Source organism: Mesoplodon mirus (assembly GCF_964341445.2).
Source record: "Mesoplodon mirus genome assembly, chromosome: 13".
Lineage (NCBI taxonomy): Eukaryota > Metazoa > Chordata > Mammalia > Artiodactyla > Ziphiidae > Mesoplodon > Mesoplodon mirus.
The window spans coordinates 79,501,639-79,645,817 of NC_138989.1; the positions used below are offsets into that span (position 1 = coordinate 79,501,639).

Below are 144,179 nucleotides of genomic sequence, written 5' to 3' on the forward strand. Positions count from 1 at the left end.
ATACATGTTTAATAAACATTTTAACGTCCTTGTCTGCTAATTCTAAAATCTGAGTCAATTCTTGAATGGCTTCAATTGATTTATTATCCTCCTTAGTATAACTAGTTTGTTTTGTTTTGTTTTGTTTTTTTGCTTACTTTATAATTTTAATTGGATGTCAGATATTGTGAGTTTTATCTTGGTGAGTTCTACATATCTTTGGTTTCCACAAATATGATTGAGCTGTTTTCTGGGATGCAGTTAAGTCAAAATAGCTTGATCTTTTCAGGTCTTTTCTTTTTGTAAGATTTAGGCAGATTTGGAGCACTGCCCATTTGGAGCCTAATTATTCCATACTACTGAGACAAGGGCCTTATGTATAGTTTATAATATGACCTATAATGCTTGAGGTTCTCCAGTCTGACTGGTGGGAATAGGTATTATTTTTAACCCTGTGTGAGTTAGTGTCAGACAATATTTCCAATAATCTTTCTAGGGGAGTTTTCCCTCAGTAGTGGGTAGTTACTATACATGAAGGGGCTGTTCAATATTCAGCTGAAAACTTGAGGGGAACCCTCTGTATATCCCTGGAGTCCTCTCTCTGTGCATTTTTGTTCTCTAGGTAATTTGACCTGCAAACTCTAGTTACATTTGTCCCCTTCATTTCTCAGCTCCATCTACTCAAATCAGGTAGTCCAGGATTCTGCTCTGGGTCCCCATCCTCTATCCCATCCTGGAAACTCCCTGAAGGCTTTAGCCTAGGAAATCATAGGTATATCTTTAGTCTGGGGAATATATAGACTGTGTCCCTTTCTCAGGCATCGGTCTACCTCACTGACTTGTTTCCACTTTTGTAAAAATCTTTATTCCGTATATTTGTTTACATTTTTTAAATGGCTTTGGTGGGAAGGTAAATCTTGTCTCCGAAACTCTATTTTGATGAGCAAGCAAAAGACATGATATTTTTCATAATAATACAATTCAAGACAGGGATGAATGGGAATTGTTGAAAAGGAAACAATAAAAAAGATAATTACATTGATAATTTTTGTTTCACAGCAAAAACGAACGTAGCAGGGAATGTGGTTTTATGGAAATTTGCTTGTTTGTTCTTTAATTTATAATAGAGTTTCTTGGACTTAATCTGTCATCCTTTTATCTGTTTTATATTTTCGACAAATATTCATGTCAACACAATGGATATAGTTTATATGATCTTGAACGTGAGCTTCACTGTACTATAAGTTATTTTTTTAAAGGGCACTTAAAATTATCTTGTTACAATTTTAATATGTGTCTGACTATTCCCTGCTAAAGTTCAACTATTATATCTTACTCATTTCTTTGTTTCCAACATTATTTCTCCATAAATATGTTTATGCCACAAACATTCCTAATTTTACTTCACACGTATGTTATCGAACATATGAAAATAATAAAAATTTGAAAACTGCTTAAAATATATAATATTTATTAATATAAAAGATATTATAATTTCTCCCATTAATCAAAATATGTGCACTGGTAAACAAACAGTAAATAAAAGTGTTCAAGTTCTAGTGATTCTAGGAACCTGAAACTGAGCCAAATCCATATTATAATATTAAAATTCATAATTCAAAGAGTTACTAGAAGCAAGGGTAAACAAAAGTACAGTAAGATTTCCAAAAGAAAACTTGTCTGTGGGAGAAATTAAGTATGTTTTTGTTTAAAACACCAAAAATACATTTAAAAACACTAAAGTCTCTAAAATTTATTTAAGATAACAAAGCATGTATTGATATCTCCTATTCATGGTCAGAAATTTAACTAGAGCAGAAAATAATGACAGAGAAATGTTTTGAAAAATCTAAAATGATTCATATGATCTCTTGTGAATTGCACATAATGATAACAGTAGGTATCTGACCTGGACTACAGTTAGTTCTGCTTAAGTTCTGTTAGACTGTCTTTCTGAAAGAATTAGTTTCTTCATGTTGTTCAGATAATAGGTAGATTCAAGTGGAGAAACACATGAGGTGTACAAGGAAGATATTTTACACCTCAGATATTCAGATGCATGACTGATGGACCTCTGGTCACACTGTACAATAAACTATTTATTACATGTACTGTTTAAATTATTATGACAGCATGGGCAAAGATTTAGAAATGCAGTACTGTACAGCAGCCTGGTTTTCTATCTATGGTTCTACAGTGAAGGCAAAAAGCATGTGGAGGCAGAAAATTTCCTTAAACAATTTATGGTAAATTTTCATTCAATGCATTACCAGAAAAATACATATCAATTTTCAGGATAGATTTATCAGCTTTTTAGAGATCACAAAAATATCTAAAATATATGAATGTTTTTATATAGTAATTTCGGTCCCTCACTGAAATTCTTCCCACACATCCTTCCCAGCCTTCTTAGTTCATTTTTTTTTCTCTCATTTTCCTTATTGTGAAATTCCAGGAATGAAAAAATGTTATAACCTGGAATCCCTGTAGCTTTCTCAAGCATCATGTTCCATAGTTCATTTTTAACATTTGGCCCTTAAATTCCCAGTATATTTTCGTAGATATACCAAACCTTTGAAAGAGCAAATCATGCTTCATGTAACCAAGGAAGTGACTTTAATGGGTTAACAACATATTACTAAAGCCAGATTATCAAGAGCACTTGATACTAAATTCGAACAACTGAAAATTATCCTAACACCCAGCAGGATCAAAACACAAGCATAAAAACAGATCTGTGACTCAAAAAGCATATTTTAATATGATATTAAATAGAGATTAGCAGGTATTTCTTACAGCAACAGGAGAGGTGGACTGAAAGGGTGGAGAGTCTGCAGGTAGGGAGAAGAGCCTATGTGATGAAATGTGAGCCGTAAAACTTGAAAATGCTCTTAATTCTGAAGGACATCATAGGTGGGAAGTATTGTTAAAACACTAGCTTCCGAAGCCAGACTTGGGAAAGTCACAAACTGAAGTGTTATCTTTTTATGCTGCAAACATACACAGTGTCCAAAGACATTTTGTGTCCTCTTTCTCTTGTTCAGACAGATGTTGAAAGAAATTGTCTCTAAAATATTATTTGGCCTTAGAAAAAGAAGGAAATCTTGTCATCCACAAAAACATGGATGAACCTGAAAGGCATTATGCTAAGTAAAATAAGCCAGACAGAGAAAATGAATACTGCATAATATTACTTATATAAAGAAGCTGAAAAAAAAGTCAAATTCATAGAAACAGAGACTAGAATAGTGGTAGCCAGGGGTTGGGAGGTTGGGGAAACAGGGAGAAGCTGAAGAGGTAAAAACTTTCACTTGTAAGATAAATAATGTTTGAAAGTCTAATATATAACTTGGTGACTATAGTTGATAATACTGTATTATGTAATTTGACAATAGCTGAGAGACAAGAACTTGTGCTCTCACACACACATACAAAAGCTATATATGTGAGGAGTGGACATGTTAATTAAATCAGTGATGAGAATCCTTTCACAACGTATACATATATCAAAGCATCATGTTGTACACCTTAAATATATTATAATTTTATTTGTTAATTATGCTTAATAAAACTGAAAAAATAAAAACATTTAAGTTAAAGCAGTTATTTGACTTCAAAACTCTTGCATTGTCCTTTTTTTCCCAGCTTTATTGAGGTATAATTGACAAATTAAAAATTGTATATATGTAAGGTGTACAATGTGATGATTTATAATAGTATACATATTTTAATGAAAGGATTACCACAATCAAGTTAGTTACCACATCTATCACCTCACATAGTTACTTTTTTTTGTACCCTTGCAATGTATATCTGTGAGTGTGGGAGGGAAGTACTATACATTTACATAGAAAATTATGCAAAATGACTACATGTAATCTTCTGAGTTGTTGCAGTTCAAATGTCAGTAAAGGTTTCTGTTTTGATTCTACTTAAAGAAGCCACTTTATCAAAAACCTCAAAAGTTAATCTAGGCTTAGACACATTTCATTGTAACATCAGAAAATCAACATTAAAAAGAAAATATTAAAAACCTGCCAGTCAGAAAATAAATGTTTCCTCCAAAGTACCAACATTTAAACTAACAGCACTTTTTGCCTTACCTAAAAAGTCATTGTTTATATTAGTTGGGATAAACTAATATCACCAAATAACTCGCAAGTCTCAGTAACCTAACAAAATCAACTTCTGTTTTTTGCCCATAATAAATTCCAACGCAGTTTCAGCATACAGCTTTCCTTAGAATCAGAGACCCCCGCTCCGTCCACATTGGTAGCCCTGAGACCATGGAGGTTGCCCATGGGAACCTCTGTGTCTAGACAGTGGATGAGGTAAGGGAGAGCATGGAGTCCCCACACCCACCCTTTACTGTCTCACTTTTATCCACATTGTATTCACAAATACCAGCCACTGTGCATCTCCTAAGTGAGAGGCTGGGCTAAGCCTAGCTGTGTTCCCAGGGAGAATGGGAGAATCCATGCATTTTATGAGAATTGGCAGTTTTTCTACATTATTAGAAGCAAGCAAGGAAAAATCGGTCCATCAAACAAGAATGAGAGTGAAAATATGTAACTATTCACCTGAAAACAAAATAAACACTAGGAGAGAATAACATCCCCAGGCAGTTATTGAAAGAACTATTAAAGAATCTATGACAAAAAGAAAGATATGTTCTAATGTTTCAATATACATTATCATAATGTGAAGTAAAAAGTAACCTATATACACCTATATACATATATATGCTATTTTTTCTTTTAGATTATGTGTTATGTTTTGTAATTTTATTTTTCTGAGAGATGGTTCTTGTTTTTTTCTTTACTGACGAGAGTTCCATTACACATATGAATATAATAGCTTTCTTATGTCGCTGTTGTTGTTTTGTTTTGGATTTTTAGTTTTAGTTGTGTATTACTAACATTGGAGCTTTAATCAGAGGCTATATTCTATTTGATGAAACTACCTAAAGCCTTACCCAATTTGATTTTACAGCTTGCAGGATTCTGTTATGTTACCTATGCCCAAAGTCATGATGCAATCTTTTTTTCTACACCAATATTTCTGTGATAGTAGGTCATGATTTTCCCCAGATCTCCTCCTGAAAATTGATACAAATACAGAATTTTATCAGGTGAGTCGCTGATTTTTCTAACAAGGGCCTTTCTTCACTCTAGCATGGGCCCTAAAGTCCTTATGCAAATGAAAATATTTCTTGAATTTATGTGTCTCTAAAATGCTTCTGTCAATGTCAGGGAAGACATATCTCTGCCATCCAAAGATCTTATTTCTGCTTATTTATTTTGAAATCTTGGGGAAGCTTATTTAGTTTACTAAGATGAATGATTCAGTCCCCCCAAAACTTATGTTAATAGGTATATGATTGATATCCCAGGCTTTATGATTCACCTTTTCCCATATATGTGATACCTGAACAAAATACACACTGCTAACATGAGCAGAGCTAGGCACCTGAGAGATCCCTGTAGTCTGTAGAAGAGATGACTGTAATACTCCATCAAAAAGTTCAGAATTCCCAAGAAGTTTCCTTTCATCTATTATTAGGATTTTTCTGCCCAGTATACCATATATTGCATATGAAGTCCATTTAGTTGACAATTTATTGGGCAATAATCTAAAAATTATTTGTATACCATATTTCATCAACTCCATGTTACCACTCACTGTAATTTGTGTTAATATGTCATATACAAGATCAGATTATAATTATAATTTTAAGCTGTTGATTGTGAGACATTTCTCTTTACTGACATGCAAATTTGTGAAAAATATGTATGTTAACATCAATATAAAAGTTTTTGAGCAACCAGTCAGACAAGCTCGCTGTTCTTCAATGAAATAATGGAAAGAATTGATTTTTCAGACAGTTTTTTCATCATTAATTTATTGTGAATATTATATGAAATCTAAAGCTATAAGTTCAGCTGCATATTGTCGTGTATCACACAGCTGGGACTCAGGGGACCAGATTTCCAGCTGGACCTGTTGATTGGCTCTTTGGGCAATACTGTAGCAATAAATACCCAGACTTCAGAGATTTCAACTGAGTATGTAGGTTTTTTTATTTTTATTTTTATTTTTTGGCCACACCATGCAGCTTATGGAGTTTTTATTTCCCCGACAAGGGATCGAACCTGGGCCCTCATCAGTGAGAGCACAGAGACCTAACCACTGGACCGTCGGGGAATTCCCTGTAGGTTCTTTAGTCGTGCCTCCACAATTAACTGGTCTGTAATCTCATAAAGTAAGTGTCCACTGCTGGCAAAAATGGATTATCAACATTTTTTTAGGAACTTCAAGTACACATTCAAAGAAAGCTAAGGAGAACTTAACAGTATGATGTGTTGCCACTTTGATGGATGGTCCTTAGTGTAAGATACTACCTCCAAAGTGCCATGTGATTCTCTTTAAATAAAAGTTTATAGGGCTTCCCTGGTGGCGCAGTGGTTGAGAGTCCGCCTGCCGATGCAGGGGACACGGGTTCGTGCCCCGGTCCGGGAAGATCCCACATGCCGCGGAGCGGCTAGGCCTGTGAGCCATGGCCGCTGAGCCTGCGCATCCGGAGCCTGTGGTCCGCAATGGGAGAGGCCACAACAGTGAGAGGCCCGCGTACAGCAAAAAAACCCAAAACAAAACAAAACTATAATGGCTTCAATATTGATCTCAGATAACATTTCAAAACAAGATATTTTGTCATAACGTATCAAAGTAAATATAACAGGATACTGAGAGTGAATGTGTGGCTTTGGCAGTTGGCAAGGGAACACATGGCTAAGCTTAAAAAAAAAAAATCTATCCTACATTCTAAATAAAGCTGCAAGCACTGGGGGTAAAAAGTCCTCCAAGGGTTATTAACTGATAGGCCAACTAACTTTGCTGCGCTGACCACAACCCCAGTGCAATATCCACTATGTAGTCTTTCCCCTGGATCCATAATAGCAGTTACTTTACAGAGGGGAGGGACTGGATAAGTAAACAGTCAGAATTAGAGGCATGCATTATGGAAAAGTTGAGAATATTTCAACTTTTAACGTGTTCACCCGTTAAATGAAAGTGAAATGTTCCAAAAAGCCAGGTTATAAGAGAACCATGTGTAGATATTGAGGCCCTTTCAAGGTAGTTATTTATTGTACACTTATGTCTCATAAGATGTCAGTTTAGGCATTGGATCTGATGTCTCCTGCACTTCTGGGTAAGAGTAGAGACACTGAAGAGAGAAAAGTTATACAGACACCAAATATTTTCATAAAATTTTTCATGGTAATGATACTTTTTCTGCTTGATTCTATTCAAATCTGGAGTTGGTCAATTCTCAATAAAAACATTCAGTAACAGACAAGTATGTGACAGTCTAGACATGGTGTAGTGACACAAGTCACTTATGGTGTTGAAATAATCTTATTAATAAATCCTTTCCTGTGATCTCGTTGTATAAATGGGAATTCCTAGATTTTATTTTTAAAATCCTTTTTAATTATTACATACCTCATTGCATATTTCATGGTAAACTATACACTCCTTAGTGCAGATATTGATATTAGATGTATTTATACTTCAATCCCAATTCCTACACTGTATCTCACTAAGCAGATGTTAATTATTTATTAAAATTATTATTGTTAAAATATTTTGTTAAATAAAGGTATACTTAATTTTTAAATTCATATTATATGGCACTGAGACCTACTGAAATGCTCTAAGAAGGAAACAATTATTTCATTGCTGTTCATTCTTAGATAATTTATATTTCTTATTTGAGCCTTAATTTCCTTTTGGGTAAAATGATGGTCTTGTATTAAATCAGTGTGATCTGGGGACACTACCTGTGGTAGTGTTTAAACCATGGGCTCAGCAGGCAAATAGCTTGGTTTTGAATTCTGACTCTGTCTTTTAATAACTGTGAATTTGATAAGTTATTTAAACTCTTTGTCATATTTATGACAGGGATACTTGAGTATTAAGTGCTAAATGCTTATGAGTATAACTGGAATAAAAGTACATCCCTATCTATATTATTTGTTATTATGAATTATTGTGTTAATAATTAGTCCTAAAATTTTAGAAGAAATTACCTGGTAGATCACTCACCAGTTAAAGCACATACAAAATAGCTTATTTCAGCATGTAACATAGGAAACAACAGAATCTAGAACATAAAATAAACATGCATTCAACTAAGTTTTTTTAAAGTGATTTGAAGGCACTGCAGTTACAAAATTGTTACTAAAATCTTTAGCTTTTTAAATTTTTTCCTTAATAGATGGATTATATCCTGAAAAACTATCCATTTGATGAAGTCAATTTCCATGCATTTTTTATAAGATCAGAACACATTTTTCTATTTAACAACAGGAAATTGGGGAAGCAGATGAAACATGCAATTGAATCTCATGAGAGCTAAAGGCAACAATTACAGTAAAATCACTTTAAGGCGGTTTTAGAAGCCAATCCCTCAAACAGCATTAACAGGAATATTCTTGGGAGGATTATGAAAAGATATAATGACCAGTAACGGATGAACTCGTGTTATAATCAAAAACTTCTTAAGAAAGTGTTTTGTATTTGTATTTCCTCGTATGAATTTAAATGGTATCCATGTGTTATGTTTCTCTTGCCACTGAGGACTGTCAGGGCTGCTCATTATAGTTTATGTACAAGTGTATACTATATATTTTCACTTCAGTTTCCATACAAAATTCTTGTTTTCATTGCTCACTAGAGAATAAATGGGACTCTCCCATAATTTAGTATCCATGGTATTCCTATAGAACATTTTTGGACCATTTACAAAATTAAAATATCAGTATATGATCAAGTTTGCATAAAGGACTGTGGCCGTGTGCTAGAGAAACTCTGCTTGATGCATGTTTCTGATTAATCAATCCTCTCATCTTACACTAACTTCACTCCTAGGTCTCCTGATCCAGCTTATGCAACTATTGTTTGACATATAATTATCTCCTATTATTTACTGTTTGTTTATCATATCATGTGATTTTTCTGTTGATTAACCAACTATGACATGAGATACTCAAGACAAGTTAGTGGCTTAAGAGTGTATTTCTCTCCCACATGATGGTTCAGGGCAGATGTTCCAGGTCTGTGTGTAATTCTCCTTCATTTGTTGATTCAGAATTAGGACCCTTCCATCTGCTCACTCTACACTTTCCTAGGGCTTACTCACCATCTACATGGTGGAGACCTGCTAGCCACGCCTAGGCTGCAGATGGCAAAACGGAAAGGGACGTGTGAAGCAAGTATGCTGCTGACTTAAAAGCCCTTGGTCAGAAACAGAACACTTCTCTCTACATCCTATTCCCTTGCCAAGTGGTCAGACACGAGTGAAAGGGTGACTGAGAAATGACGTCTGACTGTGTGCTCATGATGAAGGGGTGGGTGAGGAATATTTGAGAGAGAGCCAACAGTCTCTGTCACCCCATTAATTTCCTTAACTTTTACTATGACAAATGTTCTCATCTGGTATTTCAGGTATTATTAGGAGTCCTTAGGAGGGGAGATAGAACACCCTAACAATATGTCATTACATTATTGCTTGAAAACACGTCAAAATGAAGTGATGCAGGTGTTATTCCCTTGTGTATTCAGTCTGTTCTCCTCAACCAACAGTGACTCCCAGAGGGCAGGGTGTGCCTTGTAAACTCAGGATGCAGCATGGGTCTGGAATAGATTATGAATATGTTCAACACCTTGGTTATGGCGTGAAGAAATATGGCCAGGCAAAATTAAGATGTTCTTACTACTTAAAAAGATGGAAATGCTACTATCAATTAACTGTGCTTTGATCATGACACCAGTGTTTTGTCACATATTTCTGACACTAAATTTAAACAAGAATATGTGTAAAGAGGGTATCTGTCAACTGAAAGCAACTTACTAAAGACTGACTCAGATGAAGTCGTAGTTCACTGCCATATCATATGAAGAATGATAGCCAAACTATGACTAATTAGCCTATAGGAAAAAAACAAAACACATGAGAACATGACAGCTGTTTCAAAGAAACATATTTTGCTGTTTATGGACCTCTGAAGAAAATTTATATTTTTTGGTTAGAAGTTCTTAAGTTCCATTTAAATAAGTAACTTTAAGATATACCAGGAAGGGTCGACCAAGATGGTGACAGAAGGCTCGTGAGCTTCCTTCCTCCTACTAACACATTGAATGTACAACTACAGGAGGAAAAATTGCCTCTGAAAGACATCCAGAAACTAGCTGGGGCACTCCTACAGATGCAAAAAAAAAAAAAAAAAAACCTCATAGGAAGGAGTACGAAAGGCTGAGACTCAGACCCCAGGGCTGACACTGCACCATACAAATGGGAGGGTTTGGACCCCACATCTATACCCCAACTTTTAAGACTCCCACTGGAGAGACTGGCTTCCAAAACATCTAGTTCAACACCAGTAATCAGGGCAATGAAAGTCAAAACCACAGTCAGATCACCTTGCACCAGTTAGAATGGTTATTATCAAAAGCCCAAGAGATGACAAATGCTGATAAGGTTGTGGAGAAAAGGGGACTCTTTTGCCCTGTTCATGGGAATGTAAACTTAAACAACCACTATGGGAAACAGTACGGAGTTTCCTCAAGATTAAAAATATATCTAACATATGATCCAACAATTCTACTTCTTGGTATGTATCCAAAGAAAATGAAATCAGTATCTTTAAGAAATATTGGCATTATCATATTTATTACAGTGTTATTCACAACAGCCAAGGTATGCAAACTACCTAAGTATCCACCGATGGATAAATGGATAAGGACAGGGTGGTATGTACATGCAATGGAATATTATTCAGCCATTAAAAAAGAGGGAAATCCTGCCATTTGGAACAATATGGATAGAGCTTAAGGACATTATGATAAGTGAAATAAGCCAGACAAAGAAAGACAAATATCTCATAGTATCACATTTATGTGAAATCTTAAAAAAAAAAAAGTTGAACTTATAGAAACAAAAAGTAGGAAAATGTTTGCCAGAGGTTGGGTCATAGAGGAAATGAGGAGAGGTTGGTAAAAGGGTACAAGGTTTAAGTTATAAGATGAATAAGATCTGAGGATCTAATGTATTATATGGTGATTGTAGTTGATAACACCGTATTATATAATTGAAATTTACTAAGGGAGTAGAACGCAAATGTTACCACAAAAAAAAGAAAAATAAAAAATCCCCGGTCACTTTAAGGTGTCATAGAGTAAGTCAAATTCTGAGTGTTTCATACAGATAGCTTCTATGCATTCTATTTGTGGTAGGATAACAACATCTATAACTTATGTGAAAATCTTAAAATTCTAGATCAAAGCCAATGTAAAGATTTAAATACTTTTACTCCAAAAGGGAACTTCATGGTAAAGACTGTATCAACCTAAATGTTAGCTTTCTCAACAATTTTTGAAAGATAAGTGATATTTAAATCATTTCAAAAATATCTTTACTAATTATAATAAAAGGAATACATTGTTATTTAAAAGAACAAATAAGTTTACTTTAGTATATTAACTTCAAATGAACCAATAGCATCATGTTTTATTAAATATATATATAATTAATTTATTCATGCATATTTTATTGATTCCCTAAAAAACACATCATATTGTGGAGATTGTAAAGATAAATCATAATTCCAGAGATCAAGGGACTTATAATCATAAAATTATAGAAAAGTTGCTACAACTCTGATTCTATTTTATACACATAGTCATTTTCACAGATTCATTCCAGATTTTCGATCAAAAATGCAATTATAAAATATAACATTTGGGGAACAAAAACAAAATTCTCCACAAATTTATTTAGGGAATCTGACACATAAAATCATATTTTAATGTACATGTTTATGTTGTCAACTTTATATATGGAAAATATTATTATTATTTATTAAATTTTTATTAAAAGAACTCCATAATGACTGTCTTGGAAATGCCCAACAAAGACAGTGGTTGTGTGTACACTGTTACCAGGCACTGTGGTGCTTTTGGAGCATTCTGTGTTATTTTTCTAGTCTTATGGTGTAAATAACTCCTTTATAACTTTTCTTCATAAAGTCACACTGTTCCTCAAGACAGAGATGTCATCAAATTTCTGGCTTTGTCCAGTTTGCAACACCTAATTTTTATGACATGTTCCTAAGTAGCTCAGAGAATCAGATACTAACTGAATTTCCTTAAAAATATAAATATGTTTCAATAAACATCTGAAGGCATTCTCTCTTCAATTAGGTGACACTCAACAAACAGTTTTTGGTTTGCTGAATGAGAGAGAAAGTAAAATCATTCAAATAAAAAAGCAAAAATCATATTGCAAATGTTTTTGTAACCAGCCTCCATCAGTAAATTTAATATAACAAAACTGACAAGCTATTTTGATTTTATTTACTCTTGCCTTGAACTTTAACTCTCTTAAGTTACAACAAGACAATATTAAGAAAGCCAAAATGAGTGAAGATGTATTACTGTATCACATCCATTATTGCAAGAGTTTCCATTCTGCAAAACAATGGAGGAGTAATGCCCTTTGCAAGTGTATCAAGTGATCTCCACATTTGAAAACAAGCAACTGTTAACAACATAAATAAAATGCAATTAAAAGCATAAAATATGTAGTTACATGGGAGCAACTATAAAAAGAATTTCTCTTTGATTTTCAATAAATTGTCCATGGCTCAGCTACAGAGAGTGTCTATACTAACTCTTTGTGGAAATAAATGCAGTTCATTCCACATCTGCAAAATATTTGGAAATATAATAAACATAAACATACTTAAAAATATTTTTATCATTATTTTACCTGATGGAACATATTTAATTTTAGTTATCATTTGTGTGTTGATGTATTGATGGAATAGAAATTTATGAGCCTGTATCCTTCATGTATCATCAATATCTATCTTAAATTGACTTCATAGTCCATAATGCATTATATTACCACACTTCCCTTCTTACTACTTCTCTGTATTTATGCAGCAACAATTGGCATCTTTGATTTTCAAATAACTGGAAATATTAGTTCCTCTGATAGTGACTGAAATGAAAAAATATGACACAACCCCCTTGTAAAATTCTAAAATTCCTGTCAGAACCATTTATAGTGTCTCTTGGGTGGTGGTTCCAAATTCTTGCTAAGTTTTCATATGGAAAGTTACAAACCACAACTCAACATATATATATGTTGAGCTAAAAAATTAAACATATATATTCATTTATATCTAAATAGTTAGGTAATTGTATCTAGCCAATTAATATCTGAAATAACAAGTGAAGCTATGCCTGAACTACATGACTATTTATTATATACACAACATGTATATGAATGTATTTACATACATAAATACACATGCATATTTATATATGTATATATGCTTGTGTCTATGCATGTATGTATGTATATAATTGTATATTGACTGGGTGACTCACTATGCATAAGAATGTCTCTATTAGTTCATGAGGTAACCTAAAAACCCATATTTATTCTTAATATAATATAGATATTTAAATCTAATCTTTAAAATAGGAGCCAAACATGTTAGGTCTAATAATAAATCACTTTTTACTTATCATCTTTTTTAAAATTGTAGTAAAATACATAAAATTTACCATTAACCATTTTTTTAAGTGTACAATTCAACAGCACTAAGTACATTTGCATTGCTGTGCTACCATTACCATCATCTATCTATAGAAGTCTTGTTATCTTGCAAAACTGAAACTCTGTACCTATTCTAAAATACTCCTAATTCCCTCCTACTCCCAGTCATTGCCAACCATTATTCTACTTTCCATTTCTATGAATTTGATTACTCTAGATGCTTCATGTAAGTGGAATCATGCAGTATTTGTTCTTTTGTGACTGGCATATTTCACTTAGCATAATGTCCTTAGGGTTAATCCATCCTATAGCACATGTCAGAATTTACTCCTTTTTTAAGGTTGAACAATATTCAATTGTATGCATATTGCACATTTTGTTTATCCATTCATCTGTCAATAGATACTTGGGTTACTTCCACCTTTTGGCTACTGCAAATAATGCTGCAATAACATGGGTGTACTAAATATCTCTTTAAGATGATGTCTTCAGTTCTTTTGGGTATATACCCAGAAGTGAAATTGCTATATCATATGGTTATTCTATATTTATTTTTTTGAGGGACTGCCATACTGTTTTTCATAGCAGCTGCACCATTTACATTCCCATCAACAGTGTACAAAATTTCCCATTTCTCCACATCCTTGCCAACACTTATTTCCTATTTTTTGATAGTAGTCATACTTATGAATGTGAGATGGTATCTCACTGTGGTTTTGATTTGCATTTCCCTAATTATTAGTGATGTTGAGCATCTTTTCCTATGTTTATTAGCCATATATATTTTTTCTTTGGAGAAATGTCTATTCAAGTCTTTTCTCTCTTTTTAAAATTCAGTTTGTTCTTTTGCATGTGTTATTAAGATGTAGGGGGTCTTTATATGTATCTGGTATTAATTCCTTTACAGATTTATGATTTTCAGATATTTTCTCCCATTTCATGGGTTGCCCTTTCACTCTGACAAAATTGTTATGTTGATACAGTTCTTTATCTGTAGGTCTTATGTTCCTTATCTCCTTGATACAGTTTTCCTCAGCAGTTAAGCTTACACACCCGATGCATGCATCACTAAATTCCTTCAGACAATTTTTCATAAACTCTATAATATTCACACCTTATCTCTGCAAGTAGTGATCTACACTGTTATAATAATACTGAGCAATTCCATCAAATGTGTTTATTTTCTCTATCAGATTTGCTCTTCTGTCTTTATTGTAGATCTAATTTTAATATTGGAATGGCAGTTACTCTGTTATACTGCAGTAGGCAATCAAAACAGATATAAGCTTTTCAAGCAAGTAAAATATTTATGTAGTGGTTCTCAAGGAAAAATCTTTAATTCCTTGAAACATTTTCATCTATTCTATGCCTTAGAACACCAAAGTTATTAACTTCTGACTACCATTCCATCTTTACAGTAATTATATCCACCTTGTCTCTAAAGGTTAAGTGATACAACTTGACATCTCTTTTATAATTTTATCATTCCTGTTGAAAATAGGGAGCCTAGTTTCACAACATTCTCTACTCTCAGCTGTGGCTTACAGAAATGAGGCATGCTGACCTAAACAACAAAAGCAGTGTGCATTTCACCAGAAAAATTCTTATGAGCCCAGTGAACAGATAGCTCTTTGGCTTTCTCAAGAAACAACGTCATCCTGTGGGTTCACTTACACATTTTGAGTTATTTGATCATTTTCTCTACACCCTACAAAGGGTTGTTTTTTTTTTTTTTTTTTTTTTTACATTTTTATTTCAGGTGAGCCATCACATTTGCAAGTTTCCAGGATCGTTGGTTTCTGGTGTTATAGAAAAGCACTTAAATTCTAAACCAAAGAAGAGTCTCTCTATCCATAGCACATTTTAGTTTATCCAGACTTAATTTCTTATTTCCTGATATTCCATAAACTCATGGACCACTCACAAACATGCTCTCAAAGTCTCTATTGATTAATTACTGCATGTTACTTTGATTTACCGAGGTTGCTTTGGTGTACATGCCATTTTGTACACAGCTTGCTAGTCATACCAGCAGAGATTTGACCTCACGACTGGACTTATGGCCAGGAGAGGTAAGTATTGTCTTACAACTCATCTGTCTCACAATTTCAGGGTAGAAGTGATATGTCCAGGGAGGAAAACTTGGATAAGAATCAATACTGTAATATGTCAATCCACAATTCTCCCTGAGTCCCAGTTCCACCACTTAGCAGGCATGGGAATTTTGATCATGTTATGAACTTCTCCAGGTCTCAGATTCTCAGTATGAAATGTGTATATAATACATATATATATATATATATATATATATATATATATATATACACATAAAATATAAAATATACATTATATATATAATATATATGAGAGAGAGATAAGAATTAGTTCATTCTTGGAATTTTAGGTTGCAATCTGAACATTAGGCTTGAAATAAATGACAATCTAACATAGAATGTGTCCCAAAGAGTATGAACAGGATTGTGAGGAAAACAAATGTTTATGTGTGTGAAATGAACTTTGCCCGTTGAAGAGAAAAATGGGGGGGAGGAGAAGGAGGCATAAAGATTTTCTTTAAATTATCAAAAGGGCACTCTCATAAGAGGAATTAGATGTATAGAATAAAACCCCAGATGAGAGAAGTAAAAGTAATGGATAGAAATTATGGTGAGGAAGACTCTGTATCAAGATGATAATGTTCTATAAACAACTACAGAAAAAAATGGACTAAAATTTCTCTGAAATGGGCTTATTCTCACCTCTGTGGATGTGTTTAAGCAGAGTGGGATGTGCATTTGAACAATATTTTGAACAAATGTATGTGCCTCACAGGGGTCAGGACAATATGCTAAGAAATTAATTTTGATTATGAGATCCCAGCCCCATGATGTTATAATTAATTCATGATTATATTTAATGGAATATCCAGGAACAGGATTATTATACATGAGTATTAACAGACATTAATATGCATAATATGCATTTCTTTGTTATAAAGCTTTGTACCATAATACATATAACACTTTGGTTTAGGAAAAAATAAATAATTACTGACAAATTCAAAACAGCCTAGAGATATGGATTCATTTATAAAATTATGTATGAAATGTTGGTGTTTTCTCACACTCAGTACTGCAGAAAGTCATGGCTAAGATATTTCATCTTTTATTTATTGTAGGTTTACTTTTCTACTGCTATTAATGTTAATGTAACTTAAATAAACTAAACCATCATTATTTATTTTGTTCTGTTTTTGTGAAACTTGGCTTCACTAGGTGTAATAGTGATTAAAGTTTTATGGGCAGCCCAATTTCCCCTTGATAATCAAGATCAGTATCCCACCCAGTACATTAACCCCCTTCTTTGCCTAACTTAGAGGCATGAGGAGGTCAAAGTGGACAGTGGCAGTAGTAACTTCTCACCAGTGGAAACATTTTATCTCTTGAAGGAAGCAATGCTGCCTTTGGAAGTCTCTAAACCAGGACAGCCTAAGGTCATGGGGATAGGAAGCAAATGTTTTGCTAATGGATCACTAGGTATCAGTGTGAGTCAGCCACTCCCATTTCCACTCTTGATTCCTGAACTTATAAATCCTGGCTGTGGGAAAAACAGCAACATATTTGGACACTGGTTAAGGTCATATACAGAATCTTGATAAGTATATCTTTAGCCCCACAAGGTATTACCACTTAGCTGACACTGAGAATCTTCAAAAGGCTATTCTATCCCTCTTGTTAAGCCAGGTGGACCAGTGAATTGCATGTGCATGGTTCCACTGATGCACTTTATTTACTGTGTAGTGAGTTCCATGATATGTAAAGATTAAGTCTGCCATTTTATTATTTGTTTCTATCTCACCAAAGGAAATAAAAAAGGAAAAGAAGAAAGAAAAAAATGTTCATTCTCAAGAAAATAACTCACTCTGTTGAAATATGTTGAGACTGTTTCAAAGAAACCCTCGATGAAAAGTCAAGGGACTTCCATGGTGGCACAGTGGTTGAGAATCCACCTGCCAATGCAGGGGACATGAGTTCGGTCCCTGGTCCAGGAAGATCCTACATGACACAGAACAACTAAGCCCCTGCGCCACAACTACTGAGCCTGTGCTCTAGAGCCTGTGAGCCACAACTACTGAGCTCGCATGCCTCAACTACTGAGCCCACGCACCTAGGGCCCATGCTCCGCAACAAAAGAAGCCACTGCAATGAGAAATCCATGCACTGCAACAAAGAATAGCCCCCGCTCACCGAAACTAGAGAAAGCCCGCCGACAATAATGAAGACCCAACACAGCCAAAAATAAATTTTAAAAATATTTTTTAAAACGTTGAACAACATTCTTACATTCTTTTGTGGAATAATGTAATATTTTTTTTAAATTCAAGATTAAGAGTATGAATACTCTTTCAAAGCAATCTGAGGTCCAGGTCTCAGATTTTTTGTGCCTAGCAAAATTTACTTCGAAATGATACTGGAAATTTAACCATAAATCAATTTTTGTGTAAAAACATATTAGAGAAGATGAGTTTGGCTGCATACTGAGTGATGCCTCAGAGAGTGCTGTAAAACTGATTTTTTTAATGAATATTGTCATTTGTCAGGTTTTTTAAAATTATAAAAACAATATAAGGTAATGGGTAAGTCCTCAATAAACATTTTTGAATGGCTGACTATATGAATGAATAAGGAGAGATCACAAATTTTATAATAAACATGTTCTTTGATATGCTTATTGACAAAATTACTTATTTTTACCACTATTTTTCATAACTTCTAATAATTGCTTAGAAATATATTGAATTATCTATAATAATTTATCTTGGACAGAAAATTTTTATAATTTCTGAATTTTTTGAATTGGAGAAGTTGGCAAATATTAAGGATAAGTATTTAGAAATTTTAAAATGTAAAATATTTGCATATATCATTAATTCACAAAAATATATAGTACCATATAAAGTGAATGAAATGATTTGGAAAAAAATGAACTAACAATTACAATATGGAATAATTACCTTTATGCTGAAAATAATTATTTTAAAAATCAAAATAAAGATGAACAAACTGGACACATCCCAGCTGATCTAATACTCAACAAGGGTATTAGATTAGCTAAAATCAAAAGTATACAAATAACAAATTAAAAAGGTCAAGAGAAACTCACAGAACAAAGACATTTAATAAAGGAGAAACAAAATATATCTCTCTATATAAATCTGGAAACCCAAATGAAATGTATGCTTTGGAGAAAATATGGTATAGAAAACTGCAACTGGAAGATACAGAGAGTGTAAACAATTTAAAAGAACTTTCCAGTAAAATGCCCAAGAACTGTACTTTTTTTCTGAGGGGAACTTTACAAAATCTTTAAAGATCAGAGAATAAAATCATACCTAAGCTGTTTCAGAGAATAGAAAAGAAAGGACATTTTCCAATTTGTATGGGGGCATACTGAAGTGTAATTAATGTAAATGATAAAACAATACTCTAGGTCAATATCACTTAAGAATATCAATAAAAATTATTATCAAGCAATCCCACAAAATATTAAAGATAATACATTATGACTAATTACATTTTTGAAATTCAATGATTGTATAGATTAAGAAATCCTTTAATATGATACATTCTATTTATAAAACTTAAAAGTAATAATCATTTCCATGCATACAAAAATATATTTTAAAAAACTGAACTTCTTCAACAAATACCTGAGATAATATCAGTTTTACAAATGAAAAAATTGAGGTTCAGATAATTTAAAGGATTTTGTTGCAGAGGACAAGCTAGCAAGTAGGGGGTGTGGGATTCCAGCCTTCACCCTCCTGATTCTAAATGTCACTGTAACCCAGCTCTCACCAGTGGGCAAGGCTTTCATTCACATGCTGGGCAGTTGCTCTGTGCCAGGCACCATTCTACATGCTTTAGTTCCATCATCCTATTTAATCCTCCCAACAGTCACATGAGATAGGTAATATAATTCTCCCTGTTCAACAAAAATGGAAACAAGCCCAGAAAGGTTTTTAAAAAAATCAAACTTCTATTAATTGTAAAAAGAAGCAATAAAATAGTATGATGTGACATATGGTTATTACCTCTTTATATTATAAACCCAAGAGTCAGAACCTTATTGGTCAATGGGTACAAACTTGCAGCTATAAGATGATAAAGTTCTGAGGATTTAATTCGTAACATTGTGAATAGAGTTGACCATACAGTTTTATATTCTTGAAAGCTGCTAAGAGAGTAGATCTTAAAGGTTCTCACCACAAAAAAGAAATGGCATTATGTGACATGATGGCTGTGTTAGGTAACACTACAGAGGTAATCATATTGCAATATATAAGTGTATCAAATCAACACATTGTACACATTAAACTTACACAATGTTATATGTCAATTATATCTCAATAAAGCTTGAAAAACTGTATATAACTAGAAATAAAATTATTAAAAAGAGACCCCACCAAACTCTGGAGCCCTTTCTACCATGTGAGGACACAATGAGAAGTCTGTCACCTCGGAGAGGCCCCTCAGCCAACCATGCTGGCATCCTGACCTGGGACTTTCAGGCTCCAGAACTGTGAGAAATAAATTTCTGTTGCTTAAAAGCTACTCAGTCTGTGGTATTTTGCTATAGCAGCTCGAACGAGCTAAGACAGCACTATAATAAAAATTATTAATGTTACATCTCTGATTTCCATCAGACATTTTTTTTGTTAGTCTCCACGATACCATGCATGCATAAGTGTTGTGAGAGCAGGAAAATTCTACAAAATCCATAGAATGAAACTAGAGCAGTTAATAAACCAAACGCTGTGGTACATTGTTAATTCGGGTCCATGTAAAATAAAGTTCAAGTACGAACAGTATTAACATTGTGAGACTGTGTTTAAACAATTGTTAATTACTTATGTCTTATTTTTACCCAGATGATAGATGTGTGTATTTTTAAGGAAACAAGGCTTTTTGTCTTTTTTTTTTTGGAATAGAAAGCATGCCTTGAGAAAAACCTTTCCCTCTTTTACCTGGATTTATAAATCTAGGTCTCAGCATTTGTTTTGGAGGGAAAGTGGGGAATAAGAATATCAGGTCCAAACATTTAGTATGTAGTTTTCAGTAATATAACAACATTATACTGCATATTGTATTAATTAAAAATAGGACACCATGTCTACGCAGGCAGAGCCCTACGGGTGAAGGGGTAGGGTATAGAATCTTGTCTTAGTCTGCTGAGAGATTGAAAGAATAAATTGTGTACGGCTGAAAATTCTCCTTCCTTTGTGATTTTAGCCAGTCTACTACCTAAGTTTATTTTGACATTTATCAAATCCAAATCTTTATCTAATAAGAAGTCACAGGAGATCTTTCACCTGCTTGGTACTTTTTCCCATGTTTGACATAAGTATATATAAAAATAAAGTTGGTGTAAATTCATGCAATATAGATGCACAGCAGCATGCAGGCTGCGGCATTTCATTTAATTCTTATTAACTTGAAATAGGAAGCATCTATGACCCCAAAACAGCAATCGTCTCTCCCAGCCCAGCTTTAACTATTTGCCTTTTTGGATAAGTCAATTTTGTAAGGAAGGATAATTTATACCTATCTTAAGAGCCTAATTTATTATTTCATTGATGACCTATTAAGCCGTCAGTTCTGTACTATGCCCTGTGATTATTAAAGAGCTAACTTTTTGGCATGATAAATTAGGATCAATTCAGAAAGAAGTATCAGATAAGAATTTTTAAATCTAAGCTAACTAGAGATAAAAAGATAAGTGACCACTCCATCTTCCTATGTCCTGTAAAGTGTCACTCTGGGACTTTGCAAATGAAGTGACTTGCATTTAACTCCTTTTCTAAATGTATTTCTCTATGCATTTACAAGTTTCTCAAAAAGTGAATGTGGATGGAGAGAGTGCTTTAAAACTATTTCAGAATATGCTCCACTTGTATTAATTTTGAAATCAAGAAGGCTGATCCACATTGGACTATGTTTCAGAATAAAATGCCCATAAAGATACTGTAGTTCCATTCTGATAAATTCATGTTTTAGAGGAGTTTCCATAATTCTTAAGTAAAGCATTAAACCCACTTCTCTGTTAAATTATATAAGAAAAAAATAATCTACAGGCTTTTGCTTTAAAGAAATGACAGGGATGGCCACTACTTAAACAAGATCTGTATCTTATAAGAAGTACTGTATATGATAATCACTTTGGGAAAAGTGTCCATTCAAAGAAATGGCTGCACTGGGAGAAGTTATGGATGAATTGTAGAGTCATATGCTGAAAATCTAGGTTATTTCAAAGTTATACAATCTTCTTTGACCCATGCAGGTTAAAGCAGAGCCAAATGACAAAACCTGTGCTACAGAAGCATATCCTTTTAGGGGTCAAAGAACCAGGGATAAAAAAGTAATTGCTGTTCAATTGGTTAATTGATTGGATAGTGTATCAATCACTGGAATATGTCCAATTAGAAGCTTAGATAATATTCACCTGGCTATAAAGAACAGAATATGTTTACTATTCGTAATTATAATAACCTTTAAGTATCAAGTATCATATCATTTACTACATATTTTCAGATACATTTTCTAATTTGACCTTCAAAAACAGGCCAAGTAAATAAGCAAGTGTGTTTAGTGAATTCCTACAAAGAACTGTAACAGGCATAGGAAAGTTATGACCATTTAATTTGTTTCCCTCAATTCTAGCCTCCTTTCTCATAGAGATATTACTATATTTGACTTTTCACATGAATAAACTGAAGTAGGAAATTTTAATTACTTGCTGATATCTGACAGAATCTGCACAAAGCCTGTTCTTCATAATCCAGGCAAATTCCACACCAGGTTGTTTAACTCTTAGGACACTGAAAAAACAATCATTATTTAAAGCACTGAAGTACTAACATATAGCTGTAAGTGTACTGGATTTCCAAAAAATACCTTAAAACAAGGGTTAGAAAACTATGGCCTGTGAGCCTGCTGCCTGATTTTACAAATAATGTTTATTGGAACTTAGCTGTGCCATTAATTTATGTATCATCTGGGGCTGCTTTATACTATAAAATCAAACACTGAAAAGTTGCAATAAAGACTATATGCACGGCAAGGCTAAATTATTTACTACCTGAGCCTTTAAAGAAAGACTTGCTGACCACTGCCTGGGATTCACAAGGGCCACAAACAATTTCAAATTACAGCAAAACAGTAGGGAGAACGCAACCCACAACAAAGAGGGAATTCAAAACCGTAGCTTGTCCCAGAGAAGCGAATTGTTCTAATGCCACACTGAGCACCCCGACTTGCTCATCTGGCTGGGCACCCACTGAGACACCTGAAAGATGAACCCCCAAAACATCCAACTTTGAAAAGCAAAATGGCTCGAGGCTCGCGACCACAATACCCCGCAGCGAACTGAGAAACCGCTCCTAAAAGGCTTACCCCAGGGCCCAGCACAGAAGCAGCGCTTTGAAAAGCACCCAAACTTTATATGAAAGAAGCCAGCTTGCTAACCTTAAGGCGTTGGTCTGAGGGTCGGCGGCTGCTGAGATAAACTCCAGGGACAGAGGCTGGCGGGCGTAGTCTTTTTTTTTTTCTTCTTCTTTCCAGGTAGTGCCAGTTTTGTGCTCCCCTCTGCCTTGCCCCAGCTGGTGGGCTCCATCTTCACGCTCTCCTTCTGCCTTCCTTAAATTTTGAGGAGAGATTTCTGGCACGAGCAACGACGGAAAAAGAGCTTGGAAGATGTCACCCCCATTCTTACAACAATAACAGCAAAAACTGAACAAGCTGAAATTCACTGACTTTTCTTAAACCCGTCAGATAACTGATATGGCAGCTTATTATTGGAAGGCAAACTGCCACGCTGAAATTTGGAAACACAGGTGAATCCAGTCAGCCTCAGCTCCTCGACCCATTAACTGGTAATATGAACAAATTGCTGGGGACTGAGTGTGGACTAGCATGAGAGTGAGAAACTCCTAAAAGCTGCAGTCTTTGGTGGATTCCCCCTCTGGAATTCCAGCAGTTTTTTATGAAAAAGAGCCCCCAGGTCCCCCAAAACAAACAGGAAAGAAAATGGAGAAAGGAGAAAGGAGGGAAGAAGAAAAGAAAGAAGGAAGGAAAAAGAAGGTAATAAAGAAAGGTTCCTTGTGTTTCTGGCAACGGGGAAAGAAAAATAATCTTTGTGAAAATACGTCTGGAATATACTTGGCAGACCTGTAGAACAGGATTATCGCCATGGCCTACCCGCCAGGGAGAAAGACCTTTCCAGAGACATACCCACTTAGAGACAAGGGCGTTTATCTAAGTCTAGCTCCCACTACCGTTCTGCCTCACTTAAGCAGTTGGGGGAAGAAAGAAATACTTGTGAAGGTCACAGCACTGGGACAGAGGGCCACTAAGAGAGATTAATCATAAGCTGAGATTTAATCATAATATTATGGAATGCTTCCCCTCCCCCCCACATTATTACCGCCTCATCAGAGCTCCAGTAAATAAGAATGGATTATAAATGAAATAACCACAACCCAAGGACTCCATGTAAGGAGACAAACAGAAGGACACTAGGCGAATTTGAAGATATATACATGTAATCACTTTAAATATGAATGGTATAATCATTAAAAAAGATATTGTAAGAGTGGATATAAAAATAACCCACTATGAGATGGGAATATGAAATGCACTTTAAATGTAAAAAGTCAAATAAGTTAAAAGTAAAGGGATGAGGAAAATGTACCATGTAAATATTAACTGAAAAAAAACCTCGAATCCGTATATAAATTTCAGAAAAAGTGGACTTCAGGACAGAGAAAAGTATCAGGTATAAAGAGGGATATTATATAGATTATAGACATAGACATAGAGATAGGAATAGATATAGTCAATTCTCCATGAAAATATAACAGATAACAGTCCTTAATGTGTATGCATCTAACAAAAGAGCACCAACATATGAGGCAAAAACTTAAAGAACTAAAGGATAAATAAACAAATCCATTCTTAGTTTGACACTTCAACACCCTCTTTCAGTAACTGACAGTTCAAGCAGGCAGAAAATCAGTAATAATATAATTACCTGACCAACACTGTCATTCAATCGAATTGACATTTATAGAATACTCCATCTAAACACAGCTGAATAGACACATAAAAAGTTTCATCCCAAAGGGGTACTTGTTAACAATTCTGATACTGCTATAGATGTGTATTAGAATTGAATAATTAAGTAAATGGATGGCAGATATTAGAAACCAGGTTTCTCACTGTTGGAGCATAGTCTAGATATAAGCAAGTGTAGAAGGCTAGAATGACCCATTAGCTAATAGATTAGTGTTGGAACCATAAGTATAAGCTCATATGTTGCTTAATACAGATGCAGATGGTTGCATATGGAAATACTTATGATATGATTAAGATATGTGTATCTACACATGACAGTAAACACATGTATATTTCCCTGCTCTTACAGCTGAGAGCCTAAAAGAAGGAAAAAGAAAAAAAAGAAAAACCAATACCCCAGTAGCAATAAACACTCTTATTGCCCAAATCTTGGTTTCTAACATCATTCACCAGTAGAAGGTCCCAGAGCTCACTAGAGAAATGGCTGCTTCTGGGAGTGAAGCAGGAAATATACAAAATAAACCTAGAACATCTTATTGTGCCAGAAAGTAAGAAAGTGCTACGCACAGACACATACACATACACAGAGTCATGGGGGGCGGTGTCAAAATGACACAAAATCCAAATATAAGAACCCCAAATGGCCAAAGCTGGAACAATCTGAGCAACAAAATAAAGTAATATTGGATTATAACCCAAAAGATAAAGTAAATATCCATGAGTTTATACTAATATAAATGAGTGAATAAATAATCAGGAGACCTCTCTCCCATGCGTAAGAATCTCTCAAAGTACGTACTTACTCTGCCCTCAGTGAGGGGAAGCATAATTCCCCATGTCCTAGATGTGGGCTGTACATAGGTGCTTCCTTCCAAAAAATACAGTAGGAAAAGGGAGAAAAAAAGAGTAACTTAACTGTGGAGAAAAGTGACAGACACTACGCCAACCAGGCAAAGTCAACAACAGCAGCAACAGATCATATGGAAAGTATGTACCTTTGATTTGGTATGATTAAAATGACACCTCAGTGATCTTCCCCCCAAAACACACAACCCCAGTCGAAACACTAGGAAGACATTAGTCAAATTAAATTAGAGGGACATTCAACAGAATACCTGACCAGAGATATTCAAAACAGTCAGGTTCATCAGAAACAGTGACAGCCTGAGAAACTGTCGCAGCCAAGAGGGGCCTAAGGAGCAGTGAAAACAAAGTGTGTTGTATCCTGAATAGGACCCTGAAACAAAGGAGACATTAGTTAATACCTAAGGAAATTTTAATAAATTGTGGACTTTATTTAATAATAATATATCATTATTGGTTCATTAATTGTAATAAGTGTACTATACTAACGTAGAATGTTGATACTGGGGAGACTGGGTATGTGGTTTAGGGGAAGTCTGTACTATCAACACAAATGTAAATCTAAAATGCAACATAACAAACATAAATCTAGAATTGTTTGAAAAATAAAGTATATTCACAATTTTCTTGGGAGAGAGACATTTGTGGCCAGAGTTGTCAAATCCTATTGCAACACTGATTGCAAATGAATGGCACCCCTAAGAGTTTCTCTATGCATGGTTATGCTCTCTACCTAGCTGTCTGCATTTGCACCAAAACTGGCATTCACTGCTTGTATATTTGGGGCAAGCCCAGCTTTGAGGTAATTTTTATGTACCTGCAAGCTAAACGGTGTCACCAGAAGGTTCTGTCTAACATCTAAAGAAATTCCACTGTGTGGTAGGTAAATGTGTATGATGTACAGTATTGTATCCACAAAAATCATGTGAACGACCATCTCCTTATCAATCTTCTTCAAACCCAGCTCAAATATCACCAGCTTATGGAGTGTTTTCTCACCACACCTCTCTGCCCTATCTCCTACTGGGCACTGCTAGCTTTGGGATTATGAGAAATGTATTGTTGCACACCTGTTTCTCACTTAGAGTATATTTTTGGTATTAAGAGACCTTGTAGTATTCTCTTTGATTTTCTCAGCATCTACTAAAGTGCTTGCCATGTAATCGGTGCTCAATAAGTATTTATTGATTGGGGTTTAAAAGGGAAAATTGAATAAATAATAAATATGCTACATGTCCTTAGAAAGAACCAGGGATGAGAACATAGCAGAATGGATTCTCACTATCTTATGGTGTGACTTCTGCCTCTTATGATATATGTTACTACGAGTTGTTATGTATACATAATGGAATTTTTCATTGCACAACTCTATAGGTACTTAGTAAACTAGAACCAAATCATCTTAAAAAATGCAACAATATAGGATCACGTAGCTATCACATTTTAAAGATTTTTTTTTTTTTTTTTGCGGTACGCGGGCCTCTCACTGTTGTGGCCCCTCCCGTTGCGGAGCACAGGCTCCGGACGCGCAGGTTCAGTGGCCATGGCTCACGGGCCTAGCGCTCTGCGGCATGTGGGATCTTCCCGGACCAGGGCACGAAGCCGTGTCCCCTGCATCGGCAGGCGGACTCCCAACCACCGCGCCACCAGGGAAGCCCTTAAAGATATTTAATAGTATTATTCAAATGGATCTTTTGAAGAAAATAATTGCTTAAGTAACAAAATACCTTCTAAAATGTGCATTTTCAACTTTTCTTGCTACTTTTAGTAGGTGAAGGACACTTTAAGGACATTGTGTCTTACAAGTAGTTTAACAGTGGTTTAACTGTATGAAATTTAACTTTTGAAAAGATTAACAATGTTTACTACACATTATATTTCCTCAAAGAATATCTACTAAATACTTGAGTATTCCAAACCAAATTGCTTGACTCTTTTATTACTAATGCAAAGCAATATAGGTATGATATTTAAAAATTCATTGTTTTGGGCTTCCCTGGTGGCGCAGTGGTTGAGAGTCTGCCTGCCGATACAGGGGACACGGGTTTGTACCCTGGTCCAGGAAGATCCCACATGTCGCGGAGCGGCTGGGCCTGTGAGCCACGGCCGCTGAGCCTGCGCGTCCGGAGCCTGTGCTCCACAACAGGAGAGGCCACAACAGTGAGAGGCCCGCGTACCGCAGAAAAAAAAAAAAAATTCATTGTTATTCTGATCCTCTCTCTTCTGGGGCAATGTCTTAAGTCAAAAGCTCATTGTAAAAGCCACATCTCAGATAATTTCTGCTTGAATAAAGGAACTGTCTGGAGGAAGAGAGGCATCTTGAATTGCTTTATAAATGTGTGATGTTGTTGAGATTCCCAGTCTCTTAGTGGGAAAGTTGCCATGTTTAACATATTTAATACATTTAACTATCCTGCCTTTCAGAAAAGCAATTAGAGGTCATAATGGAATACTCTGATTAACTTAATGTTATATACAGTATGAAAATCAGTGGAAGTGATTAGGGAAGGGAAAATATGGACTGAAACCTTCCTCAGAGATTAGCATACATGCCACAAAAAAGTAGCATTTGGCTTTTGGAAGTGTAAGGCGTGTGGCAAAGCAAGAGTCAGCTTGGAAATGAATAGCTCCGCCCCCACAAGGCATTTGAGTTCAAATCCCAAGGTTCCATAAGCTTTGTGCAATCAATGTAATTAGGAAAAAGAATACATTATAAGGTAGCAAATGATTTACAAGGGCAGAAACCCTTCTGCAATCTTAAATACAATAAGATGACTCATTCCTAAAAGCTTCAGCTCTGACTTTCAGTTCTAGTTATCTATACATTTTAATAAATCTAGTAGTTTTTATTAATGTTGCAAACCAAAAATTTTTTAAAGGCTGAAATCCATAAGAAATTCAGGATTTTAATGTAATATAAAATTCTGTGTGGGTTGGTGCTACTTCCTCATACATGTTCAGTTCTATTCTCTTTCTCTGAGCTGATAATGGTAATGTTTGCTTTGACACAAAACACAGAAGGGCCCATAGTCTTCTCTCTAAGTAAAAATGGGTAGAATGCACCCCCTGCAGGGGCAGACTATATGGGTGTCTTGTCTACCTTGCCTTTCCCAGATCAGAGTCAAGCTTCATTTCATCAATAGAAACAAAGCATTTTAATTACTTGGTTAGGAAAACAGTAATGATTCAGTGATAATAACTGCCCACCATGTTTTAATATTCACTCTAAAAATATTAAGAGAAAGGATTTTAGGTTACCTTCTTTCCACATGGAGAGTAGAAAGAGAGCATGGAGAATAGTCGCTTGAATACATTTCCTTTGCAAATGGCTCTAGGTATGTGGCTCCTGAGTTATTCTCTCTCTTTCTTGTTTTCATCCTTTCCAGGTTTATTATATTAAAGATTTGCATGGTTTTTGGCCCTAAAGTTGATCAGAAGACAATTTTAAACAAAGAATTTCAAGTTAAAAACTTGAAATTTTTAAAGTCAAATTAAATTGACTTGTATCATTCTATGTTGACCACCTTAAAAATTAAGACCAGAGAGCTTCCCTGGTGGTGCAGTGGTTAAGAATCCACCTGCTAATGCAGGGGACACGGGTTTGAGCCCTGGTCTGGGAAGATCCCACATGCCGCGGAGCAACTAAGCCTGTGAGCCACAACTACTGAGCCCATGTGCCACAACTACTGAGCCCACGTGCCACAACTACTGAAGCCCGCACACCTAGAGCCCATGCTCTACAACAACAGAAGCCACCGTAATGAGAAGCCCATGCACCGCAATGAAGAGTAGACCACCCTAGCCACGATTAGAGCAAGCCCACGCACAGCAACAAAGACCCAGTGCCGCCAAAAATAAATAAATAGATAGATAAATAGATAAATAAATAAAGACCATATTTGAGTATGCATGTAGAAAGATCAAAAATAAAAACAATTACAATTCAGATGTGCAAAAAATCAGTTGACTGATATGCTTCCCAGTGTGTTAATTTTATATGATGACAATATATCCCAATATACAATCACACATTGCTGTGGACGAAATAGAAACTTCTATTTTGTTTTCATCCTGAGTGAAGAGGATGTGTGCTGGCGAAATCAATAGATGACCTGGTGCTCAGTAGTGATGGTGGCTATTATCTTCGTATTTCAGGTGGTCTGTTGGTCAATTGCTGTCTCCTTTATTCAAAGAGTACTACATTCTTTAATATGATTCAGACCATGAACTCTGATATCAGTAGAGGAAAGCTAAAGGAACATGTCAGGCTTATTATCATGCTTTTGTTCCTAAGGCACAGATCATTGCTGAAAAATACATCAGGGAATCATGTGTGTTTATTTATGAAAGCTTACTTTGTGCTACCCAACTACATCAGAATAATTCAACTATCCTGTGAGTCTTGGTGTTCAGTTCTCTGTTTCTATGAATCTCAAAAGTCATTGCTTAAAAATAGCTAATCCTTGTCTCTGATTGAGGATTAAATTATGAAAAATAAATCAAGCACATTCTAAGATACAGAAAACGCTCAAATAGAAAAAAAAAACAGCAAAGAAAGAAGCAGGGGGGCGTGACAAAAGCAATGTAAATGAATGGTAGTTGCTCTGAATTCCCAATGTGAATTTAGTGGTTTTTTCATATTCTTGCCTCATTTTCTTTCTTTCTTTTGCTCATTATTTATTTGCTATTCATGACAACATATACACAAGTATTTATATTATTTCCTTTATGGGGGGATTATTACTAAGGAGAAGGAAAAATATAAGTCATATTAAGTAAATTAATATACTGGATTTTTATGTCATTATCTAATATAACAATAATTTGAGTATCCTTAAATAATCAATCTTCTGTTCTCAAATATGTTTTGAGGGTGTCATTTCTATGGTTGATTAGTAGCAGTAAGGAATGGTATGTAATAATAATGGGAAAAGTAAACTGTTCAACATTTCATTTTGATAGAAACAGTTTCAGTAATAATAATATAAAAATGGCTCAGTATGTTTTGAAAAAAGAATACTAATCCACTCTTTATCCTATCTATATGTATATATAATTTATATGCTACCATAACATCTAAAGTAACAAAAAAAAATCATTGGGAACCAAATGAATAAAGCCCCTACATTAATAACCTAAGGAGGTAATGCAAATTAGGAACTGGTATGGTATGATGGGTGAAAGCCTGGCATCTAGAACTAATTTGCCTGGGTTTACATTATCACCACTTATTATATGTATGACTTCAGGCAAATTGCTCAGTCTTTCTTTGTCCCTGTTTCCTTATTAGTATGCTAGGAGTAACATCAGTACCTTTCTCTTATAATAGAGATTTAAATAACACTTAAAACAACACTTCTAACACCTGGAAATGCAACTGCATTAAAAAAGAAAAGAAAAGAAAGAGTGAGAGAGATTTAAAGGAACAGCTTTATTTATTTTCTTTTTTAACATCTTTATTGGAGTATAATTGCTTTACGACGGTGTGTTAGTTTCTTCTTTATAGCAAAGTGAATCAGCTACGTACATACATATAACCCCATATCTCCTCCCTCTTGCATCTCCCTCCCTCCCACCCTCCCTATCCCACCCTTCCAGGGGGTCAAAAAGCACCGAGCTGATCTCCCTGTGCTATGCGGCTGCTTCCCACTAGCTATCCATTTTACATTTGGTAGTGTATATATATATATCCATGCCACTCTCTCTCTTCGTCCCAGCTTACCCTCCCCTTCCCAGTGTCCTCAAGTCCATTCTCTATGTCTGCGTAAAGGAACAGATTTGTTTGACATATTCAGAAACATCTGAAAGAATACAAATCTCATCATTAATACTTTCCTGTTTGGGGCCAGTAGCGTAACTGAATGAAGAGCAGTAAGAGGCGGTGACTCCTTTGCAAAGCACAGAGGGGAGCTGAACTCAACACCGAGTCTCACCTTAGCACCAGCTGTCACCCTGGTCAAAGTCTCTCACTCCACCTCCACTTGTTCCTCACCATAATTTTTCCAGCGAGGATGCAGATATAGCATTTGTTAGGATTCCAATCAGGGTTCATTATGCAGTACTCAACTTGGAGATGCTCAGAAGATGATTCTAGTGGATAAAATCTTTGACGTTTGTTATTTACTTAAGGCAGATGGGTGAATACAAGTGTGATAAATACGTAGGATTTTCACAGTTCACACTTTTTGCTAGTATGTCCTTTGGTACAGATTTCATTTTCAAGCAGTTATGTAAAAAAATAAAGTAACATGACTGTAGACTACTTTATAAAGTGGGAGAAATTTTTGCTCTTAAAAACTATGTTATTGGGACAAATTATTTTAACAATGTGTGATAATGGTAAGGTAGTATGAATAAATATACCATATGATTTATCAACTTCTAATTTTATTTATACAATCGCTAAAACTTAAAACATTTTCAATTGATCAGCTGAAATTCTATGTAAATTGAATTTGTCATGTGCAGGTATGTTTTAAGTTGTAAAGAGAGTTAAAATTAGTTAATTAGCTCCGCAGAGGAATAATGCGGAGGTCATCTGGGATAAGAAAGGAGTTTCTGAAAACTGAGGTGGCATTATGAGCTGGATAATTGCCTAGAAGTTGCCTGAGTCCTAAAATTGGATAGAAGAAAAGGAGATGATAAAAATGTACTCATCAGAGAACATACGGCAACACGTCCTTAATTTTTTGTTTTTAAAACAAGAAAGGACAGGGGAATGTAGATAGAAGCCAAAGTGCAGCTTTTCATTTTGTATCTTCAGAGTTGATGAGAACAATCTGCTTCGTAATTTAATTTTAAATTCTTAACATAAAATTAGAACTGTGGGTATCAGACCTTAGATATTACAACTGGTATGAAAGCTTTCTCTTGGAGCCATTAGCATGTGAACTTCACGTTTTCCATGTAGTTCTAATAAAGCATAGAAATAACTTCATTTCTCCATTAGTTACAAAAGCGAGCAAAACCAACCCTTTCTTTTTTGATAGTTTTTGTTTGTTTCTAAAATATATATACCTAGAAAAAGTTGCCAGCAAATGTTGTTATTACTTAACTTAGCAGGTCTTTTTCCAAATAAATGTCACAGAGGAGTGACTTTCAATCAGAACATCTCATACATAATGTATAACCTGAGCAATTAATTTTTTCCTTTGGTAATAACGGCACATTACCCTGGAAGGGTGAAGGTGTGCAGGCAGGAAGTAACAGTAAGCTAATTATTGTCCTGAATTAATTCATTTTCTTTTCTTTTTTTTTTTTCGTATTATTAACCACAGTCAGCATACTGTACATTACATCCCCAGGATTTATTTATTTTATAACTGGAAGTTTGTACCTTTTAGCCATCTTTGCCCATTTCCACTTCATTTTCTTTTTGGCCATAATATTTCAAGAGTAAGGAGATAAGTCTATGAGCATTCCTAAAGTTAAACTTAATATAATTATAATAATTATTATTTTAAGAATCACAACAGGTAAAAATGTCATGTTTGCTATACATTAAGCCCAGTTAATTATTTATATGTATTATTTCAGTTAATTCCTCCAATGGTATGATGAGTTATATATCCTTAATATCCCTATTGTACAGATAAATCCCATATATCATCTCTATTCCCTTTCCTAGGACAAAATATTCTATAGATTCGTATCTCTATGTAATCATGAATATATGGTCATTTCCATGTCCAGCCTTATTTCTAGCTGAGATAAACCACTTAGCACTGCAGAAGCCAAAACAACATATCACATTTTAAATATTAAAATGAATAAGCACAAAGAAATAACATGAAATAAAGTTGTATAAACTATTTTAACAGGCTTTCAAATGTCCTAAGAAAACTATAAATTATATTTACTTTTTTTGTATTTTGCTAATGTTTTTACTAGTAAGGTGAATTTTAAATTATTCAAACTATATGAAATGCCAGATTGATTTGATATGTTAATGTATCCACTTTATCGATTAGTTTGTAACTTGAAAGAAACATCATGAAAATGTTTCATTTTATTCAGTTTTTAAGAAACATTTGCCTGATCTTTCTTATGCCCACTTTGGCCAAGGTGGTTGTCTCTCTCCCTGTTCCACTTACTCTGCTGCATCTGGACCTCTGGTTTCTGGGTGGGGATGGAGAGATGAGAGATAAAGGGCATATAATCAAGGCTGGCTCTATCATAATTTCACAGCCAAAGTTCTGTGTGATGACCGGCGTCTGCCTGCTGGCACTCTATTCTGGAGCTCATGCATTGGGTATTTGGAGACATTTTAAGGACCAGAGGTCCCTGTTTTTCCTTAGCCTGTGTGACAGTCTTTGGATGACTGATTTAAGCTCCCTTTCAGCTTCTACATTCTGTGCAAAACTTCTACACCTGGAACCACTTAACCTATGGGAAATTCATGCAGTTTTGCCTTGCCAAAGGCTAGGAACTGCATTTTGCCTAGTTTTAGCCCTCTCTGTTTCCCTGCCATTTCATATCAGGCAGCTTCCCATCCTTGGAGCTCTCTAGGAAAAAAAAGACGGCAAGAAATACTAACATGTCTCAAAGGATCTAATTTGTGATTGAGATGCTAGTCTCTAATGTAATTGTGAAATTATAGTTTCCTGGAAGAGGGGATAGATAGTAGAAAGGAGATAGTTGATAGATGGATATGTGGATGGAAGGATGGTTGGAGAGGTACATAGATATATAAGATAGACGTAATTGGATACATAAAAGCCACATAATCCTTTTCTACATTTATTTCCAGCTTTTAATGTACTTGATATCTAATTCCTCTTTATATCATATAAAAGAACATGAAGCTACCTTGTAGCTTTTGTGTAGCCCTGTGAGCTTAACAATGCATTTGTTACCAAATTGTATTCTAAAATGTGAAGCATAGAATTCTCATGCATCGCAAATGTTTTCCTATTCATCACACTTCATGGGAATTTATTCATATGAGAACTTCTACAGCAATCATCGAAGGATGTGTTTTGACTAAACAGTATAACATTATTACCTTGCCCCACAACAGGAAATGATATCAATAAGTACAAACAAGTAAAAATACCAAATCCATATAATTTCTAGAAAGATTTAAAAAAATCTTATTGTAACCCAGAACTACCCAGTGCTAACCTGGTTTGAAAAATACATTAATTTCACATTAATATTCAACAATGTCAATATGGCTTCTATACAGGACCGAGTAAAATAGATTGGGATTCATTATTACATTCATTTAAGAAATATTTATTGGTCACATACCATATGCTAGAAACAATTTTAGATAAGAACAAATGAAAAAGTCCTATAACCTCTTGCCCAATTAGGGCTTACATTCTAATAAAGGATAAAGGCAGTAACAAGTAACATATATATAACGTACTTGCTACAAGGTAGCTGAGTGATTTGATGCAAAGAAAGGCAGAGCAAGGGACACAGTGGGAGAGAGTGGTCCGGTAGGCCTTTCTGAGGAAGCTGCAATTGACCACGGAGTTGAATGAAGTGAGGGAATGAAAAATAGAAATGTTTGGAGGGAGATTGCTTCAGGCCTAGAGCATGGCATTAGAAGAGGTCAGAGCACACAGAGATAAGCAGACACAGGATAATATATGACCTTGTATGTCAGGTCAGAAAACTGATTTATATTCCAAATGCGCTGTGAAGCCCTTGGGATCACTCAGTGCTAGAAAAGAAAGGGATCTGTGCATTCCAGCAGAATAATGTCAGCTGTTACGATGTTGGGCTGTTATTTATTGAACTCTTGCGTTTTGTCTGGTACTACGTGTGCTTCCTGTTTTACTTATTCTTCACAACAATCGTGTGAAATAGGTAGATTGGACCTCGTTTTACCGATCACAACCTCAGATACGGAAAGATTAGACAGTTCGATAAAGTTCACACAATTATTTAAATAAAAGTGAACTAATTCAAACTCAGATCTGATAGGCTCAAGCTATGTGCTTAGTGAACTATTATTGCTAACATTTTCTGATCCCTATAAAGGATTTCAATATTTTCCTGTCTCAACCACTAGTAGTTTAAGACTTACACATAAACCTGTAAGTTAATGAAGGGTGCTATTTAAGTAGTGCAGGTATTAACGCTAAGCTGTGCTATTTCATAAATATCCTCGCATTGATTTACCTTTATTAAAATTTACGAAAATGAGACCCTAATGTCATGTCTTTAGCTTAGGGTACAGCTGTGTTCTTGCAACAGCTGTGTGACTAGAAAAAAAGGTTAAAATCATTATTGAAATATTACCAAGTATAACTTCTAGAAAATTGCAACTTCTCTACTAGAATCAGATAGTATTTTCTTGATATAGTTTAAAAGGACACTTTCTAGACTAGCAAATATGTATCCAGCCCTGAATCTCTTTTCCTATGTACCCTATGATTGACAATCCTCTCATTAACTAAACCAGAATTTATTTTAACACATCTGCTTAGTGCCACTGGACTCAAGCACTAAACTTAGTGATGCAGATACTGCATTTTTATAAGGTGTTCATCCAAGTTGATTAGTTGTTTATAAGGCTTTCATTCATGACTGAACTAACTGCAAGCCTCAGAAGACCCTATTTCTTCTTTTCTAATCTATTTTCCATGGATTGTTTCATCTGCTGTTTATCATACGTTCCAGTTCTTCAACAACGATTACATAGCATTATTTTCTAAATACAGGGTACAGCCATTCACGGAATAATTCATGAAAATTTCCCTAACTATACTCTTTCAATTTTTATGTCCATATGATAGGAATATAAATGTTCTCTCAACCCATATATTTTTTTACTTGCAAGTTTTTACACTTTTTGAATTTTCTTTTGTTTATTGTTCTTACTTTTCCTTAAGTAAATAATGATATGAACATACAAGGATTTACTATAGCTTATGTCCTCTCTACTACATTTAATATCTTCCTAAATTGTTGTATTTCAAGTCTGATTTTCTCAGGCTTTTGTAAAAGGGTGATATCTGTGTTGCTGACATAATGGTACCTGATTGATGCTGATGAAAAAATTCTCTTCTATTACATAGTATGGATGGTATTGTCTTAAAGTACAGAGAAAATAATAGTGTAGCCATTCAACTACTCCAACTTTAGCTCAAAATTATTTGAAATACTTGATTAGAGCATATATGGTCAATTTGGTTCAGCTCAGTTTCACATGCTATTAAAAAATGAACACATAAAGCTATTTTGAGGACACAGTATTCACTACTTTCTTTCTGTTCAACCTGTGAATTTTGAATTCCACTTTGATTTGGATAGAATAATAAGACTCATTCTTATAAGGTTGATTAAAATTAAAGTGTTTTATTATCTTACTATCTAATGTTACCTTAAAGCTTTATGTCCAGCAGCTTAGCATACCTCCTTCATAATGTTACAATAAAAGTAACTATTGTACCTAATTTTATATTCCATAATAAAAAAAATGACACAGAAGAATCAGTTATAGTCTAATCTCTTAATAAAAAAGGAAATGCTGAGAATTTTATCATGTTTTATTTTATGCATGGTAAGAGCAAGGCAGCTGATCATAACATTTAGGGTGAATATTAACTCCAGTTTGAATCCAGTACTCCTTTCATTTATTTCTATTATTTTTAGTAGCAATAAAATTAGAAATCAAAAACTAAAGCTAAAATTAAAAAATTTTTCACACTTTCTACCATTTTCTTAAAGTTCAAATTTAATGTTGAGTAAATGTTGATATGTGTTTTGTCATAGTATTGTGACATGATAAAGATGTATTTTGGATACATAAGAAAATAACATATGAAAATCTCCTAAACAAAATGTATGCCCCTTTTTTAAAATAAAGCTGTAATATCAAAAAGAGTACAAATTTACACTATATCTTTGAGTAATTAACAGATACCAAGCATCTGTCTAAATTTGAAATCAGTTTTAAAATGTGGTCTTGATGACATTTATAAAATATCAAACTAGAGGGGCTTCCCTGGTGGCGCAGTGGTTGAGAGTCCGCCTGCTGATGCAGGGGACACGGGTTCGTGCCCCAGTCCGGGAGGATCCCACATGCCGCGGAGCAGCTGGGTCTGTGAGCCATGGCCGCTGGGCCTGCGCGTCCGGAGCCTGTGCTCCGCAACGGGAGAGGCCACAACAGTGAGAGGCCCGCATACAGCAAAAAAACAAAAACAAAAACAAAAACAAAACAAAACAAAAAATATCAAACTAGAATGAATCATAGACTCTCAGTCAGAAGCTTGCTTATTCATAGAAAAGAAACAGTTTTTAAAAGATGTATATAACCACCGAGATTCTCCTAGGTGTTTATCTCTGTAGGATATCAGGAGCTTAACACACATAAACTCTTCACTCTTACTTTGTAAGATTTAAAAAATGGACAAATGAAATAATATTAAGACAATCTAGTTCGGGGCCCTTTTCACATTAAACTTTCAAAAATTTTGAGAATTTGTATTGGATGGTATTGAAAAAATGACAGAGGAGTATTTCAGGGGCACACTAGAGCTGGCCTGCATTGGCACCCGAGAGCTGACTGTTAGCTTCACCTCCCATACCTGCAGTCAGTGACAATGTATGGGTAGCTTGAAATAACCATGGGATACTTACCCCAAGAATATCAGAAAACATTATAAATTGGATCTTCTCCTTTTTCCAGAGAACCGGAGTATACAACTCTTTACCAAGAGACTATCAGTTTGCCCAAATACACATTAGCATTTAAAAAAAATATTTTAAAAAAAGCCCTAATTATTTGACTGCATAGCAGAACCAAACATGCATGCTAATCTTTTAAAGCGAGGTCCCAATTCATTAAGGTAATCATAGTTTTCATCCTGGTCAAAGGCTGCTGACCCTAAAGAGCTCAGGGATCCAGCTAAGGACCCTGTCCCCTCAAAAGCATAGGTCTGGAGGGAGTCAAAAGGAGGGGCACAGGGATCAGTGTTAGCCTCTTCGAGCTTTTCTAGAATGAATTTCCTGAATACGGCACTATCTGGGCCAACCTGCAAAGACTGCCTGTACAGGCTCCGTATCTCTACCCTGGTGGTTCTCTGAGTCTTGCGTTCCCGCATGACTGTGCCACCCTGCAGCTCCACTATGTCAAATGCCTCTGTATCCTCCTCTCCGCCACCTTCGTCATCATATCTGAATATATTCTCTCTGAAATCTTCACCTTTCTCAGGAAATAGAGTCTGTTTCCTTCGTTGTTTCAGACCTAGGTTCAAAAAAATAAACCCTGTCAAAGAGAGCATACAAAAACATTAATTAACACAAATATAATACAACATTATATATTATAAATACATATGCTTCATATTACCCATAATATGACTATTATATTATAAATATATAATATATAATAAATATCATATATTAGTATGTTATCATATATTTATACTAAACACATTATTAATTATTGTATGTTACAATATTTTATATTATATATTATACATAAATATATAATGTACTATTTCATAAATATTATATGTCATAATATATTATATACGATATTGTTAAATATTGTTATTTATAATAAACTATATAATTCTTGCTTCTGTTACAAGCTCAAGACATAAGCTTTGATTTTTTGATTATAAGACAAAAAGATATATTTGCTATTGAAAATTTATGGAAGGGACTTGCAGAATGACAAGGAAGTATAACAATCTTTCTGGCTGATGGTTTAAAGTAGAAAAACATCATAAAAATATAGTGATTGTTTATGATGATCAATTTAAGATTAAAAATTTTATATTTTTCTTATGTATTGAAAATAGAACAAAGCAGAATGAAGGAAAGTTTTCCAATCTATGTGCATCTGCCAATCTCAGTAACCAATGATCCATGTTAGTGGAAGTTAAGCACATAGAACTGATTTGATTTTCGCCATTGAGACAAATTCGGTGGCATAATTATTTTCTAAGTTAGTATTTATTGACTACAAAGTATGTACCAGTCATTTTTCTGAAAGCTTTACATTTATTCATTGATTTGTTATGATACCCATATTTTATTATAGTTCTCTATTAAAGATAAGGAAACTGAAGTGCAGAGAGATTAAATCACATACCCAGAGTCACACAGCTAGGAAACAAAAAGCTGGCATTCAAAACTAGAAAGTTGGTTCAGAATCCATGCTTTGTTATACCATATTAATTTCAGAAGTTCCAAACCTATCAGGGTTTTGAATCATAACACTGATATGTCCACATCGATCAATTATATAAGATAATTTTAGCATTGTGTAGAAATAGAACAACTTCAGAATGCTTTTTAAAATTTTTAAATTTTAAAGAAAAGTGCGTGTGTATATGTGTGTGTTTGTGTGTGTTTCATGGATAGCCAATCCTTACACAATCTTGGATCTATGTAGCTGTTCAGCATTTCATCTATAAGAATTGAAACAAACAGGAAGTAATGTTATTAATATTATCACAAAGAAATATATTAGGCAATATTTTATATAAATCTTACATTTAAAGAAATTGAAATAGTGTTCTTGAAATAAGGCCATCGTGTTTGAATCCAGGCACTGTAGTTTAATACAGCAGAGGTATATGGTTAAAATAGAAAGGGATCTAATAAATAATTTTTCAATCTATGAAAATTGAAGAGCGTGTTCATGAAACTTTCACAGGAAACTGCTGACTACTGCTTTACTCTGATTTCCCGCCTTCTCAGTATTACTTGTGCCCTTGACTGTGAGGCTGCCCTTGGTTTTTACTTGCAGGGTTTCGAGACTAGGTTTAGTTCTGTACCAGTGAGTAATTTAGTACTTGCATCCTGCAAACATTATACTGTTTTTACTACTTGCTTCTGATATCTAGCTATGAAGCTCTAAATTCAGTTTTATGATCAAAGATCATTAAAAATAATTTTGAAAAACTGAAGCTAGGTAGAAATAAAGGGTAACTTTGAATGGTAAAAGAGGAATGGTAAAAGAGGAAAGCTTTGAGAAAGACGAGAAGAGTGAAGGCAAAGCAAATCCTGAAACATTTTGTATGTCCCTTTGAGCAGTGAGTTTGGGATTTCAGAACCCATGGCTGATACCATTGCTGTCAACACTCAGTAAAGTTGTGTTGGCTTTGATATGAAGTTATGAGGGAAAGCAAGAGAAGGGTTTAGATTATATATACTGGTATGTTAAAGAAAGGGAAAAAGTTATGGTAGATGCATGTAGTTTTGAAAGCCTGGCTAAAACATTTGGGGCCTCATTTGCCTCTTCCGTAAAATGAGTATAACTTATCTCCTTGTGAAAACAACAGCAACAACAAAAGCAAACAAAAACAGGTGGAGCTATTTTACTATTTCTTTTGTGTTTAGCACTTTAAGTAAGACCCTCTCTTTTACATTTTTTCATCTTAACATTTACTTCCTCAATGCTCCTAGGCTCCAGTGAGCTGCAGTATTAGGTTGGATAGAGGTGTGTTATGGTTATGGAATCTTAGCACTTCATTTACTAGCTGCATGACCCTTTGTAAACCATATAACTCTTGGAATTTCACTTTCTTCATCTACACAATGAAGGTGATAATAGTTGTCACTTCTTAAGTTTATCCTGAGGATCAAACTGCATAATTTCTGTAAAGCACTTAGGACAGTCTCCTGGAGTATAATAAGCACTCAATGGAACCTCACCATTATTATTATTAATTTTATATTGCTACATATGTTGCAATGTGTGTCCAAAACACTCTTAAAAGGATGTGCACAGGTGTACTCATATACTCATAGAATTCAAGGATCATCTATTTTCAACCTGAAGTGCATATTCACTCTATTTTTCATTCACTCCACTTGATTTTAGTATTGTAACACATTAAGAAGGGCAATTAAATGCAGACACACACACACAAGCCCACACATACCATTATAATGGAATTAACTCTTTTCTATATTTATCATGTTACTGTCAATAAATGAAGATATGCTCAGTTCACACAACTTACCACATATTATCATAATGCATATCATAATAGCAATTATGACTTCTGTCCTGAATCCCATGGAAAGCATAAGATCCTTATTACTGCAGGTCTGCGTGCTACCAGTGTCATCACAGGCACAGACGTGTATGGTAAGGGTGTTTGTGCTTGTAAGTGATGGGATTCCATTGTCAGCAATTAGGATGGATACGTAGAAGACAGGCTCTTCTTGAAGGCTGAAACCAGTTCTATTAGTCAAAATTACAGCTGTGTTATCTAAAACAAAAATCCATGTGCATGATTTTTTCAATAATACAAAAGAAATTCATACCAGTTAAACGTACTAGAGACAGCAGTGTAGAGATCAAATAAGTTCAAATAGGGAAGAGCAAATTTCTGATAAAAAAGACAAGAGATCAACTCAAAAAGTCATTATTGATTTTGACATTGCCTAAATCCCAATTTAAAAATTAGATAAAGCATACGAATCAGTTCCAAAATGTTTTCTGATAAATATATGAAATGTACATGTGGAACACAGAAAAGAAAATGGCATTTTAATTAGATATCAATAGTAAATAGGGGGTACTAGCATTAAATTTATAATGACAGTATCAGTTTCATTTGGGTTAAATACCCATGACAGTGCTTTTTCTAGTAGAAACTCATTATTTTTACAAATACTATAAATACACAAGATTTTCAAGTCATCTCCCTATCACAGTAAGTGATCTCAAATAATGTATTTACTAATAAGACAAAATAATTAATTTTACTTAGTGTAAAAGATTCTATTAGAATGTTTCATTTCACTTTGACATTATTAACTCATTTTCTACTTAAATTTCAGAGAATCGTTAAACCTTGGTAGTACTGATTAATTCACATAAACAGAACATTCAAAAAATTAACAAAAATAAACAATATATACTTCAAAACATTTGAAATTGATCTTCCCTCAATCCCAAAATATTCTAAATAGTCTTTTCCAGTGCAGTTTATTGTGTCTCAGTACTAGTGCTTCCCCCCGACTTGACTTTGACTTTTGGTATTGGCATTCCCTGAAATATTTTCTGTGGCAATCAAACAAAGTTTAGAAGACACAAACAAATAAATGGAAACATATAAATGGAAGACTTTGAAATAGGCAAATGCAAATAAATGGAAGTCTTTTAAATGTATGCCTACTTATGACTTTTTCCAAATGACCTTTTAAAAACTAATTCTCCATCATGTTCTTGAAGTCTATAAAACTCTTGTGATTTTATTCACTAGGCAGTTTGAAGAGGTGAGAGAGTTTATATATTTTTGGTATGCATTTCATTAAATTCCTTGTAACTGCAAACATTAAACCAAATCAATTATTCTCTTTATGTTTCAATATATTTATTTTGTCCCACTAACTTATTTTATATTTACAAAAACAAATCTAACCTACAGCTTATTTCTTATATTGATATTTGCATTTTTTAAAATCCTAAATCTATCTGAGTTTCCTTCACTGGGGAATTTGACAAAGGCAAAAGGGAAAGAACGTGTCTGCATTTATTCTCCCATAACAGATCTCCCCTTATATGGAGCTTAAACTCAGTTGTAAGGAAGGACAGCTGCAGGGGTTTGGTTATAGATGCTTGAGTAATGAATCCTACAGTGTTTCATATCTTTGAGATATGAAGCAAAATTAGAATAGAAATCCATGTAACGACAAAAAAATATTTTACTGAAGTGAAGGAAAAAAGAACAGAGTGGCTTTGTAAAAAGTTATTCCCTTTCTGTATGGAAGGAAAAAGAATTCTCTCCCTCTGTACAAAATCCTTTAGAACATTTCGTTCTCAGGCTGATATAATCACTTCGTTTTGAAGGAAAAAGAATAGTCTTAAGCCAATTCCAAATACTTATAGCTCCTAATTAATGACTCTAAATATCTTTCAATCAATCAAACTAACATGATTATATATCATTTTCTTCCCCAGACATGGGGTGAAGTTTGAGTTATGTGAAGACATGAAAGGAACCATGGTGTCAGAACTGCAATTGTATTTGCAAGGTCATTCAGACTTTACAGGGGCCTATAGCCAATGATGACTTGAATAAGTGCTTCTAATTTAAAGAAATCCAGTGGGAAATGGGGCTGATATTTCCAGGACGCTACTTTGAGTTTTGTTCCCAATTTCCATTGCCACTCCTTGCTTTATTTCTCAACATTATCATATTTCAGGTATAGTATAAAAAGTAATGCTACAAATTTCCTTAAAATTAAACAAGATTCTCGAAGAAGAATGGATAGAAAGCTATTATGAGTGAATGGCATTACCTTGATTATCTATGATTGTAAAACTTGAGTTATTTTCTACCACAGATACATTAAAGTAAAAGTGGTGATCTTCTATGGATTCATCTCTATCCACTGCACTGATGGTCTGAATCACCTAGAAAAATATAGGGATAAGCTTTTTTATATTATTATTCAGAAAAATGATCATTATCATTATTATATTCTTATTATTATTTTAAATTATTATTAGCTTTTATTAAAATTGCTTTACCAAAATCTTTATGGATATTGCAGAGGATATCTCAAACTGGTGGAGAATATGAAAATATTTTTTCAGGTTAAAAATATGTTTACTTGCTCCTTTCAAAAGAACATTTTAATATTACATAATAAATAAACTCTTGTTAACAGAGGAGAAAATTTCCATAAGCTAAGTTTGTTAGAAAACATCCTCTCATCCTTCCTGCCTGGATTTCTCCCTTCCTTCCTTTTTTCCTTCTCCCTTTCTTATCGGAATACAAACTATTATGATTTGCTGAAGTTATGTATTTCCTGCTTATATTGACAGCATAACTGTGGTAAGCTTATTGTCTTACTAGAGTATTTGCTAAAGTAATGAGCTTTTAAATTGATTTGAGGAAGTAATGCATTTAAAGCTTAGGGGCAATGTACATGATTTCCTTGACCCACAAAGATTATAGGAAAAGTGTTCCACGTCAAATAAATCCCTCTCTCTATCTCAGATCATAAAAAAGTGAAATAATGTAACTATGAACGAATCACAATTAGTTCTTGGCTTTCAATACATGAAAGTGTCAGTCAAGTAGTTAATTATTGTCAAAAAAGAGATGTGCTGTCAAGATCAAATAATGAGATTGTGATTAATTCTGGAAATTAAAGTAAATTGACTATAGAAGTTATTTTTTTGAATTTTCTAGAATGAAAGTGCTTTTAACAATGTGTCAAACAAAAATATCCTTAGTTACAAGATGACAGACCCATAATTTATAATGTTACACCTCAAAGGGTATCTCCTCACATGCATAAAGAACCTTGTGAAACTAATGCAATTTGTACATTATTTCTCTACATTGATTTATCTTTTCCCTCATAACACGTCCCTAATTAAATCATAATCATGTAATGTTAATTAAATAATCTAATAAGAGAAAACATTTTTATTCAATCAATGCCTACAATAATAAATGTTCATCGTATGAGGATAATGATTTTATTTTCGGTTATTATAAGATTTTGGAAGTCTGATACTCTGAATTCTGTCTTTACCACTTAATTTTCTAAGCTTAAAAACTGGAGATACTTTTTTTTAAATTTTTTAATTTTTTTGGCCACATTGCATGGCTCGCATGTGGGATCTTAGATCCTTAACCAGGGATCGAACCTGTGACCCCTGCACTGGAAGCACGGATTCTTAACCACTGGACCACTAGACAATTCATTTTGCTGTACACCTGAAACTAACACAACATTGTAAATCAACTATGCTCCAATAGCATTTTTTTAAATGGAGATATTAATACTTAACTTTTAGGATTCAATGTCTTAGCTTGTCAAAGTGCTTGTCACATAAGCAGTACACATTTTTATGTGTTTTCTTTGAGAAAACATTGTCTTGTTGGGATTTGCATAGGATGGTGTCCTGAATACTGTGAGTAATCTCGTTATATATATATTTGCTCAATTAAGATGGATAGCAAATTGTAAAAAAAAAATCACTTTTATCTTGTTGGCATATGCAGCCTTGATTTTTAGACAAGGAATAATTTATCTTACTACCTGACTTTCTGTTTTAGACACATGCCTCTGACTAAATGTTGAAAATGTTTTCCTTTCCTGTATGAAGGCTCAAGAACACTAGAGAGATTTTGACTTTGTATATATTTTTTAATACTTTTAAAACCAAACTACCCTATACATATGTATAGGTAAATGGAATATGTACAGGTTTCTCTGGCCCTTTTCAATGAACATACCTCCACGTATAAATTGCTTTGTAAACTGGGTTTTACACCACTTTACAAAAATAGGAACCCACTGACATAACAGAATCAGTCACATAGTGGGTATCATTAATTCTATTGAACCAACCTTGAACACGTATATTTTTCTTGAAAACGCAAATCTCTAAAAAGGGGTCAACATTAATATACCTTCAAGTATTGAGTGAGGATATTGATTCTTCATTTTAATATAACAATGGAAAGTTTTTCATTTTAATTTTCAAATAAAATTCTAAGAAAAATACCTATTTGTTGCATTGGTTAGATTTCTAAACTATATATTTATATATACTTACCTGGAGCCTATCTCTGGCCTTATACATTTATGAGAGAAGCAAAGAAATCAAAATGCAAAGCTCATACAAAGAACTGCTGTGTTATGACAAATTCTGAAACTGTAGCCTTTTCATTTCTCTTTGTTCTCTGGGCAGAATTTTGTCCAATTTCCCTCTGACACAATACATGTGATTTCCTGTCTATACTACTTTGAAGTCTACAATGGGAATATATTTTGTAAGCATAGAGAACCTAACAATACCCACCTTTCACTGAGAACTTACCTATTGGCCGGGGTTTGTTCTATATATTACCATAGCTGATCTTTGCAACAATCTTGTGGAATAAACCTTATCATTGTCCCAACTTTATATTTTCTTATATTAAACTTCAAGTCAGTTATATATCTTAAGTAGGTAAAATTACTGGGTCAGAATTTGAATGTAAGCTGATGCAACAGCTGGTGTGAAATATGAGTAGTATATGTGCCCCCCAGAGCCTTTTTTCTACTTTATTTAGATATAATTGACAAATAAAATTGTAAGATATTTAAAGATAATCAAGGAAGACATATAATCATTTTCCTTCTATTAATTACCTTTCATTATGGCTTTTTTTTTTAAAGAGGCACCCATGGACCAGCTTACTAAAATGTCATTCCCAGATTAAATAGCCTGATTTTAAATCAGTCCAGTACTCATTTCTCCACAAACTATAAGGTATGGCCTTTGTTAAACATGCAATTTTTTGAAAGCTGGTCAATAAGCAAGTGTTATATACTGTGATTTGGAGCAAACAACTCAATTGAGTCTGTTTCATTACCTCTAATGGCAGATATCAGTGAAACCTACTTCCAAGGTTAGTTGAGGAACACATTTTTGAATTATTATGAACTATAAATTGAATTATAAACTATAAATCAATACACAGGTACTGAGTATCAATTGACGTAAATTATTAATTCCTTGAAATGTGCTTAATAAATAATTTCTCTCAATGCAAGCTATATTAACCAAAAAGTAGGAGTTGCAGTAAATGAATATGTGGAAGGATTTTTAAAAATCTTATCCAAATTGCTTGCTTATCTAGTTATTCTAGGTATTTGTTCCTTATATCAAGCTATAATTGCAAATTCTTTCTCCTGTCAAGAAATTGTTGTCAACAAATATGAACAAGACTGTCACTTCTTATAGTACTTCCAAATCAGATTCCAAATCAGATCTGTTTGACAAAATAAATCTATAGAATTCAAAAAAGTTGTTGAACACCTGTTCAAAAGGTCAAAGTGCTAATTAATAAAATAATAGAGCCACAAGAAAATTGAGTCTGTAGTCTGTTTTCTTTCTTTGTTTAGAATGTTTTTAGGGGAAAAATGTTGAGATGCTCATGATATTCTCATATTTTGGTCCTAGACAGAGGCAGAGCTACTCTGTTTTTTAAAAAATAAGTTTTCACAAAATTTTATTAGATATATTTAAAAGCCATAGATATTGCAATGTTTTGCCATTAACTTGTAGAAATCTACCCATATTCTGTTAAAAATTATACATTATCTCAATATATTTATTTTTTATTTTCCTTTGACAAATTAATTTTTAATGATTCTTTATAAGTTCACATAAAATCATCATATATAAATTTAAAATTAAATTATGAAAATATCTAATTAATATCCCAAATGTATCCATTTACAAATATTTCATTGACACTTGGAACATGCCACATCATCTCAGGTCTGGGTGTCCCATGGTGGCTGGGGTCAAGAGTGACTCTCTCACCACTGTTTACATTCTAGTGGAATAGAGGTAGAAGCAGGACTGCAAACGTAGAGTGTTGAGTAAGGACCTAATACCTAAAGTACAGAATAAAAGCATATAATAAAACACCTAAAGTACCTAATACTTAAACTTTTGGGGTCAGAGGACCTGGCATCTAAACTGAAATTAGATTTTACTTCAGAGTTGATCAGTGGCCACACAAACATTTATTTAAGGAGGGCATTTTACAGAATTTGGACTTCACACCAATGGCCACTCACAAGTTTTAAATTGGGAAAGACAAAATTATTTTTATTTAGAATCCCAAATTATTGGGGGAAGTTTTGCATTTTAAAAGGCTCATTCTATGGACATCCTTAGTGTGGGTATGAAAATAGAAAATCTAGTTAGCAAGTTTGGGAGCAACTGGTTGGTAAACAAAACTCCTGGATGTGCTATACAAAAAGACAGCAACAATCAGTGATAGGATGTAAGTTATTTTAAATGAGAAAGTACAAATAAATTACTGAAGTGTTTGCATAAACTGAAGATGGTACAACATGCTTCCAGATGGAGATACAGATTCCCAGGTCCCCAATTTTCTCTAAGGGTATGTCGATGTCACCAAAGTAAGGTCTTTTTATCATTCCTAAGAAGGCACACAATATATTCTTCTGACCATTGCCGCAAAACTTAAAACTGACTGTCATAGAAGCGGTTTACGTGCCTACAGGCTTACCTAACGATAACTAATGAACAACCGTAGTATATCTCTGCATGTCGGCTGTGAGATCGGATAATTCAACATTTGATTTTACAGGAACGTCCCTCGGCAGAACTAAGGTTCACTGCGCAAGTGTTGTTAGGCCCTTGTGAGCTTAGTAAGAGTGGGGATAGATTATGATTGACAGATTACAGAAAAATTTAGGAGATGGAATCAACTGAACTTAATGATTGATTGGATATAAAGAATAAAAGCCTAGAAAGAATTAACGATAATATCCATTTGTCTTTCTTGCACGACTTGGTGAATTGTAGTAATTTTGCTGGGTACGCTGTAAAAAAAAGGCGGGCTTGGGAACAAATCTGGTGTGACCATAGGAGACCTGAGTAAGTATTTTCTCTAATTAGTTGGACATATAGCTTAAAATACAAGAGAAAGAACTGGCATAAAGATCTAGAAGTCACTTGAATATGAACTGTATTTAAGACATATTTGTGGAGGATAGCAGGAAGAGTGAGTCTGAAAAAAATGAAAAGTATTGGACACAAGAGAGAAAGGAAGATGAAGAGAAACCAGAGATCACACTGTGGGATCACAGAAATTTAGTCAAAAGAATACTTTTATATGGAGACAATGTAAATGTCTTTACATTAGACAGTGTATTGGTATGAAAGAATCTAAAAATCACTGCTATTACACTTTACTTCTGGAAAAGAGATTTGGTACAAGTCAAGATAATGGGAATCATTAATTTGAAAAATAACTATTTACACAAAACAGAAAAGACAAATTGCCCTAATGTCAGCTCATTTATTATATTCACATTTTGCAAACCAATGAAAAATGTTCTTCTTCCTCTCCTCCCCATTTTGGCCATTTACACACTAAGAACAGAAGTAAATCTTCTGTTTACCCACATAGGTCGTTAAGGAAATGTCTGATTTCCTCCAGAATACAGTGCAGCTATTCTGGTATTTTGATTTTCTATAATGAATGTTATTATCTGCCCAAAGCAGACAGATATAGGAGACCTTTTAACTTGTCATTTTGTCCAGCTGTTTGAGCCTGTGGGAAATGGGATGGGAGTGATTTTCATAGTATGAGAAAACATATAAAGTATTTCCCTTTTGATTTTTAATTCATTACATGTGAAAATCACAATATTCTGTATATATTGTGTCAAAAAACATTAAAGTTAATTTCAACAGTTTCTCTTTGACATACTAAAAACTTTAATTGTGATAAGAGCACTTAACATGAGATCGACCCTCTTAACACATTTTTAAGTATCGGTAACTATAGAGACAATGTCGCACGCAGATTTCTAGAGCTTATTCACCCAGCTTAACGGAAACCTTATGCCTGTTGGATAGCAACCTTTCCTCTTTTTAAAATACTTTTAAATGTGGCTTTAAGAAAACTTTAAATTCTGTCATATTTATTTGTCAGTATTTTACTAGATAACCTTATCTTCTCAAATAAATTTTCTTCTTTTCAATAACTCTGTTTTGTATGTATTTTATATATTATTGTGTGGACCTAAGCTTCAGAACACTATGCATTGATAGTGTGGAAAGCAGGAATTCCTTTCTCATTACTGTTTTATATTATGCTACCATGTGTGTTTCAGTATTAAGTGAGATTTTGACTATTGATTTGAGTACATTATTTCATTCTTACTATTTATATTATGTGTGCATTTTGACTCATTTTATTTGTAATCCAAAATTTAAGTTTTTGCCAAAGGACTTCTTAGCATCAAATGAAAAGTTTACACATATTTTTACATTATGTGTATATTATACCACTATCTCTAAGGAAAATATTAATAGGTTTTAAAATATCGTTTTGTTATTCTCTTAAAAATACTGAATATGTTTTCTCTTATGGATTGGGCTTTTGGTGACATATTTAAGAACTCTTTTCCTAACCACAGAAGAGAATTTTTTCTCCTCTGCCTCTAAAAGTTTTGTTGCTTTAGGTTGACATTTAAATATATGATACATTCTGAAATAATCTTTGTATAAGGTGTGAGGTTAAGGTGAAGTTTTCCATTTCCTCCTTATGAATACCCATTTGCAACAGCAAAATTTGTTTTTTTTTTGCTGTACGCGGGCCTCTCCTGCTGCAGAGCACTGGCTCCGGATGCACAGGCTTAGTGGCCACGGCCCACGGGTCCAGCCATTCTGTGGCACGTGGGATCCTCCCGGACCGGGGCACGAACCCACGTCCCCTGCATCAGCAGGCGGACTCCCAACCACTGTACCACCAGCGAAGCCCTCTTTCTTTTTCTTTTTTTTCTTTTTTTTTTTTTTTGCGGTACGCGGGCCTCTCACTGTTGTGGCCTCTCCCATTGTGGAGCACAGGCTCCGGACGCGCAGGATCTGCAGCCATGGCTCACGGACCTAGCCGCTCCGCGGCATGCGGGATCTTCCCGGACCGGGGCACGAACCCGTGTCCCCTGCATCGGCAGGCGGACTCTCAACCACTGCGCCACCAGGGAAGCCCCCTCTTTCTTTTTCTTGATTTGCATTCTCAAAGGTATCATTTCATTGTCTTTCAAACAATAGTTTTGAAATAAAATAATTTGGTAAACAAATAAACAAATATTAACTTAAAGAAAGAAAAATAATAAATGCAATTTATTGAATTATTGCTCCAGAGATTTAAAAAAAAAGCTTAATGTTTCAAACCAATCAAAATAAATCAAGAATCTGACCAAAAAGCTCCAATAAAAAAATCCATCAATAATATGTTTATATTGGTTTTCAATTGTTATTTTATAAGTAATGGTTTCCTTTAAGCATTGAATGAGAGACATTAACCTGCTTCCACCCTCATCTGCATACACAGTGACAGTGTTGTTTCTATGCACTATCCAGTGTACACAGATGACTCATAGCTCATCAGAGTCTCTTTAGAAGGGTATGGGCCCCATGTTAAGAACTTATAATGTATGACACTACTCTTAAATGTTTGCTGCTGTTAGTACTTACAAAATTACTTTGAATAAAGTTGAATTCTACCAATTTTCTCATTTAATAGTATTTTAAAGTATTTTATCTTTACTAAACCCTTTTGTAGAGCAAAAGTTGTATCATTCTTTTTCATATGAGGAGACCGGTATTCAGCATGGTTAGATTATCACTGAATTCGGTTAGTGTGGATGAGTTTAGTCAAGTTCTCTTGCTATTATGCCAGACAATCTTTCTATTATTGCTGCTTAACTGTCGTTTTTGATGTTTCATTCCCACAGGAGCAGAAACATATTTGAATTACATAACTGATTTTTAGACAATAAAAAATACCAATCAGTCCATACCATGCCCCAAATTAACACTAGAAAACAAAGGTTCATTGCAATCCTCTCTAAAGGACCACTTTGTCTCTCAAAAACATGAAACAAAGCAAGATAGAACAAATAAAAAAACAAAGGATATCAGGTAGAGAATAAAGGGAAGAAAAATTATTTTGCTATCCTTTTCATTTTTTCTCAAATGCTAAGAGAAGCAAATCCGTCAAACTTACACAAATACACACAGTTATCATTGGAAAGCTGTGTACATGCATTGCTTAAGACTAAATTAAAAGTGTAGTAGAGGGCTTCCCTGGTGGTGCAGTGGTTGGAAGTCTGCCTGCCGGTGTGGGAGAGGCGGGTTCGTGTCCTGGTCTGGGAGGATCCCACATGCCACGGAGTGGCTGGGACCGTGGGCCATGGCCGCTGGGCCTGCGCGTCCAGAGCCTGTGCTCCACAACAGGAGAGGCCGCAGCAGTGAGATGTACCGGAAAAAAAAAAAATGTAGTAGACAATGCCACTCAAAAGAAAAAAAAAAAAAAACTAGAGAAGCCTGAGTTAATACATACTTTTTTTTTTGTTTTTTGACTCTGTGGTCACTTTGATGCCAAGAATGATAATTAGCTGGAAAGAAAAACGCTTGTTGTTTAGTTTTCTGACGTTCTAGCACAGTTAAGCAATCTTCAGTATCTCAAAATAAATTCATCATTAACAAATTACCAATGTTTGTAAAACAATCAAATCCCGATTTGAAATAATCAAGAAAATATTGTATATATAATAGAACATGGTTTTAAGATATAGATATATTTGTTGAAATTTTTTTGGAAAATTTTTAATAATTTTAAAATGCAATACTTTTGCCCTTCATACTTATTCATAGATCTGCACTGTAAAAAACGAACCAGCAGAGCTCATGGAAAATCTCATGAATTCTTATACACATAGTCACATTATAAGCTTTAAAAAACAAGTTTCATAATTCAAAGCATTTTTCCCTAATTGTTTTTGAGCCCAAGTTTTAAAAATTTGATCATCTTGATGTCAAAATAAAGGTAAGGGAAAATGTTGCTTTTATAGGATGACACTGATTGTTCTGGAATCTAATTGTTTCAAATTGTGCTACTTCAAGACTCATTAGTCTGGTTGTTCTAATAATCTAGGAGCTAATTAGAAAGACTGCTTTTCTTTTATTGGTTTTAAGGTGATTTATTAGGTAATTGGTATTCCAAAACATCTTTTATTTTCTTTGGTTTTCCTAAATTAAGTAAAATTATCTATATGCTTAAATTATATTTTATACTCATTTTTATATACTCACTTAGTATTTCTATAGTCATAAGTAATTTACAAACATGTTTTCTATAAATCAATTTATTAAAAATGTTCACTTCCTATGAATATTAGTAGTAGATTCTATTATAAAAGACTATACAGTAAAATGTGGTTTTGATAAAAATGAAAAATAGATTAATTTATAGTAATACATATTATAGAAAATGATTTGGATAAACTTCAATAGGACCACTATATTCTAGGGAAAATATTCACATTGACAAATCATTAACATGTCATCTGTAATGGATACAAAGTACCTGGATATTTATTTATTGACAAATTTATTCATAGTATTTCCAAAAGACAGTTACTACATCAGTATCAAGGAACCAGCTTTTAATAAGATGATTTCTTATCAATCAGCATGCCCTCTTATATGTTAATAACAGAAGCACTTTTTTTTTCAGTTTTTGCAAATAATTATTTTCCCTCTATCTTTTGCCTTTATTTTTAATTAAAATTTATTGATATACCAAAAATGTATAGGATTTGTGAATATATTTACTTGTAATGGAAAACATTTACTAAATTTGACACTGTTTTCAATCATTTTATTTTTTAAATAGAATTTGCTTCTTCATCCTTTGTCTTTTAAGTTTCTGAGAGTGTGTGACATGTAAAATTAATTTCTTATCTTTTGGGTATCATCACCTTATAATATTTTTCATATTAATTCTATTACATTTAAGAATAGAGAGTCTTGTACTAGTCCTAGGATTCAAGTCTCTATTAGACATTTAGATGAAGTATTTTGGTCAAAAAGCCCACGTTATTTGCCATAGCTGTATACGTATATATGTACACACATTAATGGCAGAACTATCCCAACTAGTGCTGAAATATAAGTGGGATTATCTTTTGCAATTTGAGAAAAAATTATTTACCTGTAAATATTTATAAATGTTCTAATTAAAGAGGACCTCTGAAAATTATCATACCTATCTTTCTCTAAAATATATTAATTGTACATAACTGAAGAAAATAAAGAAACTTGCAAAGAAATAACAAAATGAGATGGAGTTTTCCTTACAGTGGTCTTCAATATTATTAAAAATACGAGAGAGAGAGAAGAAGAGAGCTAAGATAGTAGGGTAAGAGAAAGAGAGCAGGGTTTTACTTGGTTTACATGGACAGATATCCCAATTTTTTTTACTGATATTGCATCTACATTTTCTATAATTCTCCACTAAAAATATCACAGAATCTTGGGAAAATAACTGATTTGAGATCTTGAACAGGAAATATAAAATGCTCCTATGTATCAGTCTGGTTCCAATTGAGAGAGACAATAATTAAAATGAAGGAAGTTTAATATAAAGAATTATTAAGCTATAATAGGGGAGTAACTATAAAGATGTAATGAGAACTCCAAAGGGTACTCGGGGGTTCAGTGAAATCATCTAAGGACAGACAAATGTGGAAGGGAGACAAGCTTCAGATGTCCTTAGAGGAGGTGTGGTTGAGGCATCTTGCACGCACGGCAAAGGAATTCACTGGGCTAGAACCAGTCCACATTCTCCAGGCAAACATGGATAATTCTCCAGGGTACAAGTGGGCTGGTGGTTGGAAATGCAGAGGGAATTGGGAGACCACTGCAGGTTCAAGGCCGGGAGCACACAGTGACGACACTGGCAAGGCTGTAAGACCTCCTCTGGCTTGGGCTGGAGTCCTATGGTTGCCAAGGGAATGTACATTTGGGACTTTGGGAACTGTGCTTGTGGTTAGGTAAAGCAATACATGTATTTCCACACATCCAGTTGGCTGGTCAACCGTGCAGCATGAGAAAGGGAAAAGCAAAAATGCTACACACATAGAACCAGGAAGAGGGGCCCTTTTCCTCCTGCAATGTGCATTCAGTGCCCTTTATTGACAAGATTCAACCTTGCACTCACAATAAAAGATGCTCTAATGGGCCAATCCATTATCATAGTTTCACAGTGCCAGTTCTTTTTAAGCAGGTAGTGAAGGATGAATGTGCAGCTAGGAAGCAATAATTTGGTAAGTGGCAGAGCCTAGAACATATTGCTGTACCAAAAACGATGAAAGCAATCAAAGACTAATAGGTCGTGTCTAAAGTACACAGAAACGGACACAAATTCTGAAGATCTATTTTTCTTAAACCACCCATTTATAAATCTGTGATGTAGATTGCTTACATTCTTTTCTTTTGTTTTTACTCGAGTGTATGTATGTGTACCCATGCAAGTGCACATATATTTATTTTTTAAACTAGCATGGCTCTGGGTTTTTTGAACATCAAAGAGGACTTCTCTTTGTGTGTGTGGGGGGGAAGGAGAATGTGTGGGAGAAAAAAGAGTGAACTTCACTTTGGGATTCTTAGTATAAACAAATTCACACCAAGTCTATTGTCCTTGGCAGAAAGTCTCCCCACAGATTTTACTATTAAGAAGTTGTATGTTTCTTACTCCAATATTTTCTAAATTACATATTCCCTATATTTTATTCTTCATTCTTCTTTTAGCAATTAACTTTGGGGAACCTCAGGCTGAGAGGTGTATCACAAAAGGCTCCTCTTTCTCATTACATTCCCTTTCTCATCTGCAATCGAAAGGTGAGATTCTTTCCTGTCTGCTTTCACCACCCAAATTTTCTGTTTGCCATCTGGGGAAGTATATGCTGTTTCTTCATCTTCTCTTGGCTTAAGCCAGAATTTAAAATATGTGACATGTATAGTTCTCATTTTATGTTTTGATGGTGTAGCCACTTCTTTATTTTATTGATTATTTCTTATTTTTAATAAAAAATTTCCTCTGAAAAAATTTAAACAGAATGTTTAAATTGTAAGATAAATTGATTATTCCCCAAATTATGTGACTTTTAAGGAAACTGATTTACTACACTTAAAGTATCATTTATTAGATTTACATGAATTATTTACGTGATTTTTAAAAAAGTTGCCTATTTGTTGATGTGTCCAGGTAACCAGGTATGTTTGAAATGCTTGAGAAACTTAGATATATCAAATTTTTAAGCATAGAACTATTTGTAACACCAAGTTTAAAGAGATGTCTAAGCCCAATGTCTATAGAAGCGATGGGTCCCAGTTCACTTGCATTCTGTTTTTGAATCTTTCTATCCTATATTGTATGTTCACAGGTTTCTAAATCAGTTTGCTTTTGGATCTAGAGGACAGTGTGCTGTATTGTGGAGAGTATCTGAAAGTTTTATGTTTAACCTTTCACTTTATCAAAAACCCTGGGTATAAATCCATTTAAAATAGATATTTTAAGTTTAAATTCATTTGTACATTTATAATCATTTTTTATTATTTTTAAAAATATTTAGGAAATACTTATAGGCAAGATTTGAGAATTCTTTCCAGAATAAAATGTATTCTAACATAAACTTAGCTGAATAAATTTCACAAGTCATTTTAAGACCCATGTAAAATCCAAATTGTCTCCAACTAGCTTTATTGATAAATTCAAGCCTACTTAGAATAATTGATTTTATAGTATATATACTTATTCGGTATTTTGAAGACTAGTTTATAAATTTTTTAAATGTTTTATGACATTTAATAGGATACCTAAAAAAATGTAAAGTTATTGTGTACTGGAAATGAGACACTCAAAGAAGAATTTAATTTAAACTCTACATTTTACAAATGAGAAAAAGGTAAACTCCACATGAGAAAATGTGTGAAAAAAATTGTGAAGGGCTTCCCTGGTGTCGCAGTGGTTGAGAGTCCGCCTGCCAATGCAGGGGACACGCGTTCGTGCCCCTGTCGGGGAAGATCCCACATGCCGCGGAGCGGCTGGGCCCGTGAGCCATGGCCGCTGAGCCTGCGCGTCCAGAGCCTGTGCTCTGCAACGGGAGAGGCCACAACAGTGAGAGGCCTGCGTACTGCAAAAAAAAAAAAAAAAAAAATGTGAAGTAATGATAAGTTATTTCAAAATGAGTATGCTCTCATAAGTCTTTACATACTTAGTAATTCATTTGAAACTGAATTTCATTTGTGTTGATGTCTGATATATTTTATATATCATTTTATCTTTATCTTCATGATGAATGGGAAAATAAAAATTAATTAAAATTATCTATTCTATGGAATCACAAAAGATAATTTTTCTTTATTGAACTGACAATGTGCAAAGGATTTACTCGTGAATCCTGACTGTTAGCAGATTTTTCAAACATTTGAGGAATTTGGAAGTAGAAAATGTGAAGTTTATATATTTTTTTAAAAGAAAGAAATTTAAATTATACAGAATTTACAGCATTAAAGCATGGAATTAATATAGCTAAATAACTCTTATTTTTATCATTTCAAAGTGGGAGGAATACATAGCAAAAGTTATTCTGTATAAAACAAGGCAATGTTTCGACGTCGGCAATTTATTATGGATTCTTACCTGACCAGAGACTGCGTTTTCACAAACGTAAGTCTCATAATATTCGGAGAACTCAGGAGCATGATCATTGATATTGAGAACTTGAACATACACAGGGACTGCAGAAATCTGTTCTATACTATCTGCAAATTGAATAAACAGAATGAAAATAAAGAATGCTAATGCTGTCTTTAGGGGAAACATGGTCATGAAAACTGCATTAGAGGCTACATGGTACATTTTTATTTTACTTGAATAAAAGCTGAGGACAGGATAGCTATATAATTCATCTATTATTCAACAATACAGCCTAGAAAAAATGTTCTCAACACATTCAGCTCAACCAATATTAATCCAGTGCCTTGTATCTGCCATGGACTGTAGGAGCTGTTGAGGAAAAGTAGTAAAAGTAAAGGAGATAGTCAGGTACATGAGAACTTTTGTTTTTAAATCCAGGAACTATTGAACATATTTGTATTATCCCTGGCCTCTACGAACTGAATGCCAGTAGCACCCTCCACTGTAGTTGTGATGATCTAAATTGTCTTCAGACATGGTCAAATGTACTAGGAGGCAAAAATGCCTGCAGTTGAGACGTGTTGCTCTATCATAACTTTCACAAAGGCGCTTGCTCACCAGAAATGAGGAGAATGATGATTTAGTCCATGTGTTAAATATGAAACACAGAGCCAGTGATGGTGGAAGGATGAAAAATAGTGGGATGTTAGCCTCTTCTAGAACCTAATCTGGCAATGGATAGTAAAAGTTAAACTACACATATCTTTGACCCAGTCATTAGTTTGGGAAACCTATGCTACAGTCCAAGGCACCAATATATAAGAGTATGTAATCCAATGTATTTATTCCAGAATTGTATGCATCCCAACCAAACAACTGGAAGTAACCCAAAAGGGATTGGGGAAATAAATTACCACCAAACTATGAAATTGTGCATGCTTATTAAAAATGAATGCATCAATGTAACACATGTAGTAATATCATGAACATTAAAAATGTATTTTAATCTTGGTTCTCAATTTGAGAAAAATGCTCACTACTGTTTGTCTCAGTTGGTTTACTATAAAATGGAAATGATACTAGTAACTAGCTTATAGAGCTGTTATAAAGATTAAATGAATTAATACATATGAAACATTTAGAGGATCACTTAACATATAAATAAGCAATAAACATTAAATACTATTATTTTATTTATCTACTAACCAGAAGTGATATACATGATGTTTTGTGAAGTGCTAAAAAACAATTTGTAGCATAAGGTATTGTATATTTGTATATCATTATTTTAAATCTTTCTTTTTATTTTAAAAAGCCGTGGGAAGGTACATATATTGAAGAGTGGGGAGAGGGAGTTTCTTTTGTTTGTCTCAGTGTTTTTATTTATAATCTTACATGCTCTTTTTTTTTAATCACAAAGCATTATATTTGCGATTGTAATTCGTAAGGGCAAATACAAATTAAAAAAAAAAAAAAAAGAGGCTTAACTCTCCCTGTTGAAAATTAGGGAAAAGTCTTTCCATCCTTCCTCTTCATAGAGTATTTACTTTAGAAAAGCTTGTAAACTATTTTTCTATCTCTTTTAAATGTATGTAAACCTTTTAAAATTGAGATAAACCTCTTGCCAACTTTACAACCCAGGCCTGTCTTTCTCCAGTCCTGGGAGCCAGTTCCTTGAAATAAAGCCATCAACGAAGATAACACTTTTTTATCCCAGTTTCTGTGGGAGGGTAGGAGCCTAACTTCAGCAAAGGTCTTTACCCTAAGATGCAAAACTACCTCTTGTCATAAACATATAAAAGTTTAGGTTTCAGTTAGCAAACAAACACAGATGGTCACTCCAACTACCTAGTGAATTTAGGATAAACTGTATGGCACATGGTGATGTGAAGTTCTCCTAATTTAAGGCCAGTAATGGTTTATCTTGAGAACATGTCTGCAGTGGGTTATATCTGCTTGGCTATGTAAAAAGCTGAGATTTCTTTCTGATTTGGCAATTTCTTATCAATTTACTATGATGCACATCAAATTCTGGTTTAATGATTTTCAATTATAAAACTATTTCTATTTCATCTCGTGAAGAGGTTTTCCAGGTTGGGATAAAATTTTTGGTTGTAATTGTTTTTAACTAATAAATAACAGTGGCAATTATGATAGAAATTGCAGATTTCAATTCATTAAAATTAAAATTTGCAAGTTTTATTGCATACAAAAGAAACCCATGGCCTTTAGAAAATACATAAACCATTAAGAATTATGATGTTGAGACTCTTCTCTATTGTGTTACATTCAGGATAAAATTGATTAACAAACATTAAATATGAAAATATATTTCTAGATATTTCAAGATGAAATTATTCAAAACTTAAGTCTAATATTTTTTATGGTTTAAATATATATAACTATAGAACAACTTTCTTCATAAGTAAGTAAAATGGAAAAAGTATATCAGTTACAAATAAATTTAAGGAAAATTAGTAAAAAATTCATTTAAAATTTTAATCTATTTTTCTGAAAAATCTATTTAAAATCAAGTTCAAATTAAACCTTTGGCATGATTATAAAAAGCATACACATATCTTCACAGATTCATTTTAAAGTAGTTAGTTGTCTTATTCACTTAGTTGGCATGCTGATAAATAGCTTGGTGCTTAATTTGGGATGTTTCCAGGAAAAAGACTAAGCAGAGTGAACTTCATTTGCTGGGAAAACAAATGTGAAAATGGAACATCTCTTTCCTGTAATCAGCATAATTGTTATGTCACAAGTTTCCAGGTAGTTAACACATGCAGCAAGTACTTTTTGTAACAAATTTATATGAAGCCTTGTTTTCCACTGTTTAGGTGGTTTGTTTATATTACTATGTCTTAAGTGACTTAAATGGTCAAACAATTATTTTTGATATCAATATTATGGTAATGAGAAATTGGCACTTACAATTATTTTCTCCAAAATTGTTCTAAAATGAGTTTAATAATGTGGATTAAAAATGAATCAAGAGACAGAGGAAAAAATACATGAAAATTGGTTACTTAGTGTTACATAAGTTCTTTCTAAGCAGTTTCCCTTAAAATGAAAAAAACATTTTCAAAAATAATCTTCAAAGATGAGTGAAATGATAATTAACTTTGTGGGGTTTTGAAAATATTTATCTGATTATATTTTATTTTGGAATTTTATTCCCCATCCTGTAACTTTTCAACTTGATAAAAATAACAATGGGAATATCAAATCTCTCTTTTTCTAAACGAATTTTTTTATTTTGAGGAAACTGATTTTATAGCACCAGAAGCAGATCAGCATGAACTGTGTAATTGCTATACTCGATAACATTTCAAATCACTTATTTCTAGAACAGTGATTAACTTCTCAGTAATAAATTCCATGTAATATAAATATAGTCAGCTTATATTCATTTTGCCTTTCACAGGCATTTTTTCCTTAACCATATTTTTAATCTTCTTTTATTTATAAATTTTGTTTTAATACAATATTTGTGTCTAACAATACAAATAATATATTTTAAAGACTCTGCTTTTTAATAACAAATTGTAGTACTTCTAATTTAACAGAAATTAATGATATAGTCTTACAAAAAAAAACCCCTTATATATAAACTACGATTACAGTGGCTAATTATTTACATAAATTCAGTAAAACATGCTCTTAATGTACAGTGGAGAAAGGACAGCCTCTTCAATAAGTGGTGTTGGGAAAACTGGACAGGGACATGTAAAAGTATGAGATTAGATCACTCCCTAACACCACACACAAAAATAAGCTCAAAATGGATCAAAGACCTAAATGTAAGGCCAGAAACTACCAAACTCTTAGAGGAAAACATAGGCAGAACACTCTGACATAAATCACAGCAAGATCCTTTTTGACCCACCTCCTAGAGAAATGGAAATAAAAACAAAAATAAACAAATGGGACGTAATGAAACTTCAAAGCTTTTGCACAGCATAGGAAACCATACACAAGGCAAAAAGGCAACCCTCAGCATGGGAGAAAATATTTGCAAATGACAAAGGATTAACCTCCAAAATTTATAAGCAGCTCATGCAGCTCAATAACAAAAAAAACAAAAAACCCAATCCAAAAATGGGCAGAAGACCTAAATAGACATTTCTCCAAAGAACATATACAGACTGCCAACAAACACATGAAAGAATGCTCAACATCATTAATCATTAGAGAAATGCAAATCAAAACTACAATGAGATATCTTCTCACACCAGTCAGAATGGCCATCATCAAAAAATCTAGAAACAATAAATGCTGGAGAGGGTGTGGAGAAAAGGGAACACTCTTGCACTGCTGGTGGGAATGTGAATTGGTACAGCCACTATGGAGAACAGTATGGAGGTTCCTTAAAAAACTACAAATAGAACTACCATATGACCCAGCAATCCCACTACTGGGCATATACCCTGAGAAAACCATAATTCAAAAAGAGACATGTACCAAAATGTTCATTGTAGCTCTATTTACAATAGCCCAGAGATGGAAACAACCTAAGTGTCCATCATCGGATGAATGGATAAAGAAGAAGTGGCACATATATACAATGGAATATTACTCAGCCATAAAAAGAAATGAAATTGAGCTATTTGTAATGAGGTGGATAGACCTAGAGTCTGTCATACAGAGTGAAGTAAGTCAGAAAGAGAAAGACAAATACCGTATGCTAACACATATATATGGAATCTAAGAAAAAAAACAAAAATGTCATGAAGAACCTAGGGGTAAAACAGGAATAAAGACACAGACCTACTTGAGAATGGACTTGAGGATATGGGGAGGGGGAAGGGTAAGCTGTGACAAAGCGAGAGAGAGGCATGGACATATATACACTACCAAATGTAAGGCAGATAGCTAGTGGGAAGCAGCCGCATGGCAGAGGGAGATCAGATGGGTGGTTTGTGACCGCCTGGAGGGGTGGGATAGGGAGGGTGGGAGGGAGGGAGACGCAAGAGGGAAGGGATATGGGAACAGATGTATATGTATAACTGATTCAGTTTGTTATAAAGCAGAAACTAACATACCATTGTAAAGTAATTATGCTCCAATAAAGTTGTAAAAAAAAATGCTCTTTCAATAGTTGAAGGCTACTTTACGTAGAAACACATTTTTCAAAGATGTCCAGTCTTCCTTTGAACTGATTTGAATTCTTTTCTCAGCAGTCTTTTAAGTAATGATATAAATAATTTGTTCTCAGAAATATACAGTGAATAAAAGTTTCTTGCTTTTAGACAAACATCTTTGTGTTTTCTGACACCAAAAGCCTTGGTGTTTCTTCTGTGCAGCAGGCATTTACTCCCCTGCAACATTTGCTCCCCATCATTTATCATTTAGTTAAACAGAAAACTCAAAACCCAGACGCAGTCCTTCTGCAGTTTCCAAAGAGCTATTCAATGTATGACAAAAAATATGCAAGAGATGCTTTGTACTCCACCGTCTCATCAGCCTACTTAAGGTGAGGAGTAAGATATATGTTCAAAGACTTTCAAAGAACAAGCCAAGAAAGTAAACACGATGAATAAAATTCCATGCAAAATCAGTTTTGAAAGGATGCAATCTAAAACATTGAAAACTCACAAATTGAATCCTTTACTGTACTATATTAAAACCATTGACTAAGTAATAGGGAAGATTTTGATAATCCTTTCCATTGTGTTTTATCCATTCTTTTGAGCCTGAATGAATATGGTTGATCTAATTCTGACTGAGAATTCTGAAGACACAATCTAAGTGGTAAACTGGGATGATTTTATCTAGTTTTGCAACTTGAAAATGGAATCATCTGCCTCTCTGTGAAAAAAAACTGGTCACTACTGGTTATTAAAGATGTGACTATCAGCACTGCTGACACAATGAGTTTAATTTGAACACATTTTACTGGGCAATACTTTATATGTCCAGTTTGAAATAACTTACAAATTTATATTCAGTTTTTAAAACTTGATTTAAAAATGCATTCATGGGCTTCCCTGGTGGCGCAGCGGTTGAGAGTCTGCCTGCCAATGCAGGGGACACGGGTTCGAGCCCTGGTCTGGGAGGATCCCGCATGCCGCGGAGCAAGTAGGCCCGTGAGCCACGACTACTGAGCCTGCGCGTCTGGAGCCTGTGCTCCGCAACAAGAGAGGCCGCAATGGTGAGAGGCCCGCGCACCGCGATGAAGAGTGGCCCCCGCTTGCCACAACTAGAGAAAGCCCTCGCACAGAAACGAAGACCCAATACAGCCCTAAATAAATAAATTTTAAAAAAATAAAAATAAAAATAAAAATGCATTCATGAAAAATATGGTAAGAACATATAATTATATAATTAAAAGTTCTTAGAATTTCAAGGGATTTTTTGTTTAATTCTTGTGTTTTTTTGAATTTTCCATGATTTATTTCTTGCATTGAACATTATTTATTGCCTAATAAAAATAAAGATATTTAGTGGTAAGTATATAAATAAGCTGTAGTAAGAATGTGCAGGCATTTTGAATTTAAAATAATAAATTAAATACACGTGTATGAATTGACATATAAAATACCATTTAATTCTAATTTCAGCAACACTTTAGCTTTTGTCTCTATGTTTAGAGATTACTGAGTGGTTTAAAAAATATGGGGAACGAATATGTGGTTCCCAAATGAGTACTTACATTTTTCTGTGGCTGTAACACTTAGGTTATACCAAGCACTAATCTCTCGATCAAGAGGGTTAGTTGTGAAGACTGTACCATTGTCATCAATACTGAACACTTTGCTTCTGGTAATAGAATACCTGCACACACACAAATAATTCCTTAATTTTATTATTTTCCCCATATAATACTGTTTAAAGAGTGTATAATACTCTTTTTAAGCAATAAGATATTATCAGATCCACACTCTACACAGCTAATGCAATGCTGAACAATTTTCAGACAGGTAAATTCTACATTTAAGATTCAACTCAATGGAGACAGGAAAAAAAAAAAAAAAAGCACCAAAACCCTAAAACAGCTCTAGACTTCAATTTACATGTATGAAATCTAAACACATGTCACTCATTCTCATTCCCAGAAGGGAATTTTCATAAGTGGATGACTTGGTTAAAAAGAAATGGCAAAATGTCTTTTGCAAAATGAAGAGAAGTACAAATAAATGGGGGTAAAAATTAAAGCTTGTGAAACATTTTTTTCCTTTGAAGCAATGTAAAACAAATTCTTAGTTTAGGCTGCTGAGTCTCCTTGTTACACCACATAGTTACTTTCTAAATCTGTGCATCATATTATAATTACTTGATTGCTGACATATGAGAAATATTTGTTTTTGTTTAAGGAAATAATTAGATAATATCTAATAAAAATAAAGTATGTATTTATTACGTATATTTATATATGTATATATGTGTGTGTACACATATAAACATATCTATATATATACATATATAAACATATATACATATATAAACATATCTCCTAAAAGTGAGGAAGTAAGGATATTAAGTGTAATGTGCTATTATTAGATCATGCATGGAAAGAAGCCAGATAATAAAATTCTCTCATGCAAAAGCCCAGAAAATAATCTCAAATTCCACAATGAAAGAAGACTTTGAAGTACTCAGCATGTCTTATCTGCTTGCAAATAATTAATAATAAAAATTAAAGAAGAGTAATAACTAGAGTTCAGTGATGCCTTCTCATTGCATATATATTCCTAAAGATTTTGATAAAACATCAATGAGATTTACCATAATTATGTGGCAAAAGATGAGAATATTTTAATCTTGAATTGACAGTTCTCTAAAAATATCACACTAATTTGTAGGTTAGTGTTGAGGGGGAAATTAAAACAGAAACTACAAAGAATTAAGCTTTAAAAGAATTCAGTTTTAGCTCTACTCATTTTTAAACCTTTATAAGCAATTTGCTTACATATCCACATGTGGTCACATTTCCTACTTAGATTTGTTGACAAAATGAAACAGTAGTTTAATATTTTGTAGTAAGTGTACAGAATATCCTGTTTCTATAATACACCCTTCCAAATAAAACCAACCAAAAGTTTGAGATTATTTGCTTATAAAAGTTTTTAAAAATTATGACCCTGAGTCATCAGTAACATTTTAAATAATAGTGAATACACACCATTTAAGAAAGGAAAGAAGTCTGTAATACATATTAGAAAGAGTTTGAACTAAAAAGCTTAAAATATAAAGTTTTAATCTTTGATTTGCTTCACAAAGCAAAGTATTTTTAAAATACTCTTCATTCCTCTAAAAATGCTGAGTGAATAGAATGTGGCTATGTAATGTTTTCTCACTGCTAAGAGCTCCTGACAGAATGATAGAAACAAATGATTCTTCCATACATATAAGGATGCCTTTATATCGGGTTCTTAATTTTCGTACGCCTCTACTATTCCCACTTCCCAGAAGAAAAACTGAGGCACATAATAGCCAAGCCCAAATACAAAGCCTAGAGATTCTCAAGTAGGTGCAACTCCACCAGATCTTTGAAGAATTTTAAAGTACTTTTTTAATGCACAGGTGAAAGATGTTTAAAGACAGCCTCTTCCACTGGTGAAAGATATCCCTGTCATTCTTGAACTAAATACAAACCTGCTTCTGGCTCCTGAGCTGGGCTCTTTCTCACAAACCTGATTACTCAGATTATTTGTCCTTTTATGTGAATATTGGTAGTTTCTTTCAAGGAATTTCAAGGAATTGGTCTGAATTCATAGGTGTAGAGTTGTTCATAGTATTTCCTTATAATATTGTTTAATATCTATGGGTTCAATAGTTATGTGCCCTCTTCCATTTCTGATAATGGTAATTTTTGTCTAATCTCTTCTTTCCCTCTTGGCTGTCTGGTTAGATTGATCATTTTTACCAGTGTTTTGGAAGAAACAGCTTTTCATTTCACTGTATTTCTCTATTTTCAATTTCACTGCTCCTGCTCTAATGTTTTTTACTTTCTTTTTTCTTTTCCTTTTTTTGCTTGCTTGAATTTAAATTGCTCTTCTTTTTCTAACAGAAAAAACTATATTCTTTCTCATATTTATAAAATATTATAAAATTTGACTATAGGCTTAGTTAAAAAGGAAAATTTAATAATGTCCAAAGAATGAATCATCCACAGTAGTGGCAAAAGAATATATGCCCTATATGTGGAATCTAAACAATATGGTAATACAGCAAATGGGGATAAAATGAAAATCATAAGGAAAATTTCTTGTGGAGTGTCCATAATTGTATGATGGAGTTTTTATTACAGACTGCTTCTAAGCTCTAATTCCCAACACATTAGGCTCCTTGAAGCAACTGTATCATCTCACTTTCAGGTCTAGATTCTGCGTTCTTCCTTCATACCTGCCCCCAGTTTTCTTAAGCAGTTACCATAAAGCTTATTATAATAATTTATACAAAGGCAAACTTACTTCTCAAGTTTGTCTGCTCTTGACAATGACAAGAATATTTCGTTAAACAAGTTGATTTATCCCACATAAGACTTGCTGAAAATGAGCCTGGAAATGCCTATGCTTCACAGAAACATGAGGTGATATTCAGGAGGAAAACCTAAGTAATATAAGTTATTGGAAGTAGGTATATTTTACCCTGCTTACTATGTGTTAATCTCTTTTTCCCAAGCAATGGAACATCGCTGAGGGGAAAAGCGATACATTTCCCCTATATTATCATTCCCTTTGCTTTCTATATATCTTGCCATGGGGTGAGTATTAAGGAAGAGATGTTATCAAATTAAAACTCAAATTGAAATTATTTAGTATTTTCTGGATCTTTTGCTTCCAAAAAAAGGGGGAAACCTCCTGAAATGTGTTCTTGTGGACTTTTTAATATAAATTTGATATTGAACATTTGCTACATCAAATTATACCACATGGAAAGAAATCTGTGAACCTATTATTTAAGCATAATATTATTTGAAAGACACTCTAAATGAACGTCCATAAAAGACATTGAAAGATATTCTTTTTGTAGGCTCTCACAAACTGTTTTTAAGAGTAATCAATTTTGTGGGTATTCCCTGGTGGTCCAGTGGTTAGGACTCTGTACTCTCACTGTGGAGGGCCTGGGTTCAATCCCTAATCAGGAACTAAGATCACACAAGCCAAGTGGTGCAGCCGAAAAAAAATTTGTAATTTAAATAAATAAATAAAGTTCAGTTAGAGAAAGAAGAACAAAAAAACCCCCAAAGTTAGCAGAAGGAAAGAAATCATAAAGATCAGATCAGAAATAAATGAAAAAGAAATGAAGGAAACAATAGCAAAGATCAATAAAACTAAAAGCTGATTCATTGAGAAGATAAAAAAAACCTGATAAAACATTAGCCAGAATTATGAAGAAAAAAAAGGGAGAAGACTCAAATCAATAGAATTAGAAATGTAAAGGGAGAAGAAACAACTGACACTGCAAAAGTACAAAGGATCACGAGAGATTACTACAAGCAACTATATGACAATAAAATGGACAACATGGAAGAAATGGACAAATACTTAGAAATGCACAACCTTCTGAGACAGAACCAGGAAGAAATAGAAAATATGAACAGACCAATCACAAGTACTGAAATTGAAACTGTGATTTAAAACCTTCCAACAGGGCTTCCCTGGTGGCACAGTGGTTGAGAGTCTGCATGCCAATGCACGGGACACAGGTTCATGCCCCAGTATGGGAAGGTCCCACATGCCACAGAGTGGCTAGGCCCGTGAGCCATGGCCGCTGAGCCTGCGCATCTGGAGCCTGTGCCCCACAACAGGAGAAGCCACAACAGTGAGAGGCCCTCATACCGCAAAAAAAAAAAAAAAGAAAAAAATCTTCAAACAAACAAAAGCCCAGGACCAAATGGCTTCACAGGCGAATTCTATCAAATATTTAGAGAAGAGCTAACACCTATCCTTCTCAAACTCCTCCAAAATATAACAGAGGGAGGAACACTCCCAAAATCACTCTGTGAAGCCACCATCAATCTGATAACAAAACCAGACAAAGATGTCACAAAGAAAGAAAACTATAGGACAATATCACTGATGAACATAGACGCAAAAATCATCAACAAAATATGAGATAACAGAATACAACATCACATAAAAAGGATCATATACTATGATCAAGTGGGGTTTATCCCAGGAATGCAAGGATTCTTCAATATATGCAAATCAATCAATGTGATACACCATATTAACAAACTGAAGGAGAAAACAATATGAACATCTGAATAGATGCAGAGAAAGCTTTTGACAAAATTCAACACCCATTTATGATAAAAATCCTCCAGAAAGTAGCCATAGAGGGAACTTTCCTCAACATAGTAAAGGCCATACATGTCAATCCCACAGCCAACAGCATCCTCAGTAGTGAAAAACTGGAACCATTTCCACTAAGATCAGGAGCAAGACAAGGTTTCCCAATCTTATCACTATTACTCAACATAGTTTTGGAAGTTTTAGCTACAGCAATGAGAGAAGAAAAAGAAATAAAAGGAATCCAAAATAGAAAAGAAGAAGTAAAGCTGTCACTGTTTGCAGATGACATGATATTATACATAGAGAATCCTAAAGATGCTACCAGTAAACTACTAGAGCTAATCAATGAATTTGGTAAAGTAGCAGGATACAAAATTAATGCACAGAAATCTCTTGCATTCCTATACACTAATGATGAAAAATCTGAAAGTGAAATTAAGAAAACACTCCCATTTACAACAGCAACAAAAAGAAAAAAATATCTAGGAATAAACCTACCTAAGGAGACAAAAGACCTATAGGCAGAAAATTATAAGACACTGATGAAAGAAACTAAAGAGAACAGAAACAGATGGCGAGATATACCAAGTTCTTGGATAGGAAGAATCAACATTGTGAAAATGACTCTACTACCCAAAGCAATCTACAGATTCAATGCAATCCCTATCAAACTACCACTGGCATTTTTCACAGAACTAGAACAAAAATTTTCACAATTTGTATGGAAACACAAAGACCCCAAATAGCCAAAGCAATCTTGAGGAAGAAAAACAGAGCTGGAGGAATCAGGCTCACTGACTTCAGACTATACTATGGACCTAGAGTAATCAAGACATTATGGTACTGGCACAAAAACAGAGATATAGATCAATGGAACAGGATAGAAAGCATAGAGATAAACCCATGCACATATGGTCACCTTATCTTTGATAAAGGAAGCAAGAATATACAGTGGAGAAAAGACAGCCTCTTCAATAACTGGTGCTGGGAAAACTGGACAGCTACATGTAAGAGAATGAAATTACAACACTCCCTAACGTCATACACAAAAATAAACTCAAAATGGATTAAAGACCTAAATGTAAGGCAGACACCATCAAACTCTTAGAGGAAAACATAGGCAGAACACTCTGTGACATAAATCACAGCAAGATCCTTTTTGACCAACCTCGTAGAGAAATGGAAATAAAACCAAAAATAAACAAATGGGACCTAATGAAATTTAAAAGTCTTTGCACAGCAAAAGAAACCATAAACAAGACAAAAAGAAAACACTCAGAATGGGAGAAAATATTTGCAAATGAAGCAAATGACAAAGGATTAATCTCCAAAACACACAAGCAACTCATGCAGCTCAATATCAAAAAAACAAACAACCCAATCCAAAAATGGGCAGAAGACCTATATAGACAGTTCTCCTAAGAAGATATGCTGATTGCCAACAAACACATGAAAGGATGCTCAACATCATTAATCATTAGAGAAATGCAAATCAAACTTACAATGAGATATCCTCTCATACCGGTCTGAATGGCCATCATCAAAATATCTACAAACAGTAAATGCTGGAGAGGGTGTGGAGAAAAGGGAACACTTTTGCTCTGTTGGTGGGAATGTAAATTGATACAACCAGTATGGAGAACAATATGGAGGCTGCTTAAAAAATTACAAATAGAACTACCATATGACACAGCAATCCCACTACTAGGCATATACCCTGAGAAAACCATAATTCAAAAAGAGTCATGTACCACAATGTTCATTGCAGCTCTATTTACAATAGCCAGGACCTGGAAGCAACCTAAGCATCCATCAACAGATGAATGGATAAAGAACATGTGGCACATATATACAGTGGAATATTACTCAGCCATATAAAGGAACGAAACTGAGTTATTTGTAGTGAGGTGAATGGACCTAGAGACTGTCATACAGAGTGAAGTAAGTCAGAAAAAGAAGAACAAATACCGTATGCTCACACATATATATGGGATCTAAAAAAAAAATGGTCAAAAGAACCTAGGTCAAGATGGAAATAAAGATGGAGACCCACTAGAGAATGGACTTGAGGATACGGGGAGAGGGAATGGTAAGCAGGGACAAAGTGAGAGAGTGGCATGGACAGATATACACTACCAAATGTAAAATAGATAGCTAGTGGGAGGAAGCTGCATGGCACAGGGAGATTAGCTCAGTGCTTTGTGACCACCTAGAGGGGTGGGATAGGGAGTGTGGGAGGGAGGGAGATGCAAGAGGTAAGAGATATGGGGACATAAGTGTATGTGTGACTGATTCACTTTATTATACAGCAGAGGCTGGCACCCCATTGTAAAGAAATTATACTCCAATAAAGATGTTAAAATAAATAAATAAATAAATAAATAAATAAACTTGGTTATATAGAAAAAAAAGAAAGAAAGCTGGAGTAGCAATACTCATATCAGATAAGACAGACTTTAAAATAAAGAATGTTATAAGAGACAAGGAAGGACACTATATAATGATCAAGTGATCAATCCAAGAAGAAGATATAACAATTGTAAATATTTATGCACCCAACATAGGAGCACCTCAATACATAAGGCAGCTGCTAACAGCTATAAAAGAGGAAATTAGCAGTAACACAATAATAGTGGGGGACTTTAACACCTCACTAAAACCAATGGACAGATCATCCAAAATGAAAATAAATAAGGAAACAGAAGCTTTAAATGACACAATAGACCAGATAGATTTAATTGATAATTATAGGACATTCCATCCAAAAACAGCAGATTACACATTCTTCTCAAGTGCGCATGGAACGTTCTCTAGGATAGATCACATCTTGGGTCACAAATCAAGCCACAGTAAATTTAAGAAAATTGAAATCATATGAAGCATCTTTTCTGACCACAACGCTATGAGATTAGAAATGAATTACAGGGAAAAAAACATAAAAAACACAAACACATGGAGGCCAAACAATACGTTACTAAATAACCAAGAGATCACTGAAGGAATCAAAGAGGAAATCAAAAAATACCTAGAGACAAATGACAATGAAAACACAACGATCCAAAACTTATGCGATGCAGCAAAAGCAGTTTTAAGAGGGAAGTTTATACCTATACAAGCCTACCTCAAGAAATGAGAAAAATCTCAAGTAAACAATCTAACCTTACCCCTAAAGGAAGTAGAGAAAGAAGAACAAACAAAACCCAAAGTTAGCAGAAGGACAGAAATCATAAAGATCAGAGCAGAAATAAATGAAATAGAAACAAAGAAAACAATAGCAAAGATCAATAAAACTAAAATCTGGTTCTTTAAGAAGATAAACAAAACTGATAAACTATTAGCCAGATGCATCAAGAAAAAGAGGGAGAGGACTCAAATCAATAAACTTAGAAATGAAAAAGGAGAAGTTACAACAGGCACCACAGAAATACAAAGCATCTTAAGGGACTACTACAAGCAACTCTATGCCAATAAAATGGACAACCTGGAAGAAATGGACAAATTCTTAGAAAGGCATAACCTTCCAAGAGTGGACCAGGAAGAAATAGAAAATATGAACAGACCAATCACAAGTAATGAAATTGAAACTGTGATTAAAAATCTTCCAACAAACAAAAGTCCAGGACCAGATGGCTTCACAGGTGATTTCTATCAAACATTTAGAGAAGAGCTAACTCCCATCCTTCTCAAACTCTTCCAAACAATTACAGAGGAAGGAACACTCCCAAACTCATTCTATGAGGCCACCATCACCCTGATACCAAAATCAGATAAAGATACTACAAAAAAAGAAAATTACAGACCAATATCACTGATGAATATAGATGCAAAAATCCTCAACAAAATACTACCAAACAGAATCCAACAACACATTAAAAGGATCATACACCATGATCAAGTGGGATTTATCCCAGGGATGCAAGGATTGTTCAATAAATGCAAATCAATCAATGTGATACACCATATTAACAAATTGAAGAATAAAAAACATATGATCATCTCAATAGATGCAGAAAAGGCTTTTGACAAAATTCAACACCCATTTATGATAAAAAGCTCTCCAGAAAGTGGGCATAGAGGGAACCTACTTCAACATAATAAAGGCCATATATGACAAACCCACAGCAAACTTCATTCTCAATGGTGAAAAACTGAAACCATTTCCTCTAAGATCAGGAAGAAGACAAGGATGTCCACTCTCAGCACTATTATTCAACATAGTTTTGGAAGTCCTAGCTGTGACAATAAGAGAAGAAAAAGAAATAAAAGGAATATAAATAGGAAAAGAAGAAGTAAAACTGTCACTGTTTGCAGATGCCATGATACTATACATAGAGAATCCTAAAGATGCCACCAGCAAACTATTAGACCTAATCAATGAATTTGGTAAAGTTGTAGATACAAAATTAATGCACAGAAATCTTTTGCATTCCTACACACTAATGATGAAAAATCTGAAAGAGAAATTAAGGGAAAACTCCTATTTACCATTGCAACAAAAAGAATCAAATACCTAGGAATAAGCCAACCTAGGGAGAAAAAAGACCTGTATATAGAAAACTATAAGACACTGATGAAAGTAATTAAAGATGATACCAACAGATGGAGAGATATGTCATGTTCTTGTATTGGAAGAATCAATATTGTGAAAATGACTATACTACCCAAAGCAATCTACAGATTTAATGCTATCCCTATCAAATTACCAATGGCATTTTTTCAGAACAAGAACAAAAAAATCTTAAAATTTGTATGGAGACACAAAAGACCCTGAAAAGCCAAAGCTGTCTTGAGGGAAGAAAACAGAGCTGGAGGAATCAGACTCCCTGATTTCAGACTATACTACAAACTACAATAATCAAGACGATGTGGTATTGGCACAAAAACAGAAACATAGATCAATGTAACAAGATAGAAAGCCCAGAGATAAACCCAAGCACCTATGGTCAACTAACCTATGACAAAGGAGGCAAGGATATACAATGGAGAAAAGACGGTCTCTTCAATAAGTGGTGCTGGGAAAACTGGACAGCTACATGTAAAAAAATGAAATTAGAACACTCTCTAACACCATACACAAAAATAAACACAAAATGGATTAGAGACCTAAATGTGAGTCCGGACACCATAAAACTCTTAGAGGAAAAAATAGGAAGAACACTCTTTGACATAAATCACAGCAAGATCTTTTTTGATCCACCTCCTAGAGTAATGGAAATAAAACCAAAAATAAACAAATGGGATCTAATGAAACTTCAAAGCTTTTGAACAGCAAAGGAAACCATAAGCAAGATGAAAAGACAACCCTCAGAATGGGAGAAAACATTTGCAAATGAATCAACGGACAAAGGATTAATCTCCAAAATATATAAACAGCTCATGCAGCTCAATATTAAAAAAACAAACAACCCATTCCAAAAATGGGCAGAAGACCTAAATAGACATTTCTCCAAAGAAGACATACAGATGGCCAAGAAACACATGAAAAGCTGCTCAACATCACTAATTATTAGAGAAATGCAAATCAAAACTACAATGAGGTATCACCTCACACCAGTTAGAATGGGCTTCATCAGAACATCTACCAACAACAAATGCTGGAGAGGGTGTGGAGAAAAGGGAACCCTCTTGCACTGTTGGTGAGAATGTAAATTGATACAGCCACTATAGAGAACAGTAAGGAGGTTCCTAAAAATTGAAAGTAGAACTACCATACAACCCAGCAATCCCACTACTGGGCACATACTCAGAGAAAACCATATTCAAAAAGACACATGCACCCCAATGTTCATTGCAGCACTACTTACAATAGCCAGGTCATGGAAGCAACCTAAGTGCCCAATGACGGACAAATGTATAAAGAAGATGTGGTACATATATACAATGGAATATGATTCAGCCATAAAAAGGAATGAAACTGGGTCATTTGTAGAGACATGGATGGACCCAGAGACTGTCATACAGAGTGAAGTAAGTCAGAAAGAGAAAAACAAATATCGTATGTTAAAGCATGTATGTGGAACCTAGAAAAATGGTACAGATTAACCAGTTTGCAGGGCAGAAATTGAGACACAAATGTAGAGAACAAACATATGGACACCAAGGGGGGAAAGCAGTGGGCGGGTGGGTGTGGTGGTGTGGTGAATTGCGAGATTGGGATTGACATGTATACACTGATGTGTATAAAATTGATGACTAATAAGAACCTGTTGTATAAAAAAAATTAAATTAAATTAAATTTAAAAAAACAAAAATAGGGGGCTTCCCTGGTGGCGCAGTGGTTGAGGGTCCGCCTGCCGATGCAGGGGACACGGGTTCGTGCCCCGATCCCGGAGGATCCCACGTGCCGCGGAGCGGCTGGGCCCGCGAGCCGTGGCCGCGGAGCCTGTGCTCCGCGGCGGGAGAGGCCACAGCAGCGAGAGGCCCGCGTACAGCAAAAACAAAACAAAAACAAAAACAAAAACAAAAACAAAAACACAAAAACAAAAACAAAAACAAAAATAAGAAAACACAACCTCTGTTGATATTTGGGTGTGCTCACTTATTTTTCTCATTTATTTTACATAATATTTTACTTGTAGTAAACATACGACTCTAATGATTTTGTATTATTATTATTTTTTTTTATTTTGTGTTATTTTTAAAGAATCATGCCATGTCTTTATGTTAATAAGCATCATTAGAAAGCATTCATCATTCATTGCCTTATTTACACCACCGAGATTAGATATTTAAATTGTTTTGACAATTTTATTATTATAAAGAATAATATAATGAAAGCTTTAATCATGAAAGCATTTTTTAAAATTATGTATTCTTTAGTATTGTCAGAAAAACAAACAGGTTAATATACTCTTTAAAATCTAAACAATTAATTTACCAACTTGTATATACACACACATATATATATTCTACATATATACTTATATTCATTATTAAATTTACTGCTAATAAATAGGAAGTGTATCTACATATTAGAAGGCAGCATTTTATGATTAGGAATTACAGTGGAAAAGTGGGAGCATTGTCTGTCTCAGAAATTTAAAGAAGCTCTTCTTTGTGTCAGTAGCCCTTCCAAAGAGCAAAGCAGTACCCAGCACCTTAATAAATATATGGAAGTTTGTGTAAGTCCCTGGACTGTAAAGTATGGAAAATGGATGAGCAAGGGAAGGTGGTGGAAGGAAACATGTAACAGGTTTTGCTTTTATTTTTAGCCAGAACTATGATGTGAATACAAAAAAAAAAAAAAAGAAAGAAAATATACTACCTGAATATAACAGACTAATTTAATAGAGGGTAAATATTGTTTAATTGCAACACAGAAATTTATTTCTAATTGATTGGGCTTACTTCAGTTTTACTCCTTTAGCGGTACCCTATAAACGCTTAGTTTATTTTTGAATATCATTTTAATTAAACAGTGTTTAGATGAACCACATTGTGATCAGCTTTGTTTCTGCTCTGATTTGGCATAATCAAGGGTTTCTTTTCCTTCACCTTCTTACCCCAATTAATAGAGAGTTGACTGCATCTAATTTTAGTTGGTGATTGCCTCTTTCTTGCACATGTTTTCAAGTGCTTATTTCACTGCATCTTAACCAATAGTGAGGCTTCCTGCTTCAATTTGTTTAAACTGTTGCAAATTTTATAAGTACCTTAGAGAGAAATACAGATCTAGATATATCTTTGTTACATTAATATGAAATATTATTTTCAAGCTAATCTGTGTTCCCTCATTTACTAATGCAAAGCTGGCCTTCCAGACATACCTGATAGGAGATTTCCTCTGATCTGGATCTGTGGCAGAGACGGTGCCTACAAATGATCCGTACGGTCTTCCTTCAAAGATTTCAAATATGTAATACGGGAGGAGGAAAACAGGAGGTTCATCAACATCTTCCACCTGGATCTTGATGAAAGTGGTGGAAGCTTCAGTATGGTATTTCCTGAGCTCCTCATCAACTCGGCGGTTTTTAACTTTTGCTCTAATACGATAGTGGTTCTGGTGCTCAAAGTCTACTTTCTGCAAAGAAATGCAGTGTACACAGAAAACTGGTATCAGTGACCCGAGGAATTACTTAAGAAAAAAAAAGTTTTTATTGTTACATTAAGTCTCAGTTGCTTTCCAGTTAGGTTTTACTATTTATGTTCTTGGATCCCTCTGATATCATTAAGTAGTTGCGTAGCAAATCCCTATGTGTATTTTGTTATTTATGTCTATTATAAAATGTTTTGGGTTAATAATTATATTTTTTATTTAGGATTAAAAATATACTTTTCTGAGTATAAATATAGAGTTGAGGATTAATTTCCTGTTATTTAAGAGAATTTCAAAAAGTTTCTCCTGTATATTAAAATCTTAAAAAAAACTACTCTACAATATAATTCAAAAGATCTCGGTAATAATTAACTCTCTCCTCAATTATATTTGAAATATATAGATATAAAATATAAATAACTGAGCTTTTTTCTTTATTTTTTCAGAAGTATCTTGCATAAAATTGATAAATAATTAGCTCTTTGTATATTATTATTTGTTATTTATACTAAAATGTAGGTAATAATCATATATGTTAATATTCTAAAAAATGAAATATCTTAGAATTTTTTATAAAAGCACATATATCTTTTCTTTTGCTCCCTAAACTAAATCACAGGGTCTTATTTTAATTACTTAACAAAGCAAAAACTAACTGGTTACACAAAATATATATGTATTTCTGATTTGATTTTGCATTATTATGCAAAACAATTTTAATGCATCTACCTTTTTTAATATAATTATTCCTTCTTGGGTCTCATTATTAGTAATGACATCGAACGTTTTTGAATCATCTTCTATGCTGTAATCCATTTCTGCATTCTCTCCTATGTCATTATCATATGCCATGATTTTTCCAATTGACATCCCAACAGGTGCAGATTCAGAGACAGTCAAGCGGTATAAACCTTTAAAAACAAAATTCAGGATATTTTGCACAGATAATTATTGTAAAAATCTCCCAAATATAGCACCCTCCCTTTATTATGGGCTGTCGGAAAAACCATACCCACCCTTTTCACCAATTACTTGTTCTAAATACCTGTCTCTGTTGCTCTCTTTCTCCCTTTATTTTTTTGCAATCTGAACATTTCCCTCAAATTTTTTGAGTACCTATTATTTTCTCTTAAATATATCTTAGGAAGTCCTTTCACCAGTACATATAGTTTCCAAATTTCTATTCATATGCATACCTTCTCAATATCCATAGGTTTATTTTTATTGTATCCTTCCACCATGACAAATTAAATTTAATAAAAAGAGTTTTTCAATTTCACTCAAGCATTCTCTGATACCTAAAATAACCAATAAATATTGAGTTGGCCAAAAGGTTCATTTGGGTTTTTCCATAAGATGTTACAAAAAAAACCGAATGAACTTTTTGGCCAACCCAATATAAGTATGAATTAAAGACAGTAGAGTCCAAAAACAAATAGTTGAGTTCTAAGGGTAACAGTTTGACTTTGAGAATCTGAACCTGGATTGCATTAACTCCATTCCATTAGTGGAAATGGAAAAGAAAGATACGGAATATTATGCAACCATAAAAAAGAATGAAATAATGCCATTTGCAGCAACATGGATGAACCTAGAGATTACCATACTAACTGAAGTAACTCAGAAAGAGAAAGACAAATATCATAAGATATCACTTATATGTGGAATTTAAAATGTGACACAAATGAACTAATCTATGAAACAGAAACAGACTCAGAGACACAGAGAACAGACTTGTGGTTGTCAGGAGGATGGGGGTGGGGGAGGGATGGATTGGAAGTCTGAGGCTAGCTGATGCAAACTATTATATATAGAATGGGTAAACAACAATGTCTTACTGAATAGTACAGGGAACTATATTCAATATCCTCTGATAAACCATAAAGGAAAAGAATATCAAAAAGAATTATATATATGTATAACTCAATCACTTTTCTGTACAGTAGAAATTAACACAACATTGTAAATCGACTATATCTGAATAAAATAAATTTAAAAAAAAAGAAAAAGAGAGAGAAAGATGAAGTCAGATGACCCCATTGTTTTCGTCACAAGAAAATAATGGCAATTATATTTGAAATACATAGATATAAATATAAATAAGTTTTTTCTCTTTACTTTTCAGAAGTAACTTGCATAAAACTTACAAAGAACTAGTCATCCATATATCATTTGTAATTTATGCTAAAATGTACAAAATAATCACATGTGTTAATATCCTAAAGAATAAATCTTTTTAGAATTAAAAAAAGGAGCATGTTCAGTATAATTTCTCTTTAAAGGGATTCTTGACTTCCTTAGTAGCATATAGCAAGTCATTCCACAGACTGCTTTGTGAGGTTTTCCTTTTTTTAGGTGGGAGAAATGTTACTTTAAAGTTGGTAACATTTTGTTGTTTTCAGGAAGTAACAGTTTAACTGTGCTACTGTGCCTCTTTCATTGTAGGAAAATTAAAAGAAACTTTTATTTGATTGTACAAATTAAAAATTGCCAACAAGTTAATCTGGAGGAAAGAGTGACACTACCCTAAATCTGAAAGCAGATGCTTTAAGCACTTTGCTAAATCAAGACTTAGTTTGTGCTATTTCCCATACTTTCAAAAATTATTTATTAAATACTTTTTACTTACTGTCTTTAAATATAGGCTTATTGTCATTAACATCAGAAAGTTTGATTAATACACTTGTGTATTAATTAAATTAATTAATAATTAATTTAATTATAATAATTAATTAATAATAAAATAAATAAAACAAATAATTAATAATAAAATAGTAATTTTAATTTATTTTAAATTTATTTAAATTTAAAATAAAATTTTAAATAAAATTTAAATTTATTTATTTTAAATTTAATTTATTATAAATTATTTTAATTTATTTTAATAATTAAAAATTAATAATAAAATAATAAAATAAAATTATTTATTAGAATCCTTTTTACTTACTGTCTTTAAATATAGGCTTATTGTCATTAACATCAGAAAGTTTGATTAATACACTTGTTGTTCCAGACAGTGCTCCAGGCAGACCAATCATGTCTTTGGCTTGAATAATCACCCAATACTCATCTTGCAGTTCTCTATCCATTTTAGAAGATATTCTTATGACCCCTTTAAAGACATAATAAACTATAATTATTATTTCATTATTAACCATGACATCTTCCTAGTTAATTTCTTAAGAATTCAAACATAAAATCATTCTTTTGACACATTTTGAACCACTACAATGTGCTAGATGCTGCCCTGGAGAAAAAAATACAAAAATAATAAGTCAATCACCACCTCTGCCTAAAGTTTAGAGTGGTCATCACAATACTAATAGTAGTGGAATCTTAATAAAGTACTATGTTAAGATAAACCACAGGGAGAGAAGAAGAATGTCTTATTTTTACCTCAACTTATTTTCTGCTTTCTTCTCTAACATAATATCAGGGCTCTACAATTAACTTTTCCCCTAAACTTAGAAGAAGTTAGTTTATTATGGTTACATATAAAACTATAATAACAAATTTATGCAAAAATATTGTGCACCTGTGATGTTAAATCTATTTTGAGTCATAATATATGAAGAAGAGCTGATTTTAGACTCACAGTTATTCATAATCCACCAACAGAGATATTCATATCCATATTGGACCACGGAAATGTTGTAATAAGTGTCCACTTTCTATAAAATTATTTAGTAAAAAGTTAATCATCACTGAAAAAAACCTAGGAAAAATTTAAGGTGGTGAATAGAAGGGCTGTAATCCTAAAGATTTGGGGAACACATAATACAAATATAAGAAAGAGAATGGCTAATCTTCAAATATGTCTGGGGAAAAAGTGTTAATTAAAAAAGTGTGATACCTGTAAAAAATAAAAGAAGGACAAATTGGACCACATAATGATGAGATTTTAATTGTGGACTGAAGTGTTTCACAATTATACTCTGTTATATGAATCAGTATGGAAACCATGGAATATATGAAACAGATGCTCCTAATATCTCCCTGTGTGTGACTCAACAGGGAATTGTGTTTCCTATTAGAAAAGGAGAATAGTATTAGAGTTTTGGAACTATATATCCAAAGGTGTAGAGACTAGTCAGCGAGTGAGACGAACACAGAGGCCATCACTTCCCATGTATGGAGGCTTCAATTAACTTTGCTGACTTTATTTTCAACATGTCTTCTTACCTTCAGAATGGATAAAGGATATATATTCATAGATCCTCTTACACACTCAAAAACTTACTACCTCTGTGCTTTGGCTTCCAATTGTCTTGCTGCCGGCTCTACTGCTCCTCCATTAATGCAATTAATTGCTTTAGCTAATCTGCTCAATATGTTTAAGAAGTCAGTGAGGGCTGGAGGAAAAGTGCTCAAAATGGTTGTGAAGATCCAGTGTCACCCAGCACACATGTACTACACAGATAGCCCATTTTCTATTCTCCTCCTCGGTGCTTTTTCACACTGATGTCTAGTTAGTCTAAGAGCTTAAACACTCTCCTTTCTCAGGAATTTCCTATACATTCTTCCCATAACCTAGAATGCTTTCCATGCTCTCCTACCTTGGTCACGTGCTCAGCTCAGCATTCTGGTTTCAGTGTATTCTGCCTTGGTCACAGAATATGAAGGAGTTCTTACTTTCTTCTATTGAACCTTGTTTATTTCACTTCATAATATTCACAAACTCAATGCATGTATTTATTAATACACAAATGTTTAATATTTATTTGTAAGTTCCAAGAGAAAAGAGTCCCTGTTGCTTTCCTTTTATTATTATTATTATTATTATTTTTTTTTTTTATGGTATGTGGGCCTCTCACTGTTGTGGCCTCTCCCGTTGCGGAGCACAGGCCCCGGACGTGCAGGCTCAGCGGCCATGGCTCACGGGCTCAGCGGCTCCGTGACATGTGGGATCTTCCTGGACCGGGGCACGAACCCGTGTCCCCTGCATCGGCAGGCGGACTCTCAACCACTGCGCCACCAGGGAAGCCCTATTATTATTTTTTTAACGTTGCAGTGGTGTCCTGCTGTAAACTTGGTACACTGTACAATGCCTGTTGCATGTTCAACCCTTCTCAACCAAAATTGTGTAAGGGAATGTCTTAAGGCATCCATTGCATGTATTAAAATAACTGTAACCTGTACATTCAGAATAATAGAAACTAGGTATTATCCTGGGGAGAATTTAGAATATAGTCACTCAAATCATATTTTTCAGAATCTGATTCTCAAAAGAAACTTGATTGATAAAGGCTGACCTATTTAATACTTGCTAAATGAATGAATCAATAACAAATGCTTAAAGACCCAACACATGTTTAATTTTTTAAAGCTTTTCAGGTCATAAAGATGGAAATAATATTTGTCTCATTAACAATCACATAATTTTATTGCTTTTGGAACTTGCCACATTCTTGGTTGGTTAGCCAGGTTTTTTTTTTCTCTCATCTTTAGAGTCTATAAGCTCATTTATATGGGTTTAATCTTTGTAGTGACCAAAGCAATCAATATTTGTTAAATGAATCAATGTCACATAATTCTTAACTGTTTAATAGATGTAAATAAATAAGAGCAATTTTAAAATTTATTTCATAAAGTATTCAATTGATTAACAGAAATTGGAGGACAGAAAAAGCAAATGTTGTATTCACGTGAATCAAAAAGACATAAAATACAGAACTAATTTTTTTTAAGTTCCTACACCCAGCCATAAACTCAGCTTAATCTCATTCTGGCTGGGTGTACAGGTGTAACTCTGTGATTTTAATTTGCATTTCCATGATGACTAATGAGGTTGAGCAATTTTAATATGCTTGCAGACTTTTTGTTTGTCAATTTTTTGTCAATTGCTTGTAAATGTCTTTTCCCCATATATTTAAATTAGGTTGTCTGTAGTTCTGTAATTAATTTGTAATAAACCTTAAGTATGTTTTATATCCCACACACAAATCATTTGTGATATGGGTGTGAAAAGTCCAATCTCCCAACCTTAGAAAAACCAGCTAAAAGATTAAAAATAATTAAATGCTTAACATTACAACCCATTTATTTATTGAAACATCAGGTCTACTTTACAACATGTTTGTAGGCAGAGAACTTTTGCTCTGACTTTGCCTTAGAATCATGTTGAATTGCACTTCGTTTCTTCCAGGAATACCTGTTGTTGGTTCAATGGAGAAATATGGTTGGCCTTGTCGTAAGCTGTACAGGAGACGAGCGTTATTTCCACTTGAAGGATCATCAGCATCACTTGCTGTCACCTGGATGACAAATGTTCCTGAGGAGAAAATACACAGTTACAAGAAATTAAGCCTATGGTCTTTTTGAAAAACGGATTCCAGTTCTGTAAGGTATTCTTTCTTTAGCAAGCAAGATGATGATATGCAATAAAAGACTAGTCCTCCCTGTTCTGAATTATAAAACAAGTATCTTTCTGTATAGACAAGAAAATATAACCTTATACAAAATAACCCTAATTTCCACATACCATGTAGAGTTTTAAATATGTGAATCCGTGATCTAATGAAATATAACTATTAAACAACCCATTACAATACATAATTAAGGATCATTTAAAGATGTGTTATTAGCAGAGGAATCAAAGGGAAATTAGAAACAGTTTTCTTCAAAAAACTATGTTGTGACCTGTACCTCAAAAAATTACAGAATATTAGTAAAATATTAATTAAGATTATTGAAATGATCTCGACACAGTGTCAAGCTGAAGATGAGCATAATTATTTGGCTTGCTTCATCCCCTTCTGTAAAATGCCTACTTTCTTTAAAGAAATTTTTAAAGTGCAAAACAAAATCTACCAGATTGATAAGGTAAGTATTCTTATTAAAATTCAGTAACAATCAATAAAACTCATGGGAAATAAGTATTTGTATGTTTAAAATTAATGGTCAAATTAAAAATCTTTCTTTAATGAGCTTTTCAATTATTTTTATGTAAACATGGAATCTAGCATTATGGGTCTTGTTGGAAATCCACATCTTTGAGACACTATGTTCTATGTCAATAAGAATGGCAACACAAATGGCACTAAATCAAATAGGCTTGTGATTTTATGTGAAATTAGCATTATGAAGTTTTTCATTACAATCTAATTTTATAAACTGACACATTCTAATATGAAGCCATTCTATGCTTCAGTAATAAAAATGTTGAAACTTTTACTGTGGTCCTCAATTGCATGTATTGATAGTATTTGCTACTTTGTTTTAGAATTGTTATGTTAGTTATTTAACACTTGTTTTGTACTGTCCTCCACTCAACATGTAGACACTCATTAGTTTCAGGTGTTTTAAATACATTCCTGCCATTTGAGACAACATGGATGGACCTTGAGGGCATTATGCTAAGTCAAAGGCAGAGTATGCAATGAATTATACGAGGAATCTAAAAAAAAAAAAAAAAAAAAAAAAAAAAAGGCGGAACTTACAGAGACAGTGGATTGCTGGTTACCAGGGTCTGGGTTGTAGGGGAATTGGGATGTTTGTCAAAGGATGTTTGTAATATATTCATATTACAGTTAGAATATGAATAAGTTCTGGGGAGATTATGTACCTTATAGTGATTATAGTCAGCAATACTGTATTATAAACTTCAAAGTTGCTAAGAGACTAGATCTGAAATGTTTTCACCACGGAAATGATAATCATGTGACATGATGGAAATGATAGGTAAGGCTATAATGGTAACCACATTGCAATATATAAATGTATGAAATCAGCACATTGTACGCCTTACACTTACACAATACTATATGTCAATTATATCACAATAATACAAATACTAAATAAATGAATAGATAGATACATCCCTGTAGGAATCGTAAAGAATTATTCCAACAAAAGGCTTCTTAGAGACATTTCTATCAGTTTGTAATAGGCAAGTCTTGTTCTTTTAACTACGCTTCTTTGCACTCATTCATTTCCTTCCCCTACATTTCCTCATGATGTCTCCATTTCATTTATTTCTATCAGGGTTTCTTGTCTCTAGTTTTCAGAACTAGACCACCTGTATTTGGCTTCAGAAACAATAGTCAAAATCATTGTACTCTTAGTTGTTGACCAAGAGAAATTCTTAATTAAGACTTTAGATTTCTTAACTTAGTACCGTACAAATGAGAATCAGGAAGACTAAGAAAATGCACTGACTCATAGACCACCCATACTTCATTTCTAGAGACAAGAGCTATGGAGTTAGGTTGTTATTCCCAGTTCAGTTTATTTTAAAGCCCATTTTAATCAACGCTTCATTTACTTCTAACCAAAACATACCTCTTCAATGTCCTAATATGTCATGACCTTTTTCTCTACTAAATGGAAAACTTAATGTAATATATTAATGTCACAAAAAATAATTTCTTTGCGTGTGGGGTAAATAAAAAAAAGTCAAACTCAGAAAATTTAGTGGATAAAAATATGATATAAATATTCAGAATAACTCTCTCACGTGAATTTGTTAGGGAGTTCAATTTCTAGGAAAATAATTATTGTTCTCCCTTATAAGACTCACTGCACTTTTAAATTAAAAGTAGCAATCCTACAGAACTGGCATAATTCTACAATGTTTCAAACAGTGCTTGATGATGAACAATTGATGACTAACCAGTGATTCACTTTTTATGTTTGTGAGTGTGTGTGTGCATGCGTGTATGTGTGTGAAATCATGTGTCTGTGAATCTTACTATAAACTTACCACGGAAAAAAGAAATGTAAAATAAATTAAGATGATACAAATATGCAGCAGAATTTCCAAAAATTCATTGCATAAAGTCTTGCTTTATTCTTACTTATAATTTGTAAATGTCATCTATAAAATTCAGAAGGACTTTAGCAATGTTCAATTCTTACATCACTCTGATGATCTGATTTTATTTTCTTCAGTTGTTTCAGTCTTTCCTTTTTTCCTGTTTCAGTTTTATTGACATTACAATTCATTAAATACAGATTAAGCAACTTTAAACCCTCTAAATATTTTCTAAATGGTTTTTCTAAAAAAGTAAATAGAGAGAAGTAAGCCTGTATACTTTCCTAATCAGTAATTTAAATACTGTAGAAATCTTCAAAAAATAGTCAAATGTAAATAAATAGTAATAATAAATAAACATCAAAGCAATTAAGAAATACAAAAATATTTGATAATATTTTGTATATTTATGTTTTCCATTAGGACTTGTCATGTGTAAGAGGAATTGTGCATTCACTTGCAGTTATGTATGCTATACTATAGTGCATACAAAGTTGACAAAATCACTATGTGGCCAATAATGTGTCTTTCATGGAAATAATCAATAATTGTTTCACAGTCCCCTCTTCCTTGTGTTACCAGTTAAATATAGGCAACAGACACTTAGTTGTTGAGTATCATCTTTAATGTGCATTACTGACTCAATCAATGTATGAAGCATGGTACATGTCACATATATAATCTAACCTGTTTAGTCTCTCTTTATTCATTTTACTGTGCTCTCACTACAAGTGACAAAGTTGGGTTTATTACATTAATGGATAAAAAATTAAATTCTCTCTAAATTATATTAGAAATAACTGTATTTCTAAAGAATAAATGGTCTATATGTACATTAATGAAAGATATGCAGACTATTTTAACCTGAAATATATCATCAGAAGGATATTCTTCATATGTATTCACATTATTTAATAGGTTTCTTAGCTTAACTGTGTTTTATCATATAGTGTACTGGGTTATAACTAGCCCTCTTTCAGATTTAACCATGTCTTAAAACAACTTTATTCACTGTCCACATGACTCACACACTTTTTCTCACACACCATGGAAGAAGCTGCAAGTAAAAAAAGTAGATGTCTACAAAATTAACTCTGGCTTGTTGTAATGCAGGTACTAATACAATTTTTTAAAAATTAAAAAACAGGGACAAATGCTTCTAGGACAAGATGCCAGAAAAAAAAATAGGGTTTAGTAGGGCTGTCATAGGTAGAACTGGAAATCTGATCGCCCTACTTTAGAACACTGGTGACAATGCAAAATGATCACAATGATTATGTGTAAAGGGAAGGGCCAATAACCCAGAACGAATATGTATATACTGAATCCTCTCACTCTTAACTCCTATTATTCCACCTTAAGACACCATCCTGTAATTAGAGTTGAATAACTGATGGCAACTCTTAAAATTTTAAATTGACTAGATTCATGAAATTGAATTAGCAAGGAATGTAGACGAGAGAGTGGGAAAAGCCTTCTCTTGGTGACTGAAGGATCCAAAGGTCATTGTGAGTCTCTGAGTTGAGTCAGCATAGCTAGATCACAGATGACCAAACTATTTGGAAATGCAAAGAGCCAATGACTGCACTCTTGCAGTCTGAAGATTTCTTAAATCAGTTGGTATCTACACTGTTAAGTGAACAAAAGTTTAATTCTAAAAAATTATTGTCTCAGAATCAGATTTTAATAAAAGTAATTTCTCAGTTTACTTGTTCCTATAATAAACTTACAACATAATATGTTGAAATATATAAATTCTGCATTTTATCCATTACATTGATAGTTGATATTGTTTGTCTATATTACCCTTGAGAGATTTTCTTCAAACATGCAAAATTTAAATCAGTTGTGTCTTTCTAGATGGATTTCTAGAATCTTAAAGCTAGTTTTTGCAAAGAACTTTATAAAAATAAATTTAAGATGATATTTGACTATGCCCACTTTATCAGACATATCATATTGCAAAAACATTTTACATAGGTGATGCAGCATGTAAACTTGTACCAAATTCTTGAGAAAAAAAATCACGTTGATTTTATTCAACCTAAAAGCAGCTTCCACATAGTTGGAGGATCTCTTCTTGTGCAACGTCTCTCCTCGTGTCTTTCTTTTCTTACATGACTGACCAATCTCATTGATTCTAATTCAGCAGTCAACTAAGTTCTTACAGTTCGGTCACCCTGTACGTTTGCCTTTTCTCTACCTAAATTCTCTACCAAGGGTATCTCATCCTTTGTCATGCCCTCCACGCCAGCAATATGCCAATAACTCCAATATTGATATATACAATTCTCCTCACCCTGCAATGGAATTTTTTTTCCCAGAACATGGCATGGCTAGCCTCTTTGTATCATTTCCTTCAAATGCCACCTCCTAAATGTCCCCGTTTCATCCAGTCAATTAATCACCATCATACTTTACCCATACTTAACACTTTAATAACATACAATGTCAAATATTACCTGGCTTATTTAAAATAATTATTTACTGTTCATGTGCTATAACTAAAATATAAGTTCCATAGTAGCCGTTGCTTCATATATTTCCTTTACAACTGAATCCCCAGTCTTACAAAAAGTTCCTAGAACATGTGAGGACCATAACATATGCTAGTTGAAGAAGAAGGAGGAAGGGGAGGAGAGAAAGGAGGAGGAGGAGAAGAATGGAAAGGGGAAAAAGAAATATCACTGCCAGACTTCCCTGTGGCTCAGTGGTTGAGAATCCGCCTGCCAATGCAGGGGACACGGGTTCAAGCTCTGGTCCGGGAAGATCCCACATGTCGCAGAGCAACTAAGCCCACGTTCCACAACTACTGAGACTGTTCTCTAGAGCCCACGAGCCACAACTACTGAGGCTGCGTGCCACAACTACTGAAGCCCGTGCACCTAGAGCTCATGCTCCACAACAAGAAAAGCCACTGCAATGAGAAACTTGCGCACCCCAGTGAAGAATGGTCCCCGCTTGCCACAGCTAGAGAAAGCCTGTGCACAGCAAAGAAGACCCAGTGTAGCCAAAAATAAATAAATAAATAAATAAATTTAAAAAAAGAAGAAATATATCACTGCCTAGTTATCACATAGGACAATATTAATGTGTCAATTATATCTAAGGACAGTTGGTCTTGATACATGCTACACAGCTAAATTTGTTTAGGCTGTTGTTAAAACACTATGTTCTGAATATATGTAGAAGTAGGTCTTTAAATTGTTACCTGGAATGTTTAAAAAAATGAAGAATCAGGAAAATATGTAATGGAATATACATTTTTAGACTTCCTAGCTAATGAATCAAATGTTTAGGTAAGGCAGTTTTAAAGCACATTAGCATAATTTAAAAATGACAATTATTAAATTACATTGAAGTTTATCATACTTAAGTAAATTTTGTGAATTAAATTTTACTATCTGTTGTATTATTAAACTTTTCTCACAAAGAATGTGTGGACAAATTTTGTGTAACCATACCATGATTTTCTCCCTATTGGAAAGACATGTCTGATTTCCAAGGCAGTCAATTATTACATCTAATGGAAAGCATTCTCTTCTACAAGTATTATATTTAAAATATTTATTGAAGTGGAATTGGGTTTGAAAAAGAACTTAAAAATGGATATGGCTAAACAGAGGTCTTCAACCATTTTGTTTTGTTTTTAGTTTTCAAGTTCCATTGTTTGGATGTATCTAGGATTCTAGTCTTATAAATTGGTTTCTCCTATTTTTATGTGTGACTCTTTCAGGATGATCTTATGTATTTTTTGAGATACAAAAGAATAGTTTGTTTTGGAAAGTAAATTCTTTTATGGAAGAAACCAATAAGTGAACAAGCTGAAGAATTTTATGTATACTCAAATAAACGTTTCTTTCTATTGAAGACTAAAGTTATATTTTAACAAGACAAATTACTTATTAATATATAGTATGACTATTTACAAGATTTTAATCATAAGTCTAATGTTTTCGAATATTTTACTTAACACATTTGCAGAAAGAAGTACCCGTGTAGAACGGTAAATAATTCACTTCCAAAACATATGCTCGAAATTTTAAATCTGTTTTCATTGTTAATAGGTACATCTTTGACGTAAATTAATATGCAATACCTTCTGGAGACATCTCTGGTACAATGGCCTCATAAGGTTCATCTAGGAATTTTGGTTCATTGTCATTGATATCCGACACTCTGATGACAAACTCAGACTCAGGTTCCATAGCCCTTCCAGTAGTGGTGTCTATTACCTGGGCTCTTAGAGTGTAGAGGGACCGTTCCTCTCTATCAAGCTTCTGTACAGCATATATGTCACCTGTTCTTTCATCAATGACAAAAATACTTCCAGCTCCAGCTCCCAAAAGCTTGTACTGGAAAGAGTTGTTTCCATTGTCTAAATCAGATCTTAGCTGCAAGTGCAAAGAGAGATAATTTACTTTCCAAACATGTTAAGACAAATTTTAATCATTGCAATCTTAATTTCTGTTAATTATTCCCTAAGAATTCCATATAATTCCCATATTATATTAAGTGAGGTAAAATGTTAAGTTTAAGATTAACATCTATTACCATGCAGAGAAGTCTGAATTTTCAACGAAAAGCACTATACAAATTTCATTACTCTAAACAGATTATTCTAATTAGAAACTATAATGATTGAAAAACAAAGCCCCTTTTATACATTATGCACAAAAAAGTTGGTTCATGTTTACTCTATATGATTACATTTTTAGTCACTAAAACCATACTCTCAAATATTTATATTAGATCGGGGCCTAGAGACAGAGAGATAATGATCTAAAATAAAGTTAAACAGTGATGTTCTATCTCTAGGCTAAAAACACATAGAAAACATGGAAATATTAGTAAAAAAATTAGGGAGCATGTTGAGAAGATGATAATAATCTCAATCATCCATAAAATCTACAAATTGCTTTATATTAGTTTTCTCAATTAATCCTCATGCATTCATTGTAAAATACACATTGATATAATAAATTCTTTCAATAGAGAAGGAAAGTAAGACTGAAAATTTTAAAAACTTTCACAGCGTCACATGGTTTTGGGGTAGAATTATGATTTACACCAAAAGGCCTGTTTGATCTCAGATCCTCCCCTGCAAACCGGTACCTAACATGGTCTTTTAGTCCTTGAGTTTTAGCCAAATTAGCTCTAACTCTTCCTTTCCAACATAGGTCACTCATTTCTCAAATGTACTTCTTTTGTCCTCACTATTTTATTTATTTAAGAGCAAAGTAAATTTGTCATTTTTCATAGTGTGAATGGAATTTTGAATTTTATATATAAAAAAGATGTTATGATATAGGTAACATTGTATGGTTTTTCATATCTAACATATTTTTACATAAAGAAAGGAAGGATTAGAGGATAATCTCTTAATTATTGTGAATCCATGGTTCTCTTGATTCACCATTTATGAATATACCCATCTTCAAAGTAAGAGCTTCTCTGAAAATTTACAAAGTTAGCCAAAAAATACATCCTTAATTTCATAATTTTTCTGATAGCTCGAAGTACAATATATTATTCTGGACTAATTAATAATGTTTTCTATGTGATTGTGGAGAATATCTAAAGAGATCTAAAACAACAAATTTTAATAATTTTAATAGTGTGTGAACATCACTGCTCTACAATGAAAGAGCCAAATTGGAGACAATAAAAAGATAATAAAAGAGTTACAGCTTTTAAAGTTTGAAAGTCCTTCATTACTCGTAAAAGTGAAATCCCCATGCCCCAGTGATAAGAAATTGTGGAAAACAAATGTATTCTCCAATAAGTATACCAAATGAAAGCAATGCTTAGTCCCTGGTTTCCAAATATTATTTCAATGTAGTTTGAAAATTTGAATGTTAGAATGAAGACAAGTCAAATTCAGTCATGAATAAATGTATTTCAAGTATATTCATGTTAATTTTCATAGATCAGTGAGCTTCATCTTTTTAAGGACCCATATTTAATTAAAAAAAAATTGAACATCTTCCTCTTGTTGTCACAAAATGCATTTTAAACACTTTTCAATTTCGTGGATTCTAGTGTTATAAAATATTCTGTATTTCCATTCAAAAATATTTTTCAATTACATAGTTACTATCAATTTGGCAAATCAATATGACTAAATTTTTACCTAATTGTGTGTTCCAAATTTAATCTGTTTTAACAAACAGATCAAAAAGAAAGTTATTTTGGACACATCATCTACATTTTATTTTTACCAGCTCTGTTATTACAAGCATGTAAGTATTCATTATTACTCTCTTTTAAACCAGTTATCTGTATGTGGTTTAAGCTTAATGAGGTTGTTTAGAGGAAAATATATCTGTTAGAATATTTTCATAAATATTTTTACTGAATGAAAAAGAAGCAAAACAAACTGCTATATGAAAGGAGGAAATGGGAGATATGTGTGGGGAGCAGAAAAACAAAAAACAGAAAATGTGAGTTATTCAGTGACTAGTCCCTGTTCTGACTGCACTGATGCACTTCCCTGTAGAGCCTTACCACTAACATTCGCCTGCCAATAGTAGCATGTCTCCTTATTCAGTGGTGGGAGAGCCCATGGGGATCTGTGGAGTCCTCTGTAAATATGGCTAGAGACTCAGGTAACTAGCAGACACTTAACAACGGACCTCACACTGTTCTGCCTGTGCTTTACCTGGAGTCATCTTAGAAAATAAAAAGGGATGGGAAATATTACTTATAGCAGGCAGGCACGCGCGTGGGTGGGCGCATACGCACGCGCGTGCACGTGCACACACACACACACACACACACGATTGAAATCTGTTTGTCTAAAACCCTAATCTAGGCCTTTGGTCGAATGTACTCATATATTTGGATGATGGGACAGATGAACTCATATGGAATCCAGACAACACACTAACACTGCAGCTCCCCTAAAAGGGCTAGAAAAAGAGAGTTAATAAATTTTGAGTGTTTCACGCTTTGGGCCCAATTAAATTTTAGTGTCAGTTAATTAGTGGTTAAACTTATTTCAGTTCATCCATCCAGAGAAAGAGCCTTACAGAGAAGGACATGATATTATAACTATCTCTGTTTGAAGAAAATCAAATAATAATAAAACCCAAAAACATAAATAGGAAATGTTTTGTCTCATAAAGGAAATTTTCTTAAAATGTATTCTTATAAGAAAATGAAATAATTATTTGTTTTACTTCAACTTCACTAATCAAATGAAGTGTGTAGGCTCTTGAAGCTACATAACTGTAAAAGGATTTGGTATTAATCTGCTTCATTAAAAATTAATGAGGGGTAAATCAACACCTACTTAGCATAATGGAAAATCAGGGTAAATACCGTTGGTAAACATTACTGTTCTCCGTGTGGTGGCTTTGATCCATAACCAAAAATAACACCATCACATTTCCAGATGTTGATAAATGCTGTAATTTGTATGAGGTTAAAGTGAAATTTAAAAATCAGAGCTTTCCCTCTTTTTCAAGTTTTTGCGACTATTTTAGGTGCTTGCAAATATAACAATCAATTATGCTGGTGTTTGAAGCTTTCTAATGGTTCCACTAAGAAAAACGGAGAATTCATCAAATACCAAAGCCTCCTCCACTCTTTCGATCAGATTTACAAGGTTATTTCCTGTAGCACTTTCAGAAAATCAGTACCTGGCCAATGTGATGTCTAGTCTTATTCATTTCTTCTGGTACAAAAAACTGGTTCCACATCCAGCCCCGCCTCACTCTCAAATGAGATCCCGCTGGGTGCTTAACTTGCTCTGTTTTAGAGTTTTCTGTTGCTATAAGGCAAGGCAATAGGAGAGGAATTCCCAACATAAAAGGCAGCAATAAGCAGCAATTCATTCTGATCTTTATTCCAACTGGTACTCTTCAGAGGAACAGTATGTTGCAAACAAAAATCTTATGTTCCCTTGTGATATTTTTAACTCTTAGGTATCTTTCATATTCCTAGAAAACAAAAAACAAAACAAAATTCTCAACATTTAAAAAATAACATTTTCTCACATAATTGTTAAAGACAGGATACAACTTTTGCATCTGTAAAAATGGAACAGAAATATACACTCATCTTCCAGTTCAGCTACTTAATTATGTTTTGTAACTCAGCAATAATTTGAATGGTACAATTACAAATTTCTGCTCAGTCATTGTAGTCATAAATTTGCCTGAAGGTTGAAAAGTTGCTCTAGCAATCTCCTTGATTGATAACTGACACTGAGATATTTTTTAAAATTTAACCTGCTTACTTATTCCTTTCTATCTCAGTAAAATTCAAACTATCCAATTAAATCAACCATCAAGCCAGGGAAAAATGTGACATTTTTCCTCTTTTTCAATAGATACGTTTTTTCATCCAGTTTCCCACATTATGGTATTTTACATAGCTAATTAAATAGACAAAATGACAATTCAACTTAAAACCTGGGGGATTTAAACATTTACACTGATTTATACTGATGTTATAAAACATCATGTGAATAGAAATCCTGTTAAGATATTTTTATATTGCAAAGATATGAAAGAAATGCTTTTCAGCTTAACAAAGAAATAAAACCATTTTTAAAAAATAAATGAAAAATTACAGTGCTTGGGTAAAATGACTGAATGTTTATAATACGTAAAATGGAGATGAAAGGTATCTTTTAGTATGTAAATATTGAGACAAAAAACTCAAGCTACTGACTTTTCCATTTAAAATTTTCCATTTACCTGATACTGATCATAACAGCTCTCCATGATATGATTGGTAATTCTCACCCTTATATAAAACTGAATAACTTTGCAATTTCCACATCTATATAGTGCCTCCGTATAACCAGATTGGATTTGTTTGTTTGGGATTAATGAAGAAAAATAATTTTGTCCAGTCTACAATGCCATAGTCAGCAGAAAAATCATAGAATCTCTTTCTGTTAAGAGTTTTTCATATGACCTTGTTTTGAATTTTCTCCACATATTTTTGATTGTCCCTGACAGGTTTTTTTAGGTCTTTGGCTCTTGTTAGGAAGAGTTATTAAAAACACTTAATTAAGAAAGAACACATTGTCATAAACGGGGATCCTGTGGTCCCTCTGTAATTACTTCAAGTAGATGTATTCTTTGTTATAAGTTTACTTAATGAAAGTCATGAAGAAATTCAGCTGAGGTGAAAATTAAAGATGAATTTCACCCTTATGTTAAATATTTGAAATTTTTATGTCTGTTGCTTAGAAATAGCTAAAACATATATTTTGATAGCTAGTGAATAATGAAAACATTTGGAACAAGTACAGTTTTCTTTATGAGAATATATTTTGTATACATTTGTAAAGCTATCACTAACAGTGATATGAATTATGCTTAAAATGTTGGGTAAATAACATCTATGTTAACTTTATATTATGGTATCTTCATACATCTAAACAGAGTATAATGAACACCTACATATCATTACCTAGGTTCAAAATGATCAAAACACGGTCATATTGTTTAATCTATATACATATCCACTTCCTGATATTAAAACAAATTTCAAATGTCGTTATCATTTTTTTTTTTTTTTTTTTGTGGTACGCGGGCCTCTCACTGTTGTGGCCTCTCCCGTTGTGGAGCACAGGCTCCGGACGTGCAGGCTCAGTGGCCATGGCTCACGGGCCCAGCCGCTCCACAACATGTGGGATCTTCCCGGACCGGGGCTCGAATCCGTGTCCCCTGCATCGGCAGGCGGACTCTCAACCATTGCGTCACCAGGGAAGCCCGACACTCTCCTTACAATTCATTGGATTTAATTGATTTTTCATTTTTATGACTAGAACTAATCAAAGTTGCATTACGCACACACACACACAAATGGTATCTAAACAAATAGAACGTTGTGTTTATTTCCAGGCTCCAGCTCTATGTGTGTGTGTGTGTGTGTGTGTGTGTGTGTGTATGGAATTTATACAGGGTGAAAACTAAAGTGTAATTCATGCAGATAAACCACTGAAATATTGATTAGAAAATATAACATATATTCCAGGTTTCCTTTATTATCTAATCCTAATGAATTCATAGCTTTCAGATAGTATATAACTAACAAAAAATGATTTTCAATGCTAAGAAAAACTAAGACAAATTTAGAAAAGTAAACATTTTAAATAACAATTGATGAATAAGGTACACTTTTGAAGATTTCATGAACCATGAAATAAATCATAGCAGTTTTACAAAACCATCAGTTAACATATATTTTGAGTCAAAAATTTCACAATCTTAGAATGATGCAAAGTTATTGTTTTAGGCATTTTTCACCTAAAACGTTGTTTTGCATGATTATAAAACATAATCAGTTAATTATTTTCATCACATAAATAATATCTGTCGGATTGAACATATATATCACTATAAAGACAAAACAAAGGAAAAAATATTTTTCTTCTTACGAACAATATATTCTACTCTCCGAAAAATTTGTTACAGTTATATATTTTGTCCTCAATTTCCATTATAAAGATATTATCTTGGTTTTCACTTGTTGAAAATCTTTTTAGCCTCTTTTATTATAGTATTACAAATAAAGACACAGTTGTACTCTATTTGACAATTTTTGCTCATGTTGTATTAGTAGCTCAATAAAGCCTAGTCAAATATATCCAAAAAATGTTCCTTTCTCCAATTATCAATTGTTTTCAGTACATCTTCTTTACAACTACAATATCTATAAATTTATTCTACCATCAAAAGCAATACTTCGTAAGCACCACTTCTAAATGGTGTGGAAAATATGATTCTGTTATTGAAAAAATCATAATATAAACATGACTTTTTTAAAGGCCCAAATCATAGTGAATGAAAAAAAACGTTTAAAGTCATATACCCTGTATTTTGCTTGTGTGTGTGTGTCTGTGTGTGTATGTGTGTGTATAGAATCAATGAAAAATTTTAAAATTCATAAAATATTATCACAGAATCATATAGTATCAGATTCAGAGGAACTGGGTGAAATATTAAAAGCATTTCAGCAAAAACACTTTTTTGACAATAGTAGTAATAATTATTAGTTTAAACTCTGAACAGGTGACAATACTGTTATTATTTTATGTTGGAGCTGATTACATTTTTTCTATTTTAAAATTTTTACTATGCGTGAAGAGAATTCCTTGATCCTTAAATGTATAAAGTAAACAGTACCTTGGTTAGTTCCATCCCTCTATTTGTGGGAAATGATTTACACATCTTATTCTACTCTGGATAAAATGTAGATTTTCCACTCCATAACTTCTGATTCACCAGTTAAGTATTTTTAACAAGCAATATAGGTAATTCTAAGGCAAATAGTCTGAGGACACTACCATCATCATCATCATCATCATCATCTTGTCTAACAAGTATTGAGGGCTTACTCCATGATTATAACTATACAAAGAGTATGTCATTTTTTAATTAATTTGTCTTACAACAATTCTATGGTATATTTTCTTTTAATGTTGCTATTTTATAAATGCAGACAATGAACATATGTAGGTTAACCAGCTTGGCTTAGCCATGTAATAATTGGTGGGATTGGAGTTAAATCCAGAGAGCTTATTTCTTTCTGAGTGGGTACATTTAACCAATGTGGTTGCAGGATTCTGGAATATGGATGCTATTTTGGAAATATGTGTGCAGATATTGGCCAAGGTTTATTTTTAGAGCAGTGGTTTCTGAACTTTCATATTTTATACTCCTATCAGAAAAAAATGCTGAAGGTGGCCTCCAATATTTGTTGTATATTTATATACTAATCATTTACTTCTACAACTTTCACCACTATATAGATATTTTTAAAATCACGCTGAAAATTGAAATGCAAGAGAATGAGATAAAACATCAATACAAATAGAATTTCTTACATTTTCCCACAGCTCAGTTGATGGTATTGTGTATGCCCTATGTTACATAAACACCTATTTGGAGACTGTTCTGCAAGGTAGAGGAGCACCACATGGCCATGTTGGATGTTCCAAATCCACATCCCCCACTTTATCCTGCTTCCCTTCTCTTCAAGAGAATAATCTGCTCTGGTTCTCAGACTGACTTTTACCGTAAAGCCCTGATCATGTAGTAGTAACTTTCTGGTTGCCAAATTATATCTAGAATGGATGGTTATTATAAATAATAAAGGTTGAGAATACATAATAGTAGATAAAGGGCTTCCATGGTGGCACAGTGGTTGAGAGTCCGCCTGCCGATGCAGGGGACACGGGTTCGTGCCCCGGTCCGGGAAGATCCCACATGCCGCGGAGCGGCTAGGCCCTTGAGCCATGGCCGCTGAGCTTCTGCGTCCGGAGCCTGTGCTCCGCAACGGGAGACGCCACAGCAGTGAGAGGCCTGCGTACCGCAAAAAAAAAAAATCTATCTATCTATCTATCTATCTATATATATATATAGTAGATAAAGGTATGACATGAAGTAAAGAATTAAATCAAATAAACCATATAGTATCCATCTGGTTCTTTTTCTTAATTATATTACTTACTTAAGTCTTCATTTAATATTAAATTAATGCTAACTATTAAGGAAATCTGTATAAAATGTAAAGATTTGTACATATATAGATACAAGAGTTGCATGGTACTAATCAGGGTGCTTAAACACTCTCAGATTGAGTTTTTCCAATTGCAAAATGAGATAACATACCTGACTTCTATGTATGTTGCGATAAGTCATTTAAAAAGAACTGGAACTGCACCTGGAACATATTAAATGTGCAATAAAAGTAGTTATTATTATGCCATAAACATGGCATTTATTTAAATGTTTATAAACACAGATTTCTTTGTAACCCTCTAATTAATCCATCCTTAGGGTGCATAAGAGAATCACTAGTAAGTCCCTATTACCACAGGAATAAAAAAATCAAAGGAGTAATTGTCAACATTAATGTTGTTTAAATCATAGAGGAAAGAACTCCTTTCAAGACAGGGCAACAAAAAATAGGAAATATTTGCTGCAGACTGTATACAAATGATGTCAGGTTTATACACCCAAAGCTAATGTATGCAGTTTCTATTATGTGAAAAGTCAGGTTTTGAAGTAGAAACGTACTATAGTGACAAGACCTAAGACACTTTAGAGATAGAATCAGAAGACTAAAACCATCACCTTATAGTGTCATTGTCACATCTAAATATAGATTTAGAAAAGTTGATTCCATGAACTTGTAAACTGAAATCTATCTACTTGCCTATCAACTTTCTTTAATAAAGAAACATATATCCTCAAGTACAAAGCTGTAATAATAGTTGGGGTATCTAAATCAACCACCTGAGTCATTGCCAAAAAAAATCTAGTGAAGTCCAATTTCATGACTAGTTTTTTAAAAGGTGGAGGGTGGTTAAAAGATAAATTTGAGAAAATCTCTTGGGAAGTAGAATAACAATGCATAGATCTAGAAACTTGGATAGAAAAGATCAGGAGGGCTTCCCTGGTGGCGCAGTGGTTGAGAGTCCGCCTGCCGATGCAGGGGACACGGGTTCGTGCCCCTATCCCGGAGGATCCCACATGCCGCGCAGCGGCTGGGCCCGCGAGCCATGGCCGCGGAGCCTGTGTGTCCGGAGCCTGTGCTCCGCAACGGGAGAGGCCACAGCAGTGAGAGGCCCGCGTACAGCAAAAAAAAAAAAAAAAAAAAAAAAAGAAAAGATCAGGAAATTAGAAGGTTAATTCAAAAGGTACAGCACCCACAAATAAATCTCAAAGAAAATGGAGGGGAAATACTATTACAGGATAAATGTCCATTTACTGTCTTCACGGTCTCTCATTCAGTCTACAGAAAAATGCAGTCTGGCTTTTTCTACCCTTACTACTGTACAATGCAACCAATCCATTGAGGTCAAAAGGGATCCCCTTTATTTCTTTCTATAAATTTAATAAATACTTTTATTTATTTTTTTAAAATTAACTTCACAGTGGCATGGCACATTGTTGCCTGCACCATAACCACACATCATTTTCAAAAATCTCCCTTTTTTGGTTTGCAATACACCATACACTTTTGTGGTTCTCTTTTGTCTGAGGAATCTCCATTTCATTTTACTGTCCTATTTTTTAAATTATGGAGTTCGATTCTTACGGAATTTTTTGTTCATTTGATTCATGTTTATCTCCTGGTTTTACAGCTTCAATTAATATTTATATCCTGAAGCATCACAAAGCAATCTCAATAGTCCATATATATCACTTCCCTGATCTACAAACCTATTTTCCAAGAGGTATTTCAATGTCCATGTCTCACACAAAAATAATTCTTTTATCCCCCATTCCACATCATCACTATGTTGTTTCTTTTACTGAATGAAACCAGGTTCCACTCAGAAACTCTCAGTTGAATAAAAATTCCCCTTTAATGTTTTCTTCACTTTACCTCTCATATATATTCAGGTTTCATCTATGGTCAATTCTACCTCTTAAGTCTTTCAAAGATATGCACTAATCTCCTACAACCTCTAAATTCCTAATCCATAATTTCTTGTTGCTTCTCATACCAGCAAAATAAATTGGAATGATATTTTGAAATTAGAAAATATCTTTCAAGAGTGTTAAAGATTTCAGACCATTTAATCTACTAAACTCAGGTCTGAAACTCTATCCTACAGAAATAAACTGACATTTAGAAAATTCTGGGGCAATGCATTTGTTTATTGTGTGAAGAATTTGGAAACCTAATTGTTGAAGATAGTTGAGTAATTTTTGACATCTACACTCAGTCAAATATTTAAAGAGGTTGGACAGAATTATGACAATGACAGTGTATAGTTTTGTAGTAGAAAAACTATATGCTATCAGGAAAGTAGAGTTTGATAGTGAGTTGTATTTAATTAGAAAAATCAGTATTAACAAATGAGCATGAAAAATAGATATCTTTCCTAAAGTGCCACTAAAAGAGACCATAACAATATCAGCAAAAATTTACCTATTACCAGCACTAATATGCATCCTAAGTGTCCAGATTTTGTTTCTTACACCACTCATTAATTAAAAACAAAAACTGGTGCATCTTGATGAATAGCTCAAGAGAAGTTTTACAAGTGATTCTCAACAGTTAGAAAAGAGTGGATTGAAGAGTGACTAAAGGTCAAAAATTGAGTCCCAAGAGTAGATGTGTCTCTCAGAGTTGTTGCAAATAGAGGGAAAGCAGAGATATGTCTCTGCCCTAGGGGGCTTCGAGTTAATGAAGAATTTTTTTTTCATTTACTATACTTTTAATATCCTTTCTGAATTTTAACAATATATTTAAACAGTTCACATAACTGGTCAATTAGAGAAGAGCACATTTGTTACATTTTGAATACAAATTTGTGCTAAATACATTTTGAAAAGTTTTGAATTTACATTCCACAGCTGGCCTAGCCATGTATGAAGAATTTTTTAAGATAGAAATTACAGTGTTTGAGAGCCCATTTGTAGGACAATTAAATGAGCAATAATAAGCAAAGATGCTGCAAAGAAAAAAAATAAACCAAGCACCAAAGTAACCACTCAATAAATTCTGTTTATTATTAAGAATGATAATATATAAGTAAATAGTAATAATGTAATTACCACTGTTTATGCTTTGCTATGACATTAGAGTTAAAAAATAAATTCAGGAACTTCAAATAATTTCTCAGAATATTCCATGTGTTAAGATAACACTTACTCAAATCAACTTCAAAACTGAAAAAAAAAAGTTTATAAAGACTTTACGATTACAATATTTACTCACGAAAAGTTGGATTAAAATTATAAGAAATTTTGGGTCCTAATATGGAATGTACATTTCAAAGGACATGTTTTTAAAGGAAGTGAGAATATATCACTATTTTAGTACAAAATATGTTTAAACAAACACTCTTTCAAGATAAGTAATAGATGTTTTTAAATACATAAAACAGTAAATGTACCTCCAAGAGATGGGATGGGTTAAAAATACATAGACTTATGGAAGGAAAATCATCATGAATATAGTTCATTTGAGACACAAAATTGATTTAAAAAGTAAGGTAGGGCTTCCCTGGTGGCGCAGTAGTTGAGAATCTGCCTGCCAAAGCAGGGGACACGGGTTCGAGCCCTGGTCTGGGAAGATCCCACATGCCACGGAGCGACTGGGCCCGTGAGCCACAGCTACTGAGCCTGCGCGTCTGGAGCCCGTGCTCCGCAACAGGAGAGGCCGCGACAGTGAGAGGTCCGCGCAGCGCGATGAAGAGTGGCCCCCGCTCACCGCAACTAGAGAAAGCCCTGGCACAGAAACGAAGACCCAACACAGCCAAATAAATAAATTAAATTAATTTAAAAAAAAAGTAAGGTAGGATACCTTATTTAAATTTTTTATTCCTTTGTAATTGATACCAGGGAAGATAAAGATGCCTTCTTTTAGTGCTTAATGTAGAAGCATTCAGTATAACTTTTTTTTTAAAGATTTTTTTATGTGGACCATTTTTAAAGTCTTTATTGAATTTGTTACAATATTGCTTCTGTTTTGGTTTTTTGGCTGCAAGATATGTGGGATCTTAGCTCCCCAAACAGGGATTGAACCCACAGCCCCTGCATTGGAAGGCAAAGTCTTAACCACTGGACTGCCAGGGAAGTCCCTCATTCAGTATAATATTAATGTAGAAGCTGAATGACTGAATTATTGAAGGAATAAGTGTCTCTGTTTTTCCTAAAAATTTAAGTTATGTGGACTATGAGACACTCCAACTTGTCAATGGGTAGGGAGAGTTCATATATTCTGTGGAAAGGGATGATGTTCTTACATGAAATAATTCCTTATATAATTTTTTTTAAAATCTGGCAACCCTTATAACTATTTTGTTTTGTAATATGTAGAAAGGAGCTAATTAATATCTTACTAAGATTTGTAATATTTAACTCATATACATATAGCCTTAAACATGTATTGCTTGTCCTTTTTTCCCTACAAAACAAAAGCTTAGTGGTATCATTATAATACAGTGTCACATACCTCATGAAAATTATTCTTATGAGTTAAGAACTGTGTGTTTTAAACGTTGGTTTAAAAAATTCCTATGTATATATGTAATATACATATATGCACACATGTATACACACACAATGACAGCACTGTTTCATACCTATAAAATAATTTAAATTTGCAGCAACATGGATGGACTTGGAGGACATTATGCTAAGTGAAATAAGTCAGGCAGACAAAGACAATTACTGTATGATATCACTTCTATGTGAAATCTAAAAAATATACACAACTAGTGAAATTAACAAAAAAGAAGCAGACTCACAGATATAGAGAACAAACCAGTAGTTACCACTGGGGAGAGGGAAGGGGGGAGGGAAAATATAAGGGCAGGAGATTAAAAGGTACAAACTATTAGGCATAAAATAAGCTCTAAGGATATATTGTACAACATGGGGAATATAGCCAATATTTTATAATAACAATAAATGGAGTATAACCTTTAAAAGTTGTGAATCGCTATATTGTACACCTGTAACTTATGTAATATTGCACAGAAATTATACTTTAATTTAAAAAACCAGTTTAAATTTCTTATAAGTGACTTTATTAAATCTACACTCTAACATGGCACAGTATTTTAACAAATAATTTGTGTGGGCTTAAAATTATTAAATGAATATATATGTAAATTTGAAATTTGACCATAGATAAATATATAGACACACATATGTGTGTATATGTATATATGTGTATGCATGTATAGAAACACATATGCTTATTTATTATTAACCAATAAATTTGGAGTCAAATTCTGATATGCCTATAGAATTGGCATAGTCAGTAGACATTGGTTAAGGACAGAAAATAACCAAAGAGAAACCAATGTTTTAAGAAGCCCCAAGACAAAAGTCCAAATTAGAAGAAGGGGATTTACATCCAATTAAAAAATTACAGCGTGGCCCTTTTATTTTTCATCTAACACTTTGGGGAAAGAGTTATATTTTGCTTCCGTAATTCAAGAGCAACTCCAAGAACTGTCAAGAAGTATTTGCTTAATGACAAAAATACCATTAAAATTTCAAACAGAAGATTCATCCCTATCTTTTTCTTTTTATCTTTTTTAGTGTTCTAGTTATAGTTTATATCTGTGTCTGAATTTGGTGGTATTATCTCTTTATCAAAGAGGTCATACAAATACCATCTGATATCACTTATATGTGGCATCTAAAATATGACACAAATGAACTTATCTACAAAACAGAAACAGACTCAAAGATACAGAGAGCAGACTTGTTGCCAAGGGGGAGGATTGGTGGGGAAGGGATGGATTGGGAATTTGGGATTAGCAGATGCAAACTATTATATAGAGAATGGCTAAACAACAAGGTCCTACTGTATAGCACAGAAAACTATATTCAATATCCTGTGATAAACCATAAGGGAAAATAATATGAAAAAGAGTGAATCACTTTGCTGTACAGTACTTCAATAAAATAAATTTTTTAATAAGAGGAGGTCATAGATACTCCACTTGAGATTTTTAAAAATAAAATAGATGGCAAACTCTCGAACACAATTTAGCTTTAATCCAACTTAAAGGCAGAAAAATGGTGGCGTTTTCCGTTCCCATGATTTATGTATAATTTTCTCATTTCCACAGGAACATTTCTAAATTTTGCACTTAGAGAAAATTACCTCGGTTATTTTTAGCCATAACTAATGCACCAAAATTACTCCCACTTTAATATATTACCCTGCTAATTTACAAAATTAATTTATCATGTAAGTTCTTAGAAGGAAGGAACAGATAAAATGTAAATGTACTGATCTTGTATGTTGATAAGTCACTGTTCTATAATAACATTTCAAACTTGACTTCATATGCCAAAGCAGAGTCCCTGAAAAATTATTTTTGCTTTAAGACATTTTTTGATGATTCTGAATGTCTTTTATTGAGTACTAATTAATGTGACAAATTTCTGACAAAAACATTTCTACTTTACTAATTCTAGAGGCCTTTTTAATGTGAGACAAGAGTTGTCTTACTGAATCATATCAGAATATTCAAGAGGGCATGCAACATTTCAAAAAGAAATTGATTTGCTATAAGTTGTGAAAAGGTGGGTTTTAGAGCATTTTAGCTGAATTCTTTTAATTGAGTGGTGGCAACAAAACTCTCTAATGGTATAGATCTTTTAAAAAAGGGTCAAACATGTTTCTGGTCACTATGGAAAAAGTAACTCATTCATTTCTCAAATTTGTGAGCTGTCACCAGCACTGCAAGGAAGAAAGGATTCATATGCTTTATTAAGTTCCATATTTGTTTATGTTTCATCCTTCATCTGTTATGCCAAAGCAAAGATACAGGTATTCGAAGATCATGGTTATTAAAGAAAGTCATCATGACAACAAAATATAAAAGTTCCATTTTCCCATATTCATCAGCATGGTTCTCAAATGTTAGGTCAGTAGCAATAAATCCCAATCTAAATAAAGGTATATGAAAAGATCAATATGTTCTTTTAAACTGTGTAATACATTTATTCCTATTGCATTAGTACTCAATAACATGTTAAATACTATACTATAACACTTTAAATATAACATAATATTTAAAGGGTACATGTTAAGAGCATAACTGGCAAAAAATTTACTACCAATTTATATTTAGTTACTGATTATTATTTATCAAATTATATGTACTACATTATGGCAAATTTCTGAAAGATGGGTCAGGTTTCTTAAGAATGCATGGGAGGAATTAGTGCACATCATTTTAAAACGTCTTCAACTTATGATAATTTAATTGAATTATTTTTTAAAATTTCCTGGAGATAAGTACCTTAGAAATATTTCAAAGGGGGAAACAAAATAAAACAAAAAATATACTTAGGTAATATATGCCTTAAGACTTCTACAAATTGTGTGAAAGCATGTGTGTGGGTTTAAGCATAAAAGGGCACAAGTAAAGAAAATACTAAAATTGAAACCATAGTACTTCCCTGGAGGTCCAGTGGTTAAGACTCTGTGCTTCCACTGCAGGGGATATGGGTTCAATCCCTGGTGGGGGAACTAAGATCCCACATGCCATGCAGTGCAGCCAAACAAACAAACAAACAAACAAAATTGAAAACGTAGAAGGGAGATATAATTTACAGAATAATCTGATTCATTTCAGTCATTGCTAAACACTGTTGGTAAAGTAGAAAACACATATAAAGAATAAGAGGTCAAATGATTTCTAGATTTCACAAACTGGCTATTTTAAAAGATTAAATAATTCTAGACTTCTAATTTTGTAATATTTATTCTTTTTTGGAAATATTTTTACTGGTTACAAAATTTGGTAAACAGAAATGTTCAGATTATATTGAAATTTAAATATTTTCAAATTAAAAATTATTAGTATATATATTTGCATGCTAGTGATATTTAGATATTTAAAGTATTTAGAATTTGAAATAATATTATATGAATGTATATTATTTTATTACATTACTTCATATTGCAAATACACCCAAAATATAAATATATATTAATATATAAAATTTTATATATTATATATTATAATTATATAAAGTTGCAAATATTTTAAATAAATAATGTTTTCTCTCTGGGTACATTAATTAAAAAATAAACTTATAGAGCTAGACTATAAATTTATATAATCTAAAGAAAAGTTTGCCATTCTATTTATGTATCTTTGTTGTTAACCTCTTCAGGTGTTACTTCATATGCTAGTTACTGATTTACTAAATCCCTTTGACAAATTTACATTGAAATATTTTATTAAAATTAGTAACCCAATTAAAATTATTTATAATGAATTAGAATTGAAACAATAATAAATGCCTTTCACAGTTTGTATTGCTTAATTCATAGTTTTGTGTATTTCATATTTGATGAATTAGCCTTCTTATTTCATGTAATAGATATAATAGATTACAAATTAATATGTGTACATGTAATAGATATAATAGATTACAAATTAATATGTGTACATGTAATAGATATAATAGATTACAAATTAATATGTGTTTGTATTCATAATATGCTCAATAATTTACTTTTTTAGTAGTATTTTTGTAACATTCTCAATTATTTAAACTTTTTCACTCTAAGAAATATTGAAAGTCAATAGAAAGTTTGATAGCCAAAAAAACCTGGCAAAGAGGAAGAAAATAAAATAATTATATGTCAACTTTAATAATAGATTGTCCTTCAAAGAAACATATAGTTTTATTGAGATATGTGAAAAGCTCCATACAGAATATCATTTACTAAGAAATAAATAATTTATTATTTTAAAAATATTTACTTTATAAATAAATATTTTTCTCATATCTTTAAGGTTGATAACTTTATTGCTCATAGCATCTGATAGTAGAGCGGTAAATACAAAAAATACTTAAGAAACAAAATCCTGGAGAAAGAAAAAAAAGCAGTAATGCTACATTCCTCCCAAGAAACTTGTTTTAAATTTTCTAGATATAAGCAACTTTTATTTTCCTCAATCTGAATTGTAGAGATGGCAAATTGATTTTTGTTTTAGAGAATGTTCAATGCACATGTCAAGTTTTAAAAGTTTTAGAAATTTTTCCTTATGAAGTGCAAATTAGCAGAGTTTTTCAAGTACTTTTTGGCCCTATTTTCATTGAGTTAATTTATATAATCAATACATGCCTGATTATCACATTCTTACCTGTGTATCTTCATGTTCAATAAGCTCTGCAGAAACAAATTCAAAATTCACATGAAACACATGAGGAATAGTAGGAGAGTTTGTCCCGATTTTGTTTCACAGACTTCTCATCAAACCTTATATGTGCCGCATTGCTCTGAGTTACAGACGTCTGTGCTTTTAGTACCAAGACCTTCAGTATGTCATTGCTTACTGAATGCTATTTTGGGTTCTCTGAGTAGAGCCATGAACACTGAGCCTTTGTGCAAAATATCATAAGGGCACTCTGATGTCCGTTCATAGTCTGGGATTAAAATGCAGACAGCTCCAGCAAGTAGCATGAGCTGATTTTTTTCACCCTTTTTCCTAACAACAACCAAAAAGAAAATAAAGTACTTATTGGCTTGAGGTGATAAGGAGGGAATTCAACTTATGTAAGAGAATTCTGCAAGTGGAAAGGACATGCCCTCTACTTGGGGATTAGCTGATGAAACAAATGATCAGTTTAAAACGGGCACAGAAGTTACTACAAAGAGAAAAGCTTTTTAACTGTGAGTCTATGCCTTCTGACTGCTCCTTAATTCAGTCTTTCTATTCAGGAATAAAGTAAAATACAGAAAGAGAGGGCAATATCTAAATTATAATCCTCTTCTTTTCCTTGGTTTATGCATTATCTAAATACAGTTATTGTATTAAATTTATAATTAGAATTTGTTATAGTTATTGTTATTTATTATGAAATACATATTATACTCCATACTGTTTACTCAAGCTGTTTTTAGTTAAAAATCATCTTTTAACCAAATCAGAGAGAGGTTAAAAAACTGTGAACAGTGTCTAACACTATGATTGATGTATATAAAATTTAATATTTTTATGGTTTACATATGCAATTATTGTGAGGAGACAGCTTCAAATTTCAGAAATATACTTGAGTCCTGCAATATGAGGAGTATATACATGTTCACTGTATATTTTATCATAACAGTGGAAGGAAAGTAGGAAAAAGATTACAACCAACGTTAGTGAGAACTAAATAGATTACGGGATGTCTGATTCATGCTTACTCTATTTTTCAATTCATAAAAACCAAATTTCATTTGTTACCATTTGCTAAATAAATAGATGTTAGATACCTCTGTACCATGCGGCAAAACCAAACAAGAATAAGTTAAATAAGTTTTTCCCCACAAGCTATTTTTTTAATTTTAATTGTGGTAAGAACACTTAACATGAGAGTTACCCTCTTGACAAATTGTAAAGTGCATAGTACAGTCTTGTAAACTAGCAGCACAACAGTGTACAGCAGATCTCTAGAACTTTCTCATCTTGTATAACGGAAACTTTATACCCATTGAACAATGGCTCCCCATTTCCACCTGCCCCCAGGCCCCATCAACTGCCATTCTACCCTCTGCTTCTGAGTTTGACAAATTAAGACACCTTATATAAGTGGACTCATGCAATATATCCTTCTGTGAATGCCTCATTTCACTCGCATAATGTCCTCTAGATTCATTCATGTTCTAGTGTTTGGGTAAGAATCTAACATTTTATGGGGTGTTGTTTCCTGCCTTGATACAGTATCCAGATCCACTCTGAACTGCAATTACACTTTTTCAACCTGATAGCCTGTTTCCGCAAGACGTCCTGAGGGCTTATCTTAAGGCAAAAGAGAACAAGTGTGCATCAGCATTTTCTACACCGATTGTTATAATACCACTAAAAGGACAATCAGGACTGTAGGAAATCCACTGAGACAGTATTAAACTTTCTAAGGAAGGTACAGTTTGAAACTATATATTTTATGTAGAATACCATTAACAGCAATTTTTGATTTCTTTAAGGGAAGATCTGTCATAAAACACCTATGTAAAGTGACCAACTAGATTTGATTTTAATCTAGCACAAAGTACTATAAATTACTAAAAAATGCTTGTCCTCCCTGGGGAAGAGATAGGCTGGAATCCAGCAAGTCTCTACACGTATGCCAAAACCAAGAATGTAGACTTGGCTGGACTGATAGGACTCAAATAAGCTCAAATAAGCTTAGTCATCAAGTAAGCTTAGGGACTATTTCTAGTGCATTTTCTTCATATCAGGAGAAAAGTCTTTTTCAGGAGTGGGAGGGAAAAGAAGTAGTGCATGGAACATGACTGTATAAGAATGGAGAGTCTCAGAATTAAGTACAGCACTATCCATAGGAGAGCCAAAGCCATTACACTATGGGTTATTGGAGGTCTCCACACCATAGAACAAATGTAAGGGAGGGTGGACAATTCCTGCAACACAGACGCGGTTTCATAACTACAGAGAAACATTCTAGTAAACAATTGTCAGCTTTCACATGCAATCTTGGGGAATTCTACAAATGTCATCTGCCAGCAGGCTGATGAAAAGAGCATGAAGTTTTAGAAACATTTAAGCCAGGATTGAATTGAGTCCATCTAAATAAGGATTTAAATTAAAATATTACAATTCATCAATGCGCTGATGAGCCATCAGTTTCTTTTTTAAAAGAAGATAATTAAGGAATGTAAATCCATTGACTAGCTGCAGACTGGACCAGCTAATGAAGTTCAGATCTAACAGCAGGCAGAGGACAAAAGCCAAATGTTATAGGTTATAGTTACATAAAGACAAATAAGACTCTGACCAACCATCTCTTGAAAATGTAAAGCACACATCATTTTTAAGCATAAAACAAGATGCTTAACAAAATGAAATTTAAAAAAAAAGAAAATCCAATAAAATCACTTTGAGAGAGAGGAATGTTAACCTCCACTGACCATGTGATGAGATGTGAAATACGTGTTATTTAATCAAGAGATGATCATGAGAGAATTTTAGAACATAACAGCTGTTTGCAGACTGAGCTGTACTGTACTAGATGTCATGACTATTGTTTAAGTTCCCTGAAATATAATGGTACCTCTAAGACATTTCTGCATTTTATGAAAGATTTTGCATATATCTATATAAAGAAAAATCCTGTTTAAGTGTTTTGTTTGTTTGTTTGTTTTGTGGTATGCGGACCTCTCACTGTTGTGGCCTCTCCCGTTGCAGAGCACAGGCTCCGGACGCACAGGCTCAGTGGCCATGGCTCACGGGCCCAGCCACCCCGCGGCATGTGGGATCTTCCCGGACCGGGGCACGAACCCACGTCCCCTGCATCGGCAGCAAGACTCTCAACCACTGCACCACCAGGGAAGCCCATTAGTAGTGTTTTAATATTAATTAAAGGACAATCTTTCTCCACTTAAGGATATGCAAACTAAGAAGCCAATTGCCCAATACACCCAGCTTTCTGTTTTTATAAACAAAAAAAAAAGTTTTATTGAAACACAATCATTCTCATTTGTTTACATATTGTCTGAATTGTCTGTGGCTGTTTTCATACTCTAAGGGCAGAGTTGAGTAGTTGCAACAGAGACTCTTGACCTACAAAATCTAAACTATTTACCCTGGGACTTCCCTGGTGGTGCAGTGGTTGGGAATCCACCTGCCAATACAGGAGACATGGGTTCGATCCCTGGTCTGGGAAGATCCCACATGCCGGAGCAACTAAGCTTGTGGGCCACAGCTACTGAGCCTACATACCACAACTACTGAAGCCCATGCACCTAGAGCCCGTGCTCCGCAATGAGAGGCCACCACAATGAGAAGCCTGCGCACTACAATGAAGAGTAGCTCTCACTCGGTGCAACTAGAGAAAGCCCGTGAGCAGCAATGAAGACCCAACGCAGCCAAAAATAAATAAATTTCAAAAATATAAAAATAAAATAAAATATTTACCCTGGCCATTTACAGGAAAAGTTTACCAACTTCTGATTTATATTCATGTGATATAGTGAATTTTAGTTCATATTTATAGCATAGCTTACTTAAAAATTAAATTACATGCATTTGATCAATAGATAAATAAGCACACATAAATATACAAAAATCTACACAGCAGCAATCATCTTGTTCTACATTATCTTTCTTGTTGGTGGGTCAATGAATTAATATGGTTGAATAAAATGTTAGCTTTTTTAAAGATAGCTTAAATATTTTATATTTACCTAAAATATATACATTCAGGTTAGTTTTATACATATATTTAGCCCTAGGGTGTCAAGGCATTTTCTTTGAGATATTACCCTCGGAATGAGTCTCTGCATATTTTTCAATAAAACACATTCATCATATGTCTATGTTTTCCAGTTTGTTTAAGAATAAAGAAGGAATTTAAAGAAACATGTGAAGGCATATAGTTTAATAAATTATTTTTATGGGATGTTTTAGGTTATCAGTGAATTATGGTAGAAAGTACACATGGCTCCCATATTCCCCCTGCCCCACACATGCAGAGCCTCTTCTACTGTTAACATCCCCCATCAAAGTGGAACATTTATTATAATTGATGAACCTACAGGGATACATAATTATCACCCAAAGTCCATAGTTTACATTAAGATTTGCCATTGGTGCTGTACAGTCTATGAATCTGGACAAATGTTTGGACATGTATCCACCATTACAGATACAAAGTAATTTCATGGCCCTAAAAATCCTCTGTATTCTTCTGCCTATTCATTCTACCCTCCCTGTTAACCCCTGGCAACTACTGATCTTTTTATTGTCTCTATAGTTTTACCTAAAGTTTTACAAAATGTCATATATTTGGTATCATACAGTATGTAGCCTTTTCAGATTGGCTTCTTTTCCTTACAATAGGGATTTAATTTTCCTCTATGTTTTCTTCATGGCTTGATAACTCACTTGTTTAATCCCTGAATAATATTCTACAGTTTATCCTTTCACCTACTGAAGGACATCTTGATTGCTTCCAAGTGTTAGCAATTATGAATAAAGCTGTCATAAACATCCGTGCACAGGCTTTTGTGTGGATATAAATGTTTCCTATTTGGTTTCAATGATTTTTTTCATATCTATTTTTAAAAATGCTTTTATTCATACCCTTCAATAGCTTTTTAACACCTTGCTTTTAATGAGCATTTTTAGAACATATATCTTAAATTTAATAGAAAAATAATGGCTTCTACTTTTCAGACATATTTTGCTTGTTATATTTTATAAATCTATGTTTTCAATAATTAGAACGCCTCATATAAATAGTTTTGCAAACTAACATAGCTGGCTTTTTGGAAGAATATATTTGCATGGTTGGGAGAAAACGTGTGCTCATATATCAGAGAGTATTACGGCAGGTTCAGAGTGTTCTGTTTTGCAGAAGAAATGGAAAACCTCAGTTATTTCATTTTATGGTACATATGGAACGGCTGTGCTATGATAGAAACTATTTAATGCTCACCGCATTTCTGCCAAGTAGTTGTTGGTCCCCTTTACATTTGAGTAAATGTGAGACAAATAGCAAAGCAAGGTCTTGAAGAGTCAGAGGATTTTTTATGCCAAAGCCTATATTACACTCACTATAACACACTCTTTCTTTACTGAAGAAAACAATTTTTAAAAGAAACACTTCTCTTAAAAACATGATGGGCAGTCTAATTTAGTAGTATTATAGTAGCCACCACTTGTAAAGCAATAAAACTAAGCATATAAGCACTTAAACTAATGTCCTTTCTTCCTTAATTGATTCCTTTTTTGTCCTTCCCAAGAAATTTTTGAGCATCTACCATTTCTCAGGCCCCTGTCTTAGTGTCAGAGGTACACTCAGGAATGTTCCAGAAAAAAAGTCTCTATCTAGATGAAGTTTATGTCCTAGTTTAGGGCATAGTGAATAGACAAGGTAAATTAGTAAAATATATAGTATATTAGATAAACAAAAGTGTTAAGTAGAAAAATAGAGGACGTAAGGGGGGTAGTTAGTATTGTCATGGGGTAGGAAGCACAAAATTTTATACAGAAGATTCAGAAAAGGTCCAACTGAAGAGATAGTGGGTAAATACATGACTAAGATGAGGGAGTGAGCCCTGAAGTTATCAAGCTGAAGTACAGCTTAGGTCACACAAAACTATTAGCCAAAAATGCTCAAGGAACATCAAGGCATCCTTCATGGCTGGAGTGCAGAGAGGTAGAAAGCAGAAGATGATGATGATGATGTGTGTATGTGTGTGTGTGTGTGAGATTTGTGCACATGGGGGCAGATTTTATAAGGTCTTGCTGACAACTTTAGGTTATTTGGCTTTTACAAGGGGTGAGTTGGGAAGCATTGGACAATTTTAAATGAAAGACGATGTCATCTTATTTACATTTTAAAGAACCAATCTAGTTTATGTGTTGAGATTACAATGTCAGGGGTCATGATGGAAAAAAGGGTAAGACATGTTAAGAGGTGTTGTAAAAATCAGATCTGTTTTCTGGATTATAGCAAACTTATGACACAGGTAATAATTGATCAGGCAAATCTGGTTGTAAGGAAAAGAGATTTATCTCCAGAAATGACTTGGCTACTTTCTCTCTCTGTGTTCCTTTTCCAATTAATATCAAATTACGTTATTAATCTCCTCTCTCTGTGTACGGCTTTCTTTCACTCAGAGTTTCTGTTTATTTATAATTTATCTTATTTATGGCTGATTGTCAACACAAATTCTTAGTGACAGATTTTCAACTTCTACTAGTAAATGCCTATTTTCTTCCTGTTGAAACTTCTAAGGGGACAATAGCCAGGTCATGGAAGCAACCTAAACGTTCATTGACAGACAAAAGGATAAAGAAGATGTGGTACATATATATAATGGAATATTACTCAGCCATAAAAAGGAATGAAACTGGGTCATTTGTAGAGACGTGGATGGACCTAGAGACTGTCATACAGAGTGAAATAAGCCAGAAAGAGAAAAACAAATATCATATATTAATGCATATATGTGGAATCTAGAAAAATGGTACAGATGAACTGGTTTGCAAGGCAGAAATAGAGACACAGCTGTAGACAACAAACGTATGGACGCCAAGGGGGGAAAGTGGCAGGGGGTGGTGGTGGGATAAATTGAGAGATTGGGATTGACATATATACAATAATATGTATAAAATAGATAACTAATAAGAACCTGCTGTATAAAAATAAATAAATAAAGTTAAATTTAAAAAAAAACTTCTAAGGAGACAAAGTAGTCTATGTACATCAGCAATGATCCTATACTCCCTTACTTTTTGGATTCACAACCTTTGTCCAGTTTCTATGGCAAAGGAAGTAGATGGTGTTGTATGCAACAAATGGTAATTCTCCAGGGCATCCCTTCCAGCAGCAGTAGGATAAAGGATGCTGTGACTCTTTCGGGTGATATGGAGTTGTCAGGCATCATAATATATGTTGGTTGCTATTATTTTCATCCTCATATAAGGCGTGAGGAAACTAAAGTTCAGAGAATGTCATGCAGTTAGAATGTTTTGCAGCCAGATCTCAAGCTTCTGTCGTTGATGCCAGAAATGACAGTTTCCAGTCTATCACACCGTCTATATTTAGGAATGCAAGCGAATATACAGCATTTATTCTTTCACAGAATGTTTACTGAGTGTTACTATGAGTGATGCACTGGGCTAGAAATAGACAAAAACAAACAAATCAAAATTCCTACTACTGCCTTTCCCTACAGGAATCATGGTGTCTATTCAAGAGCTCTGCATTGTAACAAATGTCTTAATGAATTTTAAACTTTTAACACATACACACTCACATGCTTTAAGTAGCTTATGTACAAACAGTAACAAAATTGGACACACACATATATTATAGTTTTATATTCTATATATATTCCAATTTTAGAATTTATAATTGTTATTTGTAGGAGACTTTGCCCAACCATTAACTCTTGGGTTAAGTTACTGGAAGCCTAACACTTGAAACCTCCCTATATTTATATACTACATAATATAAGCCTATAGATATGGAAGATATAGACTAATATTTATTTTACCTCAACTACTCTTATACGTTCCTTCCATACAATTATTTTAATTAATCCTCATAACAGCCTCAGTAGGTAGATGGTTTTCCCATGTCAGGGTTGAACAGACTATAGACCAAAGAGGTCAAGTATCTTCTTCAAATTGTACAGAGAGTAAATGATAGAATCAGAATTCAAGCTTATGAAGTACAATACCAGTCCCTGTAATCTTGACTACTACATTTGGGGACTTTGTAGAGGGTGATTAAGGAGTGAGAAATGTGCTTGAGTTGACAAGAGTGAGTGGAAGACACAGGTGGTTTGCTTTCAAATGATTCTCTTTACTAAATTATCAGATAGAAGATAAATCTGTATACAAATACTAGTAATATATGTGAATTGTGGAATAATAACAAAATGATAATAGTCACTTTTTTTAACATCTTTATTGGAGTATAATTGCTTTACAATGGTGTGTTAGTTTCTGCTTTATAACAAAGTGAATCAGCTATACATGTTCTATATTTTTTTATCTGCATTCTATCATGACACTATCAAAAAATGAGAGTGTAAGATTGAGACAGAAATGAAAGATGTCATGACAAACAAACAAACAAAAAATATTGTAAGTATATTTTGAATTAAAATGTAAAAAGAAGGGACCATATGCTAATGTAAGACTTTTCAATATGGCAATAGCAAATATTAATATTTATAATGTTTTTCTCTGCCCAAAGCATGCTTCCTGTAAACTGATTTTATTCATTTAACAATTTATATGATCTATCTTATATTTGTTTTTATGATGGAATGAGGACATATGGAGGAAATGTATGTTTATTTTACCTTAAGTTATATTTTTAAAGTTCTTGCATTATTCACACAATACAATTTGGCAAGACTAATATAGAAAAAACAAATGAATTAACTGTTTTCTTGTAAAGCCCCAAAGAAATTCTTACAGATATGTATGTTAACCTCTCAATACTTTGTTTTCTTAGTGATGGTGGATTTTGTCTGTTAGGATGATTAGCCCCACAGATTCATCCTTACTGGGATAATAATGGACGCTTTTATCCAAGATACCAGAGGATTATCTAACATACATTACATTTAGGTCTAACATACATTTAGGTCACACTGTGTATACTGAAGCATTTTATGGTGAATAAAGCAACCATTTTGATCTATGCTAGCATTGTTTGGAATCAGCAATAGCTAATGAGAAGTCAAGAAAAGAGTCACCTATCATATGTTTGCTGATGATATGCATAATGTATTGGTTTTCATCTTCCAAGGGGCAGATGGCAAGATGGGATTAGATGTGCAATAGTTCACTGGGGGAAGTGCCTCGGAATGATGAACATGAAGAATCAGAAGTAACTAGGAAAACAGTCAGAACATAATGCAAGCCTGATGCCTGTGAAAAGGAGGTGGAAAGGAAGGAGGATGGAATGGGAGAGATTTAAGATTACAGCATTTTTCTGATAAATTTTTGGTTGAGCTCATGGGCAGTCTTTGACTCAAAACATCCTTTGAAATAGAGTTTCATAGACATAGGCCTGTACTAGTAGCTCTCTCATGGTCAATCATTGGCTGGGAGCAGCCTCAGGGAATCATGAATGTGGCACCAACATGGTGGTGGATCCAGAGTCCAGAGGGATATTAGCGGGGGCTGTCACTCAACCATGCTGCTCACAGCAGAGGATCATATAGAAATGTTCATGGCTATCACAATTACCATACTGAAGTGGTTTGCAGAAAGATTCTTTTTTCCCCCTATTACAAATGTATAAGGACTCACAAACTCACTATCAAATGCCAAATATTATTTTTGGTAGATATTTGTAAATTCAAGTCACCTACTTGATCACCATCTGACAAATTATATGGATAGCATGGACTAAAATAGGGTAAGCAGAAAGTGTTCCCATCATTTTCTATTTTACATGGATCTTCATCTGAAAGCTCCTCCAGGAGAGTGGGATGCCCCCACCATTACTGTCTTTATTCTGCTGCTACTAATCATCACTTTCCATCCAAAACTCTATTGTGTCAACTGGACTGACAATCCTTTTATGCTGAAGCATGAGAGAAATAGGCAGTAAAGGCTGTTTCCTCATAAGCCTGCTTTACGACAAAGATAAAAGATGCATATGCTATGAAAATGTCTTTACTTAAAGGAAAATTTTACTATGGAATTAAAATTTTGAAATGATAAAGAAGCTAAAAATCTTGAAAATTTCCTTGAATCTTCGAAAGACAAACACTTAGACTTTCCTAAATAGGCCCTCATATGCTTTTTTCACTTCTGATGCAGCTCTGTTATTTCCAAGTTTTTGCCTGTGCTGCAATTTATTTATTGTCATTTTGTTTGATAGTGAGAATTGTCAAAAGCATTTCTCTACAGTCAATGGTAATTTTATCAACTTAACTTACACTTCATATTAAAATGATTACAGTGAACTTCAGAAAGGTATACAAACCAAAGTTTCTGCATATGAGAATGAATGTCTTAAATCATTAGTTTAGATGTTTACACCTGAATTGTGCAAGTAAGTAAGAAGCACTTGACTTAGTTGGAATGAAATTGCTCTAGTGGCATTAAGGATATCCAATAAACCATGAAAAGTATGAAAGCTTATACAACATGATAAAGGCAGTTCTGTGTAACAAGCTATGACACTGCTCTTTATAAGGCTGGCAGCGGACCTTGTGTGTATTCCCAGTGGGAAACATTATAGGATAATCCAACATAATGCACTCTCAGGCTAACATTATGGGCTTGTTTTCCTGTATTTCCATATTAACATTACAGGGAATGTGAATATCCAAAATCAAATATAAAATCATTCTCCAGAACATTACTTCAAAGGTATGGAGAAGAAAATAAATAACTGTAGCACATTTTTCATTAATGTTCAAATAAAACTGATGGTTAGTTTATACAAACACTGAAGTTTGAGATATAATTATGTATATATGAGTGAATTCATGTAATGTTACTGGATCTCAACTTCATTCACACATAACCATTATAAAAATATACTAAATCCAAGGACATCTGAAGAGTTTTTAATGTTAAATATCTGGTCAATTCAAATATCATTTGGCATAGGATCTTACTGGAGAAACATATAAAATCATTTTAATTAAAAGTCTGGTAGTTTCTGATAAACTAAATTTAACTTCATTGCTCGTAACTGTTTTGATCTGTCTTAGTAAGTTTTTGCTTTCACTATATATTATAAATAATAAATTCAGTTCCAAGGAAGCAACTTACTTGTTGAGACTGATTTATGTTCAAACACTTTCTTTTTTCCATTTCAATACATCTTTTAGAAATCCCAAGAAGAACGTTCAGATGTTAAGGAAATCTGTAGCAAAAGTATTTCTAACCTAAACCAATGAATAGTAGTTGTTTTCTTCACTGATAAAATTGATAGCTGATGCAAGCTGTATTTTTTTCTTCTGTACTCTCTTGGTAGGTATTTTTGCAACAAGATAACAATTGCTTCACTGATTGCCTCTCACTGGGAAATACACTTAAATGGGAAATGCACTATCTAGGTAGTTTCTGTGAGTAAAAACAACTTTGTCACTGGGGGAAAGAAGTATGCAAAATGCATTACTTCAACAGTTTTTTCAACGTTGCACTGGCATGCAGAGGATCAGGAATGCTTGTTTGTATTTGAGTCCACAGTGCACTATGGTTTACCTCTTTTTATAACAAAAATTTCCCCTCACTATGACTATATTTTCCTTAACATGGACTACAAAAATGGGTCCTATGTTAACAGTTAATTCTACATGTAATTATAATTAAAGAAGTATGTTTTGGATAAAAAATCATTATTAGACTATGACTAATGCCTAAATTAATTAACATGGTTATGTTGGATAAAAATATGCACTGTTTTCCTGTGTTAAGTGGATAATTTTCTGTAAATGGTTGTATCTATCTGGATAGACTAACTCAGGCTGTGGTTTAAAAAAAACTGTAAAATCTGGGCTTCCCTGGTGGTGCAGTGGTTGAGGGTCCGCCTGCCGATGCAGGGGACACGGGTTCGTGCCCCGGTCCGGGAGGATCCCACATGCCATGGAGAGGCTGGGCCCGTGGGTATGGCCACTGGGCCTGCGCATCTGGAGCCTGTGCTGCACAACGGGAGAGGCCACAACAGTGAGAGGCCCACATACTGCAAAAAAAAAAAAAAAACCACAAAAAAACAAAAACAAAAAAACTGTAAAATCTTAGTGGCTTAAAAAAAAAAGATTCTTTCTCTGAAACCTACATTTTATAGAAGGTAGCTGGAACTCCAGTTTGTGTATATTCACTCCAGAACTCAAGTTATCAGGGCAGACACTATATTGAATTGATGCATGTTGTCAGGGTCTGATAATGAAAGACTGATGGTTCTTTAAATTTCCACCTGGACCTGACAAATGTCACTTCTGCTCATGTTTTATGGGCCTTCGATGGAGTGGGGCAGTGAAATCATAAGAGGTTCCTAGAAGGAGAGCCAGCAGTATTAGAGGGACTACCATAGGGCATCTATTTGTCCAAATATTGGGTTCCTCTCCTTACCATGCAGACACACTCACTCAGTCCTCTGGGGAACAATGCAAAAGTCCCATCCAGTTATTATGTTCCAGCCCATCTTCCAAAAATTCTGAGTGATATCTGTTTTTGATTTTGTTTTTGTTTTTATCATGTCCAAATGTGATTCCTCTTGGTCTAGAGACCTACGTATTAGAAAGACAAGTTTTCTCAAAACTCAAACAATGCACAATGATAGAATAGGTACAGAGCCCACAACATGCTCTTGAATTTGGAAAGAATACAAAACACACAGAGCAGTGACCGATAGGTAGCAGTTTTGAACTCTCTCAGGAAAGCATGGCAAGAGCCCTTACCCCAGCATGGGAAACACTCCAGGGTTAGGTCTTAACTCTGCTCCCTAGGAAGAAATAGCCAATTAATTTTTCTCTGTAAATTTTTTTTTTTTTTTTTTTTTTGGTGGTATGTGGGCCTCTCACTATTGTGGCCTCTCCCGCTGCGGAGCACAGGCTCCGGACGCACAGGCTCAGTGGCCATGGCTCACGGGCCCAGCCGCTCTGCGGCATGTGGGATCTTCCCGGACCAGGGCACGAACCCGTGTCCCCTGCATCAGCAGGCGGACTCTCAACCACTGCGCCACCAGGGAAGCCCTCTCTGTAAATTTTGACATCACATTCTGGCAGTTTCTTTTTATCCTTTATTCTCCCTGACCATGTCTAAATTAGATTGGAGAATATATCCTTACCAGGGCTAAGCAACTTTCTCAGCCCATTTCCTGACTCTAGACACCTGGAGACCAAAGGGACACTTTAAGTCTTAAGCAGTCACACGTTATGTTGGTTTGAGAGTCGTGGTGGTGGATATTTTGGCATTACGATTTTCTCAAAAACCAAGCTTGCCTCTGCTTTATTTGATTCTAGTTAGATCCACATGCCAATAGGTACATTCACAGTACTTTCTTAAATTTACTTCCTGAATTTGCTGTGTATCTTTATTTTTTTCATTCCAACTCCAACCATGATGGATGTATGTGAAAGGCAGAATTCTAAAAAGAGTTCTTTCAGAGAATGATTAAAATTGAACACATATTAAAATAGTTGTATTGGGTGACATCAAATCACTTTCTACAAATGGGCGGTTAAAAAGGTGACTTTGCCTATTACCAGAAACCAATACAGTAGTCTGAAGATTACTTAGATTTTTCCAAATGCTGCCAAGAAGATGATATTTTCACTAACCAGGAAGCCTGGGTTGTTCATCTTGTTTGTGTTTTTATTAATATTGTCATCATTGTTGTTTCAGGTTGTATAATAAAATAACTTTTTAGTACAGGATTTTCAGCAGCTAGCTATTTGATCTTAAACCAGAGATTTATAGTTTTGGATTTCAATATTTATCTTTAACACTATTGTTGTCAATTATAATAAAAATTGGAAAGTTAGAGAATTTCTGACCATGTTTTTCACACAAGAACTCTAATATAATTGTAAATCAAGCCAGCTGCTGAAGAGCTATAACACAAATACATGAGAATAAGCATGGTGAAAATATTGATCACAAAAAAACATATTTATTTAAATATGTTTTCATCATTTGTTTAATTTCATTATGTTGTTTTAGGTTCGACCAAGTTGTGAGTTTAAGCTTGGTAGTTAACTTATTTGACTCACTAAAACCCTATATCTAGATGCTTTCTAAGGATTAAATAGGACACAAATGTATTTAAAAGGTTTAGACTGCTCTCTATTTAGAAAAAAAAAAAGAAAGAAAGAAGTTCAAAGAGAATTTTTTTAATGTTGAAAAAATGTCCAAAAAGATCAACTGAATTATAACAATAGTATAATAATGATCAGATGAAATAGTAGAGAAGTCTTCCCTCCTTTTCAAAATTCAGCAAATAAGTTTTGAAGAAATAACTTATTTCTGTATTGACTATTAGAATTTGTCTGTGAAATTATATGGTACTAGATTTTTTGTTCCTGGAAGTAAACTAAGAATTAAACTTCTGTAATAGAAATAACACCATACCAATTATTCATTTTTTTTCTTCAGTTGATTTTTTTTTTTTTTTTTTTTTTTTTTTTTGCGGTACGCGGGCCTCTCACTGTTGTGGCCTCTCCCGTTGCGGAGCACAGGCTCCGGACGCGCAGGCTCAGCGGCCATGGCTCACGGGCCCAGCCGCTCTGTGGTATGTGGGATCTTCCGGGACCGGGGCACAAACCTGTGTCCCCTGCATCAGCAGGCGGACTCTCAACCACTGCGCCACCAGGAAAGCCCTCTTCAGTTGATTTTTATAGTTTGTGTTATTCAAGGATTTCTTTCTTTTCAAGCTAAGTATTTACTACCATACATTTTCATATTTCTTTAGTGTCAAAGACCAATATAATATTCACTAAACATAATACCCTCTGGGTCCATCCATATTTTTGCAAATGGAAAAATTTTCATTTTTTTTTATAGCTGAGTAGTATCCCATTATATGTTTATATCTATATATATCTATATATCACATCTTCTTTATCCATTCATCTGTTGATAAACACTTAGGTTACTTCCATATTTTGGCTTTTGGAAATAATGCTTCTATGAATATTGGGTGCATATAAGTCAGACAAAGAAAGACAAATACTGTATGTTTTCACTTATATGGGAAATCTAAAAAATAAAACGAATGAATGTAACAAAACAGAAACAGACTCATAGATACAGAGAAAAAACTAGTGGTTACCAGTGGGGAGAGGGCTAGGAAGTGGGGCAAGAGAGGGGAATGGTCTTGAGAGGCATAAACCACTAGGTATAAAATAAATAAGATGCAAGGATGTAATGTACAATACAAGGAATAGAGCCAACATATTTTATAATAACATTAAATGGAGTATAATCTGTAAAAATATCAAATCTCTATTTTGCACACCTGAAACTAATATAACACTGTAAATCAACTATACTTCAAGTAAAATGCTTTTTAAAAAAGATCAATACTTACTTCAGAAGCCTAAAATAACTTCATAAATTAATGGATATTAAAAGCATTTATTAAACTGTAAATTCCATGCAAACAGTAGTTATCTTAGTCACTTGGTATCATACATCTAACTGACTGGAAACTTAGAGTTATTTGTTGTAAGCCAGGGTTCTCAAACTTGGCTCCATTGTCATTTGGAACTGGATTATTTTCTGTTGTGAGGGCTGTCCTGGGCATTATTGTCAAATGCCTACCAGTGCCTCGGGCCACTACCCCAGGTGCCTTCGCACCCTCTCTTCCCCAGTTATGAAAACCAGAATGTCTCCAAACACTGCAAATGTCCTCTGCAGGACAAAATCACTGCTGGTTAAGAGCCGTTGCTCCAGACTGAAGGATGAGATGTAACATCTCGCTCATGACAAAGCCTATGCATTATTTCTTAATTAGATAAGAAATTGTATCATTATTCCATTTAATCCAGCTTCTTAAATAAACAAAAAAGTTGACCATAAAAGCTAATTTATCTTTCAAATGCTCTGTTTACAGAGAGATTCACATTCTAAATTTAAGTGGCTTTGAACATGAAGGTTTTATAAAAATAATTACATTTGTGTATCATGCTAGGGATAAGATGGTTACTTTTTTTTTAAGAAAGACTAGGAGTTAAATATTTGAACAATTAGCTCTATTCTCTTTGCCCATAGGTTGAACTTTAAACATGCATGCCTGTACAATATTTTAATAGACTATTTTCAAGAATAAGATGGAATGTTTAATGGAAGATAAACAATTGAGGAGTATAATCAAGAAATAAAAAACAGGATACTAAAAATAACATAGAAAAGTAAACTCTAAATTTATGCAACTAAAACAGAGACATAAGTCTCCCAAAGGGGTTCATTCATATGCAAATTGATACAGACATATTAGAGTGTGAATATGGAATTAAGATTCATATAAACAACACATAACATAAAATACTGGACACTATTTATTGATATTCCATGTTATAAAACATTAAGAGGTTTAGAAATGTATAGTTCTGGACTATCTCTTGTTGCTTTATTTACCAATTTAATTTAGATACATGAAATATACTGAAAATTTAAATGCATATATTGTGTGCAATAGGAAGAAGGAAATAATTATTCAAAACTTAAATGTATGTGTTCATATATTTCAGAAAGCAAAGGAGAATGAATTAACCTAAAATGAACAGGAAAGAATTGGAAATAAATATACATTGAAAAGCAGGTTTTAAGGATAAATTACTTTCCGGATAATATTTTGTGTTTCCTATCCAAAGAATGATATGTCTTTCTTTTGGATAGATTTGTCCCAATTTTATGACTGGAGGGCCTCATACATCTCTAGCTAAGGACCAATAAGAGTATATGTGAGTGGAAACTACCTGATGCCAGAGAAATAGTCATCCACAAGGAGCACAGGACTCACAAGGGCCAGGAATATATTGTGTCCCAGCAGTCAAAGTGGAAAACTTGTAATTCATGGGACATGGGTTTAGTACCCAGAAAGGTATTATCTCACTATGACTATTTAGCCCTTTACTAAAAGCTTCTTTGGTCACATCTAAAAAACCTAAAGCCAGCACTGATTTGCTTTAACCATACTCTCTAGAGCTTGATCCTCCATACCTGACCAACAACTCAAAACTAGGGCTTAGGGTCTACTACCTAGGGTCTTCTGAGATACATTGTACTTCTACCTGTGTCACTCTATTTTCTGACAACACCCTACGCCATTCAATCATTTCTTTTTTTCTGCCCAGTCCTGGTTCGCTTATGTGGTTCAGGTGATACTTTCCTTCACCCTTGCATCATCATGGAGCTCTCCTTGCTGCTCAAAGAGACATCAGCACAAAAGTCTTTATCTGTAAATGGTAGATTTCCCTTGGTTAAGTGTCAAAAGAAATGCTTAAGCTGAGACAGCACAACCTGAGCACAAAACTAAAACTTGGCCATCACAAAATAGGAGCCCAAGGATTGTTCATGTCCACAGCACCCATGATCCAGCAAAAACCTTAACATCCTCAAAAACAGTCATCCATGGTGGTACTACATGGATTAATGGCAGAAGAGTGCTGAATTAACTATCTGCTTTCTCATATTAAGACTTCAGAAGAATTAATGACAAACGAAAACCTACAACATCAAAAGGAACATTAGGGCCCACAATGACACGAACGTCATCACAGCAGAGTCACTGAGAGATACAGCTTTAAGCAACATCACTCATACCTGAAATAGGTCTCCTGTTGCCATTTATTCATTGCCATTTTTGGAAATCCTTGAAGTCTGAAGTTGAGTTAGGAAGGATTACCTTGGAGGCCAAGACTGAAATTTCTGATGAGAGAAATAGTGTAATCCCTAAAGTCGCACACCTCAATCCTGAGCAGGAAATCTAAGCAAGGATTTTGCTGCTTAATCACTAGGGGAATCAGGGACACACTAATGACCCTTCGTGAGAACTACAATACATTGACTCATGTCCTTGGGATATTTTAATGTAAATATTCCATTACAAATTCTCTTTATTGAGCTTAGACTAGACTTATGTTTAAGCTAAAAAAGACCTACTAAATTTCTGAGTTGTAATATATTAGGGATTCCTAATGCATGTGCTATTTAAACTCTGACCAGCAGAGAATCTTAGCAGTCCTACAGTAATAGCAAGGAAACCTGTTATTGTTGGGATTGAAAGCCCAAGAGACAAGTGGTCACTTTGTCTTTTTCTTACCAAAGTATAGAAATATTCTAACACACTGAGAAAGCTTTATTAATTAATGTTCATTGTTCTTTTTCCTACTTTTTTAATTATAAAAATTTAATAAAACTTCATTTTGTGAAGTTATCATCTAAGCGCAAATGAATTCTGATGAGTTACAGAAGACATAAATATACTCAAAATGACAGTACACTCACAGTTTTTCTCTGTATTCTTCCTCTATTATGGTAGCTTAGTGGTGATGGCTTATTTTCAGTAGTGTAAAATGGATGAATTCAATGTGACCTTCCCTACTCCATGTGTTCAGAAAATATGATATGCTCTGGGGAATTAATGACATATCATCACCATTACCCTAGCAAGAACATCATTGCTGTAATTTGTACAAACCATAAACTGTTGTGGGAAGGATACTGAAATTAAATTGACATTGAATGAAAGTTAAAATTGCGGCCCCCCTCACATACACATATTTGGCTTTCTTCATTTTAATAAGGCATTACAAAGAGACTTTCTGATTGATAGGTGTTTGGTATTTACGATCATCTAAAACAGACAAAATTTGCAGAAAACCTAATGAAAGTGGTTTTACTAACTTTTCATAACTTATATTTACTGATGCACATGTAGAAATGTTTGTGTTGGTGGTGACTAAACTGGCATTATGTCAACTCACTGCATACCATTTGTTTGTAAACTTTGTTGGGGATGAGATAAACCAGGCTGCATATTTGTTCTTTAGTTCCATTAATCTTAGTAGTTTGGAGATATTAGATATTGATAATATGTTTACATGCAGACGTTATGTCTAGAGATTATATTTAGTTACTATTATTTGATTCTTTTATTTCTATTTAATTTTGCTTCAAAATTCAGTTGAAGGATAGGAATATTACTAATACCTCTCTTATTAAAAATGCAGTCAATGATTACTTTAGTCTAATGCAACATGGGCTGTGATGGGAGTAGCTTTTCTGATAACACTGTAGAAGCCAAATAAACATATCAAATAGAAGAAAATGTGACGGAAGGCATCTAGGACTTGAGGGATCATGATTCTGGAGAAAAGGTAAGCTGACTGAGGTGAGCTCACCAGCATTTTGTACACCTCTTTTTTACAAAGCATTCCCTAATACTTGGCATAAAAGGAGAGAGTCCAAAAAGCCAGTCAGGCAGTGATTTCCAAGGGGGCAGAGAAACTGACAGAGCTTTCAGCAATCTCACAACCTATGGTGACAAACCCTAGAGTTGCTGGATTTCAAGACAATAAGGCTTGAAAGGGCAAGAACATGGAGAGGAGAGAGGTTCAGAAAATTTATCTTGACATTTGACATCTTTGAGGCATCTGAGATTCTTAAGTTGTGTAGGGAGGGAAGCTAAAAAGCCAAGCAGAAAAGTCACTGAAAATCATGAGAGAACTATAGTTAACTTAATTAGTGCTGAAAAAAATAAAATTTGAATACAGAACCTTCTGGGGAAGGTGGACACTGATAATTATCCCCAAATCTCGGTTGATACTCTGAAAGAGCTCTCACTTTGGAGTGATGTGACACAGAGGTACAGTTATATATACAAAGACTGCATAGTAGGCTGGAATAAATTAAATCCCTAAGTAAATTGACAAGATTTGTCCCCTGTTAGGGTTCTGGACCCAATTCCAACATGTGTTAGAGGGTTCTCCCCACACCACCAAGCAATTCTCTGGACATCAGCTGGGTGTTCTACAATTCAACTCAATTCTGACACTGTCTACCTAGAAGTAGCACCAGAATCCACAGGTTAAGGGTTTGGCCCCCCAAGAGCAGCAGTCTGAGTCCAAAGGCCTGTGAACCAGGGGCGTCAGTGGTATAAATTCTAGTCCAAGGGCAGGAGAAGACCGATGTCCCAGCTCCAAAGGCAGGTAGAAAGAAAAAAGGGTGAATTCCTCCTTTCTCTGCCTTTTGTTCCATTCAGACTCTCAATGAATTGGATGATGCCCACCCTTATTGGGGAGGGCCATCTACTTTACTGAATCCACAGATTCAAATGCTAAGCTCAACCAGAAACACCCCCACTAAACATACATAGAAATAATATTTAATCTAGGCACTCCATGGCACAGTCAAGTTGACACATAGAATTAACCAATCAACAACTTTTTGTTGTTGTTAGAATTTAAAACAACTTCTTAAACAACAAGGTCTTACTGTATAGCACAGAGAACTATATTCAAGATCCTATGACAAACCATAGTGGGAAAGAATATTAAAAAAAAAGAATATAACTATATGTATAACTGAATCTCTTTGCTGTACAGCAGAAATTAACATAACATTGTAAATCAACTATACTCCAATAAAACATAAATAAAAAAACTTCTTGGGGGCTTCCCTGGTGGCGCAGTGATTGAGAGTCCGCCTGCCGATGCAGGGGACACGGGTTCGTGCCCCGGTCTGGGAAGATCCCACATGCCGCGGAGCGCCTGGGCCCGTGAGCCATGGCTGCTGAGCCTGCGCATCCGGAGCCTGTGCTTCGCAACGGGAGAGGCCACAACAATGAGAGGCCCACATACCGCAAAAAAAAAAAAAAAAAAAAAAAAAAAAAGCTTCTTAATTTCTTAATTGCAGAGTTACTTAACTTCCTATACTCAACTTAAATGTTTTCATGCCATTGCTTATTTTTTAGTATGCTATCTAATTATTCTATGACTTAAAAAATAATCTATGTATGATATTAAATGATAAATTTGCATGCTGAGGGTATGAAGGAGGAAAAAAAAATTCCTTTGAAGGGGTTCAGAACAAGCCTCCCCAGAATGTGCCACTTTGGCATATGGATTATTTTAAGTTGAAGACAATCAAGGCCCAAAAGACTCAGAAAGAGATTTTTATTTCCCCCTTAACTTCCTAAAATAATTTAGAAGGGGTGCCTGGCTCAGAGAGAGAGCTATTACTAGAGATAACTTTTTATCTGAATGATCTGTCTGTCTGGCAGGGCAAACATCTAATAATCAAACATTTGCTCTTCTTATTGCTTTGTAAATTATCCTCCACCCCTTTGAAGCCCCAGGCCCCTATCCCAATCCTTAGCTCAGAACACAAGATTCACCTGCACAACTTGCCCTTTGGGTCTCAAATCTTTGGGACTCCCATGCATTCATAATTAAATTTGTTTGTCTCCTATTGATCAGTCTTATGTCAATTTAATTATTAGACTAGCCAAGGAACCCAGAAGGGTAGAGGAGAAGTTTTTCTTCCTCTACACCCTCTAAGCTTGTAGGTTTTTGGCTGAGACACCCCTGTAAAAAAAAAGACAGATTAACAGAAAAACAAACAAAAGTTTTACAACATGTATACCTTCTATATACGTGAGAGATAGACAGGAAAACTGAGTAACTCTCTGAGAGGGTCCACACCATCACCTTAAACATCATCTTCCTCTAAAGACAAAAGAAAGATATTGGAGGTCGGGGAGCAGCTTATGGGAGGTTAACAGGAAAGCACAGTTAATAGGATATGGTTGTTATGAAGATTTAAGTCACTATCATCTCCATTGATAAGAGTTTCTAGAGATTTGGTCATCCCTCTCTGGTTATGGTAAGGGAGACACCTGTACAAATGGAGATTTCCCTTGCACACATAAATATCTCTTACAAAAGGGTAACTTCTACTCATTTTTCAGAGCTTCTCCTGTGTCTGCTGTCTTTTAAAAACAACCAGCTTAAGATAATCGTCGTTCCAAGCATGCTTATTTTGGGGTGAAAAATTCTGCTCCCCTTCACGTGTGAGATGCACTGAAATTTCATTTGTATCAGAAATTCATTACAAGAGAATATGTAGCAAAATACTTAAGGCATAAAAGTAAGGAAAATATTTGTTATGTTTCAGTAACTATGGCAACATTGTGTATATTTTGTCAAAGAAGGGAGAAATCTGCTTTCTGTTTCCAATCTTTTTTTTTATACCACTTTCCTGATATCTAAATTTAGCAAGAAATGTTTACCTTGATGTAATTATATTTCCAATACCTCACAAATTTAAAAAATACTAAAAGTTTACTCAAACTGAAGGCTGTTTAAATAAATGAAATAAAAAATCTCATACTAGAGATTTATGTTCTTACTAATTTAGTGAAAAAAAATTGCATGATAAAAATTTTAGAAAAATAAAACTTTAAAATGAGACTAGTCGGGCCTCCCTGGTGGCGCAGTGGTTGAGAGTCCGCCTGCCGATGCAGGGGATACGGGTTCGTGCCCCGGTCTGGGAGGATCCCATATGCCGCGGAGCGGCTGGGCCCGTGAGCCATGGCCGCTGGGCCTGCGCATCCGGAGCCTGTGCTCCGCAACGGGGGAGGCCACAACAGTGAGAGGCCTGCATACCGCAAAAAGAAAAAAAAAAAAAAAAATGAGACTAGTCAAGTGTAGGGGAGCAAAATTTGTCACCCCAAAATGTGTCTCTTTGGCATGAGAATTACTTTATATGGATTATTTTTAAGAAAGAGCAGACACAGGAAGTCTTTCTTTTTACCTTCCCTTTAACTACCTAAAATAATTTAGATAAAGGGCCAGTTCAGGAAGGGCATTATCAATAGAGATATCTGCAAAGAATGTGGCCTGGAGGGGGTGGAAGGAACTCAGAAGGGCTTGGGGACCAGTGTACACTCGGTGTCCCATTGTCTCTGCATGGTTCAGCAAACATTTGTTTACCAAACATTTGTTTTTCCATCTTCACGTGAATTGCCTCCCTTCCCTTTGAAGTCCCAAACTCCCACCCCTTCCTCTTCTTTCCATTGGCGCATAAGCCTCAATTGGCTAACCTGTCCTAGAGCTCATATTCCTATGGAGCCCTGTACATATATATTTAAACTGTTTTTTTTCTCCTGTTAATCTGTCTCACATCAATTTAATTCTTAAATCATACAGAAGAACCCAGAAGGGTAGAGAAAAAATGTTTTTCCTTTCCCAACACAAGTTATTATGGCATGTTAATATTTTTGACATGACTGGGTGATTTGTAAACTATTTTTGTAAATTGTAATTGTTCTGTGTTTGTTTTTAATAAATGCAATGGGATGCTTCTCACTGCTATTTAAGTAAAATTATTGCTGTTGGTTGCATAAAAATATGGATCAAACTTACACAACTACATAAGAAATGGTAAGTAGATGGAAATTTAAATTTTCATGTAATTTTCCAAAACTTTATTCTTTTTTAAATCATAAGGCTCATATCTAAATTAAAAATATGCTTGTCATGGAGTTTATACACACTCACAGAGATACATTTAAAAAATCCAAGTAACACTTTCTTCAAATTATAGTTCATACTACATTCAATATCTTGTAATAACCTATAATGGAAAAGAATCTGAAAAAGAATATATATATATATATATATATATATATATATATATGAATCACTTTGTTGTACACTGAAATATATTGATAAATCAACTATACGTCATCAAAAAAAAAGAGGAAAAAAAAGATATAGTTCATATACTTCAACTTTTCTCCAGCACTACTAGTTTCTCTGCTTAGAGACAAATTAATATGGGAAGGAGACGTGGAGAAACATTATGATCCATTCTTCAAGGGATATTAAAACATAATCATAACAGACAAAAATACATTGCAATCTCCTCAGATTTCTACAGGCAGATGATTCTTAACTGGCAAAATATTAATTGATTTCAATTCTGCTAGTTAACAGCAATATCAAGAAAAACTAAAGATAAGTTTATCATCAGACCTGACCTAGTTCTCCAGAGTACTTTTTTCAAGTTAGATTTTAAAGTAAAACTACATAATGTGACCCAAACCCTGACACCAGTTATCTGGGGTTTTTTGTTTGTTTGTTTGTTTGTTTGTTTGCAGTACGCAGGCCTCTCACTGTTGTGGCCTCTCCCGTTGCGGAGCACAAGCTTCGGACACGCAGGCTCAGCGGCCATGGCTCACGGGCCCAGCCGCTCCATGGCATGTGGGATCTTCCTGGACTGTGGCACGAACCCGTGTCCCCTGCATCAGCAGGCGGACTCTCAACCACTGTGCCAACAGGGAAGCCCAATAATATAATTTGATTAGCAGAAAATGTTGTTTCATTTTAACCCACAATAATTCATGTTGAACAAACGTTTCATGGTATTGTTTTTGATAGGCATGGATTTAATAGTTTGCCCATCATACCTCCATCACTCACCTTGACTCTTATGCAACTCGCTCTCATTTCATATAAAAACAATTAATTGTTGCCAAACCTTTCCTCTGATTCCTCCTTTATTTCTTTCCCACACAGCCATGATTTACTTTGTGAATCTGGGCTGCAGACCAGTGTTACAAACCGGGCCACGCAGCAGAAGGTCGGTGGCAAGTGAGCGAGCAAAGCCTCATCTGCAGCTCCCCGTCACTCCCCATCACTCACATTACTGCCTGAACCCTCCCTTCCCACCTTCCGTGGCAAAATTGTCTTCCATGAAACTGGTCCCTGGTTCCAAAAATGTTGGGGCCCCCTGCTTTACGAGATTTAACATCTTCCGGTTTTACCTAGAACTAAAAGCAAAACTAGCATCTCCTCCACAGCCCTATGCTTTCTGACCACATCCACTTCATTGGAGGCCAGTCTCCAAGGTGTCCCTCATGTTTTCATCCTGCCCTTCATAAGTTTCTCTAATAAGTTAGCTCTTTTCATTTCAGAGTAGTTTTATGTTCAATTATGTTAACATAGAATGTTTGTTTCTTACACCTGCACATGTCTTACCCTTCCTTTCCTAGTCTTCAAACATGTACATTCTTCAGACTGATTCTTACTGTGAAAGGAAAATCAAAATGGAGTCAGTATTGCTAAGAAAATTCTCTAAGTAGAGTCCGGAGGCCATTGAGGAAGTATGACCTTATGCAGGTCTCAGCCCAGATGGAGTCCGAACTTTGATCCCTGATCGTCTTAACTCAGGCATCCAGAACACCTGCCCAATGTTCCAGAAACTCAAGATACATACCGGACCCTTACCTAAAATAACTCCTGGCAGTCTGTCTCTTAAGGATAAATATTTTCTTTCTTGTATCATAGTCAAAATAATAATTTGGGCCAGGGAATTTAACAACCTCGTGGCTTTTGCGTTTATGAGTCCCTGACTCTTCCTTTTCCCTGGAACACTCTTTCAGTGTTACCCAAATCTGTGTCTCCCAAATTGCAGTTCCTAAGACCCCAAATAACACCCTTTGTCCTTTGCAGGCTCAATACTGACTATCCAACATTACCTACCCTGAGATTTCAGATAAAATGTTACTGTCATACAGAAGCTTCTGTCGACCTCTCCTGTGTAAAGCTAAATATTTTCTCTTGCTCCGATTTACAGAGCTATGTTCAATTCCTTTACTGCACTTTAGATAATGTTAAACAGACATGTTTACAAAAAACTTTTGTTTTCTCATTAGATTGTGAATGACCTAACATTAGATATGAAGTCTCTTATTTTCATCACTAATTCAAATGCCTATCATCGAGTTTGGGACCCAGAAAACATGTACAGTACATAAAAGTCACTTTGAGTAGATCATTTCCCCTGAAATTTTGGTTTTGACAGTGTAAAATGCTTAGTAGGTAACAGCTTTGATCTGTTATTGATTGGGACAGAGATGTGTTACAATGTCGTGTAAACTGAAATAATTTTTTATAAATTTTGCTTTTCTTCTTTCTACTTTATTACCCCAATTTCTTTTATTTCACTAGCGTTTTATTTACCAGGCATGAGGATTAAAGAGAGCATGGGAGCATGGGAACATGACATAATACTAAGGAATGCTAAACCCTGGAAAATACCAAGGCTAATAATTAAAGCATCCTTACTTAAGCCTCAGTTTTATTTTTTGAAAAATAAAGCTGGTAGACTAGCTAAAGTTTAAGCACCTATGAGGCTGTAAAGTCCAATTTTTCCTTTAAAAGTATGCCACATGATCTATAAAAATCACATTTTTATGTATGTGTTCATAGGTAGATGTATTTATATTTTGTTTAGGAGTGGAACATAGATTTCTAGTCCTTTGTGAATGATTGAAAATTAATCTTTTACAACTTTTTTAAGGCTTTTTCTAAGTAAACCATTCTTTAGCAACCATTCATTTGCCCATTGGTTTATTATGATGGCATGTATTGTATAACAACTATAAGTAAATATTTCTGTTTTATGATGTGACAGAAATAGGATAAAAATGAAAAAGCCATGGATCCGTTCCCCCAAAGAATATAATGATTAACTTAAAATTTCTATCCTTAAGAAAATAGTTTTATTATTCTCTCCAAGGCAAAGTGCTTATGTGAGCAGTTTCTCACAATTAAGAGAAATTTGACATAAAAGAGAGAAATCTACTTTTATAAAATGGTGATCAAACGAAAGGATATCATCAAGTAAAACTGTATATTTTAGTTGACTTTTTATGAAACTATTCAGAATCACTAGTATGTACAACATGAAATTATAAATTGGGTTGAGATTTAAATTGTCTTTAAGAATCAGAAAAAAATGTGTGATTTTTGAAAAATGTGAGATTTTTCTCTTTGTAACACTGTCATTATTCTTATGCACCAAAAAAAGTGGTTTCATTTTGAAAAAGACCTTGAAAATCATTGAGGTGAGTTTCCCTGTGAAACTTCTGAAATGATAATTCTTCTATTTTTTGGCAGTGATAATGTTTTTACACATTCTGAAAGACAACTCTATTCAGTTGTTTTTTTTTAGCACTCCACAGAGAGTTAAAATAAATTTACTTGTTTATAAAGAGAAATTTTAAAACTAAGATTTAGAAAAGGTCAGGTTACCTGTAGGTCAAGAAGCATATTAATATTCAGAAGCCATCATTACACTGGATCTTGTAGGGACCCAACTCACAACTTGAAGAGGAATCATTTAAATGCAGACCACAGCAGGTCTCTAAATTGTATTTCAAAGGCAAAAATTAAAGAGTACTAAATGTCAAAATAAAAGAGATTTGAAATGTCTTGGAGCTTAATCTTTTTCTACTTATTCCTGAGGTTTCCATCATATCACTATTGAGTATCTACAAATTACTGTGTTTTTTAATTATAATTTTTCATCCCTAAAGGTATGCTATCCACAATCAAACACACAGTATAAAGAAAGCATTGGTGATAGCTTATAAGAAAATTAATTTTTACAAACATTGCCTTCTGGATGCAATTAAAGATTGCTGGGTTCTGAATGTCCTGTTCTGCCCTCTGCCTAGCACACTCTAGAATTCTGTCCTCCTTAAATGAAAATTGTCTTCTTCTGTGTAGGACAGGTTAACTGTGGTCATACAGGATGTTTTCCAATGCCAAGAACCAAATTTAACATTAGAACCAAAGAAGACCACAACGAGAATACAGTCTCCACTCCCCAACTCTTTACTCAGAGCCTTAAAAAACCACCTTCTGGGGCTTCCCTGGTGGCACAGTGGTTGAGAGTCCGCCTGCCAATGCAGGGGACACGGGTTCGTTCCCCGGTCCAGGAGGATCCCACATGCCGCGGAGCGGCTGGGCCCGTGAGCCATGGCACTGGGCCTGCGCGTCCGGAGCCTGTGCTCCGCAACGGGAGAGGCCGCAGCGGTGAGAGGCCCGTGTACCACAAAACAACAACAACAACAACAGCAAAAAAAACCACCACCTTCTGATTTGAGACAGTTTGAACCCCAGCTTCCTCCTTAATTTCTGTTTGTTTAACCCTAAGAGGACTCAGGCTTTATATTTCTTCTCTTGTACTCTTAGTGTCATTCTATCTCTGTACATTCACGACCTTATCCCTTTGCTTGTCAACACCCATTTCCTCTATCCCTTCTATAACCTATTAAAAAAGCTGTTCAGCATCAGCAAAATGCCTTCTATCCAAACTCACCTGCCAAACTCCCACTTGGTTTAAGTCTAATTCTATGCCAAGTTTCTATAAATGTCCGAACAAATTGGGAGAAAACATCTTCAAAGATGCTGATTGATCTCATTACATTTTCATGATTATAATCCCAAGGAGGCTATTCTTGATACCCACTAATCACACCTTATTTCTAGGTATATACTCTCTCACTCTCCTTTCTCTTCAAATATTCAAAACCTCTTCTCCTTGGGTGTTGTTGATCTCAGTTTTATTGCTCTAAGTACTGCATATGCTGAAGATTCCAGCATTTTTATGTCTAGACTGAACTTCTCCCTTGATATCCAAATATTATATACAACCAGCTAATTGACCTTTCTAGGTGGATGTCAAAAAGGCATGTCAAATATCACACTTCAGTAACTGAGCCTTTGATCACACCCAACTGTTCTTCCCACAGTCTTCCCTATCTCAATTAATGCCAACTTCTTTCTCCAATTGTTTAGGCCAAAAGGTTCAAGTCATCCATGTTTCCTCTCAGTTTCTTAAACACCTAATTCATTGTGTCAGTGAGTCTGTTTCTGTTACCTTCAATATACAGCTTGAATCTGATCATTTTTCTTTATACTATAAGCCAATGTATATACTCCAGAAAAACCCTACATATGTAACAAGACACAGACATGCCCAAAATCATCAGATCTTAATAGAAACTCTGTAAGTAATATTCCTGCAATATATACGGATATTAATATACATATATCAAAATAAATGCAACTCTTTTGAATAGAAGATTAATACATTTGTTAATTCATTCAAAATATACTTACTGAGCTCAAACTCTGTATCAAGCAAAATTCTAGATATTTCAAATACATCATTAAACAAAACAAAAATGCTTACGTTAGTGGAACATATTCTGGTAAGAAGGCACAGAAACTTTAAAAAATAAACATAATTAATATATTACTGATGTGGTATGTTAGTTATAAAAGCAATGAAAAATGGAAAAGAAATGGTAAATAAGAAGTGGGGAGAGAAACAATGGAATATTTTGTAGCAGGGAAGAAAAGCTACCTTTCACATATTAATGTTGCTGAATCTTAGATATTTAATAGTAAGTTGAAAAAGCAAGATGCAGAAAGTTCAATATGTTATAATAAAAAGTATATCTAACATGGATAAAATATTTGTTGTAAAACTATTAGGAAAACATGGAATGACAATAATTGTGGTAAGCAAGAGAATTAGAAGGAACTCCCAGTGAATATCAGTAATATACTTTCTTAATTTGTGTGATAAACTAATGAATTTTCATTTTATTATTGGTTTCAGAAATTTTTAAAAAAGATACAAATTCTGGGGCCTCCCTGGTGGCGCAGTGGTTGAGAGTCCGCCTGCCGATGCAGGGGATACGGGTTCGTGCCCCGGTCTGGGAGGATCCCATATGCCGCGGAGCGGCTGGGCCCGTGAGCCATGGCCGCTGGGCCTGCGCATCCGGAGCCTGTGCTCCGCAACGGGAGAGGCCACAACAGTGAGAGGCCCGCATACCGCAAAAAGAAAAAAAAAAAAAAAAGATACAAATTCTGTTGCATGTATCAAATATTGTCTTTTAAAAAATAAAAGAAAAATATTCGTAATAATTTGCATAGTTTTATGTCAGCTCCCAGTGCATTATTGCACACATTCTTAAAAGGAAAAAAAGAAAAAAAAATCTGAAGGTATATAACTAAGTTATCAAGAGTCCTTACATTTTCTGGGTGAATAGTAGGTTACCTTGAGTTGACAAAAATTTTGTCAAGATGTATTTGTTTTTAATAATAAATTAAGAAATTTTGCAAATACAAAGAAACAATATGAATATGAAAAGAAAGATATATAACTTCATAATTAGAAGAAAATTCTGAAGAGACTCTTGATGGCTTTAGAAAAAAATATTGAGTGGTACTAGATTCTTAGACACATGATGATTATTCGAAGTGGAACCTCCAGTCTCCACTGAGTTCCTACTGCCAGTGGAGAATAAACTCCAAATTCCTTTTCAAACCCTGCAAAGATGGTAGAGATCTGGTGCTTGCCTCATTCACAGCCTCTGCTCCCACCGTACTCCCACTCATCTCACTGGTGAGTCTAGCCCCATTCCTTGCCTCCTTGCTGCTACTCAAACACCAAGCATGTTTCTACCTCTGAGCCTTTGCATTTGGAATGTTCTTTTTCTGTGTGTTTGCATGGCTTAGTCTTTCCATTGTCCCCAGTCTTTTCTCAGAGTCAACTTCCTGATTGTCATGGTTGCTACAAAAGCAGGAAACATAAAAAAAAAAAAAAACACTATAAAAGCTGTCCTCTAAATATAAAGTGTTTGATACTGGAAGTGTAAATTGGTACCATTTTATGGGAATGATTTGACAATATCTGTCACATTCAGAGAGCAATTTTTGCAACAAGCAAATATGTGTTTCACGATTTTCCTTGCAGCATTGTTTGTGTTAGCAAAAAAAAAAAACCTGGAAAAAAGTACCTGCAAATAAGGCTATGGATGGAATAGGAAATAACTGAATATTTGGGTAGGCCTATGGTTATTCCATGTCTGCAATGCACAAAATGAAGAATTTTCTACTGACCTGCACAAAATGTATAATGTGCCACAGGACATATATGATGATAATTTTTTGAGTCTTGAACATTACCCCATTTTGTATACAAAGACAAATTTTTTGCATGATTTTAACCACATTGAATATATATTTTTCAGAAATACAAATCCTGTGTAAACTGCAAGATGATAATTTATTCTATATAGAATATTTTAAAAAAATTTTAAACATTTTGCAGAGATGTGTCACAATGACAACGCTGCAGGTTTTATTATTGCAAAAACAGCATGCTTATTTTCATCTATATTTGTACTGATATTTACACTGAGTTTAAGTACTGGTGCAAAGTGATTATAGGTTTTCTAGTATGGTCATAGTTGAATACTTTCATGTTGAAAGCCATATTATTTTATTATAATTAACTTTTATTTCTCCTTTTTGTAATTACTATTAGGACACTTTATTGACCCCTTTAAATTTCTGCACATGTTTTGAAAGATTATTTTATCAGTGAATTCTGTTGCAGGATACAAAATATTGTTGTAAAAATTTGGTTTAAATAGTTGAACATCATAGAGAGGAGAAGTATTTCTCTTATCCTTTGCTGTTCAAATATCAATGTTTATTAGTTGGACCAACAACATTGGCATTCACTTGGAATCTTGTTAGAAATGCATAGTCCAGGGGCAGATCCATCCAATCAGTACAGATGTTAAATCTGTATTTAACATCTGCTGTGCATTCATATTCACACTGGATTTGAGAAGCACTGTTTTAATCCATCTATTCCCTCTACTTTTCCACTGCTAATAGTTTTGTCCTTTATATTTTTTTAAGGGTTCTGCAAGAGTTTAAGTGCTTTCTACTGATGTTTCCCTCTATCCACTCTTCAAAGAGCAGAAATGATTCTTTTGTTAAAAGAAAAGCTCTAATTTGTCTGATCCGTTCAACAGCACCTGGGTATTCTTAGGAAAACACTCACAGCCTGACCAGACATGATCCTTCCTCTTACCAAGAGGCCATGTGAGACCTAGTCTCAGCACACCTCAGCCAACTCATTGTGTACAAATATGAATTGCTGTGAATACAAGTCTGAGGCTTTTCTGTTTATCCATGTTCTATGCTGTTTCTTATTTCACAGTCTGTGCAAGCACTATTCACTTCATTTCAAAAGTTCTTTTCCATCCCCTGACCCAGTTCCCTCAGTTTTGCTAGTCCTTACTTTTCCTTCAAATATGAACTCAGATACATCTTCCTCAAGAAAAGCTTTCTTTAAACATTAATATTCATTGTTTGGTATTTTGTTTTAAAAGTTGATATGTTCTAAATTATATTATTTTTTACTGAAAGATCAAATATACTAATAGATAATGGCCAGACCATATATGTGATAAAACTGCAATCCACAATCTCTGCAGCAATCAGTCAGGAAGCCGAACATCATTGGCAGTGATCTACCCAGAAGGTTAGAACTTGGTCAGTGACAGATAGCTTGCCTGATGTTTACCTCTTCTTCCAACTCAGGACCAACCAGAGAAAGCCAGATATGTTCCCTCAGCCAATTACAGAGAATGTCTCTAATTAGCCCACCTACAATTCCCCACATCTTCCAATCAGAGCATACCTGGAGGCTTCCCTCGATTTTACTATAAAGTTTATTCACTTCCCTGCCTGCCTTTGATTCTCTACCAAAGGCAAGTGATCGCTATAGCAAGCTCAGAATGAATAGCCTTTAGTTTTTCTCATTTGGATCAGCTTTGTTTACTTCCACATTACTAACTTAATGATTTGAAAAAATTTTCTTTATCTTGGGTGAAATTCATATAGTGTGATAGAAATAATAAAAGGAGTAAAAGGAGATTCTATTATTCTCTGTGTTTTTCTCTCAAAACTAAGCACTCTCAGTCCAAAATTAGATTATCTCTCTTTAAGCAACAAATAAATTTTTGGTGTATGTGGCCAGAGTACAGACACATTGACATAATACTATATAAGAGCATTTAAGAATTAAGGAAAGTATCTTTTGTTCTCACCCTTCCAGCATTTAAAAAATCTGTCCATTAAAAAAAATATTTTGCTTTGTTGTGTATAGCTGGTTTGCTGAATACCAATAAACACAAGGCTATTTCTAACCTGTGGGGCAATCATTTCTAGGAAATCAATTTCAAAATAGTATGCTACTGCATTGTATTTGTGTGCGAGCCGTTTTCATAGAAAACTGTATCCCCATACATTTCACAGAGTTAAATAATTCAATTATGGAATGCAATAACAGAAGTAGAAAGAAAAAGCTATGGTTTTAGATGGAATTTGAAATGGCAGCTCTGATGATGCAGAAAGATAGAGAAAGCCTGTTCCAGATGTTAGTCACTGCTACAAAGAGGACGGGGAGGGATATTTTGTGTGAAGTGACACGCGAGAGATAAATGGACTCCACGTATTTTGGACATATCAATTTTGATTATGCAATTTCAAGCTATGAACCTAAAATTGGGAGAAAAAGCAACATCTTTTATCTGAAAATATAGTTTGATTTGGAGTTAGATTCAACTGATATTTATTGAGAACCTGCTAAGTGCTAGATAACATTCTGGAGTTTTAGATATACTGTTATTATGAGATGCTGGAGAATCCCTACTCAAAAGTTCATGGAAAAAAATAGCTATGGATGAATGCAAAATCAAGATGCCCAAGAGCACAGCATTAATTATAATTATGTTTATCAAGTAATAATTTTATGTCTAGATTTGAGAAAAGAATATATTTTTTTATATTTACTGTAAACATTTACCTTATACAGGAAAGTATGAAGAATACAGTGCTCAAATCCCAGCACTCATAAATAACTACTACAAATATTTATATAAAGACTTCCAGATTTTGTCTATGCATCTATACACCAATTATATGTGTGTATATCATGTTGATAAGTACATATGAATGTATTCCCAAATGGGAATGTAATATGAGAAATTTTAATATTTTCAAATGTTATCAGTGTACCTCTTTGAGATAACACAAAATTCAGAATCTCCCATTTGAAATCAGGGATATGAGTTAAATGATTTGTTGGCACTCAACAATTCTGTGGAGTAACCAGAAGAACTAATCTCATTCAAGAGTCCCACTCCCACAGCTGGAGCTCCACGTGCCTGGTTCCACCTCCAAGGAACCTTGATGGTCAATACCCTCCAAGAAGATAATCCTCTTTTCCCTTTCTCTCAGGATTAAAGCGAATACCCACAGCTCCCTGGCTGTGCTGAGAGCCTCAGGAGTCCACAGAGGCTAATGGTTTCGAAGGAGGGGTCCTGTTACCTCAAATTTGCATAAGAACCTTTTTTTTTTCCCATCAGGATTGCTTTACAGCTGATGCCAGGGTTGTCATGGCTTCCCTGTGCGATGTACCTAATCCTTCTCTACCCTTATTAGAATATATTCCTTAGTGTCATGACTTCAAGAATAAGATATAACTCTCCCCTTTTAACCCAATCTTAATATGGCCATCATCTCAGCTTAAATCAAATCCCATGTCTTCCATGGAGGCTCCTGACTGTCTCAACATTTTCTCTAATTCCTCTGAACCACTGTGAAATTATCCCCTTTACCTCTTACACCAGGGCATGTACACAAATATCTTTGTAAAACAATTGCTCTAATTAGCACCCAACACCTAGAATTCAGGCCTAATATTTTATGTTTGTTTATCTAAGCATCCAGCAGAGTCCTGAACTGTACCATTCAGGATTTCCTTTGCTAGTGATTGAAAGCCAAGTAGGACTAGACTAAGTAATTTGGTTTTTCATAAGGGAAGGACAGAGGTGAAGTTAGCCTTATTTGGGGAATCAAAGTTAGAACTCTCTAATGTCTGTTTCCGTGGACATTGGCCCATTTTCTTTTGTGCAGGTAGGTTTATATGTATTTTTGTGTAAATGAGTGTATGAGAGGGTTAGCGAATATTATCATAAACAACTCCCATGCTAACCTTTACAAGCTCATTGCAAGAAAGTTAAAAATGACTTTTTTAAACAGGAAAGTCAAGCCAGAAAATCCTAGAAAAGGAATGCAACTCTTTATTGAGTGGTGATGGATTTATTTCAGTGGTGATGGGTAGGGAGAGGTGTTATTATCAGCCTGTCCAATGTCATGTGCCTACTTTGTAATCATAACAATAGGCCTATGATTCACATCTTCCAACAAAACCATGCATTTGTTTAGAGTAAAAATGGTTGCCAAAATGCAGTATTGAATTATGTTCTGATTGTATATTAATGCCTTATCCATGTTGATTATAAAACTATATTAGTAATATTAATAGATGATTCTAACTTTTCATAACAATAAAAGTACATTACAACAAAGCCTTCTGAGATGGAAGTGAAAGCCTTTACACATTGGTGGTAATTTCCTTCATCATTGTTCTGCAATGGGAGAGATTTCCGCATGTGTGTTTGTTTAGAGAAAGTCCTCAAATCATAAAAATACTTCTGCCTTCAGGGAAGAAAACATTCAAGGGCAATGAGAAACAAGTTTTTTTTTTTTAATTAGGTAAAATAAAACATGGTAATTGTTAAGTGTAGATTAGCTGGGGAATATTTTTCCTACTAAAAATAGAGAAAAACATTTTCATTATTTACTGATTATCTGACAGAAGTTTTCCCTATCACATTTTTAATTGTAAATTAGTTGACAATTAGATGCATTATCTCAATCTTATCCACAAATAAAGTATCACCTTGTGTAAAGCTACTATTGTCATAGAAACTAAACGCATTATTTTAAAATTTTTAAAAGTTTTGGCATTAATTGTGTACATTGATACTAACAAATTCTGTAAGAAACGTAGCATGGTTATTAACATTCTCAGTTTTCATATGAAGAAATTTTGACCAGAGACTTTAAACAATGTGTTCAATAGTATATGCTTAGTGGTTTTTATAGCTGAACCCAGAATCCAAAGCTCACTGTTCATTCCACTACCCAGGATTTTATGTATGAACAGCTAATTTCCATCACATTATTTATCTGTACCTATGCCTTCTTGTATGTGCATAATTAATAAGAAAAAATCCTGAATTAGACAGTTCTTAGACACATAATATGGTACATTTTTCAGTATTGACTGATTATACTTTTAAAAATATCCTCATCTTTTTTTTAGAACTCAGGAATCAATGTTAATGGTTGATTTTTCTGTACTTAACCAGAGCAGGTTGAAGCAGAAGAAACTCCTGTGTGTTTGTCAGTGTTATGCAGGTATAATTCCACGTATCAGCTATTTTTACTGCTCATGTTCCATATTCACTCACTGATTTTCAATTAACTGAGAGGTAAAGGACTATAACAAGAGAGGGAAGAGGAATAATGGTTAATATTTTCTAGTCAAAATTTCCATTTTATGATTTTTGTTTGAGTTAAATAGCACCTGGAGAGTAAGGCAGACAATAAATAAATGTACTCTTTCTAAATGAAAGCTCTTCTGCCATCTCCCAAATGCTTCCTTACCATAATGACCTGTCATTTTAAAAACTACCCAGGATACTATCAAGTGAAATTACTCTCCTGAGTATTTGTATAAACCTATGCATGACATTATGTGTAAACAGCCCTAAAGATCTACGTCATCTCTCCAAATATAGTTATTAAGTTCTAATAAATTTATTGTAGTGAGTCAGTTCTTTTCCTCTGGTTCTCTTGTTCCCAGCAGAACTGAGTGTTCATGGGAAAGAAAAAGGAGGGAAATAGTAAACTTATAACTAATATATGGATATTCTCTTTATAAAATCAAACATTAGAGCTACAGGAAGTGGGTCATTTTTGTTGCAGGTAGTGAAACCTGGAACAGCCAGGCCTCTGATGGGAGAGGATGATTAGAGTAAATATCTCCTCAGAGTCAAGTTAATGGATAAATTTAAAGTACAGGGTGATGAGCACCAGGTGCTCAATCAATACCTAGTACTGCCAAAGCCTGAAGACCAGGGAATGGGGAAGTCAGTCCCTTAATGCTGTGGTGTTTGTGCAGATGAGTCAGGAAGAATAGAATAGTCCAAACCAGAGCCTATAAGAAACAGCATAGGGTTACTTTATTTCAGCTGATCTTCCCTTATTGCTAGAATGACTAACATATTTGGGTCTAGAAAGCTCTGTCTGCTGTTAAATTGGAAAGACTCTCATAGTTGCATGATTGCATTCCAAAGAAGCAATGTGGGCTCTGGGTATGGACATTTAGGTGTGGTCCATCAAACATGCTTTAAGAGAAATCAAGAAATGGTGGAACACTGTGTAATTTTTCATAAGAAATTATATATATATATATATATATATATATATATATATATATATATATGACATTTACAGCCAGTAAAACCTTTATAAAATTGACATAATTAATAGTACAAATCCAGTTAATGGTCTAAGATTGCTAATCTAAT

General features: G+C 34.1%; 1 protein-coding gene across 1 annotated transcript; it reads right to left on the reverse strand.

Moving 5' to 3' along the window:
• Positions 1–38,333: 38,333 nt before the first annotated feature.
• CDH19 (cadherin 19) lies at positions 38,334–93,530 on the reverse strand (the record flags this gene model as incomplete). Its single annotated transcript, XM_082640574.1, has 11 exons — positions 93,249–93,530; positions 89,705–89,999; positions 83,005–83,124; positions 79,801–79,965; positions 77,583–77,764; positions 76,585–76,838; positions 64,231–64,352; positions 57,576–57,697; positions 43,828–43,942; positions 41,538–41,789; positions 38,334–38,824 (listed from the first exon to the last, which is right to left on the reverse strand). The coding sequence occupies exons 1-11, from the start codon at positions 93,441–93,443 to the stop codon at positions 38,334–38,336; spliced, it is 2,313 nt and encodes a 770-aa protein (XP_082496700.1). The 5' UTR covers positions 93,444–93,530.
• Positions 93,531–144,179: the final 50,649 nt, after the last annotated feature.